The sequence below is a fragment of the Lathamus discolor genome, chromosome 1 (genome assembly GCF_037157495.1).
Source record: "Lathamus discolor isolate bLatDis1 chromosome 1, bLatDis1.hap1, whole genome shotgun sequence".
In the NCBI taxonomy this organism is placed as follows: Eukaryota; Metazoa; Chordata; class Aves; order Psittaciformes; family Psittacidae; genus Lathamus; species Lathamus discolor.
This window is the reverse complement of record NC_088884.1, coordinates 146145665-146265300: the sequence shown is the minus strand read 5'-3', so window position 1 is coordinate 146265300 and position 119636 is coordinate 146145665. Positions and strand designations below refer to the sequence as shown.

Below are 119636 nucleotides of genomic sequence, written 5' to 3'. Positions count from 1 at the left end.
CAGTGGAGGGAGAGGTGCTGATCTCCACTCACTGGTGACCAGTGATAGGACACGAGGAAATGGAATGAAGCTGTGTCAGGGGAAGTTCGGCTTGGCCATTGGAAAAGGTTCTTCACTGAGAGGATGGTCAGTCACTGGAACAGGCTCCTCAGGGCCTCCTCAGGGTCATGGCACCAAGACTGTCAGAGTTCCAGATGTGTCTGGATGATGATCTTAGTCATATTAGTTTAGTTTTAGGTGGTCCTGCAAGGAGCAGAGAGTTGGACTCAGTGATCCTTGTGTGCCTTCCAACTTGAGATACTCTATGATTCTATGAAATAAAGGCACAACAGTAACTTCCCAAAGCAGCAGCAAAGTTGTGATGTTCCCTTGAACCAGACAAGACATTTCTCCATAAAGTACAGCTGCTGTGGCCATCAGGGGATGCCACTTTGGGAAGCCTTTGATGTAGCCACCCTTTCCAAGTGTCACTCAACACACTGCCAGAAAACAGGGTTTCAAGGTTTGGTATTGCTACAAGGTTTTAAACCAAAATATGGCAAATATGGCAAATGCCAAATTGGTATGGAAAGCACCTTCTCTAAAAGATACACACCTATTTCACCCCAAAGAGTTTAGGACCCCAATTCCACCACTTTCACTCATGCTAATCTGTTTCATAGCGACCTCTAAAAATCCCAGGACACTTCAAACAGGAAACCTGCTGTCACTGCTCACAATTAATTTTGCATACAAGGTGTTTTCTGATTTAACTGATTTAAAAGCAATTTATTTGGCAACCATCTCCCCCTCACTGGGAAGAGGAAGGAGGATTTTGGGTTTTCCTCTGCTCTTCCCACCTGGGGTGTTTTGTGCAGCTTCACTTCAGCAGCCCTGCTTCACTCAGTGAAGGGCTGCCAGGCACAGACCACCCTTTCTGGGGGTCTTGGAGGTGCCGAGGAGCCTTCCTCACAAGTCAGAGGAAGATAAGGTGGAAGAATTGCAGGTGCATCATGGCTGGGGTACTGTGCAGGAGGGAGCCAGCGTGGAGAGTGAGGGCTTCACTGGAGGCTGAGGAGAGCCTGGAGTGCCAGCAGGACACAGCAGACGGCCCTGTCTTGCTGAAATTAAAAATGAGTGATTGCTTTGGAACATTCACATGGCAGAAAAGGGGGGGGGGGGGAAGGTTGGGGCTGGGTAGAAAGATAAATATGTATATACATACACACATGTACATTTCCTTAGAAGAACATTAAAAATCTGCTTGTCTTAAAAAGTGATGTCTATGGTATCCACACGATATGCATATGATTTATGCAGTAGCCCTGCATAAAAACGAAATCCTCTTTCTTCTTTGAGAAGACAAAAATGCATTGAAAGAAAGCCAAAAGAATGAGAAATAACACTGAAATGTGTGTTCTGTTTCTTTCCTTCACATTCCAGTTCATAGGCTCAGGTGATTTTTTATGTAGACTTGCAGGTGCATCCATTTAAGTCATGCTACAAATATATGCAGTCAACTGCATATAAATGATTGTGCTATCAGATACCCATAGATAAAATGGCACTTCAAATGGGTAACACAAGCAAAGAAACATTCAGACAGCATGTCAATGGGCATGATATAAAAACCTGAACAGATACGTGAGGTGGAAAGCACATGCCATGTCTTCAAACAGTCACTGCAACCGAGCGTGCAGAGGAACATGCAGGTCCCCTGGGACACTGCTTGTACCCCTAATCAGACATCTACAGTGGTGTACGTGATCCCTTAAGTGGATCTTTAAGTTAAGTGGAGAATATCCCAATTCCCAGGGAAGTATGGCTCAGACATTTTGTCACTTTGATGCATTATGTTATCACTGTCACTTCTGCCAACGCGATGACTCTTTCTCTTTTCCAGAATCTCAGATATTTATCTGGAATTACAAAAAGAAATGGAATCAGACAAACATTTAGGGCCACATAAATATAAAAATAAATACCCTGGTATGAAAGTTGTCAGCTCTGTTTCTTTTAAGATCAGGAAGGTATTTCCCACGCGTTCTCATTTTTGCTTCTCAATCCATTTCTCATGAACTCCTGCTTTATTGAGTAAATATTAACATAAATGCTTTAACTGTTTTTTTTCCTGTAGCTTGCCATAAGTGGACAGGAGTGGGCAGAAAGCTGCTGATCAGCTCACCCCATACAACGTGCGAAGTATAGAAGGGATGAACACTTCAACCGTTTCTCTGAGAAAACTTAATTTCCAGGTTAATTTGCAAATAAAAATGATTTTTGTTGGATCACGACCGACCACCTGCCCAAAGGAAGAAATTTGGAAAAAATTGCGAGTGAGAGGCAAGTCTGCCAGTGGAAGTGTTCCCACTATGAGGATTCTTAATTGCTTGTGACCCTGCTGTGGAAGAAGGTATGGGAAAATTAATTCTCTGAGCAATATTCATCTTGCTGAGTGTTTTCCTTTCTTTCTTCAGTCATGGTTGATGTGACCTTTTTGGACTCCAACTGCTAGAGGAGATGTACTGCAACATGCAGAGTACATTATTATTATCTTGAACATTCTGCAGCTTTCATACCAAATGTTTAGTCTGCTTGGTCAGGATTAAATGTCCTTTGCTTTTGACTTTTGAACATTTCTGGTGCAGATTGCACACCTGGTATGTTGCTGCAGTTTCCCTTTAAAGAAGCACAAAAGCAGTTTTCTCTGCTGAAATGCAGCTCTACAAGGTAGGCTTTTATGAAACCCATTTAAAAAAAAAACCCATATTGCCAGAAACCAAACAAAGTACAGCTTGCCAAATCCTTCTTTGGGAATGCTGGCAAGTCTTCTGCAGTGACACCCTGCTGTGTGCCGTGTGTGGTGGAGGTGGTTGTTCACATGACACCGGAAAAAGAGGACTTAGTCACATGTACTGTCCTTGTTTTCCAAAAGGACCCTAAACACGAGTTCATGGTGGCTCAAGGCCCCTGGATCTGGAAACGACTCACTGTGGAAAGAGGAACAGGCAGAACAAGTTCGGGTGCCCCAGAGATTTTCACATGTAGTTTCACGTACGGTCCTACCCTGCAATAAACCTTCTTGAGAAAAGGTATTAGTAGCATATTAGCACCATGTGTGCAATAAAAACTTAATAGACATAACAATCCACATGCCTTTCTCTTTCTTCACTTGTGAATGCCTAAGACACCAAAGGAGCTGCAAGTTATTAATTGAAGAACAAAATGAATGGAGTCTTACCTAAGGCTGTATGTCCACATGCCTCCACGCCTCCCCTCCCTGCAGCATCCTCACCCACCTGGGCTCTGCACTTCCCCATTACCCCAGTTTCAGCAACCTCGTGCAATGGTCACTCTTCTTGTGTGTCCCTCATCTCTTCTTCCCTCTGGCTGTCAGTGGGAACTCGGGATCTCTATGTCCTCCATCCTGCTCTCCGAACTGGTTCAAACTGAATGAGCTGAAAGTTATCAAAGGGTTCTGGCAAACAGGCACAGATGCAAACAGATAGTGCAATAACAGAACTCTCATTTCCTTAGGACACCAGGCAAAAGAAAACCCTATAGGCAGCATGGCAATTCTACAAGAAAAAGATTTTCATGTTTGCAGGATGACTGCATTTCACTATGTGCAATTTGGTGTGCTACAGAACCTCCTAAAAATCAATAAGGAGTTTTAATTTTTCTCTTTCCACCTTAAACTTGGAAAAACTATTTCTAAATTAGACTTGTAAATGAAAGTAAAATTCATCCTTTATATTCTTAAAGACAGAATATCTATAGTATTGGCTGCAGAAAAAGTATTCCACTTGTGGGTGGTTTATGTCCTTTGAAACCAATTAAACAGAATTACTGCATTTTTTAACATGTATGGCCAAAGCTCAGGTAACCTGCAGTCCCTCAAAAGCATAGGCACTTGAAAATAAATCCTTCGATAACCCATAATTTCAGGCAACCCACAAAAAGAGACAGGGAGGCCGTGCGAGAAGGAAAGTAGACTTTGTGGGTATCATGGCAGGGGGCTATTAAGATACCGAAGGCTAAATTTTGCCTTGTATATACCTGATTACTGACAAATTGTACAATCAGCTAATGAATTTTAATGCTGCTTGATCAACTGCAGTTCCCTGACCATTTCACCCCAATTCCACTTATTGATTTCCTGCTCACTGAACTACTTCAGACCTTGCCATTCAAGCCAGGATTGCTGGGTACAGCACCCTTATGGAACAAATCATCACTACGTTGTAGAAGAGCACCAATTCTCTGCAGTCCCAATTTCCCTGAAAATTATCCCAAATTGCCTTCTGCATATCTGAGATGAAGCTAATGTCCATCACACAACAGGCACTGCTCAGCTATGAGGTTGTGAATGTCAGTTAAGACTCAATCTGACACAGCTTTATTTATGCTAGAAAGTACTATGATATTTTCTGTTTTTCAGGAAATTCAAACAGCATTTTTTCAGTGAGGGAGGACAGGCAGAACAGTCGAAGATTACCCAAAGAGATGAGGAGCACTTTGGCTGTATTGGCAGCATAGCATTTGGCTAGATTTTTCTCATCTTCTTCTTAATTTCTGTGTGGGTTTGGTCCATTGTGCAGCCTGGGCATGCTAAATGCTGCTGCAAGTGTGAAGGTGCAGTGATGACCAAAGGGCAAGAGGCCTTGTCATGAAATATGCACTGAAATACTTGTAGATGTTTCTGGTTCCTTGACTGCTCTTTCTTCATAAAGCAACCTGTAGAGGTGGGTTGCTCACTGCTGGATGTCATCTCACCCATCTAGCCCATGTGGAGAGCATCAGGATAGAAGGAGGCTCCTCCATTGCTGTTCATACTCACTTCCATGCTAGAGTCCCTCCCTTCATTTTCTCTTATCCCAGTTCTATGAAAATCATGTGTGGTAACCACTGTGCACAGGGTGTAAGTAGTATTTTCACTGTGTTCTGTGTTAAATGATGTTACATTATGTTAAAATATCCTTTATAAAATATGTTTATATTTTACGATCATGTACAACCTAACCCAGTCCACTGAAAAGCTTATCCCATTGTACCACAGCAAAGGAGGCAGGTTTAAAACTGCAAGTATTAAATAGGTGGAAATCATGACATAGAGCTTACAATAATCATAACATCATTTTGCCTAACTTGGCAAACTACATCTCAGACTACAGTTTAATTTGAGCAAAGGATAAAATTGCCAAGTAATCTATGTTACATTTGCCAACCAGTTGAACAAGCCTTATTTAAATTGATTTGAGACAGTACAAACATTCCATGTAAAAAGATCAGGCATATCCATGTGTGTATTTTAGCAATTGAAGAAGTGGCACACTCACAGGCAGAGGTGAGGACCTCAGTGCTTGCACTGCTTTTCTACTCTGAAGGCAAGGCAAAGCCCTTGCTCAGGCTTTGAGCAAAAGCTGGATGATGACTTCAGGTGTGTAACTCCAAGTGCACTTCTCCCACCCCTCCACTGCCCATGGCTAATTACCCAACTTGGGGAAAGCTTCCTGCTGTTGTTTTAAAAGTCTTCTGAAAGCTCTCCTGTTTTTTTACCCCCATGTGCTTGAGAAAACTTGGGGTTTTCCTCTTGGCTGTACGAGGCTGTTCCCCTGACAGCAAAGGGAGCCTGCCCTCTTGGTTCACACACTGCAGTATGCACCAGGAGTGACCTCAATGTGCCTACTCCTCCTTTTACTCCAACAAAGCACATCCAGCCCAGTCCTGGTGCTTGCCAGTTGCCACCATCATGGCAGGCTTCAGCAGGGTGGGAGGAGGAGATGACCAGCAGTGGATGCATACTGAGTCAGGGATACCAAGAGAACTTGGCCCATAGATGTCAATGGGACCTAATGGGCTCCTCACAGCACTGGCTGCTGCTCTTGTAAGAGCACTCTTTGCCACCTTTGAAAGGGTTTGATGAGCAGGATAGGTCCCTAGAACTGGAGGAAGGCAAATCTTGTACGTGTCTTCAGAAAAGGCCAAAACCTAAGCTGGGGAACACAAGCCAGTTAGTGTGACTTTGGTTCTTGGGAAAAACACAGAGCAATTCCTTCAGAAACACTCTTCTTCAGGGGACAATATTTACATCAACTTCAACAAGGTTTTTGACATTGTCTCCTTCTTGCATCGAAGTGAGAACATTATGGATCGGATGGGTGGACAACTAGTGTGTAAAAGCTGCTTGGATGGGCAAGCTCAGAGGGTAGGTAGCAGTAAATGGACCATACTCTACCTGGAGGTAGACCAGTAACAAGTGTAGTATGGCAGGCGTATGTCCTGGGACCTGTTCAGTTTAACATCTTCATCAGTGACAACATGAACTTGAAGGAAGAGTCCCCTGCAACAACACAAATGGGGCCCAACTGGCTGGGGAGCAGCTCTGCTGGGATGGACCTGGGGCATGAGCCAGCAGTGTGCCCTGGCAGCAAAGGTGGCCAAGTAACCAGGGTTGTACTAACAGGAGCATGGACAGGAGGTGCAAGGGAGTAACTAAACCCCTTTACTCAGCAGTAATGAGACCACGCCTGCAGTCCTGTGCCTGGTTTTGCCGCCTCTCAAGTAAAAGAACAAGGATGATGAACTGGTGGGTTCAGCAGAGGGCCTCAGGCTGGAACGGAGTCTGGAGCACTTCCCTGTGAGGACAGGCTGAGGAAACTGAGCTTGACCAGCCTGGAGAAGAGATGGCTTTGGAGGCACCCAACAGCGGCACTCCAGCATCTACAGGGAGGTCACAGAGGAAGCAGGGCCAGGGTCTTCATTCACAGAGCTGCATGGTGGGAGAATGAGGGACAACAGATGGCTACAAGAGAGGTTCAGACTGAGTATATGGACAAAGGTTTTCCCCAGGATGACAGTCAGAGGGTGGGATAGCTGCCCTGAGGAGCTCTGCAGTGTCCATCCTTGGGAGTTTCAAGGTATAAAGCCCCAAGAAACCTGGTCTGACCCCAGAGCTGGCCCCGCTCTGAGGAGAGGTTGGACTAGGGGCCTCATGAGGTTTCTTCCAACCTGAATCATCTTGTGATCACAGGAGTCTGTGGTAATGGAGCCTTGTTTATAGGCTCCATAAACAAGGAGCCCGGTTGTAGGTGGTGCCACCGAGAATAAGAAATGCAACTCTGAGATTGTTCGCCTTCCCTATATTTAAATTCTTATTAAAGATGATGGATTATTTCGGGGGATTTTTTGCATCACCCAGATATATTCATATACACGCACGTCAGTATATATAGAAACAGAGCGTCTGTGCATTTTCCTCTGTGTATTTATCCAGTAAATGCATGTTTTATAATCCTCAGTGTTTTGCAAGGCTACAGGGTAATCTGCTTCATTCAGTAGTTACTCTTGCTCAGGAAATGCACAACAGTCACAAATGCTCCACAGCTTGGTTGCTGGGTAAACTGTGGCTCATTTGTATTCAGCACCCTGTGTAAAAGTGATAAGAAGCCAAATACTCCTAGGAAACAGCACAAATGAAATACAGCACGCAGGAGGCAAAGTATTTATAGAAACAAAATATCAGCATTTTCCACACATTTACACAAAGCAATTTCAGTCTTTTCATAGGAAAAAAAAGAACATCTCTGGCACTCATTTACTCATTTCCCTGCAGTCATATATTTTGGCCAAAAAGCACTGACTACATAGAAAACCTTCAGGTCACAGCAAATTAAAGATCAATGACAACCTAAAATAGATGCTGTCATATTTTCATCCTTACATGTCTTTGTAATAAGAGCGTTGTTTTAGTAAGTAAATAACGTGACATTTTGGCTTGAATAGGATTTTAGCATCTTGGCTGAACCCCGCCTGCAGATCCCCAGCCTGCTATGAGAGAAAGAATTATATCTGCATTTAACTCCTGGGACCTCTGGACTGATTGGCTGAAGCCTGTTCAGTGCGGGACAGAGGCTTGCCGATCAGAACAGCAGCTGACCACATCTCCCTTGATGCGTGCGTACCAGCCGTGGGCTCTGTCCGTGATGGTGCAGCCTTGGTGTGCTCAGGAGCAATGCCCACCAGCACAGGGGACAAGCCGCCTGCCCCACAGTGGGTACTGGCACAGTTTGGCCAAAATGCTTCAGCTTTTTTCAAGGGAATCAAAGAGGTGACTGTGGCGGCCTCCTAAAGGACTCTTGCACCACACTCATGTCAAACCAGCTACACTGGCAGAGGAAGAAGGAGGTCAAGCCAAGCCCCCGTTGCCTATCAGTGTCCGGAGTTGCTGCTGGCACTTGCTCACCCGTCCACTCCCCAAGACACCAAACAGCACCCATGCCACTGCCTCTGCCATCCACCTCACAGAGCAGCCTGCCCTCTGTCTTTGAATGAATAGGTAGGAACAGAGAACTATTTTTAAAGTGACATTTTAAGGCTCTGATTTTGTTATGTATACTCAGCCCTCCTTGTGTGTGTGGCTCATATAGTTTTATGAGTAACATTAAGGCTGTGCAATAACACTTATGGACTGGAGCAAATATATGGTTGTTTAGTCATTCCACAGTAAAGTAACAAAATACATCTCAATTTTTTGCAAGAAGCTTAGCAAATAATCACCTATGTAGCTGATTCCAAATATTATTCCCATTTGGCAAGGATGTGAGTGGAGGTTGGGAGATACCATCAGCTGCACCTTCTGCTATGATCCCTTGGCTTAAATCATTATTTCCTACTTGTGGATTTTGGGGGTAGGGATTTGGGAATGCAAGAAAAATACATTAAAAAAATCACAGAGGAAGTGTGAATTTGTCTTTTTTATTGATCTTTTATTGGTGGAATTTTTATCAGCAACATTCAGAAACACAAAAAAGGAGAAAATGTTGGAACCATCCAATACAAAGAAATAAATCAATGACTATAAGAAAGCATCTGAACTGGGAAACAAGACATAAAAACATATTTTTGCTGTCATCACCTACAACTGAGCAAAAATATTTTTGACAGAAATTGTCTTATCTATTAGTAGAGAAGATATTAAATTTAATGGTACTCAGCAATCTTTTGCACATCTCTATTTTAACCTTCATTCTCTCCAACTTCAACCAAGGCTAAATAAATAACTAAACATGTAGTGGTCCGTCCATGCCAGTGATTTGCAAACAGCAAACAGAAGGCTGGAACAGCACTGGAGGCTGTGCAGCAGGAGCCATGAGGTGCTGTTGGCCGCATGTAGTTTGATGAGGTATTTTCTTGACTCTGTTTTCTGGAATAAACTGGGGAAAAAGGATGCAGTTATAAAATGTTTAAAAAACTGAAGCAGCTGAAAACCAGCAAATCCAAGACTCTGGCCAAAAATGTGAGGGCCTTGCAAGTTACTCTGCTTCAGAGAAATCAATGCAATGCTGTTTCTTACAAAAATTCTGAGCCCCCATCCTTCGGGCATTGAAGGGATTAAGAAAACAAAGACAGTTTCTGTGCTTCTGCCACGTCTGTTCCAGGCAGTGTATTTCCAAACCTGCCTCTCCGGGCTTTTTCTCAGGATCACACTTATTTAGAGTAGATCTGACTTTCTGCTGAGTTCTGTTTTTCTCTTCCCTTACATCTGTAGTCAAGGATCAGAGAAGTTCCTTTTCCCAGATGATTTAGTTTCTTCAGTGAATTTAGATACGCCATATATTGTGGCTGATGCTGATACTAAGTGAAAGATGGCTGCTTCACCAACGTCTGTAGCACAGCTAGATTAGTGCAAAACCTATTGGAGACAGATTAATATTCAAGCCCAGGACATCTGTTTCACCCTTCAAGACACTTACTAATTTACTGAGGTCTTTAAAATTAATGCACATGCTCTGTTATGTTTTGGATCGTATGGTTAACCTGATCTGGTTTCTCCAGAGCCGTAACACAGATGTCAATGCTTCCAATTTGCGTACTCAAACAATGTCTCTATTCCTCATATCAGATTTCAATTTCCCTTGCTAGGATCCTTGTCTACATTTCAATACTCATAAATCATACTCATGTAACAAAATAATTTCTTTTATTGTGAAGTCTCTTACAGGGTCAGCAAGATCTTATCTGGAGCAATGCACACTGGAGAAGCTGCAGTTTAGGAGCTGTGCCTTTCAGTTCAAGAAGAAAAGGCAGGCTGGGAAAGTAATCTAATAGCTCTCTGAACAAGGTCTAGATGCAGAACACTGAAACTTCGGTAAAGTATCAGATGAACCTGGAAGGCCACGTGAGGGGGACACAAGACTATTTCCTCTCACAGGCAGGAGGATGGATCAGTAACAACAGCTAACTCAAGGTGGGCTGGAGGGAAATAAAAGAAGAAAACCTGATGTAGAGGTGTGAGATTAAATGACTGAGGCATCCCTTCTTGTGCCTTGCCTGAAGTCAAACACTGGCTGCATAGCTTGGGAATCTGAGCATCACCTGCATCACTAGCAAGGTGGCCTTCTCTCGAACAGCTTGGTCGTTTACTAACCACAGTAGGTCCTAAGTTCAAAAGTTGCCCATGGCCAAAACTGCCCAGACTTAGGGCTCAAGATCAGGCATACTTAAATTGTTGTTTGTCTCTGTCCCTATGAAAACCTTGAGCCACTGTTCTTTCTTAGATCATCTTAACATACCGTAGGACCAAGGCCTTCAAGGAAATGCAGTTACAGCCAGTAACAGTTTTAAAACATCATTACAAGCACCATCTTCCACCTTCCCACAACAGATTTCTGATCATCATTTGTCTAGGAAACGACAAATCTATTCTTAGTCTTTCCCCAAGGGGATTCTGTAAGCCTTGGGGAAAGAGTCATAGCCTGAGGCTTACAGTCTCTTCCTCTGGAGGAGGAGGAAGAGGGGTGTACTTCATCCTTCCAGGTGTGCCAAGAAGAAAAAAAACCAAAAGAATCCACTCATTGTTCATTAAACTGAGCAGAAGGAACAAATAGTTTGACAGCAGATGGCCTTATAGCCCAGGAAGGAAGGGTCAGTGCTCTGAGCATGCCAGTGCTCATCAAGTGAGGGGTGTAGCTGCCCCAGCCAAGGTCCAGTCCACACCTCCAAGTGAAACACTGAGGTCCATGGAGCAGGGCTCAGAGCTTCTATACTTTTTAGGTCAAACGGACTTCTGGCAGCTTCCTTACAAACACTCTGGGGGCTGTGGATGCCATTTAAAGGGGTTAGTTTGCAGAGCATTGTGTTGGAGATACTCATGTCTTCTTCTGTTTCTGACCATTAGGAAATTAGCCTCCAAGGAGGCAGTTTCTTACTATAAGTGTTCTGGCCTAGACATGCCCTCTAGCAGGAATCAAGAGGGAGCTGAGGAATGTGGATTAGCCATACTGTACCACAGAGGTGCTGGAGATTGCTGCTTTCCTCCTCGTAGAGGTTATGCCCCACTCTGGACACAACCCAGAAGTACCCCAGTTAACATATCCTCAGTGTCAAGCCTATTGGTTTTTATACGCAGCACTGGATGAAAGGGGCTTAAGAAATCCATTACAAATGCAAATATGTGCCCTGAGTATCACAGCTACAAAAGGAGGCACGTTGATCTGCGGTGTGGAGGCTTGGTTCACGCAGTCCACCTCTGACCCAGCAGTCACTGGCACGTCTTGGCTCTGGCACAGGGCTCAGGACAATGTAACCTGCAATGGTGACAGCTGAACAGCAGTGAGCTTGGTTCTCCCATGAGTGCAAATCCAATGTCCTGACCTGCACCAGGAGAATTAGCACTACAGCATCTACTAACTGGAATAACAGGGTATTGCTCTGAACTAGAAAGTCACTGAAAACAGAAAACAGTTTGAATTCTGTATCAATGAGCTAAGAGAATATTCTTGCTTAAGACAGAAGACTGAAATCACCAGAGTTACGCTACACCATTCAACTGACTTTGCTTTATATTGGTATGACCTTTTAATTTTTTTACATTTTCCCTTTTACTTTCAAAAGCAGAATTAAAAAAACCCAAATTGTATTACAGATAAATTTGAGTGAAAATGGTTCATGTGTGTCAGAGCAATGCTAAGACCCATTTCCAGAAAGAATGGAAAAATACAGTCAAGATGAAAGAACTTTAAACAAAGACAAAGGTGAGCTCTTCGGGAGTGCAGCCAAAGCTCCAGGTGTGGGAATCATGTTCCCAGAAGTTCCTGCTTGACAGTTGGCTGCAACCAACTGGAGCATGGGGAAAACCCAAAGACTAGCATGCAAGAGCATCTAAAGGTCATAGCAGCAAAGAAGGAATATGAAAAGATGAGATTAGTCTGTTGGGAATTGCATATTTATCACGAATAGGCTTCGAGGAAGATCTGCCAGGAAGATGAGGCAGGCAGGAGAATTAGAGCAAACGGGAAGAACCTGGTATTGAATTTGGAAATAGCACCACCTATCGATGGCCATTTTAGATGGGAAAATGCTGGCGTATTCCGAAGTACGCTTCTGCACGTAAAAGAGAAAAGCCATTATTGCTACTATGATGTCTGTTTTTATAACGGACACTTGAAATATTTATAGAGATGGGATTCTTAGCTGCACTTGTTGTGACATAATTTAGGTTGATTCTCAATAATACCCTAAGTTCTTGGGAAATACACACGTTTGAGCTTGACAAGATATGATCAGGCCAGCATTGTATCTGACCTCATTTCACTTAAAATAAGAGAAAATCCACTGAAAAGCCTTCCCCTTGTCTCTCACACTTACTAGTATTTAAAAATACATGGAAAAAACTTCATATGCAGTAACAAGCAGCAGAGTGGAAAAGACTGCAAGATAAATATCTGTAATAAAGAACTTGGTGCCTTCTCTCCAAAGCCCATCTAATCAATCAAAATGTATTCTGCTCTGTGTATTTGCCTATTATATTTGCTGACCTGTGCAAGTAAAGCTTACATATATTGGCAGTCTTGTGCTTTTCGGGAAAGAATATTTCAAAGTAAGGCGCCATCCATCATAGCATCGGCACTCTTCGGAGCTGCTTAGAAACAAGCTGGGACTTCTTGGGTTGTTCTGGGGGCTTTTAGTTAGCACTTGTCATTGATATACGAATGGTTACTGAATGGTTACCAACAGCGAAGGGATTTCTATAATGGCACGTACGACTGACGTGGAACAATGTGGTTGTAAGCCTACAATTTAAATGCATTGATTTTCTATTCCCTGAACCCATCTTCTTTTATTTGCCCTCCTTTTTTTGTTTGGGTTTGTTGTTGGGTTTGGGGTTTCTTTAATTTTATGACTAGCCTGTTAGCTAGAGACCTGCATGCAGAGCAACCAGACTTGTCTGCAGTTCAGACCTTAGTGGAAAAGCCTATGTGGGGGCACTTGATTAAGGTCCGTCAGGACCTGTGGTCATTGCCCAGGCTGATGCCAAGAACCAGTGAGAGCCTCAGCTTTCCCTGAAGTTCATTTGCTGGTTGAATTAGGCCCTGCTCCTGCAAGCTCTATTAACATCTAATTGTATTTGTTCAAAGGCGTTCCTGAACAGCACTGTTTTACCTCATGCCTTGGTTATCTCTATTGCGTTTAACAATTGCTTAAATAAAGGGCATGGGGAAGAGGGAACAATTCTGCTGGGCCCTGCCTGCGCTTGCCCCACCTTTGTGGTACCGTTCCACAACCAACTGGTGGTCCAGCCCTCACACAAACATGAGTTAGCCTGAAACGCAGAGTGCGCTCGTCTCTGTCTACTGCACGTGCATGTACTGAGAAGGAAAAGCAACTTAATTATTTAGGTTTGATATTTCTGAATGCAGCTGTTATTTCTATTAACTATTGAAATTATCTGGATTCCACAAAAATCTTGGAAAGGTACTGAGAGCATCCATGTAAAGTGTGAAATCATAAGGGAATCTTTGAGTAGGTATGAGTAAAGTGGGGCTTAGGTGGCCAGGATTTATAGCACTTATTTTTTACTACAAGAACAGTTTAAATTATTCGTTTGGTGTGGGTTTTTAAACATGCTTTAGAATTGTCTGTTTTTGTTGTGCTTTGCCTTTAATTTTAGGTATTTTTTGCATGCTTTCTATTTATTTTATTGTTGAGACTTTGCAGTAAAATTGAAAGCAGAGCTCAGCAATCCCCTAAGTTTGGACAGAAATTATAACCTCATCAGAAAACAAACCAGACCTCTGGGCATAGAAGCAGCGTATGCTGCCATTGTTCTGCATTCACTATCCCTTAAAATTCAAAGAAGGTCTGAGATAGAACCAGAAAGAGAATTAATGTTTCCAAGTAACTGACAGTGCTGACATTTTTTGCTCTCAAAACCTTATTTTACACACATTGTTTTCTGGAAAGCTGTAAATAACACCTTAGAAAAAAATGTCGTGTTATAATATGACCGGCCTTCCATTGCACGTGGGTAAGTTGTTTGCTTAACTTTAAGCAAGTGGTATTAAACTTTCCTAAAACCGTACACTTCAAAGGTAGGATTGGCAGAGCGCAAGAGTGTGTGCAACTGTTAATGCTGAGATACTCCAAATACTTAAGAAAAATATCTGCTGACAGGCCTGAAAATTGCCATTTTCTGGCAGTGCATATTCAGTGACCTGAGAGCTACAGAGACAGTGACAGCTCAGTGTTACGTCCCTGCTCCACCACTGTACTTCTGGAAGGAAATCAGAGATCTTTGTATTTTTTAAGCTCCTTTTATCTTAGGCCCTTTGAAATTATTGAAGGAACTAGCCAGTCAAAACCACTACCCTAGAAAGTGGAAGCTGCTGATTTTACCCCTGTATATGCCATGATGTGGTATTTGGTCTCGTGAATACTTTAGGAAACCTTATTGAGGCAAAAATGTATTTCTCCTTGTTTAAGTAGAGAACAGTTAAAAATGGAAGACTTGAAGACTTGCACCTTAAAGAAAGAGATGCAAGGACAGGGACAGCATGTGTCCTGAGCTATCTGTACTGGGCATCAGGCTGTGACCTGCTACTTTGGGCTTTCTGAGACAGAACCAAAGGGCAGAACCAGCTTTCACCAGCACAGCTACATGAAAGGCAATTGGCTCTCGGCAGTGATCTGTCTTTACTTTCTTACCCATGAAATGGGAAGGCTACTTACTTAACCTCCACCTCGCAGAATGATGGAGAAATCCATGCTTTCCATTTCAGGCTTTGTAGACCTCAGGCAAAACTGACAAATACAAACAAGTGTTGTACAACCAAGACCATAAAACAAAGACTGAAACTGAATTTTTAAATTAAAATATTTAGGGTTTTGCATTTTGGTTTTTTTTTTTTTATACACGTAAAGGTTTCTGTGGGATCATCTTTTCCCCTTTTTATGCCAGCTGCTAGTTTCTGCTGATCTTTTTGGAAGGCCTTGGAGCAAGTCCCTCATGACGTATATGCATTTAGTCTGGACCAGTGACATGATCAATCATCTGAGCCTCCATCAGCCCCTGCACTTTCACAACACAGTGCTTACACTGCTATATTTTACTGAGGAAATGAGGTCACCCAAGACTGACAGAGTCCTAAATGCAAACGCCTGTTACTGTAGAGTAAGGCAGAAAACCAGCAACAACCTCAACCCCAGTGTAACTGGAGAGCAAAGCAGCCTGAACAGCCTTGTCACACAGGACACACAGCCGGGATATAGTTGTGCACATGGCCATGAAGCAAGACCCATAGCACAAGACTTCTGCCAAGGAATTCTGTTGTCTGCATCCAGCACAGGGGTCAGGAAGAGAGACAAGAGCTGCAGGACCACCCTGTACATGCAAATAATGTCAACACTGCTGCAGGGGAACAACAAAACTAGAGCAAACAGTGAGGATGGCAAAGTTGAAGCCACCTTATAATTTAAAAAACCTCATGCCTGAGCAATAAAGGAGCAAAACCAAATCATAGAATCATAGAATAGTTAGGGTTGGAAAGGACCTCAAGATCATCTAGTTCCAACCCCCCTGCCATGGGCAGGGACACCTCACACTAAACCATCCCACACAAGGCTTTATCCAACCTGGCCTTGAACGCTGCCAGGGATGGAGCACTCACAACCTCCCTAGGCAACCCACTCCAGTGCCTCACCACCCTTAAAGAACTTCCCCTTATATCCAATTTAAACTTCCCCTGTTTAAGTTTTAACCCATTACCCCTTGTCCTGTCACTACAGTCCCTAATGAAGAGTCCATCCCCAGCATCCCTATAGGCCCCCTTCAGGTACTGGAAGGCTGCTATTAGGTCCCCACGCAGCCTTCTCTTCTCCAGGCTGAACAGCCACAACTTGCTCAGCCTGTCTTCATACGGGAGGTGCTCCAGTCCCCTGATCATCCTCATGGCCCTCCTCTGGACTTGTTCCAGCAGTTCCATGTCCTTTTTATGTTGAGGACACCAGAACTGCACACAATACTCCAGGTGAGGTCTCACAAGAGCAGAGTAGAGGGGCAGGATCACCTCCTTTGACCTGCTGGTCACGCTCCTTTTGATGCAGCCCAGGATACGGTTGGCTTTCTACAAAACCTGTGGAGTCCTGCCTGCGCAAAGGACTGGGGTAAGGCCTGAAGCTGGGGTAGCACCTTCGCAGGCTCTGGAGCTACAGCTCCTCTACTCCACATGGGTTTCAGACCCATTTAAACCTGCTCCAAACAACTCCAATGAGCGCTTCGAAGCTCCCAACTGCAGCTGTGGCAATGCCAGCCATGGTCACACTGGCTTAGGAGGCAGCAGCACCCAAGCCTCCTCCACGATGGGCCCACCTCACCGAAGGTGGGATGCAGAAGGAGGGATGCAGAAGGAGGGATGCAGCTGCAGAAATATGAAGAAGCAGAGTGCAGAAAACCAAAGCTGTAAGGTAAAAAGCAGGAGAACACACAGCCCCTCCAAATAAAAAACCTGGTAAACCAACAAAGAAGGAAGGAGGAACTGTTAGAAGGGTGAAAAGATTTATCGTTAAAAAAATACCCTGCTTTTCCCGACGTGTTTATTTTGGGAACACAGTCATTGTGCATGTACAGCTTATCTCTGCAGCTCAGAGAAAAGTATAGATCAGCTCTCTGCTGTCACCTCGCCTGACAGACAGCTGCTGCTGCAGCAGAGTGACAGCTGAAAAGCCGCGCAATTGATTCCAATAGGTCTTGCTCCATTGCAGCTAAGGAGAGGCTTGTGTTCATTCTGCTTTTATTGAAGTGATTTCTTCTAATTGCCTACTTAACACCTTAAAAAATACCAGGAGATACAGGTCAGTGCTTCATAAGCTGATGCTGGGGTAATGTTTTCAGGTACAAATGAAGATTTGCTTATGCTCAACACAAAGGCTGCAGAGAAAAAAATTAATGATGTTATCAGGCAAAGCAGGTGTTGTGGTCACACCACCAAGGTCACTGGCATTAACAAAACACTCTGAAAACACAACTGTGGCATGTTCCCAGCAAGGTGCTGGAGTGTTGTAGAGATAACGTGCTCAGCCTCGAGGGGAGAAAATGTGATGCGCTAACACTCACAAACAGCTGTTAATGGCAGAGCATTGTGGACAGGAGAAGGATGTTTGACCTACCAGTACTCTGAAGGAAGATGTAAACAACTGGCTTGATTCCCCACTGCCTTGCCCCTGCTATGGCCTCCTATGTTTGTGTCAAGTAAATGCAGCATATATGCTAAATGCTCTCGCAAGGAAAGAGCTGAGTTTTACCACCACTTGCACAGATGCAAAAATCTACACAAATTGCAAGGTAGGGGAAAATTAGGGCCTGGAAATGCAGGAAGAGTGGCTTAGGCAAGAACGAAGCGAACAGGGAGACTCAGAAATGCAGTTATATAGAGACTAAGTGAAAATAGCATCTTTTAACTGCGCTAAGTGGTGCCCCAGGAGCCTTGTGAGTCACAGCTACTTGCTTCTGTGACAGAAACACATTGTTATTGCCTCTTCCCAAGCTTGCTGCAGAGCCATTGCATCTAGCAAAGGAAAACACAACACCCTCCTGGATCAGCAGACTGAATCAGCCCCGGCCAGCTGCGCAGGTCACTTCTGCCTAGCTTACACCTGCAGAAGGGTCATGCAGCCCCGGTCTCGCTCGGCCAAGCAACAGCATTTCATTATTGGGAGCACAGGGTACAGCACCACTGGAGCTGAAACCTTCAGCCCTACTCCACTCCATTAGCAAACCCACTTCAGCCTTGCTGAAGGCAGCAGTAGTATTTCACTCACCACAACTTTTAATAGTGATGAAGGTGTGCGAGCAATAAAGAAGTGCTTGTCCTGCCCATCTCAGTGCAAACAGAGGGCAAAAACTATTTACTTGAAAATGAGTGTGTGGATCCAGAATTCGCTGCTTGAAGTCACCACGAGGCACCGCGAAGAGTGCACATAGCCTGCAAAGACCTCCAGGAGCCACAACAGATTGTTTCTGAAGATACAGTCACTGAGAAATATCTCATTTCAAAAGGCCTTGGAGCCAGTGAGGCTGAAATGCCCAAGCATGCCTTCAGAGAGGGGCCTAGCAAAACCACCTACTGCTGAAGACCAACATGGTGAGTTTTCTGAAACCTGAAGGGCTGTGCTGGCAGAGATTTAACATTCAGCTGGAACTTTTAGAAACAAAACCAAAGAGAAAACCAGAGTGTGACTGTTTGTGCATGGAATATATGCTTGAGTTTTATCAGCATCAGTTACATCATTATTGAAAAGTGGCTTTATATTCAAATCCATTTACTGATGATAGACCCTTCAACAAAAAACACCTGTGGCATGCACACTTGCACCTGCTGCCTTTGTGTGCTCCAGCTGACTTCTTGCATGTGCAGTTCTACATTGCTGGTACAGCAATACACTGGTAATGTCCTTCCCCCTGCTAACCCTTCTTCGGATGCACTAGTACAGCAGAGGCTGCTGAAGAAGCACCCAGAATTACTCAGTGGGGTGAAGGGAGAACAGAGTACTGGAAATGAATACTATTAGAGAGCAGGCTACTACTGCATAAAATGAGAGCTGTATTTTGACAGTATTCTCTGGTGCTTGCATTGTACAGCAGGTCAAGACTTTACTATGTGCACTCAGATCCTGCTGGAGACTCAGGACCACCTCAGCTGCATGGCAAGCACTTCAGGCGATTTCTATTTTTATAAACTTCCTAGACACTTTCCTCATCTTCCATTTAAAGACGTATTTTTAACTGTATCCCATGCTCCTCCACCCACTAAGCCATTTGCAATTCCCCCGCTATTGAAATAGATGCTGTGTAAAATGTGAAGCCAGAATATGCACTGTAGCTTCATTAGAGGGATCAAGAAGTTGACAATAAGACTAGTAGTAATCTTAGATATTGTATAGACTCTTTAATCAAGAGTCTATAGAATCTGTTGCAGATATTTTAAAAGATGTTTCTGCTTAGTTATGTTTGCCAGATTCTTCTTTCCTCAATAGCTACATTCCTCGTTTAACATATTACAGACCAAACTAAGCACTCTTAGTTCTGCACTTCCTCAGACTTGAGAATCCTAGTTATAGGATTAACAGCTCAGCAGCATTTGTGTCTGCAAACTAGTTCTACTTGTCACATCTGCTTGGCAGCTGAATATCACAGCAGAGGGAACACGTCCCCTGCTTGGGCACCAAATTCTCCTCCTGCAGCCGGAGCTCACGAATGAATTCATGGTCCATCAGCTGCACTGCCAGAGCAGCACACCCTGACCCAGGGCCTGCAGAGGTGCCACTGCATGAATTCAGTTCAGAAACATTTTAGGTAAGTGATGAGAATGGCTGCAAACATTTTGTTCAAGAGTTTACACAGCAATATGAGCTTTATACATAGCAAAAGCCTAACACACATAACCTATCTAGAAACCTTCCGAAATGTTGGAGGCCTTGTTTCTTTCCCCTGTCTTTTGGCCACATGCTCCTCTGGTACACTTTGATCACAAGCAGTGTACCCAAGGAGCAGCTTTTGGGAGAGAATGGATCAGTAAAACCCCTACGTGTTCATGTGTAATTCCCAGTGAAGTGGTGTGATCCTGCTTGGGATGCCTAGAAGATTAATAACACACACATCTCTGTTGCTGCCATGTTATTTGTACAAGACCAACCTCCCCCCAAGCCAGTAGTAAGATGATGGCCTAATGTTTGCAGCAATTTGAGAACAGCTAATAGGAAGGGCATCATCCAGCTGAAAACAGTGCATTCTTTCTATTCACACTAGGTCAAAACCCAAGCAGTTACAATTTTGCCACAGCTGACTCAGACCGGATTATGAATCCAGCATCTAAAGGCAAATTAAATTTCACCATCCACACTAAGGAAGCAATTCAGCTTCTGAACTGGATCAGCTTTGATGCCATGGTAAAGAGTTTCATTGAAATTCTTTATTGCTATGATGAAAGACTCCTGTTCAGCAGCAGATATAATTATCACAGCAATCTTAATTAGATCCTGAACTTGACTTTAGGATCCCCAGAGGAGTATTGAAAGCTTGGTCCACTTACACTGAACTTGGTCCAGAACACTGAAGCTTATCCATCAAGATAAATATATTACTAGTTCTTTGATACAACAGATGCTTGATGAGTAACAGAGCAAATGCCTTTTTAACTATGATTTTTAAAAAGAATTATTAAGCTGCAGTAAAGTGTATGCTGTTATCTTTGAGGGAAAAAAGTATACATTAAAAAATTATTACAGAGCACAGAGAGCACATTTTTCCAAGCTGGTTTCAGAATTAAAAACATCTGAACAAAGGTTCTCTCTGTGGAGAGTCACTTTGTAACCAATTCAAGCCTTTAAATAGCTATTGTTTAAGAAAACTGTCAGCTACAGAAATTGTTTTTTCTTCAGATTCCAAACCCTGTCAGGCCAGGTTGATTAAAACGTTGCACTTAAAAAAGAAAAAGGAAACAAAAAAAAGCAACCTAATCACCCCTTATAAAAGTGAAAACAGCAACTCAATTTTTAAAGCATCATGAACAAAAGGCTATAGCCTATCTATCATTCACATATGGATTCATGTAATGATTCTTCAATTAGAATTATTATCTATACAGCAGCTGAAGACTGAGAACTGCTGATACACTGCAGATGGGAACATTTGCTAGTCTCTGGGCTCCAGCCTTTCTGAAAAAATGATGATCGCACAATATAGATTGCTCAGTTTATATGTGTATTAAGCTGCAATGCCAGCATTTACATTTGCAACATTTGATTTTTGCTTTCTTAGGCTCAAGAGAATTTGCTGCATCTGGTAGATTTTATTTGCTTTGTATCTTAGGCAATCGTTACGCACAAAGTGCAATAGGCAGTGTTACTGCTGAAACAGCCCTGCATTTTGTTCATTATCTTAGATACTACGAAAGAAGTAAACCAAGAGTGGGCCTGTGAGATGGGTCCTTCTGTGTCAGTCTGCCTGCACTATATTATTCCAGTGCTATTTTTATAAGGCACATCCATCTGCTCCTTCATTTCTTCCACCTATATAGGGTCCAGACAGCATAAGATACAGTATCACAGAGAAAGGAAAGCATCTCACAGAACAGTTACAGGCACCACAAGGGGGAAAGTCACTTGGGTGATTCAGACTACAGCAGTTTGAGGGGTCCTTGCCTATTCATGCACGCTACCCGCTGTCAAAGGTTACTGTCTTCACTAAGCAAGTAGCTGTAGAACATATGTTCTGCAGAAGCAGAATGGAAGTTGTGCTAGCTCTTCAGCCACTACTTCTTACACTTGCAATACACAGACACGCCCCATTTCGGTATCTATTAATTTTGTCACCTCTGCTACAGGGCAGTAACTTAGAGCAGCAGAGTAGGTAGCAAGAATGGTAACCCCCTAAACTTATCTTTCCAAATCCTCAGCTCTTCTGGAGTGCTTCAAGTGCCTGCCCATTCCTATTTCATAGCTGGAAAGGACATGCTGTGACCTAGAAGATGACAAAGATAGGTGCAATATGAATAGTAGCTGCGAGATAGCTCTACTGAAAGGGCATCTGCTCTTGGTGTTAACACTAGAGATTCTTGCTGTGTGAACCCCAACCATGTTCTGAAGCCCAGGAAGCTTTCCTAGGTGTCTCGCTAGTAATATGGATGCTGGAGACAGCAAGTACTCATGGAGACTGAAGTATATGGAAGCCTTTATTGACACATGCCTATATAGAGATTAGGAAAAGGGCTGCACAGTTAATTAACAAGTTTCTTACTTCACTGCACAACCTTTGAAGGATCTTCATAGAAGGCAAATACTGTTAATATATTTGTTTTACTCTACATAGTTTGGCAAACCTTATCCCCATGTTACTACCATCTTTCATAGTACTACTTCTAGTGAGAGAGACCTGGCAGTCATGAAATTTCCCTGTACCTGTTATACAAAGGAAATGAAAACTCTGCTTATGGGTGCATGTTCCAGTGTTATTTCACTACTTTATTACAGACACTGGTGAATTGACAGTAAGTGATTTATGCTTTTCCTTGAAAAATATTTTTATCATTTACTGAATCTCCTCTTTCAAATATGCCATAAATAACCAAGTCTTCTCCATTTATTTAAAAGCATATTGCCATTTGAATTAAAATTTCATTATATTTATAATGACATTATATACTGCTTCTGGCTCTAAAAAATTAGTATTAATTAAAACTGAAGGCATTTACAGGGACAAAGCAAGCAAACAAAACTGTAAACTGGTACAACAGTTTACCAAAGTAATGTAAATATGAATGTTTAGTTCAACACTATGGTGGGGCACATTTCTCAAAATACTTTCAATTTCCTGACTTCAGGTGACTAAGATTTGTGAATAAATTTAATGACACACAATTTATTTTTACATTAAAATAATGATATTAAACTATTTGTTTAAATAACAAAAAGGTTTAAAAGGTCAAAATAAAAAAAAAAAAAAAAACATTTCTTTTCCTGGATACTTGTTTATAGAGATTTGTTGAAATTTTCAGCTTTGTTTTCAAATGAGAAACATTTCAAAGACCAGAAATCACTGCCTGAGAAAGCAGTTCAATCTATAGTAGAAGTGAGTGGATTATTTGCAGCAGACAACTTATTATGAAACCGCAAAAGGGAGAGGTTTCTTCCTCTCAGAGAAGGTAACTGCTGTTTTCTTTGTTTTCTGGATATCATCCATCAAATGCTTATTTTAGCTGCTACTGTGCACGTCCCTAAACTCTTGTAGCAACAGTTCTAATGTTTGCATTCTGGGACTAGTCATCTAGATCAGTAATTTCTACTCATTTAGGCACAGAACAGCAATATCAAAAACCAGGAAGAAAGGTATCACTAAGGCTTTGTGGTTTTCACTGGCTACTCCAGCATACTGAATACTGAGGCAGTGAGATGCAGTTTGGCTCTCAAGCTTGTGCAAGAGTTTTACTGACTGGAAAAGCTGAGGTATAACATGATCTCAAATTAAATAGAAAAAGGGTGGGGGGAAGAGTAAGAGGGAGAAAGAAAAGAAAAATACATTTACACCTCCTTATAGCCACAAGGACTCAGTGGCCAAGTTATATTACATTTCTCCTAGGATGTGTTTGCACAGCAAATAACAACTGTGACTGTAGTCCGGGGAGCCATACCTTCACAAGCTTAAGCAATCTAACATGTAACTGTAGCAATAACCATGTAGAACCAGCAGTTCAATTTAAACTTAAGATACAATGGACCTCACTATGTGAGAGCACCTTCATGACAATTAACATATCATTAACTTCTGCATATTAACAACACCTCTTGTGTCAATTCATTTGAACACGCTGGACATACAATCCTTTTAAGTGCACCAAGATTTTGATTAAGCAATTTACAGAGAGGGCTCTGAAGGATACATGTCTCAGATCCCACCAAACAAAGTAACGTGAATACTTCCTGACATTTAGAACTCATTAATTGTGGTATCCCAAGTATCACTATATTACAGACAAAGGAAATGTCTTTGAACATAAGGCTCACTTTGAACAGAAAATGACAGAAATTACATACGACGTAGTAACTGCATTTAAGAATAACTAGTTTTACTAGTTTTGCAAGCTACAGCACTGTCACCCCAGGGATATGGAACCTTTGTTTCAGGAACAGACTCTGAATCTATTGTCTGCTTAATTAATTGAAATCAGCAACTGCACACAGACACAGGAGCAACAGTGCCAAATGGCACAAGGCACTTCAGAAGTGGAAGTCTGTAAATTTTAACAATGATGGACTGAAAATGCCAAAATACCCTCAGATATCACTGGCTCTTGAAACAGACGTATTAATCCCACAAGGCATTCCTGCTTTTCAGTGGGTCTCTGACCTGATCACCCTACCAAAGAAAAGATGAACTAGAAAAAAATAAAAAGATAAAAAAACCCCCAAACCTGTACCTCTCCACTCCACAACACCTTGCTTTCATTATCAGAATTCCTGTGGGTTACTGAAATATGCAAATGCTTCCAAGAGCTGAGTGCTGACAGGATATGAGGTATTCTAAGTTTTTCTTTGCCACTGAGGGCTGCTTTGTTCTAGGTAGTTCATGAGGTGAGAACACCTGAAAAACACTACTATTCCAACTCCATCACTTCCTCAAGCAGTTTTAACACTGTATTCATTAAGGACTATCCCAACACTTAAGTCTGAAAAATAAAACTTAAAAAGTGTGCTGATGCAAAACAAAGATACTTTGAGACCAATGAAATGTTTCTTGCTGGATGGTCTACAACCTAGGAAGGAATTCAATAATTGTTACAGAAAATCCTGTTAATCAAAAACATGTAAATAAGCATTCTGTGATTTGCTGAACACTGGTCCAGTCACCCATAGACTGAAGGGTCATCTCAAGGTCTTTATGAATGTAAAGCTTTACTTTGGCAGATACTAAGCACATTTATATGCTGCAAAACACCTGTGTCTCACCACCGTCTGTCTTAGAGAATCACCTCCTTTTTTTAAAGCTGAGTTTCACCCAACTTTTTGTTGTTGTTTTCAGACCAGGAATAAATTTTCTGCACTGCAGATTCACAATGCTAACCCATTACAAACCTGACATACTTCAAACAAGACCATATTTTCCTGTGTTACTAAATCAGTATCTTCTACTCTTCAAGTTGTTCTGTGCCTGTATCAGAATTACTTGTTTCATTTACAGTGTTTTCTTTCTTTCCTTCTTTTCTAGAAGTCTTCAAACACTTGTCGAGTCTTTTTAGGAATACATCTACATCTTGCTTTTTTATTCCAATTGCTGAGGCAGCATTGAGGTAAGCACAGGGATAGTCATTTGCATGTGACATAAAGCCTTTAAAAGTGTAGTTATTCACTGTTTGTACAGACCCACAGGGAACAACCCTGAAACAAACAAAAATGTGATTCAGTAAAAGATGACTTGGATAGCTTATGTGATACACTATGATGGACACATTTTCACATTCCTATACAGTATAGTATCTGTTAACTCTAAATACATCAATGTAAGTAGGGTTACATCAGGCATTCTCCAAATTAGTGCTCAAGCATCACTATGAGTTGACAGTAGTAGTAGATCCTGACTTAGCTCAAGTCTGTATGCATATGTACATATGCACCTTCCCCTCTTCAGTTAAATTAAGGTCTTTGTTACTGGTATTTATGAACTTCCCAGCGTACAGGGGTAAGACACACCTGCAGCAAACTTTCCTATTCCATAACAAGCTCTAACTAGCTGACCCGCTCTTGTCTCTGACCTGCATCTGTTCACTACTCCTTAGGCAACCCGGTGACCCTGAGCTCCTTGTGATCATCATACTGACAGCAGCTTTAGTGCAGACGTCTGCTTGGCAATCCAAAATTTGTGAGTTCAAGTGATTCAAAGTGCTCAGGATCCCAGCTTCATCCCACTCCTTCCTGTCTATCGGATCTTTTTCCCCAGCCTATGATGTTAACCTCATATTCATTCCTTCCCTTGTAGCAGATACTTTTTGCCACCGCTTTTACCTCTTCCTCATACTAAGAGCCTCTACCTATTACACCCTATTTCTCAGCACTTCCAGTACATATTCATTTCCTGATAAATCAAGACACTAATCCACATCCTTACTTGTTAAAGGAACAACTTGCCTTGTGGCTATAGTTAAAGCCTAAAGAAGTTAACACCAACCAATTGATAAGAATTTACTACCTCGACAGAGACATTCCCTGAAGTTCATAAAAGAAACTGCATTCAGACAAATACCACTAGGATTAGCAAATCCTTCCTCTGTCCAAGTGCTCTGCCCACAAGTTACGCAAAAACCTGCAGGCTACCAAAGTAGGGAGTGGGTATTTCTACCACTGACATTCAGCACAACACTTAAAATCTGTTGAAATGCCAGGTCAAACTGTATATACTACAAAAGAATTAGTTGGTTTACATCAAAAAAAGGAAAAACCTGAAACCCTTATTTATATCAGGCAAAGAACTGGAGAGTTTTAACTTTCAAAATTGAATTTCTTGAATCATTTCTGCCAAAGATGGCTGAAACTGCAGAACAAGACACAGTTAGGACAGGCAAAAAAAAAAAAAGAGTATCTAACTACAGTACATATAGATTTACTGTCATTCATTTGTGCAGGAAGGGGAATAATCCAAGGTAATGAAGCATACCTTCTGATGTGGAAATGCTCAGCTCTGCTACAAAAAAATGACATTAAGTCTATGGCAGAAGTTAGCATGGCAGCAGTAATATTCAGATTAAGGAATCCTGCCAAAACAAATTTTAAATCATTCTCTTCAAAAAGGCTTAAACCAAAACCATTACAAATTATTTGGCTTGCATTTCCATGTACCAGTGTCTCTAAGAATAATTTCATCTCAGATTGACTCAGGTTGTAGACTTTTTTTTATTTCTTTTTCTTTTTAAACACAGTTGGTTACAGAAAGCAGGATTTTCTTCCTTATGAGAAAAAGCTATGCAGGGTATTAAAAGCTTATTCCCCAGCATCCAGCACAACTGTATTTGTGCTGCAATAAACAAAACAAAGATCTTCCCTAAGTAGCTTACAACTTAACTATAAGATCAGACAACAGCTGGAAACTAAATGAAATCAAGGGGTACTAGGGAATAATGACACTAAATTAAATGGGCATAGATTATCTATTTAGCCTACCAAAGCTAACAAAGGGGCCCTTGCTGCTGATTCAGGCAGGTAGACATTACTAGCAGGTAACAGTGACGAAGAAGAGTGTATTACTCTGTGACTGGTTATTGTCAAACAGTAATCTGTAATCATGAAAGAACTGGTACAAAACAAGTATTATAGGATTTCAGGAAATACATGCTAATACAACCCCTCAAATTTTTCAAATTCATAGCATCCTCACCTTGCTCCAGAAACTTGTCTTGTGAAAAGCATAGATCCAAGCTGGGTAACAGCAGCATCATTATTTTCATCTAGATTCTTCAGTGACATGGCTAAAATAACAAAAGGTCAGGTTAAAACTACTACAAAGCTTATATTCTCCAAAGAACCACAGAGGACAAGCTGTTTTCCAACAACAAAAATCTAGCCAAATATCTGTGCTCAGATACAAAGAGAAATACAAATGCTACGTTTAATCATTTTTAATTTTCCCACAAGTTGTCACAGATTGCTTCTTTGGTTAGACTGCCTGTATGTAAGGCAGATGCTGCACAGGTAGGCAATATTACTTCGGTGTTCAGCAGAATTTTTGATTAGAACAAATAACTTGAGTAGGAATTCCATAATTTCTTTTACAGCACTATGATTGGTAAAATAATTATACGCTAATTATTTTTAAATCTACTTTTCTATAAAGTGTTACTACATATTAATATATTCTGCCTGCCTTGATTACAATGAGTATGTTGGACAGGAGTAATTTTGTAAGATAAGACAGGGCCCAAGTCACTACTCCACTTTTATAGTAGGTTACCTTATTGGGTTCAATAGTTTCATCTCAGTCTAAGAACAATTCAATGGAGTGCAGTGAACTATGCTTAATATACAGGAACTGTATGTGAAAGTGCATTATGAATGCACATCATATTAGAATTTTTGTAAAAGATAAAACCCAGCAATTACCTAAGGAAATGGGATTATGTGGTGTGTCTAACAGTCTCTCATTGTGGTTATCTGCCAGCTTCTTCAGCTCGCTTGAAAGATAGGAAAACATCTCCTGGAAAAAAAAAAAAAGATGCGATATTTTCATTATTAGATATCAAACAGAGGAAGCAGTTCCTATTTCACAAAACTGTTAAGTCTCCATTATATCCTACAGGTGTACAGCTGATCCTCTTTTCATGTGTATGAAGTAAGTGGGCCAGACAATTCTCTGAAATCATTCTATAAACCAACAGCTCCATTTCCTGAACACTATTTTTCCCCCTCAAGCTGCTTACAAAGCTCTCTATCTGGTCTAATCTATGTGCTTGGGATGTCAGTCATTCTCTCTGCAGCCCTGAAACCTATGCAGGTAGAATCTTCAGGAGATTGCCACTGCACTGCAGGTCTTAGACCCCACACCACTGCAAGCGCTTCCCCCACCCCAGCCCCTTAAGCCATAGAGAATGAACAGATGACCATGTTATGGCAAATTGCTCCTTACTTTTTTCTCTATTAATACATTCCAGACTAAAAACAGTGTGTGTTGTTACCATGTATCACACAATCACAATTGCCACTACTGCATAGATTTCTTTTTCTGTATGAGAATGGCAATACAGTCTCTTAAGGGGAAGGCTATGAGAACACATTTTAAGGTGTTTCATTTCACACAATATGTATTCTCTTGAATACTCAGTTCTGTTGTCTAGCTAGTCCTCTTTCTGGAACCAGCCCCTCCTGTTCAGGCCTACTAAAAGAATGGAGATACCTGAATTTCTGCTATCACTTGATTAGACTGCACCTTTGTTGTTAAAGTGTCATAAAGCTGAGATTCATAAATGTTCTGGCTCAGATAAAAGTCATGCTGCACATAAAAGGCTGCTTCTCTTCATCCATATTTTATTTCCTCCCTGGTCTCCAGTGGTAATCTATGATAATTGCTGATGGTCTTTCTCAGTTTAATATCTTCCCTTTCACATATCAGCTCAAAACACTTACGGACAGAGTGAGAATAAACACTATTCTTCTTATTGCATTCTTTGGCTTCTTTTCTATCCTCCTTAATACTGTATTAAGACTCTCGTAAAAATAGCAAAAAAGATACTGATACTGAGTAGTCTTTTAAAAGATACTGAACACCAGATTTTTCCTCTTTCTGGCCATAAAGATCGTGCTGCTCATCTGCTTCAATATAACTGACCATTTAAGCATTCTCATCAATTTCTGGAGAAGTGATCTGTCATTCTATAAATAGACTTGCCTATTCTATTTGTAGACCATTATCCTGTTCTGACCTGTGGACTCTGACAGATACAAATTAGCGCTTGTGATCAAAGGTATGTTTCTGAGCAGAACTTCCCCAAAGTCTTATGAAACCAAATGAGCTTTGCAGTAGTCAACTTAGAAGAATGTTACAGCTGCTCTTTTTGAGCCACTGCAGTGAACCCAGTCTCACTTCATGTGTGACCAAACGAACACAGCTCCTGCCCTGTTCTTCCTAACACCACAGAATGAATTTGGCCAGAGAGGAAAAAGGACCATCTTACAGTCTAACTGAATTAGGCTGTTGATTCCACTGTCAACGTGAGCATAAAGCTTCTGTAATACTTGGAACAATAACAAATTTTGAGAGGCATCTATGGCTAATTCTCAGAACTTGAATTTATGAAGAATCATTTTTCAGAGGTGTCTGTAAATCAAGTGATTTTGTGGCTTCAATTCATCACAGTTTATTTACAGTTCACTAGCAGAAGTTGAAAAATATTTATGATTCAAATGTTCACACTTTTGCCTCCCTTCTGGTCCCTCACTGAATATAAACACATTACTCTCTTATTTGCTTTCCACAATAAGCATCACCAATTTATTAGCCATTCTATTAGTATTTTTTAAAAATCCAAATCATACATTAATTTGTGCTCCCTCTGCTGGCTATTCTACAACTGAAGCAAAGCGTTATGGAAATATACATAAACTGTGTCTACTATGGAGATATTATTTGTGAAATTAGTACTGAGAAAAAAATCCCAAATAATTTTTTTGTGTGTTGTACCTAGGGAATTCTCAGTTGCATTTCTTACAGTATTTATTACCAAAAGAACTGCAAGTCTGTATAACCGGTTACCCACTGTATAAATGTATTAAGATTAAATATGTAAGTTAGTAGATGAGCCTTTTCATACATAGAAATTTGTTAGAACAAGGGAGAATGGAATAATGGCCAAAAAACCCCCAAAACATCCAAGTATGTATTCTAATTGGTCTGATTGGAACTACCTGAACACAAATTCAAAACTTCTTGTTTTTATGAAAGACATTATTTTGCACCTTTGGATTGGAAGCCCTCTAGATATTTCATAGTTTCAGAAGTTATGCAGTTTGTTGAAAAATAGATTAATGGCCTTCAAATAAAAAAAGCAAAAAAGCAATATATTTTTGTGAGGTCAAATCTATAACCAACCTCTATTACAAAATATTTCTGTTACGTGGAAAATATATAAGCACCCTCAGCAATTACATACAAATGAACTCCTACATAATTGATTTTCTGTGGTAGGCACTCAAGTTTTCTCCAATGAAGCTAACTATCATGCTAAACTTGCATTGAACAAACCAAGCACTAAATGTCAGTTAAGTTTCATGATTTAATTCACTCTTTCCCCTTAGAAACTCACAACAAAGCAACCTCACCAGGCTAGTGAAATAAATGCTAAACTATATGAAAATGTCTTGCACTTTTTCTGGCCCTTCTAGCACTTAATGACCTCAAAAAATACAAAGAACAAGTCAACAATGGTGTGTACATCAGACATGCCAAATGACTCAATTATTGGGAAAAAATGGCTTACTTCCACATAATATATAATAATACATAAAGTTATAAGAATCTACAAATTTATATAATCTACGAAAATATTTTCAAGAACTTTCATGCCAATTACTAAAAATATTTGTATCATAGTGTATTTACATTATAAATCTATTTTTTAATAGAACATACACTAACTGTGGGTGAGTATTCATTATTCATTCATTTGTTCATGTGATAGGCATTGTCCTTCCAAAAGGAAATAAGTAGAGGGAAATCACTACGGAAAAAGTCAGTAACTCCAGAGAAAATGTAGGACACAGGGATATTAAATATGCCATTAGTCCCGTATCAGGTGACAGAGAACTGGTGAAGGCCAGAAAGCTTTCTGTGCATAGTTGAAACTATCCTACCTGGTTCTAAGCACCCCACTTGCTTACACTCTGAGTCTGTAACATTCCTCCTTCCCCTCTGTTCACTCTTACCTGAAAAGAGTTGTCCTCCGAGAACAGCCATACAGCTGCATATGGTGCTGAGGACAACACTGCAGAAGAGCAATTTAACCACCTCTGTGAACTAGATGCAGACTGTCAACTCACATACACTGTACCTGAGACTGGTCTGGTCCCATCTTAAATTAGTTTACTGCAGCAGCTGTTTATAATGCAACCATCATCACCTCTTTTCTGCTTTGCGTACCAGACTGACCAGCTGCATCTGACCTGTGAGCTGATCAGATCACGCCACCTCATGCAAAGAGAGGCTTGCAGTGCTGAGCATGGAGACGTGTTAGTACATGCCCCAGAGAGCCCCTGCAGAAGGCTTACCTTCTTGAAATGCAGCCAAACACATGATAGACACTGTACATGTGTGATACCTACAAATACCACATACCCTCATACTGAGATTCTTTTGCATTGCAAGATCAAGAATTTTGTTCTGATTTATAACATACTGGAAAGTTTTTGAAACACAAGATTAGTTATGGAACCTTTAAATCTTTTTATCTTATGTAAGTAATCTAACAGAAACTGCTCAGTAAGTCTTGGCAACCTGATATGGTAACACTAATGCTGACAATCACCACACATTTCTTTTCCTCCTAAAGGTCTTTAACAACACCAATCAACATATTTTCTCATCAGCACCTGCAAGACCTTGAGACCAGGCTCCTTAGGGGCCTTACCTCTCCAATGCACACCTTAGGTACGCAGGCCTCTTTGAATCTTCCATTCACACTTGGCACTTGTTTAACTACACACCACCATTCAAGATAATGATTACATTCAGTTAAACTATCTTGCCTTCAGCCACTTTAAAATTTGAATATGGTTCCACATATTTCACACACGGAAAATCCTGCAATATTCCCACATCTGACAAACTACAGCATAGCAAACTGACTGGACAAAGAGGAGTAACAAATGTCTGTCTTGTAAAAATATTTAAAATCTTACATTTTTAATTTCCAGCATTAAATAGCTCCTCTCTTATTCTTCAATCATAAACAGAGCAGCTCATAAACTCACACTGAACTGTACAATAATTTATTCCTATCAGAATAATTACGACAATGATAAACCACATTGGAAAATAATTACAAGTATCAAACCTGATTTGTAGTGTCCTTGCCCTTGCTCTCCAGCAATTCTGAGGTAGCAATGAAAGTCTAGTGTTTATGCAATGCAGGGTAACCACTATATCTGCTACATGTGGCCTGGCTCAGTCACACACATAACTGCTCAAAACCAGAGAGTTTTAAGACCCGGGCATGCAGAATATGGGACACAACATAGCCAGTACTGAGGAAATCAAAGTTGTTGCTACAAAACCATAACATTTACATAATATTATGAGTTCTTTAAAAGCAAAGATATTAACATATTTGGCTATGAATCAGCTGTCATTATCTGCATTACCAAAGGACCTAGAATTTCCTACTGAGTTCAGAAAACCATTGTTCTATAAAAAGGAATGCTGAAAATTTAGAATAAGTGAGAAAATACTACTGTTGGTGGTTGCTTTCCATTCTTTCTCTGAAAACAGCAGGCTAAATGCAACTGTTGAAAACATTTCTTATTATGCTTTTATATATGGCCACCTTTATTCAGACACCTGGACAGCATGTGTGTTACTTCCCTGCTCTGGTTCCTCAGATCTATTGCACCATTTACTCCTTCATATCATAACATACAATCTCATGCTCTTGGGCACACCCCACAACTGCCAGCTTGTCAGAAAATCTTATTCTATGTACGTGCTCCTCTCCCTTGTATGATTATCTTCCCTGCCTGTATTAAATCATTCATCTGTGTAAAAGAAAAACTGTGCAGGCTCTCTCTTTTCTTGGTTAGAATGATAGAATGATAGAATGGTTAGGGTTGGAAAGGACCTCAAGATCATCTAGTTCCAAACCCCCTGCCATGGACAGGGGGTTGTGCAAGATTAAACTCTTCTCAGCAACATTCTGCTCTCTCTGGCTTAAGCTCAAATAACCTGAAGTAACACCCATGTCAGTAAGGATATGATAAAAAGAAAAAAGAAAAACCCTGAAGTTTTTTTATAGCTGACTTTTTGTGTGAGTAGGTGCAGCTGCACCGATATAGAAAGGAGTACTCAATGTCAAGCTATAAATAGCTCCTGCTGGGAGCCTAATAGCTCTGCTGTTGCTTTCACACAGCACAGGCAATAAACTACCACTATTACGTTTTTATAACTCAGGAACAAACAGATTTAAGGAAAAAAAAAAAAGGTTTCTATTTCTAAGCAAATCAAATCAAAGAAACAAATTTATGTCACAAATAAGGCTGCGTTTATAGAGTATACTCACACTTGAAATAAAAAGACCTGAAGTTGTAAAAATATAATGCTTTATTCACTTTAGACTTCTACTTCCAAGAAAATTACATAAGTCAATATATGCAGCTATTTATTAGGACATTTTATTTACAAAATAATTATTATTTATGACTTAGAGAATATGTATACTGCCCATTATATCTCTGCTACCAGTGTAAACTTAACAGCAAAATCAGCTTTGCAGAAAACACGATCAATTCACTTGGGATTCTTTTGTAGATGAGAGTGAAGTGGGGGAAAAATACAATTCGATTTTAATGAAGACACAAACCATACATGGCAATACATACAAGAGTATGGAATAAAATCTTAGAAACTGTATTGCAACAGTGGCAAAAGTGGCAATTGCTTTTAGTGTTTCGTAAGCCATTTAGTTGTATAGATCACTTCTTAGTTGTTGTAAGGCCATTAAAGCAGGTTTGGTTTTTCTATAGTCTAAGTTATCCCCATGGGATTTCAGTTCCAGCACAGAATTTCTGGATGCATCTACAAGTAGCTAGAAACAAGTCAGAGCATCCAGTACTATTGCCCTGCCAGGTAATCAGACACATCAGCAAGCTGTCAGTAGGAAACAACTGAAACTTAGTTTCTAAATAAAATAATGGAACAGATAATGGATGATTTTACTATTAACAGTACTTACCTCTCAGCATTTCCCTCTAGAGAATGTATTCTATTTATATAATATCATATATTCTGTGATATTACATAAAGATAACAAAATCAGGTGTATATGTCCAGAATTAAGGACAACTGAAGATGTAGTTTCCAAGCTTAGACCACCACCTGTTTGTGCAACGCAATTATACGCAACATAAAACACAGTCTGTGACAGGCAAAGAAGAAACCTAACTCTGTATCTAGATGAACACTCTAAGTGACAGTATTTTTCTCTTTCTGCGGCATGCACAGTGTTTATAACCTAGCCAGAAGCTGTGACTCTCCAGAGAATGTGGTACACAAGCATTTAATTAAACACTATTGTAGCACAAAGGCACAATAGGGCCAAATGAAGAAGAGCAGAGACCCCTGGTTTACCTCTAAGTGTCCAATCTCATGCTTTAGTCGTGGAAGCAATGTGACCATGATAACACAGCACAGTACTTCTCAGATACAGCTTTTGTGGGCAAAATTCTACTGTATTAATCACTTTAAAACAAGTATGAATACTGTACAAGATAGTGTAGTACCTCAGCTTAGCTTTCTGGTTTGGAAAACAACACGGAAATCATGCGTACTCATGAGCACTATACAAGAAGTCATTTTATCATACTGCCTTTCCAGATTCAGAGCCATGAGCTCAGAAGTTCAGTATCTTTTGAGACAGAAACTGAATTTACTACACAAAGCAGTTCTGCAACAAGAGTTTGTTAACAGCTGACTTCAAGAACATGCTGCTTGCCAAAAACCTTACCTTTCTCTCTTTCAGTAACTGTTTGTAGCCACTGGCACCTAGAGACAGAAGTGTAATGAGGACATCTAAAGAAGGAGTCGCAGATGCTCTTCCTGGAAAAAAAAAACAACCCAACAAAAACCAAACAAAGCAGAACAAAACAATAAACAGATTAAATTAGCAGAAATAAATTTTACGTGAAAGCAAGCTGATCATCAAGTTTTCAACAGTTATTTTGTATGGATGAAATCAACCGATGAACTAGTTACCTGGATACATTTTGCTGATCTCCTGAATGAAGGATTCATTGAAGCCAGCAATGATAGCACCACCTACTGGAACCATAAAATTTTTGTCCAAGCTCTGAACGAAAGCATCTATTCTGCCTACTCGAGCACCCTTCATCAAAAAGGAAAAAAGAGTAAAATAAAATCCACAGCATACATTAGGAAATAGGAAAAGTGACAGCATCATAACTACCCAGCAGCAATGTAACTAAACACAAGTCCCAAAACACTCTCACATACTGTATTTGTGATGAAAAATTAAAAATCTTAATATTACCTTTTCTTAGCATTGCTCACTATTATTATCAGTGTCTTACATAGTGCCTTACAAATTCTTATTCTGCTGTGATTTAAAATATTGATTTTACTTCCTGCAAGTCTAAGTGTAGTTTATTTTCAGCAACCAAAAAGAAAACCCTTGGAATTTAATGGGACTTGCACAGTTAAAACTGCACAACTCAAAATATTTCACAGATTCTCACAGTAAAGGGATACAGGTTAATGCTTCATTAGCAAAGAAGGAGATTTTTCTTGATATGTGTATAAATTTATGTGGTGTCCCTGCCCATGGCAGGGGGGTTGGAACTAGATGATCTTGAGGTCCTTTCCAACCCTAACTATTCTATGATTCTATGATTCTATGATTTGCATTAAACCAAGTGGGCTGTGACAGCACTCCTAATAAGGCTGCTTGCAAAATCAAGATCCAGATAACTTCCTACGGCAGGTTTCCTCACTTCCCACAAAACAAAATGTCTTTATACCTAGCACCTCACATATTCTTAAAGGAAAAAATGTACAGTTCACAGTAGTGTATTACTCAAATCGAAGAGGTACTGCAGAACCTACAATTAAAAAGTATGCAGCATAACAGAACCTGAAAAGCATATTAAAGAACATACATATTAAAGTATATTCAAATACATACATATTAAAGTACTACAAACTAAACCCAAGAAATAAAACAGAATTCATACCTATGGCAAAAAGTTATAAAAGCAAATCCATCTAAACCTATTATTTCTCTGTTTTAACAGCTTAGTGCTTAGGAGATATGAAGAAGCATTCTGAGTTTGTCATCTTTTTGACGGGAAGAAGAATGCCAGCAGCTATCATTTGATTTAATTGACAGGAGACTACCAGAGGAAAAGCATGACAGATGAAATGGTCTCAAAAGCTCTTTCCTGTGATATTCTTGCATGTTCTGTTGACACTGTGCTCAGCATGTACATATCCTTAAATATTCATTAATAACTACTTCCTCATAGACAGTACATTTTCCATGGCAAGAAATACAAATTTGTAAATAAACGTAAACCAAATCAGAGCTCAAATGTATACATTTGCATAACCAAAGAACCAACAAAACCCCCCTAAATAACTGATCAAGAAGCCAAGAAAACAAACAAATCCCAAAAAGCAGAAAACCACATAGTAATGGTTCCATTTGTAGCTTCATAGTCTGAAAAATTATCACTAGGTACATTTCATGCAGTAAACCTCAGGAATTCCACAGTCCCCTTTATGCTGAAACTTCACTAAACCTGTGCAAGCTAAATACAATCCTGTATCCTGTTAAAAAATTACCCCCTATTCTTTTGGTATGGGCACCAAGAGAAAAGAGAAATACTGAAGAAACAGTGCATGTACATTGCAATGAAGAAAAATGCAAAAATTCTGTTTCATGGCTGATGTCAGATATTAAGCAACCTCATCTTCAAAATGAAGAGCAGCAGAAATTAAATGTTTTCAAGCATAACACTAAGCTTAACCCAGCTTCCTCAGCTGTTCTCTGCGAGATTTAAAATGACATCATCTAGAAAGTGTTGCTGTAGAATCTTGTATTTTCAGTTGAAACTGTGCCTCACATTCTGCTGAAGGCTTAATCCCTATTTAAGTATAATCCATTATTTTTTAATCAAGTTTAGGAACTATTTTAAGAAATAATGAAAGACAAACATAAAACCTAAATAAATTTGCATTTATTACATAAAAGCACATAACAGAAATAACAAATGCTATGTTAAAGTTCCATTTCCCTCTTCTCTGCTCTCTTAGAAAGTTGTCCAAATACCACACACATGGGATTAGTCTCAAAGCTGTGAAACATCAGATAAAACCTGGTAGTGTTGTCTACAGTCAAATTTACTTATACTTGTAATAAAAAAACAAACAAACAAAAAAAAAGCTATTGGAAATACACAGCTCCTACCTGCTGGATAAGATGCATACATTTTGAAGACTGAACTCCATACGCATTGTTGACAATATGAGGAATGTCATAATTAGCACAAATCACAGCCAGTTCCTCCAGTCTATGAGCATAAAATTGTACTTTAGAGAAGCATTAATAATTGTAACTCATGTTACAGATCAGACCATTAAAAAACAGAAAGGTCTACAAAGAGGTCAGAATGAGAAAAGAAACTTTTTTGATTAGTACCTCAAGGCAGCACTTGTCACCTTAAGCTATAAATATTAAGAAGAAAACTCTGTTAGCTTTTACAAGTACTACAAATTGTTGACCAGACCTGAAATTTTCCATGCTTCACTGAAAGTTTTGTATGGAAACCAGCAAATAGATCCCAAATCATTGTTTCGGGTATAAGCATTTTTTATGCTACTTTAATGATAACTAATGGAACTTTAGCTATTCACACTTTTTTGTCTTAATTTTCTTCTAATACTCTACTTGAAAAATGACCTAATGGAAATTTCAAGATGTGGCTTGCGAATCAAAATCATCATATAACAGGAAGTTTTACTTGTTTCTGTTTATTTCAAAGAACTAATATTTCAACCCTTTGGCTGAAACTTCGCTTGCACATTTCAGATACACTGATTAATATATATTCTTCAAAGGAATGGAAAGCCCTAAAATGTCTGAATGTGGAGATCAACAGACTAAAACTTTATTCTGTTTACTCTTCACCTGCCTTTAGAAATCCCTGAAATAACAGTAAACTCAGTCTGGATTGATTTTTCAGTCCAACTGGGATTTGTGTGGGTGCATAGGTAATTTTGGGTAAGAGCCTTCAGCATTTTAAACATACATGTACTTTGTACACTTTTTTGAAGCACTCCAATCATGCTCTATTAGAAAAAAAGAACACCAAAACATAAAAAAGGAGTAACGCCTCCTGATACTCCCCAAACTTGTGAATATATTTTAGAAATTAATTAGAAATTCTTTTTGAAAAAAAAACAAGGTAATGTATAATAATTTTAAGTGATGATAAAGGTAATATTAAAAAAAAAAAATAATCAGGACACTCTGAACTTCCCATGCACTTTTACTCTATCTCCTTCTGTACAGCCTCTCACTGTAATTTATCAACATTCATATAAAATGTGACAGAGTATGAAAACATTTTCCAGGAGGTGACATTCCTTTGCATTCTATTTCTATTACACTGCCTAGTGTCATCTTGTAATGCAAAATTCAGCTGCAATCTTCAGATTAAATTTTCTGAACCTCAGTCCTTAGGAAAACATCCCCATCACCTTAGGAAAACATCCCTAAAGAAATCACAAGTATTTAACGATTAGGAAACACCAGTAGTATAATGTATGCATCGATCTTCCACAGTCGAGATATTTTTCAACAGCTGCATGTCAAATAATTTTTTACATTTATCAACATCCCGAATGATGTAATGTTACCAGAATACTTCAGGAAACTCTAACACTACAGAGGCCAAAGTTTTTGCCTTCTCATCTGCTGATTTTAATCAGAGTCATTCCTCACCTTCCACAGAGACTCAAAGGAAAACAGTTCCCCTCTTAGAGACTTCTTTTCTAGTGCAAGAGAATTTCACCAAACTGGAAACATAGAGGGTGTCCTGCTATAGGTGTTTGTCTTTCTCACTTTCTAAGACTTACAGGAGCAATAAGCTAAACTAGCTTCTTCACGTACTGCTAGCAGAAAAGCCTCTTTCTTTTTCCTAAAGATATTATACTGAACAATTAGATCCACATTACAGCACAGGATGAATGTGCTATAGTTTCAAACGAATATGGATTATGTAAGGGATACAAACAATCACACACAGCACTTGTCTGCTTCCAAGGCTTAAAATGAACCATTAAAAGAGCTGCCAGTCATATCAGACAAACAAAGCATTAATGTAAGTTTGGCTACTACTCAAGTTCTTAAAAGTCACCAATAGGACTTAACACAAATATTTTCCGATTTATTCTTTCTTTCTCTCCTGTTTATGAAAGCTTTGCATTTTCTTCTAATATGAATGAAAGCAACAAGATACAGAGTACTGCTAAGTACATAAACTAACTGAAAAAGACACTTAAATACAGTAGTTTTAGAAACAACTCTATAGCAGCAGCTAGTAAAAGACTGTGAGAACTGATGCCTCTCAAATGGGGTTTATGCACTGGTGAATCATTTCCATAAAGTTAAACAATACTTGGAAGACAAGCTATAGGTATATAGGCATAAAACTCTTACCCTGACCTTTAAACAATCCTAAACCACTTAAAATTTTAGACACCACCACAACTAAACAAAGCCTTACAAATGCAAGGTATCTAAAAATAGACATTTAAAATGGTAGCCTCCAGAAGCGCTGTATGGGATTTTCCTTCCTGCAGGAAGATGAATGTTATGGCCTTCAAGAGTTGACAGTATCCTTTAAACAGAAATTGCATTCAAATCCTCCTATATCTGTGGTATATCATAACACAGGGCCACTACCTAATAATTCATCTCTTAGTTGCAGAGGACAAAACAACTGCATGTCAAAAAAGGGAAGCAGATAAGGAAAACATTCATTTACCCAAGCTATAAAATAGACCATTCAATTTTGATAGCTGTGATTTAAGTTAGCCAATAAATCTGCAAGTCAACCTCAAGCAATGTTCATAGTTTTCTGACAGAATTATATGGTTTTAACTTGCCCCCAGCAACTGCGTTAGCCTATGATATATACTGAGCTTTTTTAAAGGTAGGAGAACACAGTGAAACATACCTTTACTTGCCATGTTTCAGTCAGTAATGCTTCTTTCCTACACTTGCAAATGTTCAACTAAATTTTCCAGGTAACAAAACCATTAACAAAAAACACACACTGCAGAGGAACTCTGAGCCTTTTCAATTTTGTTATAAATTCAAACCAGCTGAACTACTGAGACAATGTATTTAAAATCATGCAAAGAGAAAGACTTTTTACTAATACCTCGTATTTCAGTGTACTGCATACAGGCCCATAAAAATATGCCTATCAGTTGTAAAACTTAAAGAATTTGCTTCTTTATACTCACTTTCATCATATGGAGAAAGCAGGTTTTGCGAGCAACAACGGTGCTCCTTTTTGGATAAATAACTCAATATACCAAGTACTTCAGACATCCCTACTCCAACATGTCATTTTCAGATTGAGAAGTTTTTTAAAGTATTTCATAACAAAACTACAAGCTGAAATAATGTCTCAGATACTCTATTTCTCTTTCATAACTGTATGTTCATCTCATCTTCAGCAAGTGCTCGAATGACATCTTCATAGCAGCTACAGAAGTTATGTACATGGACACATACTGGACACATTTGAGTTGCAGTCAATGGCTCAATGTCCCTCCAGAGACAAGTGGTGTCCCTCAGGGATAGATGTGGGGACTGGTGCTGCTCAATGTTTTTGTCAGCAACATAGACAGTGGGACTGAGTGCACTCTCAGCAAGTTTGCCAAAGATACCAAGCTGAGTGGTGCACAGGAGGGAAGGAATGCCATCCAGAGGGACCTTGACAGGCTGGAAAGGTGGACCAATGCCAACCTCATGAAGTTCAACAAAGTGAAGTGCAAGGTCCTGCATGGGGGTTGGGGAAATCTTAAGCACAAATGCAGGCTGGAAGGAGAATAGACTGCGAGCAGCCCTGAGGAGAAGGACTTGGGGGTGTTAGTGGATGGGAAGCCCAACATGACCTAGCAATGTGAGCTTGCAGCTCAGAAAGCCAGACCTATGCTGGGCTGCACCAAAAGAAGTGTGACCACCAGGTCGAGGGACGTGATTCTGCCCCTCTACTCTGCCCTCGTAAAACCTGACCTGGAGCACTGTTTTCAGCTCTGAGGCCCCCAACATAAGGATGTGGAGCTGCTGAAGCAACTCCAGAGGAGGGCTATGAAGATGCTCAGAGGGCTGGTGCACCTCTCCTACGAATACAGGCTGAGAGAGTTGGGCTTGTTCAGACTGGAGAAGAGAAGCCTCTGGGGAGATGTGACAGCAGTCTGCCGGTACCTAACGGGGGCTACAAGAATGCTGGCGAAGGACTTCTTACAAGGGCATGCAATGACAGGACAAGGGGGCATGGCATTAAACTGAAAGAGTGTAGATTTAGTTTAGATATAGAAGTTCTTTACTATGAGGGTAATGAGAAACTAGAACAGGTTGCCCACAGAAGCTGTGGCTGCCCCATCCCTGGCAGTGTTTAAGGCCAAGTTGGACAGGCCTTTGAGCAACTTGGTCTAGTGGAATGTGGCCCCAGCCATGGTAGGAGGGCTGGAACTAATGATCTTGAAGGTCCTTTCCAACCCAAACCATTCTACGATTTTATGATAGTATTAGTAAAGAATGTAATGTATTTTAAGCTTCTTTTAATGTTGACTTAAGAGCTGGAAATTATAAGAAGTAGCATCATGCAATCAGGCAGCAAGTGTTCAAAACATGGCAAGTTATAGGAGGGCAAATCATACATTACACTCACACAGCATATCTGCCCTAGATGCTTCCACATGTTTCCTTGTATCAGTTAATAAGCTCTATAAACATCAGTATAATAGAAGACAGAATAACGCAAGCAAAGATTTAAAATTTAGCTATAGCTTTTTTTCTTTTCAACTGGTTTAACAGCCTCTGAAAATTCACAGCTGGCTAAAGGAGATGAGTAGAAAAGGCAAGAGTAGTATTAAAACATGGCATTAGCTTTGGAACTACATTTCCTGGGCTATGTTTCTATGTAAGTCTACTTTTACTACTCCCATGAAATGACAGGAAAACCACTGCCAAAATGACATTCATTTCACCACAACAGATCACCATTAACCTCAGTTATATGATAGAAAGAAACCTTCTGCATTATTCTCACTCTCTTAATACACTTTTCTCAAAGTGGAACATTGTTTCAACCTGCCACTTTTCTTAATCAAGGGGAGTAAAGTATCTTCACTGATTGCTGGTGGTAATTGACCAATTTTAAGAAAACTGACATTCAAAACACAGAGGTTTTATTGGACTTGGTTGGGTTTTTTTGTTTGTTTGTTTTTGTGTGGATTTTTTTATAACTGGAAAAAATAACTTCTTTCAAAGACTACTTACCTATCAGGTACCCTTGGAGCAAAGCAAGATGTCGTAGAATGCACACAAAGAATATTTTCAGCACCAAGAGCCTTGATTTTAGCCTCCACTGCTTCAATGTCTGTCCGTAGCTCATCGCCTTCTAATACATTTTCTATAACCACAGGCTCAAAACCTGAGCAAAAAAAAAACCAAGATCTGAATGTAGATCATGAAATTCGACTAATTGTGGGGTTTTAGTTCCAGTATAGATCTGACAAATCTTCTTGCTTCTGTTGTTTTAACAGATTCTTTCAGACTTGGATTAAGAATATAGATACAGAACCTGTATTACCTAGATACAGAACCTGTTGCATGCAACAGCAACAGGTTTGAAGATTATTTCAAAAACAGATTAACTTCTTCCCTCCCAATTACAAAGAAAGTGTTTGAGTGTCATTCTTTTAAAATAACAGCATAATGAAATAGCCTGTCTAAAAAAGGATGCCATTAGATGTAGCAATGCAATAATCATCATTATGAATTGGCTTTCATCATATGCCTCTGCCTTATGCAACTGATAAATTTCCACATTACTTCTTAAAAGATAAAAAACTCCATGTGACCTCGTTTCAAAAGTGAACTTTGTCATTTCAAAATCCAAGCTATTTCCCAGGTCTTTTGTATTTTTTCAGTTTCCAGTCTAAGTTTGTATTTAAGATGTACAACAGCTGAACTATGTAAGGTTTGTTTCTCAAGGACACAAGGAGAAATGGTTGTAAAAAAGGAAGTTATCCCCTTCTTCTAAATACTGGAATGTTTACAGGTTTGGAACAGCTGCTCAGGAAGGATGTTGAAAAACCAGACAGGGTCCATCAAAGGGCTACCAAGGTGCAGTATAGTGCACACAACAAGAAAGGTGTAAGAGCTAGACTATTCAAGGCTGAAGAGGCTAAGAAGAGTATCTCATAGCAGCCCCCAACAATCTAAAATGGAATTACTAAGACAAGACAGCCAAACTCTCTTTGGTAGGATACAGTAAGATGCAGTAACAACAAACTTCGGCTTCAGATGTTCAGAATAAACAGTAAGAAAAGCTACTTTGCATTCAGAGAATAGCATAGCACTGGAACTGCTATCCAGAGAGGTTAGGGAACCTCCTTTCTCAAAGATTTTCAAGATCCAGCTAGACAAATGCATGGCTGACCTAACCTACTGCTTAAAGAGTTTTCTTTCTTAAAGAGAGAAGCCTGTCATGGTAGTTACCCAAATTTCTTGCTTACAAATAAATAAATCACCAAGGTTTTGTTTACAGAATAAAACACTGGAAAAAATATATTCTCTTCCCCAAACAGGTGTGGCATGGGCATGGCATACCTGAACATGAAGCAACTATTACTATTACTTTATTAAAAAGCAGACAGATATTCAATTTACTGATGAAAGTCAAGGAGAAGGAGGTGGGGTAAAGAGTGATTTTCAAAGTACTGTAACATGGCAGCAGCTCTGTCAATTTTTCCTTCATGGCTTGACACTGTGCCTTAAAGCTGACATGTAAGGCTCAAAACCCTATAGAAGAACTTAAGACTAGAATGATTTACTGACATTGTTAGCCCTAGTCTGGTTTTCATTTAGTGATGTGGAAGACAGAGATTCCATTTAATACTTAGTTGTTAAGATTTCTGATACCTGCTTCTCTCTTATTTTTGGTTGACAACTCTTTTAATTAATTCTTTGATAGCTGTCTAAATTCTTCAGAAAAATCACAGATCGATTTCAGTTCCTCAGAACCTTCTCCATTATAAATGTAATTTCCTTAGCTTGATGTTCTAAATTGAGCATAATATTCCAACAACACTCCCACTTTTCTTATAGACATGGTCTATTTGTTCTGATCCAATTCCTTTTACACACCTCTGCATCTTACCTGGACAGAATCCAGTCTCTGCTTCCAACTGTTTAGTCATTTTTATCTAATTATTCTTTCTTGCAAAGAATAAAAGTGTCCTAGGAACTAGGACCAGAATCTATGCCACCACCTGCAGGTATGTGCACTGAGATGGAAAATTAGTCTCTCTTACTTGCCCTTTCCTTGATCCCAAGCATCTGTCTGCAGAAGAGGACTGCTTCAGTGGAGGAACACACTTCAACCCTTAGTTTACTCACAGAATAGTAAATAAGGAACTCCATTTGAGAGAAATTAAAGTTTGAGCTAAGAAAGGCACCACGCCCATGTACTGAGTGAGCTGAATGATGCAGAAATATTAAAACCAAACAGAGCAGCTAATACTTCCCATGTCCTGAAATAAAATAATGTGCAAATCAGACAGCTTGTCACGTTCTGATCACAATTCCTGGGACACAAAAATTTTTTACATAAATTTAAGAGATTTGAACTATAAGCCTTTGTTTGACGTAATTATCAGGACAGCAAATTAGGCACCTAAATCTCAGAGTGATCTGGAAATTCCTTAGTATTGTGTTTTCTATTGACTATGTCATACACCTCTGTATACCTACATTTTTCAAGGCATTAGGAAGACAACCCATACATGTGATCACATGTTAGAAATCAGGAGTGTGGAAATAAAGCACTTAGAACTACTATGCATTAAGTATCTCCTGGATCTTAGTGCAAGCATATGAATCGATACCTCTGCTAGATGAAGTTCTATACATGTTATAAGAACACACTGTGTAGTAAGTCAGCTCCTTCTTACCTGCAGTTATCATTGATTTAAAGCAAGATTTTTGGTCTATACGTGGCCAGATAATGTACTTTGCCTTTGGTCTCTTGTGCCGCAATGTTAAAAAACACAGAGTTAGACTCATGCCAGTTGCCATAGGAACCACAAAGCAACTGGTCACTGTCCGGACACCTGCACATAAAAAAGGCAAGTTGGCAATTAATGTGAAGAAATCATGATATGCCTGACCAAATGGGAGATATTTTCAGGTTTACACCTACCAGCCAGTTTTATAATATCCAGAACTAATGAATTGGTAAGTTTGTTTAAAAGGCTGGACCCTGCAGCTTTAGGCTGCACTGCAGAAATATCACCTGACCTTCCAATTCCATGGACCAACCTACAGAAAAAAAAAAAAGATTGAAAACATACATCAAGTCTTTTTCACATCCCAAAGCAGCAATTCTTGCTGATTGGAAATAATTTAATTTGATAAGCAATTGTGGAAAATGCTGTATCCAATGCAGCATCAGTATCTGCCATAATGAGTTCCACTATAATGAACAATATATATTCGTATGAAATCTTTTTAAGTGCGTTTTTTGGGGTTTGTTTTTTTGGTTTTGTTTTTGTTAACAGTAGATTAACACTGCTCCAATATGCAAGTAAAACCTTTAAGAAGACCCATAGCAGCAACAGCTTTAGCATCTGGCAGGCTTCCTTTTAAGTGCACCTCAGCACTTCTTCGATATCTGCTGAACAAGCATTATAAATGCTGACATGTTCAGACACACAACTCCAAAGAAAACAAAAATCAGTTGCCTCTAGTGTAGCATACCATAGGCATAGTGGTATTATACAGATATTCCCCTGACAAATGCTTCATCTCCATAGGGCAAAGAAATAACATATGCTGTGACAAAATGTCCTGAAAGACACTTAGGTTAATGTATCACTTTGCCCATCTTCTTCTCCATCTTCAACTTCCTCTATTTCATTCTACTATTCAATATATCATGCAATACCACCTCTCTCTCTGCAGTCTGTTTATAAATTATGTTTATAAACTGTTTAGAACTGCTGGATATTATTTAGCACCTTCCAGAGTGGAGGATCCTGAAATTGCTTATAAAATCTAAGCTTACAGAACTAACTTTACCTATGGCTAAAACAGAGCAGCTGCTCAAGAAAGACAGTAACAATACACATCTATCTATTGTTTTAATTCTGTTTCTGTCTTGGGAATAAACTAAAATGCAGTATGATGAGTGTATGGAACTTAGAACTTGGAGCATAGTTTTAAAGATTAGACTTTTTTTTTTTTCCCCATTTCAAGCTATAGGTTGACATCAATAGCTTGATAATTAATTGAAACTTGCTCATAATCTTCACTCCATCAAAAATATTTTCCTTTTTCATTCCTGCTGTTTTGTTAATAGCTTTCTCATACTACCACTTTTTTTCCTGCACATGCATAATCTTTCCTAAGAAGCAATCCTCCCTAAGACAAGCACTTAGAATTTATGAAGCTGAAAAGAAAGCCTGAGAACCATCTCCTCCTACCTCCATCACTTTCAAAATTACCTCTAAAACTTATTGCAGAAATAAGTGGAAGGGAGGATGGCTCTATGCCCTTCCTTGGGTAAAAGCTTACTAAAATTTCTGGTCTCTAATGTTTTTGTGTCAATCTTTCAAGAAGAAACATTGCAGGAAATTTCACTTTTGTTTCATTCCTGTTACATAAAACACCACAGCAAGGAACTCAGCACACTCTACACACACACACAAAAGTATATTAATAAATAAACTAAGGCAGAGCCTCTAGAATTACAGCACCTTACCCATCAAGTACCAGAAGGGCTACAAGCTATTAAAAGCATTTCTTGTCTTTATAGATATCCTTACTTCATATAAAATCTATTATAGATTGGACTGGGTTTTCATGTGCATTATCAGCTAATCATATTATAAAGACATTAATGAATAAACCAAATAGCTGTTCACTAGGAATGTCTGATACTTTACAACCACAGTGGACAGTAGTTTTGGATAATATACAGATGAAAAGCTGCACAGCACTAATAAACAGCAAGTAACACATAGATTGTTTTAAAACAGGAAGATCTCTGCTTTCCTATGTGCAGTCAACTCAATGTCTTAAACTTCCACCAGTGCAGCATACAGGACAGAACCCTGACAAAACTTCCCAGTGAGTTATTAATGAAAATTTAATACAGAAAGTTGTACCAATTCAGTATTGCATTAAACTGTCTTTCTAAAATGCTACCAAGGTCTTGGATAACAAGACACAATAAAATATGCCATTTGAAAGCATTAATAATAAATCTGAATAATTCAAATTGACAATAACTTGCACCTGTAATGCCTTCGGGCAACGAGTCCTGACGCCACTCTTCCTTCCCTCTCACCCACACCACAATTGCCCAGGAAGTTATTGCTGTCCATTATAGCGAGTTCATGAAGAAACAGTTCAATGGTGCTTTCATCCCATCCATCTTCAGGGCATTTTCCCTTAATAACAACAACATACAGGTAACTTGGAAACATGGAAATTAAGCATGAACAAAGCTTTATGCAACTTGTTTGATTAACATTACCCTTCTTTCCCACGCTGAACAGCAGTTTGTGTTTTTGTTATGCTGTTTTATATTATCTAAAGTTACAAACCTGTATTCAAAGAAAAGTTAGTACTGATTTTTCCATATATTAAGTGCAATTACACTAGCATATCCTGATATTTAAAACAGTCTGGTTATATTTCACTTTCAAGTGTTCTTTAAGGTACACACAAAACCACTGCAGCACATACATGTTAATCACTCCCTAGAAGACTACATTATTTGATGTATTCTCAAGACAAGAACTTATTACTACAGGAATTCAACAGAGAAAACTGGATGAAAGGGAGACAACTGGGCATTATAGAACCAAAAGTATTAATTATGAGCAGACAGGAAATACAGTTTCAATTCCAACACCTTTTCCTATCTGCATATTTTCCTTTCTAGTTACAGAATCATAGAACTGTTTGGGTTGGAAGGGACCTTGATGACCATCCGGTTCCAATGCCCCTGCCACAGGTATGGACGCCTTCCGCCAGACCAGGTTGCTCAAAGCCCTGTCCAACTTGGCCTTGAACACTTCCAGGGCAGAGATAGCTTCTCTGAGAAACCTGTTCAGTGACTCGCCACCCTCACGGTAAAGAACTTCTTCCTAATGTCTAATCTAAATCTCTATTTCAATTTAACACCATTCCTCCTTGAATTGTCACTACATGCCCTTGTAAGAAGTCCCTCTCCAGATTTCTTGTAGGCCTCCTTTAGGCACTGGAAGCTGCTCTAAGGTCTTCCTGGAGCCTTCTCTTCTTCAGGCTGAACAAAGCCTTATCATCTAATAGGCAAGGAAAGTACTTAATATAACACATCAAAACCTGCAACCAGACACACGCTCTTTACTGTGTTAAGAACTGCATTCTTGTCTTTGCAAACTGCAGAAAAGACCCTCAGAGAAAGTTACCCATATACCCATGACACATTACTATAGCGGTTTAATAGTTCACAGGCTTTTTTTACAGGCTCTAATAACACTAATATGAATTCAGTAAAACATCCTAGTTTCTAAAGTGTGTTTTAAAGTTAAGTGTGATGCAGTGGATGATGTGACTGATTGTTCAAGAACATTTGAGAGTTCACTGATTATTTCTAAACACTGGAGACCAAATCTACACTGCTTTGGCACAAGCATCATTTTGCATCTCCAGCATCAGTATGCTTGTATCTTACTGTTTTAAAAGCCGTTTGTAGCTCTTTGCCTTTCTCACACGCACACCCAGAGGCAGCATTTTTTGTCCCAGTCGCGGACTTTCACCCAGGGGCTCCGCCAGATCTCTGCCACCAAGTACAGGGCGCCCAGCTCTCTCCCGAGCCTCCGAGCCTGGGCCGTGCCCCAGCCACCGGCACGGCGGGTCAGAGGTCCGGAACACCCGCGTGCGGGCCGCAGAGACAGAACGGCCCCGCGCGTGCCCGCGGGCCCGGCACACCTCCGAACTCTCCGGGCTGTGCAGGCCGCTCTGGCCATGCCCAGACCGGGCGCAGAAGAGGCGGGATCAGCTCCCCCGCGGAGCCCCGTGCCAGGCGGGTGCTGCGGTCCCTGACCCAGCGCCCTGCCGCCCGACGGGGGCGGCCCGGCCCCGTTACCTGCTCCAGCAGGGCCCGCAGGCACAGCTCGTGCGCGCGGCGGCCCTGCGCCCCCTGGCGCACATAGGCCGCCGTCACCAGCCGCTCGCTGACGCTGAAGTTCTCCGCGTTCATGGCTGAGGGAGGGGCGGGCGGCAGCGCGGCTCCCGGCGGCACCGGCCTCCGCCGCCGCCGCCGCCTCCGCCGCTTAGCGCCGGCGCGACGCGGCGCTGCCGGCAGGGCTGCCGGTAGCACAGCTCCCGCCGGATGAGGGCCGTTGGAGTGCAGCGCATGCGCGGCCGAGACGGGCAAGAAGCACCTTCCCCGGCGGGGGCCGGACCGCGCCCGCCCGAGCACGCTGGGGCCGCTCCTGCCGGGGCCGTCCCCGCCCAGCGCGGTCACAGCGGCCTCGGCCGCCAGGTGGCGCTCCGGGCCGCCCCTGCTGCCTGGGCAGGGTCTGCGCGGGCCCGCGGTGGCCTCTGCCGGGAGCCGCGGCTCGGCGCCTCCAGCGCTCGGGGCTGGTCCTCCGCAGGCCCCTGTGAGGGGACAGGAGCTGGGGCAGCCACCAGCAACAGGAGTTCTTGGTTGTGAAGAGCCTGCTCGTGGGTTGGTTTTCTCTCCACCCCCCTGCGAAGTTTAATATTAGGCTGTTGAGGACAGCCACATTCGTCCCCTGAAGGTTCGTGTCGGAGCAAGAACCTTGTCTGCTCCTCACAACGTTTCTGACGGCAAAGGTGGTTTTGTGGAATTGTCCTCCTCAAACAGTGGCAATCTGCAGCCGAGCCTGACTGCCAGGGTTGGAAATTGCATTACAGAGAGAAAAGCATGGTACTGTGAGAGAGCTAACTTGCTTACTCTTTCAGGCCCATCAGGGACAGGCATTGCACCTTTTTAAGGAATCCCCAGTGAAACCTCATCAGGTGGAAGCTTACCTGGGGCGCTGGGGTGGTTGCATCCCCTGCCCTTTGCACTCTGGCAGCAGCGGGGGCTAGCAGGTTGCCGTTTGCCTTCCTAAAATAACCAGCAGCAAGCGTGTAAAAAGGTGCGTTAAGTACACAGTATGCTTGTTCCAGTGTTTGGTTTCAACCAGCCTGCACCTGGTCAACTGAATTTGTTTATGAAGGCTTATCTGATTCTTCTGTTTTACAGCTTCAAGCTCAGGTGGCTAATTAGCATGAGAAAAGTACATAGTGATGGTCCTGCTTTTGTAAATGTAATTAGCCTGATTAGGATCTTTCAGGCGTTCTGACAGAGTAATCTTACACACCTGTTAGAACTGTTGGTTCAGATTATAATTAACACGGTTTCTTAGTCCTTCTGAATGGAGAGGAGGTTTGCAAGTTCAATTATCCTCGTTCTTAGTCCCCGTAGTCACGCTGCATCTGGATTGTTAGGACGTGCCGTGTTGCTGTGCCTTTAGAAATACCGAGCAGCTATTCAACTTGTTCTTTACTTTAACTATCACAAGAGGGCGCTCACCTAAAGGTGAAGGTGCGGGGTTGCGCATGGATGTGTTCCTTTCTCCTCCCCCTCCGTTTTCCCACTCCAGTTTCGACGTAGTGCTCAGATGTACATTATAATCCGATGACAAAGTATGCCGTGTGGATTAGCAAAATAGAGACAGATGTGTTATCACGAGGAAAACGATTTAACTTATTTGCATGATTTAATTGTAAGTAATTTTAATCCAGGTGGCTAATTGAGAGTATTAGCTACTCAGAATTACAGTTGATAGTCTGTTAATAACTGTGATGGTGATGTGTATTGTGTTTAATTATGAGTTGTCGTAGTGTTTGAACTCTGCACTGCTGAAGACTGAGGCAGCATTAAGAATTTGTTAGATCAAGACCTGTGAGCCTGTTACAGAATTTTCATTACAGTAGAAAGAAGATGAAAACTTAGTTGACTGTTTAGACACGCACTATTATGTGTAGATGAATCCCTAAACCAGAAGAAATAACTAATGAGTTATCTCTTGCTTAGCTTTTTCAAAAGAAAGAGCTTTCAGACTTTTCAGAAACCCATGAGTGGTTTATAAACCCATGGACAGAACGTTACTGAAACAGCCACGACTCACTGATAAGTAATGTAGCTAAAGGGAGATGCAGCCCTCCTTCATGCTCTGCTGGGAAGAACATCAGGCTTCTCCTGTCTTAGTCTGGTCTTTTTGTTTGCTTCACGCAGGAATTAATATCCATCTAATCTTCTGTACAGAAAAATTACATCCAGTTGCTATAACTTTCATCACTAGGCATTAAATGACTATTCATCTGGAGTCACAGCTGACTGAATATGTTTGCTTTTAATAGAAACAAATGGAAACAGAAATGCGAGCATGAACAGATTTTATCAAATGCTACAGATATTTATAGTTACATAAATAAATGACACTCAACTTAGTTCCAAAGTCCACTGGCTGACAGGTAACCCAAGACAAAACAAACACAAGTCAAGCATTTCAGTAAGGTTTTATTTTGTCAGTAACCAAGCAAAGCAATTTTCCTCCTGTGATCCAGGTTATGTACAGAATGAATCCTTATATTATGAATAATTATGAGAATAATGAATAATAAATATGTGCAATTACTATTTTAGCTGGGAACTGATTTGTTCATAGTATAATCCAGAATCCCAATTCTACGCAAGTGCTTCATGCGTGTCTCTCCCATATTTCACCAGAATCTCTGGCTACCGCACTAAGGAAACACCCTCTCCTGTAGAGAGGGGTGGAAAGAAGGCATCCCTGCCGAAGTCTGGTGCAGTGTGTTGGGGTTGTAGTTGTGTTCTCTTTCTTCCCGTTAAAAACAAAAGGATGGTTGTGGGAACATGGGACATAATGGCAGTATGTTCGAGTTGGTTTTACTTATGTTGGTTCTTTGTGGGAATTACCGTGATGGTGTAGAACAGTGCCCTTTAAAGTACAGGAAGGTATTGCAGCTGGCTGGTGGAAGTGGTGGCTAGGGGATAAGAATGTTTCGGCTGCAGAAGTAACCCAAGCTTCGCGGGGAGGGGGGGAGGGGGGTGGGGGACAGTGCTGTTAAATGACTAGCAGTGACAACATTGCAAGCACGGAGGCCTGTAGCTGTGATTATTCCCGGAGGGCCACTGTGCAGATCACTTAGGCTCCCTGGTGCAGCCAGCCAGGGCCGGCAACGGGGCCTCCACTGCACAAGCTCCCTGTCCCCCGAGAAGCGTGAATTCTTTCCAAGCTGACGTGCCCGCAGCTAGCCTGGATGAGGCTCTCGAACCCTCTCTGGCCCCTCCGCAGCGCCCTGTAAAGCGTTGCCCGCATACACAAGCTCGTGCAGACAGCCGTGGGGCGCTGCGACGCCCAGCAGGAGCGCTCGGGGCCGCGGCCCCTTTAAGGCAGGTAGCGGCGCCAGGGGCGGGCAGCCGGTGTCCGCGCATGCGCAGGGCTCCGGTAGGAGCTGTGGCGGCTGGGTGTGCCATGGGCTGCATCGGAGGGGCCTGAGCCCGCCCTGTGGCGCCTCCCACCGCGCTCGGCCCATGGCGGAGCTGGGTGCCGGAGAGGCCGATGAGCGGTTGTTGCTCCTCGCGGAGCCGGCGCCTCAGGCAGGGCCGCCCTGGCGGGGGCTGCAGGTGGTGAGAGCTGCCCCCGGCGCGGCTGTGAGGCTGTGTGGGGAGCCCGGGCTCGAGGAGGAGGGTGAGGAGGACTCGGGGCCCGAGGGCGATGGAGAGGACGAGCCTCTTCTCAGGGCGTCGGGGGCTGGCCGCGGCCGCCGAGCGGGTGCCGCCTGGGATAAGGAGTCCCGCGCCGCCGCAGGTACGGCCCAGGGCTGCCGCCGCCCCGCCGGGCCGGCCTGAACGCGGGGAGAGCTGCGCCAGTGGGAAAGAGCCTGTGCGCTGTCCTGCTGGCCAGGCTGGGAAGCCACCTGTAGGACTGAAGTACGCCTGAAGTGCCGCGCCCGGGGGCTGCGTGAGGTGTCCCTGCCTCACAGGAAGCGGGTTGGGAGCTTTTGTCTGCAGCCCAGAGGCTCAGCGAGGTGCGGGGAACCTTGCTCAGCTCACGGGCTCGCAAACTAACAGCTTTCGAAGGGAAAGAGTCCTGTGAATGGCTCGAAATTATAGTGTTTTGTGCGCAGGGCTGCACGAAATCATCTACATCTTCATGAGTGTCTCTGCCGTTACTCTCCTTGTTCTCTGTCTTCTCTTTTGTTGGGTTTTGCTTCTCTCACGGTTTTTGAATTTTACGGCTTTGCATGTTTTACAGACTTGTGTTCTGTGGTGGCTCCAGCTGTTGCTTTCTGAACACTTGGCAAACTCTGCCAGGTTTTCTCTTTGTCTCAACTACCCTAGCAATTACTTGCTTGTGACCCCCATCTTCTTATCCTGTGAAAAAAAATTTACTTTGCTTTAGTTCTTGCTCCAGCCATTTCTTTCACGTGTATTAAGAGTTTTGCATGTGGACTCTTCTGTCATAGTTTTGGTGTGCATAAACAAAGATCTGCTTTCTATGTTTTGAAATCCAGACTTAGAGAAAAATATGATTTGAAAAATTAGAAATGCAAAAATTCAATTATCAATTTTAAAAGAAGCGTGTGGCAACTATCTGATTCTAAAAATAAACTATATAGTATTCATTATAAGCTATTATATGTATAACTGTATAACTAGATACATATATGGTAAACTATGCAATATTTATTGCTTACTTTTTTTCTTTAGACTTACAAGCTTTCTGATCCTGTGCAACTTTGTAAATAGATGTTCATCTGGGAAAGGTTCAGTGATGGAAATCTATGGACTTCTGTCACATAACAGCGTTTGCTGTTGCAATTATACCATAGGGTTCCTTGTCAGAGACTGGTAATAATCGTTCCTTTTGCAAAATTAAGATTAAAAAAAAATCTGAACAAAACACCCATCTATTTGAGGACCAAAAGCTATGTTAGTAACTTTTATCTGTAGCCACAGGAAGCTTTTGCTAATGTACTGTGATTAACCATAAGAAAAAACCCAATGATTCCAAGTATAGACCAGACTTGTAGTGCAAACATGATGTTATAATGTTGGGAGTTCTCTTGTCTTGTTCTCACAAGATGCAAGATGTGTTAATGAGACAGTGCTTCTGACAAAACAGTAGTTAATGCTTCAGAGTGGAGACTAAAGGCCTGGATCTGCCCCACTGGGGCAGTGAGAGGCAGACTTAACACTTGGGATCTGCCCCAGGAGTGTTTAAGAAAATCTCAGAACTGTGATTGCAGCATCTCATCTCGCTCTTGTTTCCTTGTCCTTACCCTTTTCTGTGTGTCTAGCACTTGAAGGATTGTTTCATGTGTAAGGTGGAACAAGCACGCAACAGATACTATTAATGCATTTTATTGCAACACGGAGAGGGTTTTCCTAATGGAATTGTGGTCAGAGTATGAGACTCTGTATGGAACTGGTTGAAGTGATTACCTTTAGTCATGTTAATGTTAAATAGTATAAAGCTAGTTTAGTAGTGGAAGAGTGCATACATGTTACTCTTGCAGAGTGTATTTGTTCAGCTTGTGTCATGTTAACCTGACAGAAGAACAGGTTGAGGTATATACATGGATGGTAGTATTTGTATCTTCTTTGGCACAATCTCATTGTTCCTGTATACGTGTATACATTCCTATACATCCATGTATAGCAGCTTCACAACCTTAGGCCTTGTCCAAATGAATTCGAAAAAGCTTACTGAGCTTGGTAGTTAAACTTTGTGTGTGTGAGCTCTGGTTTCCTGGGTGGGAGTTTAAGCAGAAAAGTAGCTCACAAGAGTGGTTGCAAGAAAAAGTTTGGTTAGTTCTAACTGTAAGTTTAGAGTCTCTATGGGGAGTGAGTTGTGACCGTAACATGCTTTCATAGTGGAAAAACTTGATTAAAGTAATTTTTTAAGAAGAAACCAACCTAAGGAAACCCTGCCACATTCAGCAAATACTAGCTTCAGTGAAAATGGCTTGTTTTCCTCTGGCTGGTGTTGATAAACAGAAAGGAAACTTAAAACTGCTAGTTTCCTTCTTCTCAGCCTGTGTGTTTTTGTACTGCCATGTCACTGTAGCAACAGAAGGCTTTCTAGCAGCACAGTAGCAATACTGAAATAAGTTTCCCAAATTATTTTTCTCTCCCTTGACCATACAGCATAATGTGGTTTGTTTGAGTTGAATTTGATTTTTAATGGAATATGTTTTTCTTGCAGTTATCTCTTAAATTAGAAAAGACACAGCTGAAGAATTTCCTCAAGGCAGTGAGACTTCTTATGGGTTTAGGTTATGGAATGAATGCCTAGAAATTAAAACTTGACCTCTCAGTTGTCTTCTGCATGGACAGCTTCAGTCCCTGTGATAGGAAGTTCACTTACAGATCCTCTTCATCTGGAAGATTAATGTGCAGAGCAACTTAATATGGGTGTTGCATTTTGTTTGGTAACAATATAATGCATAACTCTGATTTTGCTTTCACTGACAAAAATATGCAATAGTTGCAGCTCAGCTGTGTGGTGCGATGTTTCTTCTGTAGAGGTAGTTGAGGTTTTATTATGGAATAAGAACCACTGATTTGAGAGGTAAAAGTCCATAAAAATAAGGGTTATTGTGGGTTGGGTTTTGTTTGTTTGTTGGTTTGGTTTGGTTTTATTTTTTGCTTCATTTCCCTAACTCGCTTAAGTACTGTCAGGGAAGTCTTGGAACCCTTTCCCTCTTACTCTGTGAAATGCAATTTACTGATTTTTCCTGATAGTCCCAGTAAAAGTCTTAAAATTAAACTGTAGTTTATTGCAGAAGTGTTGGCAAAGTAGTCTAACAGATTTTGATCCAGTGGGCTGTGGTCTTTACAAATGACCAGTTTAGCAGGCAAGGCTGTGAGCTTTTCAGTGTGCGTACTTAGGCTGTTAATTTGGAGTACAAATTACATTTAAGATTGCTTGTTTTTTTATTTTTCAGGGCATACAGGACATACTGCTGATATGAATATATTTTTAGATGATCCAGAATTTGCAGATATTATTCTGAGAGCAGAACAAGCTATAGAGTGTGGAGTTTTTCCAGAAAGAATCTCTCAAGGATCCAGCGGGAGTTACTTTGCCAAGGATCCAAAAGGGGTGAGCATGTTATTGCAAAGTCAGAGACTCTATCAGCAGTGACTTTAAAATGGAAATTTTAAAGTTCTATTTAAATGGAAATTCATTTAAATAAGTTGTTTAATAATTTACGGTATGCCAAAATCTATCTTGTGAAAAATCCATGCAGGTAATACTTAAATTTCTAATTACGTCTTGCAGCATAAGCTAAGCCAGAAATGCAAGAGTTATTTCTGTGTTGCAATTTACCATATTTTGAATTATCTGCACGAAAGGAATATGGAGAAAATAAAAGGGCCTCTAACATCTGAAAACAATTCTGAAATTCTCTTCTGCAGAGTCTAACGTTTTGTACCTTTTATGTTTAATTGATTTTTCACCCAGCAGAGCTTCTGATCTGGGTACTGTTTAGGTTTCTTTAGCTAAGCCTCCTATATTTTTATCTCTCTTATTGTTTTGATAGTCTTTTATTTAGGTCACATCTTCTTCCTCCTGTATAATTGGTTGACAAGCAAGAAGAGTGATACAAACAAATCTACCTTTGTACTTGTCTGCTGAATCATAACTAGAAAATTTGTTTTCCCCTTCTTTAGTGGTAAATGCTACCTTGAATTGTGATCATCAAAGAAGTAACCCTAAGGTTACCCTGAGACAGAGAAGAAGCAGTTACCTGAATATCTTCCTTGGAAAGTAACATTTGGTTAGCATTGTTTAGTTAAAGACATACTTGCACGTTGTTTTCTTTATATTGGAAGTTCTTTGTTTAGCAACCTATTCCAGAAGACTCCAAACTTCCACACCTTTGTTAATTTGTCATACCTGATATTTAAGGTCAGTCAGCAGTCTTCTGGTCTTAGGTAGTTGTAGGCGTTTGTTAATCCTGAAGACCCCAGTTATATTTGACATAGAAGTCCTAACACTTCAAGTGCCTAGGTTTTTGGAACATATTCAAGACTGTTGTTCCTCCCAACATCACCAAAATGGTGATTTTCCATTTGTTTAGCAAGTGTTATGGGTTTTGTTTAACTTTTATGTGTATTGCCGGTCATTACAGAATGTATTACTGTTTTGTCAGTTAATTTTCATGGGTGTTTATTTTGTTTTAATGCTGCTTTTCTGTTGATAGTTTTTATACTTTATTGAATGAGTGATTTTTAGAATAGCTGCCTGACTCAATACAAATAAATATATTAATTTATTAATTTATTTCTAAAATGGAAAGTGGCAGAACTATCCCTTCAGAATTTTCTAAGAGCTGCACATCACAGTTCATGCTGTGGTGTTCCAGGAATATTTGTTAGTAATGACCCACTTCATTCTAGTGAAGAAGAGCCAAAGTAGGTTGGGAAAGAAGGTGTATCTCTTTAAGACTGGTAATAGAAAATAATCTTTCTCTGATCGCTTTTTGAGATTCTTGCTGTCACATCTAATGCTGTTAATGTGAAAACCTGTTCGGTGTCTGCACACTTCTTAAACTTAAGTCACTTCCCTACTCCAGTAGTTTAGTTCTTTGTAGGTTTTCAGGGTTTATGCTTATATATAGATATTCAAACTTTACAGTGTTTTTGAAGATGTACTTTAAATTAGGATGGTATTTAATATGCAGTAGAAAAAAAAATCTGAGTAACAGAATACTGATTTAAATGAATAATTTTTCAAAAATCTCAGGCAGGTTATGTCTAAAGAGTACAGTGTTACACTCAAATGCTTTAAAACTATGTAAGTGGTTTTTTTTTGGGGGGGGGGGGAGTTTTTCTTAATGCTGTGCAATCAGGGTCTCTTATTCTTAGAAAGTTAGTTACTACAAAAAACCCCATACTTGTTCTTGATTTTAATATGTGCAAATCTGTTTTGTCTGAAGCCTTTCCAGACTGATATTGCAGGGTTTTTTGGTGACTAGCAAATGCCTGAGAGACTCATTGTACCCTGGGACAAATGAGAAATTACTTGCAAACCATTTCTGGAACTACAGTATTTTGGATGGAACACCTTATTTCCTTGTTTCTTATGTGGTGATTTTTTTGTTGGTTTTACTTTTGTTTTGCATGAGGTGGTGTTTTTGTTCCTAGTTAAGTTTCTGATAATGACTTGCACTCCCCCTTTATGCAGATCATTCATTTGAATTTAAGTGTTTAGGAGAAAGGAAGATTTAAACACCTTTTCTTGTGGGTTCCAGAAAAAATTCATTGCAAAATATACGAAGGTGTTTGCCAACATGGGACTGAGAATAATGATACTGAGTTCTTAGCTGACTCTGAATTTTGCTTTTGTTCTGTGCACTAAATTTAGAGCTTATCTAAATTTGTTTTCCGCATTAAAGGTCTGATAAAACTTAATTTTGTCAATAATGCAGCTCCCATTTGTAGAATGGATTTCACATCCTGTTGGACAGAGTATTGCATCATTCTACTACAGACCAGTTTTGTGACTTGCTGTCTCCTGAATTTCTTGCGTAAGCTCTTCCCTGGCATAAGGAGGAGGAGATTATTAAAGACATGCTAAGCCTTCTTGCTGGTCAGCTTCTGAAGTGTTTACCCACACTAATGCCAAGTTGTAGGTAAAACAGCTTGCTACTGCCGGGTCATCTCATTTGCTGATTTGGGTCTATCAGAAAGATTAAAATTGCCTAATAAAAATTAACGTTTTGTGCTTATTGCCATAGTTGTATACTGATAAATAACAGTTCTGTACTTAAGCAGTACAGTTGCTGAAGTGTTGAATGTTTCTGCATTTTCTCTTCTTTGTGTAACCAGAAAAGCAAAAGACATTGTGTCTGTTACAAACTGTTCTGCAACATGATTTTGACAGTTTAGCTATTGGCTGATTGGCAATGCTAATGGAGTCCTGCAAAATTAAGACTGGCCTTGTCTAGAAATTGAGCTTTCTCCTTGTACTCTGGTCCTGAACAGCAGTGGCGCTGCAAAATTTAGCAAGGGTCTAACTTAAGTGAAGACTTAAAAGCCGTATCTAGATTTGATACTATAGTACAGTACAGCCTGGGCAAGCAGTGTAAGGAGCTAAGCTCTTTTTTAAAATGAACAGTTTGTAGGAAGTATTATCCAAAGAAAAGAAACAGTTAATGGCTTGGTATTAATAATACAGTGATATTAAAATACAGTACTAATACACCACAACATTTCTGGGAAATGAAAAGCTGCTGGATTTGTTCTGAGCAGATACCTGTGATTCCAGCAGGAAAAAAGTAGGTAACTTTTTAACAGCTCTAAACCTAATGGGAGAATTTTGGCCTAACCAGTGTACAAAGTGAATTCAGCTTCCAAAGTGGTGTGATGTAAAAAAAAAAAAAAAAAAAAGTAGGGCAAGAGAACATCCTGGCTTTCCTGTTGCATAAGATATCCATTGTAGTTTTTCGTGTAGGTCTGAATTGAATTGTGTATGTGCAGTTGCATAGAGCTTGCTCATGATTTTGAATGTAACTTTAGAATCACAGCTAACAGCACACTGAAAACAAGAGAATTTTTGTCAATTTGTTCTTCTCCTGCTGATAGGAAATTTATTTTCTAGGATGAATGAAACAGTAATGGTTTGTAACTTATTTTTCCTGGTAGTTGGTGGGACAAGACAGGTGATGATACTAATGCCTGGGGTCTTGTGTAATCTCTTTGCAGACTGCATGAAATAAGTTCTCTGTATTTGGTTTCTCTTGGACAATCTTGGAATAGTTGGATTGTCTTGGATACAGTGGGTGAAAGTTCTCCAGAAGCTTGAAGGTCACCTACTTGCGTCCTCTCCCTAATCTTGCTGAATTGGCAGTTACTGAAGCAGAATGCTAGTTTCTGACTGCCAGCAAAATCGTTCATGAATTGAGTGTAAATTAGGCATGAGTGTTGGTGCACAACAGGCAATTTTTAGCTTACTGAGATATTCCCTTTTTTGATAAGGATTCAGGAAAGTACTAATATGTGAAAGTGCTTCTTATGTAGTTGTTCTTAGATATTTATTAGGATTTTATTTACTTGCTATGATTCTGTGAGAAGGAATGAAAAATACAGCGCTTCACTTGAGCTGGAGAAGAGTCATTGCATGGACTTTATGCAGTTGGCTGAAGTTTATCACAGACAGTGGAAGGTTATATATTTTATTGTGGTAACAATCTGTGTTTTGAGGTTAACAAACATGGAATCGCATGTAAGAAAGGCATCTTGAGAAATCCTCTATTTAGTGCATGTGATGAGGAGCAGGATTGTTCTAACATGATTCCTGATGCATGTCTGTCTAACCAGTTGTTAGTGGCATCCTGTTTTGGAGACTCTTGAACCTGGCAGTCTGTTCTGGTCTTGAGCTGCTCTTAAGGCTCAAAAGGATTTTTTTCTTTGTAATTCATCTGCTGTGATTCAAGCCTGTCCTTTCTCGGCTCATTAACAGTAACTGCTGTTCCTTTTTTCTCTATAGCAACCAATTGCATAGTTCCTTTTGCCCCATTTTCTCTTAGGCTAAACAATCCCTGTTAGTACAGTCTTTCGTTATTCACTTTTTCTTGTGTTTATTCTCATTGTTTTTTCAACTTTCTCCTGTTCATTAACAGATTTCTTGAAGCATAGCGCCCAAAATTGAACACAGTGTTCTGAGTACTTTAAGCTTTGCTACATGTCTCCAATGTAAATGGTGGCTGACAGTGTGAACCATTGTCAGCTCTCCGTTGAGGATTCTGCAGCAGTGGTAAACAGCGCCACTTCTTGGAATTACAAAATGCAGCTTTTCATTTTGATGCATTTTGATCCATTCAAACTTAAAGCAGTAAAGTAGATAGAAAAAGGGTAACGTTGGATTATTAACATTCTGTATGTTTACTATGTTTTACTATGTTTTGTATGTCCACTTTTCTGGAACCATTACATCTTTTGTCTGAAGTATAATGGTGGGCTGAAAATGATTTTTAAAACTCATTAATATTGAAATGCTAGTAAATGTTAGCTGGGTTTGATTTTTCTCTTATGAATAGCTTATTTTGAATTTCTTCTAGACAAGCATTCTACAGTAAATTTATTTGGAATATCAGTTTGTTAGTTTTAGTATTTCATCATCCGAAAACATCAACTGTAAAATGCAATGTATAGTATCTAACCAATATTTTCAAATAACTAATTTTCAAAATAATTTTAATCTTTTGCAACTCAAAGAATGCATGTTTTCATTTTATATTACTTATTGTAGAAAATTATTGGAGTGTTCAAACCAAAATCTGAAGAGCCTTATGGACATCTAAATCCAAAATGGACCAAATATTTTCACAAAGTTTGTTGTCCTTGCTGCTTCGGCAGAGGCTGCCTCGTTCCAAATCAGGGATACCTCTCTGAAGCTGGTGCCTATCTTGTGGATGACAAGCTGGGACTAGGAGTTGTACCTAAAACCAAGGTAAAAGTTAAAATACATAAATTATTACATGAAAAATTATAGTGGCAGATTTGTCAGTCTCTGGACTGTACTTGTGGTGACATCCTTGTATATCGTTATTCCCGATTCATGTATAAACTGTTACAAATCCAAAGGCACAGTCGTTTCTTACAGACATAGTGACTGTGATTTTTCGTTTAAAGGATAAGCTTTAGATCTGAATTGAATTTCTTCTTTGAAACCACTTCAGTTTCTACCATTTCCTGACACTTTCATTTCCTTGTCTTTTGGTGAGAGGCAAAATTGCAAAAATTGGCATATAAAGATTCCCGTTTTCCTTTTGAGATACGTGAAAAGGTGATATTTGCTACTTTATGTAAACTTTCTGTTGGAAATGCCTGATGCTTCTTTTTGCTTTTTTGACAGCTAAGCATAAATTTAATTGTAAATTTATAATTGAAATAATAAGGAATTCTGAGCTGTGTTTTTAACTTTTGTATTTTAAGGTTGTCTGGCTTGTCAGCGAGACCTTTAATTACAGTGCAATAGATCGCGCAAAGTCAAGAGGAAAAAAATACGCTTTAGAGAAAGTGCCAAAAGTTGCTAAAAAATTTAATCGAATTGGACTACCTCCTAAGGTAAGATGGGAAAAAGTAATTTGTGCATTTGCTGATTCTTATACAAACCTCTCAATTAAATAAAAAATAAAAAAATATTTGTAAACTTCAACAGTAGAAGAAAAATTTTGTTGCTTGTTGAAAACTATCTCTGGATGACTGAAGTTTGATAGATATGACTGTTTATATGCAGAATCTGTCCACTCATCGTTCCTTCATTTGAACTACTTTAATAATCTTGTCACTTTTTGTTTCAATTTGTAGTCTAGTTTTCTGCTGGAGGAGTACCATGTTAGTGTTGTACATCTCTCACTGTTTTGGCCTTTTCCTTTTATTTTTCTTAACTGTTTAGTTCATTTCAGTATCATTCTTTTTATATTGTCATATTTTCTCCCCTGTAATTTATCTAGTTATGTAATTTTTCCTAAACACTTGTGGGTTTTTTTCCTGTTTGTTTTATTATTTTAGGTATCTTATTGTACATCCTGCCTTGCTTTCATCTTGTGTGCAGTACTCCAGTGTCTAACACCCCACATCTTTCTTGGCTAACGAGCCTTATTTTATCCCCCAAACACCACCACAATGGTGTTCTCCTAAACTTAAAAAGCACAGGTTATATACAGGTTGGGTAATTCACTGTATCAGCTCTCATCAGTTTTGGTTCATGTGGCATACCTTATGCAAGCTTGTATCAGCATGGCTGTTCCACATGCTCTGCGTTTATCCATGTCTCTGCACATGTGCATCTGTTTGCATTTTACTTCCCAAATATAAATCTTCATTTGGATTTTAATCTTGAGGATCTTACCTGTTCCCCACACATACAGAGTTGATGCCATCTGTAGTTTTCTTCCTTGGATTCTACCTTTGAGAAACGTACTTCAGCCATTTTCACGCAAAAAGTGTTTGTCTTGAAAAAATGGCTAATGCTGCTTTTCTCATCAAGGAAACAGGAACTTTTCATAGGATCATAGAATGGTAGAATAGTTAAGGTTGGAAAGGACCTTAAGATCATCTAGTTCTAACCCCCCTGCCATGGGCCGGGACACCTCACACTAAACCATGTCACCTAAGGCTCTGTCCAACCTGGCCTTGAACACTGCCAAGGATGGAGCATTCGCAACCTCCCTGGGCAGCCCATTCCAGTGCCTCACCACCCTTTCAGTAAAGAACTTCTTCCTTATATATCAGATCTAAGCTTCCTCTGTTTAAGTTTTAACCCGTTACTTGTTGTCCTGTCACTGCAGTCCCTAATGAATAGTCCCTCCCCAGTATCCTTAGCAGCCTTCCAGTATCAGAAGGGGTCTTATATGAGGTCTCCACGCAGCCTTCTCTTCTCCATGCTGAACAGCCCCACCTTTATCAGCCTGTCTTCATATGTGAGGTGCTCCAGTATATATGTTTTGTTTTGTTCTTTTTTTTTTTTTGGTGAGTTTCTTATGGGCTATTGAACCAATGAAAAAAAAAAAAAAGAAAATAGTTGAGAAGGCTGCATGGAGACCTCATAGCAGCATTCCAGTATGTGAAGGGGACCTACAAGGGTGCTGGAGAGGGACTCTTCATCAGGGACTGTAGTGGTAAGACAAGGGGAAATGGGTTTAAACTTCAACAGGGGAAGTTCAGGTTAGATACAAGGAAGAAGTTCTTTACTGTGAAGGTAGTGAGGCACTGGAATGGGTTGCCTAAAGACGTGGCAAATGCTCCATCCCTGGCAGTGTTCAAGGCCAGGTTGGACAAGAACCTTGGACAACATAGTCTGGTGTGGGGTATCCCTGTCCATGGCAGGGGGGTTGGAACTACATGGTCCTACGGTCATTTCCAACCCAAACTATTCTGTGATTCTATGTTACTACTTTTTCTCTGTTTCAAATATTACTCATAATGCTTAGTGTTCACTTATGCTGAGCTGCTTGGCTGTATTTTATTTCTGGTAAACTCAGTGAATGCTTAAACAAATATTAAAAAAAACTGAAACAGTCACAACTGAAGATTCTCTCTCCCCCAAAACTAAACAGAAAAAGCCCTCATGATTTGACCCCTTTTTTTCAGAATTTGGGAATGAAAGAGAAACCACTTAGTAATCTTTTTTATGTCATATTTCCTATGTACTTTGAAAGTACATAAGAAGTTTTTCTGTTAAGATTAGTTATGTGACCTAGCCAAGTGCATTTGCCAAATACTGTTTTACTTAATGTTTCAGGTTGGCTCCTTCCAGCTGTTTGTTGAAGGATATAAGGAAGCTGACTACTGGCTCAGGAAGTTTGAAACTGATCCTTTACCTGAGAATACAAGGAAAGAATTTCAGTCACAGTTTGAAAGATTGGTTATTTTGGATTATGTCATCAGAAATACAGGTATTTGTTAATGTCTTGATATTTATCTACTTTCGTGAGGCAGAAATGGTAAGCAGTGCTGGCAGCAAGCTGCTGCTGCATGCTTTTAATGTATTTCAGGTGCTTTTCTCAAGATTGAAGGCCAGAATGTTGCATTGAAAACTTAAATACTTCAGATTCAAGCATTAAATATTGCAAAATCCAAACAACCCTTTTTGGCTGTTACTTGATATTTTTAAGCAATGGAAGAATTCAAGAACAAATACTTCCATTATGCTTTAATTCTGTAAGTAGGCTATTAACTAACTGTCTGTTTCTCCTGCTTAGGGTAAGGGATGGTGAGGTTTCGGGAACCATAGGACAAGCCGTTACTACCATTCCTTTTATGCTAAGCTGGAGTTCAGAACAGCACAGTTTTGCGTCAGTACAAAATAGTTCATACTCATTGTGACTAGGCATTGAAGTACAACTGTGGTGTGTGAATCTTGGTTCTTTTGCACTCTTGTTTCTTCCACTCAGAAGCTAGGATTTGTCTGTTGCCTATGTAGGTATTCCAAAGGCAGATTTATATTTAAAATATACTCCTTTGCTGCTTTGTCTGAGGTGGGCATCTTTACTCTTCTTCAGACATATATCAGCTCTGGTTAATTTTTCTTAAATTCACTTACTATAAAAGAACCTGGCTGAAAATATGTCACTTAACTTGTGGCCTTTTAGAAACAAACTTAAGTTTCATAAGCACTTAATGCTTTCTAGCCACAGCTGTGGTCTGTCAGCTTTATCAAATAAATCCCAATGTTTCCAGACAAGTACTGTGTCCTGTGATGTCCTTAAAATTGTAAGGAAAATACTCAAAATGCAGAACATCACTATGGGAATGGTTTTACCTTTATCTACTATATTTAATGATGATAGAACATGAAAAACTTATGATGGATGTTTAACTAAAGTTAGGGGAGCACCTCAAGATGACCTACAAATCCGTGCAGTCATTTTCTATCTGAAAGACCTTGTCAAAGCCTCCAGTGTCTCAATTTTGTGTAAATGGTGCAGACATTTTCAGCTTCTGAAAAGCTCTTCATTCCCCTCCTTCCCCTGCTCCCAGTCTTTGAGGAGTCTGTTTTCTTCATGTAGTTGAACATCACACTTTATATAATTTTGCAGGGTCTCTCTTATTCCCTGTCAGCAGTAAAATAAGCTTTAAAATTAAGTCATCGTGGTACTGCTGCTGATAGTTTTTTCCCAGGAGAAGTGCAAACTACATCCAATCTTTTGCGCATAAAATGGATGAAAATAATTTCTCTTAGCTTACCTGGTATTTTGCTGTATATTCAGCCAGCTGGGGAGATTAAAGCAGTAATAAATACCTAAGAACACTTGGTAGATTTTTGGTCTTTCCAGTTGCCTTATACATTTCAGTAAAGCTAAAACATATTGTGATGGAGAAACTCTTGGAACAGTTTTGCCTGACTCTTTTAGTAAATTCTCTGTAAATTTACAATATTAGTCATTATTTATCACTTTAGATGATGATTTCTTTGTAGATGACATATTGTGACATGCATTTTCCTGTTTAAAGACAGAGGTAACGATAACTGGTTAGTCAGGTATGAAAAACAACATGATGGACTTGATCTGTCAGATAAGGTAAGAAAATTGTTCTCTGAAAGTTATATTGCTTAAATTGTTTAGTTTTGTAGCTTGGTCTTGCACGGGATTAAGTGCATGGCTTTAATTCTGGCGTATGGTCTCAAGAAATTTAATTGCAAATTATTCTAGGTGAAGTGAAGGGGAAAGGAATTTGAATTAGATTAGTCTGGATAAAAGAGTGCTAGAAGGTATTTTTCTTGTTCTGTATTTTTATTTCCCCAGCTTGGGCTATAGTAATAATGAAACTGCCCACTGTTGCTCAAGCACATTTTTTCAGCTGTTTATATGCTCATCTTGTATTTGGGGGAAGGGTTCCCCTTTAATGATGGTAGAGTAAGAATTACACATGCTGGAGTTGATTTGGGTACTCCTTTTTATTGTTTTAAGTGTGAAGATAGTATATTATTTAATGTTTTTAATGTATTTCACTATTTTTGTAAGCACATAGGTGTCACTTGTTGAAATATTCCTTCTATAGGATAGCCAATGGACTGTAACTGAGGAATCTACTATTAAAATTGCTGCAATTGACAATGGTTTAGCATTTCCTTTTAAGCATCCTGATGAGTGGAGGGCGTGTAAGTATTGCGTTCTTCAGTAATCCATCTACCTATTGGGAGAGTAACTTCCAAATTAAGTATTTCTTTTTTGCTTAGGTTGTTGTAGTGCAAGGATGGAGTCTGGAAAGTCAGAGCTCAGCTGTATAAAACTAGCAGAGGACATAAAGGGCAGAAGGGTTAAGTAAGTTAGAAGTGAGAGTGGGACTGAAGAAAAGTGCAGCAAAGACTTAAAAGCAAAAGGCATAAGAACAAGTTACTGCTTACTTTTTATCAGTTTTCACCTGTAAGATTTGATCTTTTGGCTCTTGGGTCTCAGAGCTCATAAGCAGCGCCTCTGGGTATGACAATTAGGCAAAGCAGAAGAAAGGGAGCACTTAAGCAAAACAGGCATACAGAAGTCTATAGGAGTAGATGGGGTGCATTGAAAACACAATGGGAGCTGTGTGATGTGAGGCTGTTCTCTCAGCACTCAGGAAAGATTGTAGTTAATGTGGGAGGTTGCTGATGCGTAGAAAAATGTATCGCATCTTCAAGAAGGGCAAGCTGTAGAGTACAAGGGATCATAGGGTAGCCAGCCTAACCACAGTCCCCATGAAGACTGTAGAATGAATCCTCCTGGAAGTACATGAAGAACAAGGAGGTGATTGGGAAACCAGGAAGGACAAACTGTGCTTAACTGACTAGACAGCTTTTAATGCGGACTAGCTCAGTGGGTGAGGCAGTGAATACTGATTTTTTTTTTTTTTTTCCTTGACTTGTGTGAGGCCACCTGTGTCTCTCATAGTATTGTAGAGAAATATGAGAGACGAACTAGACAAACAGGCTGAGCTGAATGGAAAACTGTCTGGAGTGTCAGGTGCAAAGGGCTGTGAGCACTGTTAGGAAGTTTCAGTGGATGGCCTGCTGCTGGTGATGTTCCTGAGTTCCTGCAACTGATACTGTTTGGTGTCTTGTTTAGCGTTTGGTAATAATCTTACAATATCTCTTGAAAAAGCTGTTTAACAGCAATTACGGGAGAAGTTAAGTGTTTTTTCTCAGCATGCATAGAAGCCATTTTAATGAAAAAAAAAATGTTAAAAAATAGTAGCTACTTTTTTGTTAATTCTTCAATAGGAGCAAAACATCTGACAGATTTATATTTGCTGCAGCCATTATTTTACTCCGAAGGAAGCTGCATTACTAAAGTAGGAGAAGGCCGCTACTGGTGCTTACAGTATTTATATACATATTTTACCTACTGCTTCAACTAAATATTTGTTACTTTAAATATTATTTTCACCTTTTATCTAAAAGTCTCAGTATCTGTAAAGCTGCTTTTGTAACTGTAGCCACAAGAGGTATATGGGGTAACAATGCTGAAAAAAATGGTGTATTACTGAGAAATTAGTAGGCAGCAGAGAATTGTGCCAGTGGTAAGCACTTGAGAATGTATTTTTGCCTGTTGTTAATTCTTGTGTACTGTTTTTCTGCATTAGATCCCTTTCACTGGGCTTGGCTTTCTCAAGCAAAAGTTCCTTTCTCCCAGGAGACCAGAGACTTAGTTCTTCCTCGCATTTCTGATATGAACTTTGTACAGGATCTTTGTGAAGATCTTTATGAACTATTTAAGGTGAATTGGATGCTTTTTGAATTAAGCATTACTGCAGTAGCTAATACATTTAATGGAACAGTAGATGAGTTTAACTTCTGTGTGTCATGATACTGTTTTAGCTTTAATATTGGTAGGGTAGAAAGGGAGTATATGATAAAGAGGATACTGTCACTAATGTGGCTAATTGATAGTAGCTCATTTGAAAACATAATTAGCTTTTAAATACCTAAGTTTCACATGATCAGTTAAAGCTACTTAACTTTCATAGCGCAGGTCTGCGTAAAAACTCAGTTTAACATACCTGTGTGGTGTGTGTAACTGAAGATAAACTGTAGCAACCTGAGGAAATCACGTATTTAACTTGAAGACCTGCATACCTTTCATAGACTAAATTTTATATATATATATATATATATATATTTATAGTGTGTGTGAAATCGGTGCTGAAATCTTGACGCAGTTTAAAGTAAGTCGAGCTTACCTTAAAGATACTGAAACTGTGCTACAATATTGAGATGTAAAGAAGTGTCCTTCTATGAAACATTCTGTAAACAATTCTGTCGGATGTTCAGGTGAAATTATCCAAATTATCAGGATGGAAAGAAATGGAAACTTTAAACTTCTAATGAAAATGCAGCTGTAATGTTAAAACTAGATCCTGAAACACACTTGCAGTGTTTGGTCTTTGACTCATTTGTATTCAAAATGACTGGGTTGTCTGCTAAACCCAGTGGAAGTTGATTATTTAATAAATCTGAAGGAGGAGGTATTCTGTTGTCAGTAAAGGTGAGAGAGCAGTGTAACATGATGTGATGGTATTAGACATACTACTTTAGAACATTGATAGGTATCTACTGATAAAATATATCTACTGATGTACTTTATGATGTGGAACATCCTTCATTTTCACATATGTAAACTCGCTGCAGTAAACAGACCTTTTTGTGTCATACTACGACTATTTAAAGCTTCCAAAATTTATTATGATATCGGTAAGCGTGACTATGCATGCATTAAGTTGCTGAATTTGCATACTGAATATATAGCTAGAAATAAATGGGTCATTTCTTATAATAACTATTTTCTTTATTAAAGACTGATAAAGGATTTGACAAGGCTACTTTTGAAAACCAGATGTCTGTTATGAGGGGGCAGGTAAGACTGCTTTTTTACATTTTCATTTATGTATTTAATTTGCCAGTGCTTGTCAGCTGTTTCTTTTAGAGCTACAAAAACTGACTCCTGTTGAACTGGAAGACACTTAAAGGTATCTTCATCTGAGAAGACTAAATTTCTTCTTAGAGTTTGTTCACGTAATACTTCATAGAAGGTATTTAAAATATGAAACACTGGAGAAGAGTCATAAACTCGAATGGAAGGTTTGGTGGGTAATTTCATTATGTTACTGACTTTATTTTGGAGAGTTAACTTGATTATTGAAATGCTTCTCACAAGAAAGCAATATTAGGTAATAAAATTTCTTCATCCTAGCAAATATCGGAGCCATACTTGGAACCAGTCCAGTCATTTTCAGATTTAAAAGTTGATGATGATTGAGCATTGGTTTGTTGTTTTGAGTTTGTTTATTTGTTTGGAGGTTTTTTCCCCACAGTGAGGCAAGAGAGGAGAAAGGGTTTCACCATCTTCTTTGCTGTTTTAAAATTTAAGACTGGTGTGAGATAATGGAAAACAAGCTTTAGCTAAGAACAAGTTATTTAGCTCATTATAGGCATAAAATAGTGATTTATGAACATGCAAGGGAATTGGGCTAGATAAATTAAGTCCCATTTGCACTGATTTTATTGAAACCGATTTTCTTTGTTCATAAATTCAAGATGGATAGCTTAAACCCCAATATTCACACTTCTTAGAGCAGCTTAATCATACCTTTTGTCTGTAGAGTTTTCTGTGTCAGTAGTACCTTGCACAAGATTGCAGCTCTGCTTAGTCAAAGCATAATCCCAGTTAACATTAGGTGTGTTGGCTAAAAGCCAACAGTCTTTACTTGAATTAAATTATAGGATTTATTTCTGAAAATACTTCTGAGAAGTTTGTGCAGTCACTGGAAGGTAACTTCTGAAGGATTCATCCATCTTAATCTGTGTTAAGTAGCTTTTTTGTGATGAGACAATTGGCTACAGGGAATCTGTTAGTTAATGAGAAGCTTAAGGAAACAACTCATCTATGTAACTGAGAGAGATCTAGCTAAGGTTGTCTGAATAAATTTCCTATTATAAAGGCTGCAACTGGACATTTTCTTCACACCTTTTCCCTGAAGTGAATTTCAGCAGAAAATTTATTTTAAATTTTTCTCTAGCTGTATGAGAATGGGTTTCACTGTGGGAGATGTCAGGTTTTCAGGCATGAGTTTAGGGAAGAAATAAGGACGATGAGTTATTCTTGGATGTGACTGGAAATACATCAGCAAATTGTGCGTTTTAGCACTGATTTTAGACTTGCTTTTGGTGTAAAGCCAAAGCATGTTACAGGGGCATTATAGAAGAGTTAAGATGAATTTGCAGGGTAGCCAGAATATCTGTACATGCATCCTTAAAAATAAAAACTTTTGAGAATTTGAAAATTAAGAATCTAGTGGACAGAGGATGAAGAGAAAGGCATCTTGCATGTTAGGGGTGTGAGATCTTTAAGATGCCAAAAGTAGTGAGTATATTTTTGTGAAGTGGGGGGGGGGAAGGATTTCAAACCCAAGATAAGCAGTTCCCTCAAGAATATGGAGACTAAGAAGGCAGGTAATGCAGATCTACAAAGGGCATTGCCTTAAAACTTAGAAAATGTAAATGTCCAGTGGAATTGCTGGAAGAGCTGAATTGCAGTAAACCATGCAAAAGACCATCAGGGTTCTTCAGCCATGGAAGTGCAAAATAAGCAGGAGATCAGTAAGTTCACAAGGAAGAAAGGGGCACTGTGCAGGGAAAAAATATGATATTAAGGGTAATTGAAGTGTGTCACCAGAACTAAATTCATGGAATGATAGGATGGTTTGGGTTGGAAGGGACCTTAAAGATCAGGCAGTTCCAATCCCTGTCTGCATGGGCAGAGATTGCTCAAAGCCCATCCAAACATGGCTTGGACACTTCCAGGGATGGGGCATCCACAGCTTCTCTGGGCAGCCTGTTCCAGTGTCTCACCACCCTTGCAATATAGAACTTCTTCCTCATATCCAGTCTAAATCTTCCCTCTTTCAGCTTAATCCCTTTACCCTTGTCCTGTTGCTACATGCCCCTGTCAAAAGTCCATGTCCAGATTTCTTGTAGGCCCCCTTTAGGCACTGGAGGCTGCTCTAAGGTCTTCCCAGAGGCTTCTCTTCTCCAGGCTGAACAAGCCCAGATCTCAGCCTGTCTTCATATGACATATGTCTTCAGCCCTCTGACCATCTTCATGGCCCTCTGTTGGACTCACTCCAAGAGGGTCCACATCTCTCTTGTGCTGGGGGCTCCAGAGCTGGACACAGTAATTAAGGTGGGGGTCTCATGAGAGCAGAGCAGAGGGGGAGAATTGCCTCCCTCTACCTGCTGGTCACACACTTGTTTACATGCAGCCAGGTTTGAATTGTTGGAAATGTAGTACTTTTGTGTAGGGAATTGCTGCAAATTGAACACTTGCCTCAGTTTTCAGCAGGTTAACATTGAATGTGGAGTAAATTACTGGGGCAGTTCATGAGCACTGAGGTTTTGGAAGGAGATAACATACTTCTGGGAGCTAAGGTCTTGGCACTGGTTCTGGTGTGGGTTAATGATATTGCTTCATATCTTCTGATATGAAAATAACTTGCAGCTACAACTCTTGGTAGATCCTATGTTAAATACATGTTGATTGCTTTCTTGTAGCCTTTTTTTTTTTTTTTTTTTTAAGCATGCAGTGCTCCTAAAAGATGTGCTGAATTGAAAATGCTCTCAGATTTTTGTATCTTAACTTTTTCCAACATTTCAGAGGACATTGCATGAAATAGTCAAGAAAAGACCGGAAGGGTGGTCAGTGGTGGGATGTTACAATGTTACCAAACAAATAAAGTATTTCTACTTGCAATAGAGTATCTTTAAAAAATGATTTATTCGACGTCACATCTGTAGGGACAGAATTTATTTCAGTGACATCTAAAATTTATAAACCCATTAACCACAGTTTTATTTGTATGCCTTTGCTCTTTTAGATATTAAATCTTACTCAGGCATTAAAGGATGAAAAGAGTCCCATTCAGCTTGTTCAGATGCCACGTGTGATCGTGGAACGAAGTAGCACTGGAGGTCAGGGCCGAATTGTTCAGCTGAGTAATGCGTTCACACAGACCTTTCATAGCAGGAAGCCTTTCTTTTCCTCCTGGTAGCAACAAAAACACGTGGGAAGAGTAAGTTTCTTGAGTTCAGAAAGCTACTTCAGTGTAAAAGTTCTGCAATAATATACTTCTGCTGTATGCCAAGAGCTCTTGACTGCCACCACCTCAGAACTTAAATTCTAAAGACTTGCGAAATGTATTTTGAATGTAATAAAAGTTTACAATTTTTGTCTCAAAATTGTGAATTCTTATGTCGGGGATGAGAAGAACTTGTCCATACTGTATTTTTATAGACTAATGTATTCTGAATAAGGGAAGATACACAGTTTGCATATGCTGAGAACCTACTTTTTGAATACTACAGGAGTTCTTTTTGTTTCATATAAATGTGAGAACCTGTATACTATTGACTTCTTTTATATGGTCTTTACAAATTGCAGAATGTTATCTTTGATTGTGCAAATGCTTTTCCCTGGAGTTTCTTGCTAGTATTTTAAGCTGTTAGGTTTTTGTAGGCTAGTTACTTGAGAAGTCATGCACTTTAAATAAAAAAAAGGGGGGGGGAGGGAGAAGGGGGAAAAAATGCTTCAAGTAGGTTTTTTGCACATTGGGACCAAAAATAGCTAAACAGTTGCTTTACAGCAATGTTCAACCTGAGTGAAGCACGCACAGCTCCTACTGATGGAATAAACTGAGTGTATGTTTCGGGGGTTGAAATTTCACCTGTAGCTTTTAGAAGTAGTGTATTTAAGCACATTAGGGAAAACTGTGATATTTCTTTATAGATCCCTCACAGCAAAGGAATTGCAGCATGTTGTTGCAGGTTTGCTTTGCCATATGCCTATAACTGTGTCCATCAGTAGTCACCAAAGTGGTTCTGCACTATGAATGATGGGAGCACTGATGTGTTCAGCACGAAGCCAGTCTGCCTTCTAGATTTATATGTAAACACACAGTTGTTTTTGTTTTTTACTGGAGAAAAAAAGAAGACAAAAACTGTGAGACATAGAGCATAGAGACTTCTTATCATGCCCTTAGCAATGTCATGCGCATCTGCCATTTGCTTTTATGCTTAAGTTACGTGGTTTAAGACTTGATTGTCATGTTTCAGGATCTGTGGCTTATGTAACATGGAAAGTGTTTTTATTTTAGTAATTTTCTGGGCAAGTAAGACCAGGAAAAGGAAAAAAAAAAAATGCTGCTTTTATGGAACCTTCAGTATTTCAGTCATTGCTGTATTTTGTAATTCTAAGCAATACTGTGGACAAAAATAATAAAATGCTTGTATTTTATTTAATTTTGAGTGGATGTAAATGTTAATGTAGCATGTCAGCACTTCGCATGCCAAACTGAAATGTTTAAGCCTTAAATGTAAAGCTCACTCTGTGGTGGAGTTCAAAATTGGGTTGAAATGATCGCCTTTATAAACATTCCACGATTGTTTTTATCCAAACAATGTACTTAAAAAAATTAAGGTGGTGTTTATGTACCAGATGTACCCACAGAAGAAAATAAATGTCACGGTCTAAACCGCACGGGGTTCGGGCTCGGCTGTCGGTGGTGTTCTATCGATAGACCCTGTTCTGGGGTTCCACGCTAAGGGGCGTGTTCTCCCTTGGCGCGGGGGCCGCCGCGCCGCTGGGGGGAGCCGCAGCATTGCCTGCCGTGTCCTCCCTTGGCCTGTCGGTGGCGAGGGCTGCTGGGAAGCGGGCGGTGCCATGGCGGCCGGTGGCGGAGGCGGCCGGGAGGGTGGGCAGGGGCTGGGTGCCGGCGGGTTGGCCCTGCTCGGGCTGGTGCCCGGCGCGCCCCGCTGCCCGCACGGTGAGCGGCGGGGGGGCCTCTGACAAGCCGGCCTTGGTGGGGGGGCGCGGTTCGCGGCGGAGGGCTGGCACCTCCCACAGCGTCTCCGTTCGTGCCCAGCCGCTTTCCCGGCCCCCCGCCAGGAGTTGTGTTAACGCGTTCGGGAGCTTGACACTTGCAGGGGGAGTATTAAAGCACGTCTGATGGTGTCTGTCCTTCAGGTCCTGCTCTGCTCTTTGTAAAGACCAGCCAAGGAAGGGAGGAAGGAAGAAGGTTTTATGCTTGTTCGGCCTGTAGGGATAGAAAAGATTGTAACTTTTTCCAGTGGGAAGATGAGAAGGTAAGAGGGCGCTGTTTAGGACTATGGTAAATATTGGGGGTAATCTTTCTATTTAAAAGAAAATAATCTGTGAGCAAATCTGGCATTTGTTACTGTAATCGCCAAAACACTTGTGTATTCAAGTTACGATGTTTGTCAATGCCGTGCAATGTTGAACAAAATAGGATAGTTCTGATCTCAAGATGTCCTCGTCTTCCACAATTAAGACAGGAAATCTGGTGGATACAGGCAGGCAATGGGATATGTAAAATAGATGGTGGGGATTAGCATGATGCTCAGCAGTCTCAGTAGAACATCTGCAGCAATTTATCTACAAAACTTTGGGCAGATAGTTGTAGGGTAACAAAACAGGGATCGATAAGTATTCACGGAGAGCTTGCTGTGGTTTTTGTGCTGCATTTTATGTTACTTTTTCTGTTTCCTAAATGTTTCTTGTGTTGCTGTCATTGTCCTCAGCAGCTTGTCAGGCTGGAGTTTTAATTGTGTTCATTAGCAGCTCATTGCTGTGCTGATTGCTACTGAAAAGTTGTATAAAGAGAACATGAGGTAGTTAATCACTTGCTTGTGTAGATTTAAATGGTATTTTGAATGTCACTGGTATAATGGTGTCTTTTGTTCTACTGAATTTTCCTGTCCTCCCCCATTAAAGAAATCAGTTCCTTAAGTTTCGCATAGGTGTCTTGGAACACTGTTAACTGTGAAACTAGAAGTATGTTTTGTGGGAACAAAGTAGAAGACTCAGGGAAGAGCTGTTATGCTTTTAAAATAATCATACATGAAAGACTTGGGCAACATTTCTGCTGTCATCAGTTGTTCAGGATCAGATCATAGTTCTTCACAGAGAGTGCAGCTGCTGGCACGCATTAATGAAGAGTGGACCTCTGTCTTCATCATAACCAAGTATAGAGTTTTCCCCGAGTATCACATGTGGTAGAAGAATTAAATATTTCTATTTTTTTTACGGTGTAAATTCACAATGAGAGACTCGTAGTGTTTTGCACCATTCTTCTGTGCTGCAGTCATGCTTGTTCTTCTGCAACAACCCAAACAATGTGATAATTTTGCTATGCAGAGTAACTAAAGCATGAGACTTTTGATGCACCCTTTTTGTTTAATAACTGAGATTTAATACAGAGCAATATCTGTTTGTTTTGTAATGTTTTATAAACATAAATTTTACAGGTGTCAGAAACTAGGCTCGCAGCACGTGAAGAATACAATAGAAATCACCAGCCTTCTTTTACACACAGACAGAATGTGGAAAGGTATTGTTAATGGCTATTTTCTTCAGTAAAAATCAAGTAATACAGGTTTAGGCACTTCGAATGCAGAGATAGTATTTCAGGAATCTTTAAAATATGAAAACATGCCAGAGGGATTTGGAAAAATAAGAACTAGTTGACCTGCAAGAGGGAAGCAGCATGAAATCTGTAATTAGAGCATGGTATTTTCAACCCAGGAACTGTATCTATCTGTTTATTTTTTTTTTCTTTATATGTACTGCTTCTTACATTAGTGCTCATAATGTGCTAACAACAGGTCAGTAGAAGCTTCAGTTCAAAAAATTATTCCTGACTTTAGGGTGCAGAAGTAGAAGGCTTAACACTGCGAAAAGAAGCAAAGGTGATACAGTGACCAATGACATCCTGGTTCTGTGTATAAACATGCAGGACTGCTTGCTGGTAGTTGATACGGAGTCTTCACTTTCTAATTCAGTTATTTTGTGGGCACTCTCAATATATTTGGCTCGTATATTATAAGCTTTTTAAAGTGTGCTTTGAATATCTTTTCATAAATACGATTTCATTCACATGTAGGTAGTGGAGATTTTGCAAGAGCGGCTTATGCTACATTGGCTCTTTAAATGTCTGAGCTCAAAAAAAATGAACCCTCCTTCATAGCCGCATTCATATGTTTGTTGCCTATTGTCTTAAAGGTACAAGGATTTTGTTCTGTTGCCGTTATCACAGAGGAGGTTTTGCCGGGAATGCCAGCAATTGCTATTGCCAGCTGAATGGAAAAAACACTCAGCTCACCAGTTCATATGTGATATCTCCAGTGCCCAGTTAAAAAGCCCCAGTCAACTTCTGTATCCACTTGAGAATAAAAAAACAAATGCACAGTACTTATTTGCAGATAGAAGTTGTCAGTTCCTGCTGGATCTTATTACTGATTTAGGATTCAGACGAGTGCTCTCTGTTGGAACACCCAGGTACGTCAGTGAGAATTGTTACACTTTCAAATAATATATTTCCCTCAAGGCTGTGCAGGTTATTAACATTTAAATCATCAAGGATTGTGCCATCGTAAGAGGTTCTCTGTGCTTAAATTGGTTGGAATTATCTAATTGTCTAATGGGATCTTGCTTTGAGCTCATAAGATACAGAAGATTATAACTGCTCTGCAAATAACACACACACTTTAAATGTTCTGTGTTGTTTCACAGAGAAGTGACAGTGGATTTCTTTGCTTATGTTTGGGGTTTTTGTTTGTTCATGGTGATCCCATAAGCTTCACTGACTTTTCATCTTTCAAGACTAATTTTTCTAACTTTCAATATTAGCCACACAGAATCATCCAAATTCAGATTACTCCATTTTCTCTTATCTGTTTGGTTTTAGGTTTAGTAAAATACCAGGCATTCTTGCGAGATAATTTTTGAAGCCACTGATTATGTGTTAAATTTCTTTGCTCCAATTGTACTTCAGGCTTCATGAAATGATCCAGTCAAAAGCATCACGAGAAGAAGATTTCAGGGTTAGAAGCCTTCTGCTAGATATTGATTTCAGGTAGGTTTTGACAAATGTCTGTCTGTCTGAAGAGTATGTGCAAGGTTTGTGTTCCTACTGCTTTAAAAGATAAATTGGTGCTTAGTTTCCCTTTCCTGTCTCTGCATGTCTGTTCTTACACACATACACAAATAACATCCAGTTTATGAGAAAAGTAATAATTCCCAGTACTGGTATGTGTTGTCAGTAATCAGAGCCCAGTTGTTTTCTTAAGGTCTTGTTTTCAATGTAAATGCCTGTAAGTGCAGACAAGAAGTTGGTTATATTTTCCTACTGCCATTAAAACTTATTTTACAGGTATTCACAGTTTTACACAGAGGATGAATTCTGCCACTACAACATGTTTAATCATTATTTTTTTGGTGGAGAGGTAAGGCCAAGTATTTCTTGAGTGCTATGTAAACAAGTACATGTTGTTGATGCAGAATTTTGTAATAAAGTCATGGCTAGACTAAAGGAAAACAGCTATTGTGAGATAAAAATGGTCAACAGTACTGGAAATCAAAGAATAACAGTGCCTCTTCAGTAATTCTTTCTGACTTGATGCAAAGATAAAGTTGCCTGTTGAATTTATGCTAACTGATGTTACTTACACACTATAACTGCTGCTTTTATTAAAATGACTGTTTGGTGTGAGTTGTTTTATTCATTAGCACTTTTTCTGTTGCTACAACAGCCCTTATAAGCCCAATGGATGCCATAAGTCTTGTCCACTGGTAATTGAGGTGGGAGGAAAAAGGAGGTTTTTCTGCTTTATTCAAGGCAGGCAAGGTCAAAAGGTTAACCTTGTTGTCATAAAATGAAATTGAATTAGTATAATGGTTAAAGAAAATGCTGTGCTTCTTGGTGCTTTTTGAATGTTACATTATGTGCTTAATTTTGACTTTATTAGAAAACCTGAAGTTGTAGTAGGACATTTATTGTAACTTTGTACAGTCACAGTGTAATTCAATTCCAAACATTAATTTCAAACATTTATCCCTATAGTATAATCACTCACTCTTTGTTCTTCCTCTGCCATTATTAGTAAGCCACCAGTGATTTGCATAAACTGATTTATTGCAATACTTTTCATACTATGTAGATAATTTTAAGATCTTTTCCATCCAGAAGCTAATTTTGAATAGGATCTTGGAAAGAAAAATAATAACCTAGGTTTAAATGGGAATTTGGTCTGAAAGCCTTACTGTTGATGGTTTTTAATCCATTACTGTAGTCAAGTTTTGTGCTTTTCAATTAAAGCAAAAGACTCTGTTCCTCTGCATTATAAACATTGCGCTGTTCTTTTCAAGGTGTGAAAAGGTGACACCTGTAATGACACTTTATTGCAGTGTGTTCAGATACTGAACTGCAGCACTCTTGAATTCGTACTGATGTCAGCAATCTGGGTTTGGAATGCAGTAGAAGCTAAGTAATAGATGAGAGAACATCTGTTTCACACTGTGAGATGGCAGGCAAGACTTAGCTTTTTACATTTACTTTAATAATAGAGTCCAGGCTGGATTGCTAAAATTTGAACAGTTTTCATAAGCAGTATGGATTGAATCGGTTTTCAGTGCACTGAATTGTTCCCATTACTTTGATAATGCTTTACAAATAAAGGGTATGAACAAAATATATTTTAAGCCTAAAAGTTGCTGTTTTGCTGTAACATCTTTTTTCCAAGTTGAATTTAATACCCTTAGGAGGAAGACTACCTTAGGAAGCTTGAATTGCATCTGCCCATGATACATCATCTCTAGCTGAACAGGGCACTTGTTTTCAGTGCTTCAAGTATAGCTTTCTGTTCAGGTTTTTTTTTTTTTTTTTCATACTACCCAAGAGGAAATAACTTCTGTCTTTAAAGTTGACATTTCTAAAATAATCATTTTTTTGCTAAAGACATTACTGTTGCAGTTCTTGAATCTGTATTTCTGGAAATTAACCTCTGTTTCTTACAGGCTGCATGTGAAACTTGTAGGAAATTCTTGTATCAAGACAATGGCGAAAGAGTCATTATGGTGACTGATCCCCCATTTGGAGGGTTAGTGGAAGCACTGGCTTCTAGTTTTAAAAAACTAATGGCAATGTGGAAGGAGACAGAAAAAGGAGGTGGGTATTGCAGCCAGATAGGTGGGTTGAGCTGTAACATCACTGTAAGAAAAAGTACCTATTTAAAAGTCTGATTCTTGCTGCTCAGATGAATGTGAACACACTCGTGTTATAGTTTCTAAAGATGAACTACTATAGATCTAACTTACTCTCCTGATACTTACAGTTTAATAATACCTAATTTTTTAAGTCTGTCTTAAAAACCAAGAGGTTTTTTATAAATCTACTTAGCAATTAAAATGGACTTTAAAGGCAGAGAAGAAGCTGCTATCAAACCAATACTATTTCTTGCCAGCCTAGGGATGTTGGAATTAGTGAAGTGGAGCTTACAGCTCCACATATATAAAACATGCCAAAACTATCTATGGCCTGAAGGAACTAGTTCTTGTGCCCAGCATGACATACATGTATTCAGAATGTTTTTTTTTCATGTGTATTCAGAATATACATGAAGCATTTTTCATGCTTCTGGTACCTCGTTTTTCTTTAATGTACATCTAAGTCTTTTCATTACTAGGTCATAACAACCAAGAGATGCCCATGTTCTGGATATTTCCATACTTCTTTGAGTCTCGTATTCTGGAGTTCTTCCCAAGCTTTAGTATGATGGATTACCAGGTATGACTGAACCCAGTGAATCTGCCAGATTTCAGACATGTGCATTGTGAACAGGAGATGAAAGCAGATAACAGTGGTAGCACTCGTCTGTAGATAGGCAACCTTCTTGGACTTTAGTTTTGACAGTGTTGGAGGCACTGCAAACCCTGTGGTTCTCATCATGTGAAGTCCAGCTTCTGTATTTCTGTTAGGCATACTTTTGATAGTTTTTGTTCCCCTCCTACAGTTTATTAGGTACCTTTAATTTACCTGTCATGTGTCCATTAACTCGTTTCTTCTGCAGTGTTTTCAGTGTGACAGAATTTGCACTGATTTTGACAGGTGCATATTTCAGAAGTGAGTGGTAGCTTGAAGAAGAGTGTTTAATTTTTTGCAGCTGTTGAAATGTCAGTAGCTTGGTGGTTAATGCCCATCCCTGGTAAAAAAAGATTAAAAAGTAAGTAAATAAGGTCTGTTGTATCCAAAACTGCCAGGACCAAAGTAGAATCACAACAATGGAAATTTTCAGAATTACGTATTCTTATCAGGTTGTCGGTGTTAAAGCAATAATCTGGCATCAGCTTCTCCAGTGTTGTATCCGTTAGCTATGTAAGAGTGTGCACATCAGTGACTTCTGATAGCTCAGCCATGGGTATTCATGATGTTAGTTTTGTTTTCTTGTATAACAGCTCTGTGTAAAATCTGACATGGATGTTCCGAACAACATATATGTATCTTGTAGAATGGAAATTTGTGGAAAAAAATTGGAAACTCCTGCTAGGCTGGACTCCACATTCCTGCCTAATGTTATGAGAAGTTTTGTGCTGGAAAAAGCAGTGCTGATTGAATTTGCAACTTTGTTATTATTCTGAGATCCGATAAGGTGCAGGTCAGCTGGTATTGCCAGCGTGACCAAACGGTATACTTCCATGTTCTTAAATGGGTTGCTCTTTTGTAGAACAGCTGCAGTGCTTTCTTAGATGCTCCATGCAAAAGAGCAAAAAGGTAGAATAGGATTATTGTAGTACTGGGAACTTAGTTTCTTGAATCTAGCCTGATGCTGTGTTTGCAGAAATTTAAAAGTAAATGAGACAAAATACTTGTAATCTAATTTGGGGTTAGAGTATTTTGTATAAAAATGAAAATTTCATAAGGCACATACAAAGATAATAAATACGTAAATAGTTCTGCCTGTGCTTAGCATTCACTCTAAGACTCTTTCTCTGGTTTTCTACTTCTAGGTAGACTATGATAATCATGAACTTTATAAACATGGCAAGACAGGTCGTAGACAGTCTCCTGTCCGTATCTTCACAAACCTCACCCCAAGTATGATTGTACTTCCTGTGGAAGAGGGTTATAGGTAAGATGTATTAACACTTAAGTGACATGGTACTGTTCAGTATTTTCTTGCCTGACTTTTGGATGTGAGGCTGAAGAGCACATTTCTGTCTCTCATTTTTAAGGTTGTATGTTCTGTAAACAGCATGTAGGAGAGCTGGGAACCTAAAAAGAAGTTTACATTTTCAAGTGTGGGATGATGAGATTCCTGAGCTTGTCTATAGGAAATTTTGTGTACACCAACAAGAGGTATTAGAGCCATGCCTGATTATCAGCTTGGTTGAGACAGTAGTTAATAAAATGAGCATTTAGAGAAGCATCAAGGACAAAGGAATAGATCTGGTTTGATTTACTGCTAATAGTATGGCTAATGTGGGTTCAAACACCTGAATTTTATTTGGATGTACTGTGTTTAAATGGCCGAAATGGTGATTTTATGCATCAAAAACATCATCTTTAATTTAGCAAAATGATTCTGCAGTCTTTATTGTTGAGCTTGTATAAAATTAATTTATATTGCTTTGTGAGCAAATAGTGAACCAGTACATTTAAATTTTGGTTTTTTTTTCAGGTTTTGCGCTATATGTCAGCGCTATGTTAGTTCTGGTAACCAGCACTGTGAGATATGCAATTCATGTACGTCAAAGGTACGTATTTTGTCTTCTTTTTGCATAGCAGTTTTAGCAGCAGTCAAATAATAACTTCTGTTATATTTGCTCTGGTAAAAACTTATCCTGATTCTGACTTCCTTAGGAAACCCCAAACAGTTCAGTTTCCTAGACTTTCTGGCTTCAGAGGAAATCATTCATAGTCCACTGGGAATTAATTTCTCTTTCCCCAGTTCCTTTGTGTTGGAAAGAGGACAGGAATAGTTTGGGACTTACACCATACCTTATTCATCAGTGGTCTGTTGACACATACATTTCTTATGTTTCGGAAGTTGTAGAACTTGTTAATTTCAAAATGCTGCAGTTGTCACAAATTCTCAGGACTGTTGTTTCCAAGTTACAGTCCTTCCTGCAGAGGACCTGTTTCTGTAAATAATGGGGACCACACATCAGTAGTTCAGTTTTAAGCTACAGTCAGTGGTTTTTTTTTTTTTTTTAAAGAAAGAAATAAACGATGCATTTATTCATCTTTTGTAGGATGGTAGACGCTGGAAACATTGTGTTTTTTGCAAAAAATGTGTAAAACCCTGTAAGTATAGAAAAATACTTTTCTAAATAAAAGTACACTTCTTGTTTAAGCTGTAGACCAAAGAAACTGAGATTTCAAACCAGAAAATACTCTGTAAAAGAAATAAAATGTAATTTCTCAGAAGACACACAGTAAAAGAAAAATCTCAATTTCACACATGTTGCCACTCGGTAACAAAATATTTGTACCATGTGGGAATGTAATAACATTTTTTGTCAAGCTGTACTAAATCCCATTCATCCTTGTTATACGAAAACTTAAATATTTTGATTTTTTTTGTTTCCTGATGTTGTCAACTTTTCCATTAGAATTTCATAAACAAATAGGCAACTATTAGAAAGTTTGAGAGGGCATGATCAAATTACGTACAGTTGTATTTATAGCTGTGTTTAAGTAGCTGAAGCAATCACTTTTGTTACTGATAGAGAAATTGCAACATATAAGTCCATTTTAACATCTGGATTTATTTTTTTTTTTATGTAAGATTGCACACAGGATAATAGTTCTAATGGCAAAATAATTCAGTTATATTGAAATAGTCATACAGTGTATCTGTCTACCTGGCTGCCTTACAAAATGTGATAAGGGACCAGAAACTGACTGCATCCATCTCTGTAAAACTAAAACAGAATTAAAAACCTGGCAATATAGCCTATATCTAAAGCTTAGTTTCAGAATGATCATTCTGAAAATGATGTTACTTTACTTTGCAGCTTGGTTTCACTGCAACAATTGCAACTGCTGTGCTCTCCAAAACCACTCTTGTGAGAAGACTGTTGCTGGTTGTTTTGTTTGTGGCAAGGCAGGTCACAAACGCAGTACCTGTCCCAGTCTTTCCCGCACCAGAAGAGCTTGCCAGTAAGTGTGGTACTGCATTAATGTAATAAAAGACAGCGTTCAAATGAGATGATATCCTGTTTCATGCAAATTATCTAGAAAGAGATGACTTTTGCCTTTGGGTGCTGATGTCAGCTTTCACCATGTGCTGTATCTCTGCGGTGTATATACTGAAAGGAGGATGTGATAAAAGGCGAGTCACTTACTGTGTCTCCCAGTTCCTTAACTGTGGCTTTTCTTCCAAAGCTGAAGTATACAGATCCCAAATTTGGTGTATGGTGCATGGGATAGCTCTGTCAAGAAATTCAAAATTGGAGTAACGAAACACTTTTATCCCCTTCATTAGATTACTCATGAAAGGGCAGAGAAAAGAGTCAATACTATGCTCTTTTTATTGCTTCCTGTCTCTTTTGCTTTGTTGTGGCATCTTTTGGGGGTATTTTTTTCTGATATTTCAGGTGCTCTCTGTTGTACAGTCTAAATCCCCACCATATAAAATCTGTATTAATGAGGGTCACATTAAATGCTTTTATTCTGCCATGATTGTGCCTCTGTAGCATACACAAGCACATACTTGTATGTATCGAAAGACCCAAAAAATAGTGTGTGATGGTCTTCAGATGGACCTAACTCAAAAGGGGAAAGGGAGACTGAGAGGCTGAAAACAATCCACTTGCTACTTAGACTTAGGTCCTGTATTATTTGCAGGCGTCTTCATAAAGTTGTTACGCTCTCTGTACTTTTTTCTAAGCCTTTCTGTTATGTATCTGTGCATTATATACTGAGTGTGGAAGTCTGTATGTGCTTTTTTGTATTGGTTGCATTTCTTACTGTTTTTACATTGGCTTAAAGGTAAAATGCTGAATAAATACGTAAGTGAAAAATAATAAATGGCAGTAAAATGGACAGTTTTAGGAGGATTAGATGTCATAACATTGTAAGATGTAATGTTCCTTGTATTTTTTGTGAGTTTATGAACTTCTGGGGTCATATACGTCCATGGACAGATTATTTAAAATGCTAGCAAATGTAGAGGTACGTTCTCCACTTTAATCTGTATGTTCCTTTTTTGCGTTACAGAGCTGACAAAAAAGCAAAGGCAGAGAACTCTGAAGAGGGTAAATACGCTGTGAAGCATGCCATATTCTCCAGGAAAAAAGTAAAAAATACAAAAATAAAAAATAATAAAAAAAAAGAAGGCCTGACTTTGGTTGCTGGTACATAGTTATTTTTTATTATGGCCAGCCTTTGATTCCTTTTTCTAATAATGTTAATATTAGCATCCCAAATGAAATAAAACCTGATTCAATTAAAAGTGACAGTTCTGTCATTGTACGTCATTACTGGCATAAAAAAAAAAAAGTGCTAAGTAACCTGAACACCTGCCATGTGTTTGTGTAATAGATTTGTATGTTGAGGGCTAGCTGCCTGGGTCACTGGGCATGTGAAGTTAAGGGAGGAGTTCTGCTTAGCGGTGAGGTGTTGGGGGGCGTCACTGCGGCAGAGGAAGGGTGTGTTGTAGAACCGACTGGGCTGGGTGTCAGTGCAGCCTGTTTTGGGCGCCAGCTCAGAAAGACGAGGTTTGTGTTGCAGTAGGCGGGGCTGAACCTGCTGTGCTGTCGGCTGCAGTCAGAGCCGCGTTGCTGCGCGCTGCAGGGAGGGCGGGCTGGGCTCCCCCCCCGGCGCCACGCCTAGCGCGGCCCGGGCGCCGCCCTCCTCCGCGATGCGAGGAGCGGAGGAGCCGCGGGGGGCACCCGGGAGGGCGGGCCGGGCCGGGAAGCGCCGCCCCGCGCTGCTGAGGGTAGCCAGGCCCAATCCGCGCCGTGGCGGGCAGCACCGCCTCCGGAAGCCGGGAGACCGGCGGGTTTGAGGGGGCTAGGGCCGCCCGGTGGAGGGGAAGCGGTTCGGTAGCCGGCCGGAGCGCCCCGCAGCGATGCCCGCCTTCCGGCAGGTCGGGGAGAAACAGCTGCCGCAGGAGGTGGTCTTCATGGCCTGGTCCCCAAAAAGGGACCTCATCGCCCTGGCCAATAGAGCGGGCGAGGTGAGTGCATGGCGACCGGGCTGAGGGGAGGCGGTGAGGAGGGAAGAGCTGCCTCTGCTGTGCCTTTGTGCTTTGCTGTGGCATAGTGCTGCGGGATAAACCAGGTGCCTGGGAATAGCAGATTTTTAATCTAGCTTCTCGATACTTACTGCACCTTCCTTTTTTACTTCCTTATTTCCAAACAAATCCACTGATGCTCTCATTGTCTGCAGCACTGGGGTTTTAAAGCGCACGAAATTTCCTGTTTAGATTAAATCTATTTTCAATTATTCTTTTTTCCCCCTGGAACTGCTGTTCATGCATGAAGACAAGAGTGTGCTTTCAGCTGTGCTCAGCTAGGGGGGTGTGGATAGCGCCTGTTGGTTACAGGCTTATACAAGGTACAGCTTGTTTCTCTCTATTGCTGTAAACAGTATACTGCCCTCCAAAACCACATAGGAGTGAATCTACTAGAGGAGCACACAGTATTTAAGCCACTGTCGTGGTTTAAACAAAAGTCAGCCATAAATCACGCAGTCGCTCTCTCACTCCCCCCCTTCTTGCCCTCCCCCTCCTCCCGGAGGGACAGAGAGGAGAATCGCAAGAATGCAACTCCCACAGGTTGAGATAAGAACAGTTTAGTAACTAAGGTATAACACAAATCACTACTGCTACCACCAATAATAATAATGATAAAGGAAATAACAAGAGGAAAGAATACAGCACCTCAGCACCAGCCGACCAATAACTTGCCCTACTCCCCCCAGCTGAGCACCACCTGATACCTTGTCCAACCCTGCAGTCCCAGCCCTTCCGGATAACTCAGTTGCATCCTGGGCATGATGTGCTGTGGTATGGAACGCCTCTTTGGCTAGCTTGGGTCGGGTGTCCTGTCTCTGCTTCCTCCCTGCCTCCCCTCCTCCCTGGCAGAGCATGAGGCTCAGAAAGTCCTTGGCCAGACCAAACATTTGAGCAGCAACTGAAAACATCGGCGTTATCAGCACTATCCAGGCCAAAAAATCAAAACACAGTGCTGCACTAGCTACTAAGAAGGAGGAAAATGACTGCTATTGCTGAGCCCAGGACAGCCACAGATACTAGAAGTGGTAAAAGAAGTGCATCTTGAACTGATTTACAGACTGATAATAATGGGAGAATGTGGACTAGTCTTGTCTTGAATGTGTTTGCTTTGTAGGTTTTACTCCATCGGCTTGCAAACTTTCAACGAGTGTGGAGTTTGCCTCCAAATGAAAATACAGGAAAAGAAGTGACTGCTCTTGCTTGGAGACCAGATGGCAAAAGTAATGTCAAGTATATGAGGTGATATGATGCAATAAAAATCCCTTTGGAAATCAGTGAAAGTTGTGGTGATGATGCCTCCTATCTGTGAAGAAAATTTTTAAGTAAACTTGTGTTCGAAGAGAATGATGGCTTAATTTTTGTAGGTTTATTCAAAGTAACAGGTTTACACTGTTGAAATCAATTGCAAAACAGATTTGCAAGGTGGATTTATGTCCAAAATACTGCTTTCAAGGAGCAGGAAAACTTCAAATTCCTAACTAAGCAGAATATTTTTATATGTAGTACAAAATTTATTGGGAGAGCAAGAGGCTGGTCAGGATTGACTGGAGAGCTTAGTTTATTTAACATAGGCTGAACCGCAGAGGCTAAAATTGCTCTGAAAATAAACCAGAAGATGAAAAAAAAGGCCTCTTTTCCGTATCAACAGAAATAATGTTAAAATTATTAGGGGAAAATCTTGGGGTTTTTTTTGACACATTATTGGTGGGAGAATGGGAACAATCTTCTATGACATGTGGGTGAAAACTACTCATATTGTTTTATGGTGGAGTATGTGGAGTTTAAAAAACTTTTTAAGCTGATCTGTGATTACAAGGAAGCAAGCACAGAAACCTATGCCTGCCATATTCTTTATGGATGAATAAAGTTAAGAGGAAGGTGATGCACAAGTTGCTTAGCAAGTCTTAAAATTTTATTCTGTTGTAATAAAACCCAAACCTTCTTGGTGGACAGTCTTTATATGTAATTATGGCCTTGAATTTGCAAAAAACTGAAGCCTCAGGTGTGTCAGAACTGCTGTTAGAAGTGTTAGAAGCATGTTCAGTTCAACGTGTAGATAGATAATTGTGAAATCAGACCTTTGACTTAAATTTATCGCCTAAAATATGATAGGAGTTCAAACTTCCATTCTAATAAGTAGATTTCAAATGAGAATTTGGAAGGACTGTACATAGACAAAGAAAATTCTGCCCATAAGTTGGCTTTGAAGACACTTCATTTTCTAGTTCAGTATAAAGTACTAAATTTTGCACATTGGTTATTTATATATTTTACTTGTCTTTCTCTAGTTCTGGCTTTTGGCCTTACTGATACCAAGCGGATTATTCTGTGTGATGTAGAAAAACCTGAAAGCTTGCACTCTTTCTCTGTGGACTCATGCATTACGTACATGCATTGGATGGAAGTAACTGAGGAAAGCAGGTGAGTCTGAAAAACCCTGGAAGTAGATTATGGGCTATGTAGTGCTACCTTGCTAATAGCTTATGCTCGGAACGTTACAAGCTGTCATATAAAATAATATTATATTACATAGCTCTGGCTTTTTTTTTTTTTACCATTTGGCTGAAATTTTCCTTTTTGTTAGACTAGTAACTTTTCATACACTTACTTTTAGTGTTGGTATCTTAGTCTTATGGTTCATTAAGTTATACACAAAAATTGCAGTATGATCTTGAGTGTCCACCTCAATCTAGTGTTAGCTTGTAAATCCATTTTGCTTCAGTACTAATTAATTTATTAAGCTAATAATAATAATGTTAATCTGTTTTGTTAGAATAAATATTATACTGAAATCTTTCTTCACTTGTGTTTTCAAGATCTTTAGTTTGGTGCTGTATCTTTCACAGTGCGTCTTTGGTACTACATTCAACCCCACTGGCATTTCTGTTGTGGGTTTACTTGCTCCAGGAAGTCAGACTGCAATTAATGACCATTAGCTCTGTGGCATTCATGGTCCCTGTCTGCGGTCTTACAAAAACCTCTGATATGCACCTTGTTGCAGTACTAGACAATACTTAAGTAAAACATTGATTTTAAAAAAGGGAGGTAATGTTAGATCCCACCATCCTCCAGAAAATGGCAGTCTTAAAATGTCAGGGAAATAACTGCATCTTAAATCGTTCTTCTCCTGATGGGAATAGACTTATATCCTTATGCAGAATCTCATCCTTCGGGCATGTCTGAGGTATGGTATTTAGTATTGCAATGTAGTCTTCTTCTCACTGTAATATGCCTATAGCTTTTCTGAAGTATAGGTGGATTATACTGCAGGGTTGTACAGTGGATTATACTGCAGGGTTGTACAGAGTTTAAACAGAAAGCCTTGGTCAGTAACTGTATTACAGGAGATGAGGGATTTGATGGCAAGCTACTGAATCAGCAGATGCAAACTTTATATTCTTCTTTTGGGGGAAATAAAAAAGATTTTCATACTTCTTTTATTAGTTTAATCATTTGATAAATTACTAAAGGTTCCATAAGGAATCATCCTCTTATATTTGTAACTAATATATATGACGTAGTGACTATATACTGTAATGCTGAGGTTAGAAATTCTCTTTCCCCCCATTTTTGCAGCTTGGGTGGTAAAGACAGTCTTACTTCTTTTTCAGTGTTCTCACTTCCTTTTACAATGCTGAGGATGAATCAAATCTCCTTTTGCCTAAATTACCAGCACTACCAAAAAAGTAAGCATTATACTAACAAGTCTGGGAAGATACAATTTGTTTTTCGTTGTCTTCTGGTTATTCATCTAATGAGTATGGGTGCTTTGAATTAGAGGTTTGCTCACTGTTATTGAGAATATTTATTTCATTTTCAGTTACAGTACTACTGCAAAAATTTTCAGGTAAGAAATTGGTATTTTATCTCTCTATTTCTTGTTTTATTTTGTTTTCTGGTATTGAGACAAGCTGCATAAACAATACTCATACATTTTGTATTTTCAGTGAAGAAAAGTCAGATGAGATTATGAAGCTTCTGGGTGATGTAAGGTAAATTCTGTATGCGGGTTGTGGGGTTGTTTTGTTGTTGGGGTTTTTTATTTAAAGCTATAAAATAATGGATACTAGTGGGGTTACTTTTATGTTATTCATAATCTGTATTTAAGGGTCCTGGAGAAAGGATATGTAATGTCTCTTTTTTTCATGTACAAAGGTATAGTTCAAAAATATATTAAAGCCTCTATCAGTTTATACTTTCCCTCTTCAATTTAGAGGGATTATAAGGCACTTTATTAGCAGCTGCTGTTGGTGCCATATATTCTTTTCCTTGGGAGAAGTTTCTTGGGCTGCATTTGAAGGCTATGTTGTGTTACTTAAGCTGGTCTCGGAGACATTGGTAAAATCTTGTTACAGATGGGAAATTCCTATGAGTTTGCACGAGTGTAACAAAGTTAAAACTAGCTCTGAAATCAGCTGTATTAGGGTTACTTTAAGGTAAATGTCTCTTACTGGGAAACAGGAGAAGCTGGAGACGGTGTAGTTTAGCAGGCTGAGACTGGTTTTGTGACATGCTTGCAGTGCATTTTTGAAGAGTACCTTTTTTTTCCATTTGCTTTTTTCGCTGTTCTTTACAGTCTCACCACTGAGAAGCATCCTTCTTATTAAAAAAAAAAAGGTATCTGTCTATCACCAGTTACTCCTTACGACTGTATTGATAGGTGGGCTGCTGCTAGAAACTGCTACTTTTTTTCTTTTGGAAGATGTAACATTAGTGGATAAGGACTTGTGTGCCTATATTGTTTTTTGGTTTTGGGGGCTTTTTTCCCCTATTTTATCAGTTAATTTAGTAGTTGCTACTCATTCTGTAAATGTTAGAGGAGGTCTTATCAATGGCACTGAAACTTGTTTTGTTTTTAAACTTCTTGACATTAGCAAAGTGTTTCTTTTTGTTTAGAGGATCTTTAGTAAAGGGATGGAATATAAGTGTAAAGAACTATGTTTGTATGCATTATAATTTGTTTCACTGTGCTCATCAACACATTCTTCTGTTTTTATAGGCTTAATGCTCTTGTCCTTGGTGGCAGCTGTGGATTTATTGAGATTTATGCTTATGGAATGTTCAAGATTGCTACAGTAACTGGGGTATATTACATTCCTTTCTGTATCTGTGTTTCATAATACACCAAACTACAGCTGAACGGAATGAAAAAAATACATGTGTATGCTTACATATAAGTGAGAGCAGGTTGCTGAGTTTTAAAGAAAAGAATACATGTTTCTCTTAATTGTTGGAAAGATCCCTGGTGGTTTTGACATCTTGTTTCAAATGAAACGAAGTTCAGCGTTAATCCGCAGTAATGAGTGTTTTTGCTCCTGAGCAGTAGCTGAAAACTCTCCTTTGTTTTTACATGTTGTTGACCACAGTTGTCTTTGTATGTGTGAGAGCAGTAAATACATCTTAGAGGAAATGCAATATTTCATTAACTTTTAAACTGGAATCCTTCAGGTGGCAGGTTCTTGTCGTGGACTATGTTTGTCTAGTGATTTGAAATCACTGTCAGTTATTACAGAGATACGAGACTCTTCAGACAGTGAAGCTGAAATAACATATTTTCAGGCAAGTAAAGTAACTTTAAAATGTTCTTTATAAGTGAAACTGCTTTTCTAATTATTTTCTGGTATCTTTATTGCTTTCTCATTATTTGTGGAGGAAAACAAAACCTAACTACTATTTCCAGCCTTTCTGAAATTCACAGTTTAGCTTTTGGATTTATCATGTAAAGCTGCAGCTTCACCAGTGAGCCTGATGCTGATGATCTGAGGCATTCTTTTACAATATTAGTTTAAATTAGACATTCATTTATTCAGTTAACAGTTACTCAGATTTTCTTCATTCTGCATGCAAAGGCATATCAGTAGTTCTGTTGATTATCTAGTCTACCCAGAACAGTCATCCTTGAAGCTATAACTCTTACCTTATCAGGTAAGATAAGGTTACCTTATGAACCTTATCAGGAGTTTTTTATAGATTGCCGCTTTGAATTAAATTTATTTCTCTCTTAAAATAAACTTTAGGAAATGAGAAATACCAGTTTTTCTGCTGGTTTTTCCAACTGTCTTTTAATTTCTTTAATCTAAAATTTCTTGAGAGACAAATCATCATCTGTAAACTGTTATTTCATTTGTTATAGCTGGACACTAGTCTGTTATCAAGTTACTTACCTGAGGTAACTCGAATGGCCCGGAAATTTACTCACATTTCAACTCTGTTACAGGTACAGTTGTGTTACAATATCCTCTTAATATCACAGTTCCTACCAGCCTCAATATTCTTAGTGCAAGTAAAATAAATGTTTTCTAGTAGGAAGCTTAAGTTGATTTTAAGTAAATGTAGAGTTCTAACTTGGAATTTGATAATAAATGTTATGTAATGTCTACAGTATAGCTTGACTTGGTATAATAACATCCAGTTCTTGCATGTGTATTAAGGGAGGAAAAGGGGAATAACGCTGATGTCTGTATCTGTATTACAGTATATAAAGTTGTCATTGACATGCATGTGTGAAGCATGGGAAGAAATACTGATGCAGATGGACTCACGACTAACAAAGTTCGTGCAGGTACTGTGGCTGTCAAATAGTAGAATCAAATAATTTCTTTATTTTCTTAAGAGCAGGTTATTGGTGGTGGCAAACTGCTTAGAATTTTTACTGGCTAATACAATTGAAAATAACTTAAAATACTAGAAAATCTCCAGAGATCAGTAGTCTGATTTCAGCATTCAAGGATGTGGGCTGGGTTTTCCAATATACTTTAATTCAAGTGTTTGTGAGATTATTTGGTAGCCTGGATTTAATCTCTTCACCAATCTATTTCAATCATTTTGACTGACAGGAAAAGAATACAACCACTTCTGTTCAGGATGAGTTTATGCAGCTGTTGTTATGGGGCAAAGCAAGGTAGTTACTCTTGTTTTATCTGAGTATGCATTTGCATTTGATATTGAAATACAAAATATATGCATATTTGGTTCTCTCTCCCACCCCATACAGTCTGGAGCTTCAGGCGTTACTAATGAACCAACTGACAGTAAAGGTATGTTAAATATTAACATATTCAAATAGTTATTTCAATATATTTTAATCACTGTTCTGTTAAGCTAACAGAATGTTACTGTGTGTTTGTGTCTCTTTCTAACAGGGCTTAAAAAAACTTGGTCAGTCCATAGAGTCTTCCTATTCCAGTATACAAAAGCTGGTCATAAGTCATTTGCAGAGGTAAGTCACAGAATATCCAATGAATTATAGACAAAATGGCATATTATCTGCCTTGCTGAAAAACAGTGTGCATATTGGTATCTGTGAAGTGATACTTTTACATGCCAGACCACCACTCTCTGCAAAGCCCTCCTCTTTGCACAGTAAATGATGAAAACATAGCATGTAGTGAAGCAGTGAATTTCCAAAGGGTGCTAAAAGATGATTATTCTTTCTTTTGCATTCCTAGTGGCTCTGAGGCGCTGTTATACCACTTGAGTGAATTGAAAGGAATGGCTTTATGGAAACAAAAATATGAGTCTCTGGGATTGGATGCATCTGGAATTGAAGGTACAGTAATATGTGTGCTACTTACCGACCCTGATTTCACTTTTGAAAGCTTAATAATAATGGTTAGCTCTTTTTGCAGAGGCTATCACTGCTGTTGGTTCTTTCATCCTGAAAGCAAATGAGCTGCTTCAGTAAGTATAATGTCTGGAGAGTTTATAAAATATGCTTATTGAATCTTGTATCTAAGGAAAAACATGTGGCTGGGAATAGAGGAGGTTGGGAGAGCAAGACTTCTCTGTTGGTGGTGAGCTTATATCTTGTCTCACTGCAACTCAACTGTTCACACCCCAAGAGCAGTCCTACTTGGAAGGTTGCACTGGGCACTTAAAAAAATCCCTGGTAGTGCTTGCAGACCTTTCTGTAGTAAAGATGGGGCTTAAGCCTGGAGCAGCTTATGACATTTGGAATTTCTTTTCTCATTTCTTACTCAGGGTTATCGACAGTAGTATGAAAAACTTCAAAGCATTTTTTCGATGGCTGTATGTTGGTAAGCTTGATGACACAGTAAGCATCCAGTATCTGTTTTGTATTGTAAGCATTGAAATGTTGGCAAGTAATTAAGCCAGCCTTAGTTATGATAATCTGTTTATTTCTATCGTAGAAAATTTCTGAATGTCTAAAATGTTACAGTCAAATATATAATATTGCATAATATGTAGATCACAAATTTGATAATTCTCAATTAAACTTACTGTGTGAACAGTGGGTATTAAATATATACTTACGCTGTAATGATGCTCCAGACTGTTATCTGCTTTGTGAGCAATTTGCTGGTCTTGACTTGGAGAAATTAAACTAGTATATAGATTACACCATATTTGAAGTATAGGCTAACTCTCCTTACTCTGTCACTTGCTGTTTTCTCCTGGGGAGACCTAGTTAGCCGTAAGGTTATGCATACATGTAAACAGTCTCTGAATGTCAGGATACACTTAATAGTCACCTCCAGTTGTAGCTGGGTAGCTGTAGGTAAGATGTCAGCAGGAATTGTTATATGTTTGCCAGCCTGTTTTTGTCAAGTGGTTATGAATAGGTTTATGTTTAATAGATCTTTTTAGAACTACTTTACAAAAAACTTAAGCAATCTTACCAGATACTGTAAAAACACCAGGAATGCCATGTTAGCACTTAATAGCAAGAATACAATAATTACAATTTTTAAAATTGCAGAAAGTAGAACTCTCAGAGTTCTCTGTCATAATGTTAGAGCTTTCATTATTTAAATGTTCACTGTGTTTGTGTTGAAACTGAACAGAGAACTGTTTATCTAAGCCTCACTGATTTAAAATTTTAAAACATTCTGGGTGTGACACTCTTCATGTATTTTATATCTGTTTTACTACTGTATGTACGTGAATAAATTCTTATGAACCCCTTTTCTAATATTTTCAGTCTTGTACAGGCTACAGTGCAGTTGGAAAAGATTAAATATTTGCCAAGACTTGTATTGTAAGCTAGTAGAGCAAGTGAGGCTTAATTTCAGTCTCAATTTTACAAATTCTTCCTTCCAGACTCTTTTGCTTCTGACATATTAATCTTTCCTATTTTATTAACAGTGGTTTATTACATAGCCATGGAAAATTAAGAATATTAGGAAAACATATTAATATTAATGCAGTAAGAATATAATTTTTCCCTCAGCCATGTTGAGGATGTCAGAAGATCATGTGCTTCCAGAGCTGAACAAGGTAGTAGTAATTTTTTCTAATAAATGGTGGCATATTCTGTATTCTGCTTGCCTTGAGTGCAAGGCTAAAGGTTTATTTTTGTTCCTAAACTTAAAGGATAGTGTCTGTCATTTCTTTGAGAAAGTTGATGCCTACAGATTCACACTGATACGCTGTCTCACATGAATTACTTTTTCTGTTTTCATTGTAAATACTACTCTTTTTTTAGTACGCTGTATGAATTTGAGACCTCTGTGTATAGCAGCTCTTTATATGCTCTGAATGACTAGCATAATCAGAATACAATTTTAACATCTTTACCAGTGCCCTAGTAGGGGAGGTGGAATACACGTTCATCAGGTTTGCAGACACCGTCACAGTAGATGAACCAATTAATACACTCGAAGGCAGAGGTGCCTTCCAGATTGAAATAGATAGGCTGGAGGAATGCACAGGTGGGGACAAGCAAGGACAAATGCAAGGTTTTGTCCTGGGTAAGAGTGACCACCTGCAATTGCACAGCAGAGCCCCAGCTGGCTGAGGAGAAGCTCTGCTGGGATGGACCTTGGGCATGAGCCAGCAGTGTGCCCTGGCAGCAAAGGTGGCCAAGTAACCAGGGTTGTACTAACAGGAGCATGGACAGGACCCTCCTTACTTAGCACTCATCAGATTGCATCTGGAATACTTTCTCCAGTTTGAGGCCCTCCTATATAAGACAGAGATGAATAAACTAGAGTGAGTTCAGCAGAGGGCTCCCAAGCAGGTTGGAGGGTGAAGCATGTGTTCTTTGAGGACAGGCTGGGGGACCTTATGTGTTCTGTGCTCATTGAAATATATTTCTTACCCTTTGTTTTTTCTCACTGTTTTTTGGGGTTTTTTTTCCTTTTAGATGACTCAAAAAGATATCACGTTTGTTGCTGATTTTCTTACTGAACACTTTAATGAGGTAAGTTACTGGTTTGCCAGGTACAGCATCTGACTTTTTTTTCCAGCTGAAAAATCTTGTAATAAAATTACACAATCGTCTTTTTGTACATTACTTCTCATTAACTTCGGGTTTAAATAATGGGTTTGTTTGCATTATTTTTTCAGGCACCAGAACTTTACAATCGTAAAGGAAAATATTTCAATGTGGAGAGAGTTGGCCAGGTAAAGAACTAGGGAATAAATGGCAAAAGAATAAATGAGAAAATCCTCAGATAAAGAAGATTTAAAGCTGTGCCCACTTTTCTTCTTTGTCCGTTTTGCTCTGTGTTGCATTTTCCAGTAATGGTAATGGAGAGTATTTTAATTAATTTCTCCTATTATTAGGAAAAGTAGTGTTTAAAACCATATCCTATAGTTTTACCTTACACATGCTGTATTTTTAGGGAAAGTGAAGCTTCTTCACAGCCAGCAATAGTAACATAAAACTGAAATGTGTTTTATTTGTGTTTATGCCATTAATCTCTGTATTTCAAAACAGTTGTGCTCAAACTTGATTCAAAAATCAGTTTCCTATGGAGCTATCACTGTGTGATCTCAGACAACAGTTGATTTTTCTCACTGTTTCTAGAAGGGGTGGAGTATTTAGTTTAAAGACTAAAGTCTTACTTAAGTAAAGACTTAAATTAAGATGAAATGTTTACCAGACATGTGAGGGGTGATGCTGGCGTTGAATTCTGATGTCCTTTATTCTTAAAATGCAATCATATAAATGTCTTATTCTTTTCTAGTACTTGAAAGATGAAGATGATGACCTTGTATCACCACCCAATACAGAGGGAAACCAGTGGTTTAACTTTCTTAAAAACACTACTCATCTTAAAGGTAATCTGTGCTTTAGTAAAATGTTTAACAGATACATGTAGAATGTAAACAATGTAGAAGAATAATCTGTTTTTTTGTGCTTATGAGTTATTTCTATTTCTATAGTGTTAGTCATCAGTCTTCATCTGAGCAGAATAAAATAAATGGTCCTTGTTATTTTACAGTTTTTATGTAGTGGCTTACCCAGTCAATTAGCCATTTTCTGGGTATGAGGAGCTTCCTACCTTCTTATGTACCAGTCTCAGAAATGTTGCTTGGAAGGTATCGCAGGAGAAGCCTGGTTTAGGAGATCTTAATTCCAGTTCAAGGAAGTAATAATTATGCTGAAGTCATACCTGGGGGAAGTGTCCTTACATGTTCTCTTTCACTGGAGTCTGAGGCTATTTTGTTAATTAGTGGTGAAAAAGAAGTAAGAGACTAACAAGCTGATGGCAAAATATTTCTTGTTTGACTTTAGAAACCATAGACTGTAAAACTTACACTGCATAACCTGTCTTGTAATAGAATTTGCTAGAGCTGCCTTTTTCTGCCTATTCTAAGTGGTTTTCTTGGTATTAATTTGGCAAGTATTGAGATGTTTATAGGATTATAGGACAAGTAATCGCTTCTGTTGTTGACACCTACCTTTCTTTGATGTTTTATATTATTTTGTTGGTTGATGTAATTTGTGTCATTTTTCCAGCTAAACATTGGAAAAGAAACAAGTTATGTACCTAAAATAAATAGCGAGATTATCTCCAAAGCTAAATGTCTTCTTACAAAGTTGTTCATTTTGTCAGAATGAATCAGTCCTATACAAGCCAAATCAGGGCTACTGTGAAAAGTATGGAAAAGTTTTGCTTAAACAAGATACTTAATGACAACTCTGTTTTTAGCTCTTGAGTAAATGCAGTTCCTCCTTTTTTCAAATTTGTTTCCTAATCCAGTTGGTTACTTGAGTTAGCATTTATAATCAGGGAATAATTTAGACAGTCACCTAATCCAACCAAAGAAGGGCTAATTTTGAAGATACAGTGGGTTGCTCAAGGCTTTATGCAATCAGGTCCTCTGTATCTGCAGGGGTAGACTCTGTAACCTCTCTAGGCACACTGCCCTTTCATGAGCACTAACCAGTCATTGTGAAAACTCTTTTCCTTATATCTGATTGGAATATCCCTTGCTGGAGTTTATGGCTGATGCATGTTCTCCTCTTTCTGTGTAAGTTTGAAGATGATGTCTTCTGTAATGCCTCCTTTAGGCAGCTGAAGAGACCAGTGGATTCCTCCTTGATAGCCCTTGCTTTTCCAGGCTGAATGAACCCAGCTCCCTCAACTTCTTTATAAAGCATGTGCTCTAGCCCTATGAACATCTTCTTTGACCCTCCACTGGGGTCATTCCAATTTGTCACTTTGATAATAGTGTATTGTGGTTTTTATAGAGATGCAAGCAAGTCCAGAGGAGGGCCACGAGGTTGATCAGGGGTCTGGAGCACCTCCTGTATGAAGACAGGCTGAGGAAGTTGGGGCTGTTCAGCCTGGAGAAGAGAAGGCTGTGTGGAGACCTCATAGCAGCCTTCCAGTACCTGAAGGGGGCCTATAGGGATGCTGGGGAGGGACTCTTTGGCAGGGACTGTAGTGACAGGACAAGGGGTAACGGGTTAAAACTTAAACAGGGGAAGTTTAGATTGGATATAAGGAGGAAATTCTTTCCTGTTAGGGTGGTGAGGCACTGGAATCAGTTGCCCAGGGAGGTTGTGAGTGCTCCATCCCTGGCAGTGTTCAAGGCCAGGTTGGATGGAGCCTTGTGTTGGATGGTTTAGTGAGAGTTGTCCCTGCCCATGGCAGGGGGGTTGGAACTAGATGATCTTGAGGTCCTTTCCAACCCTAACCATTCTATGATTCTATGATTTTTCACATGAACTTTATCTGTTTACAGAAAGTCCACTTCTGTTTCCCTACTATCCTGAGAAATCACTGCATTTTGTCAAAAGGCAAATGGAAGGGGTCATTGATCAGTGTTTACTAAAGCCAGCGGTAAGTTCAATTTATATGAATTAGAACTTTATTCTAGGGTTAGCAGTCAACTGAAGGTGGTAGTCATGCTTAGTAAGGCCTGAAGTTTTAATCTTTGCCTTTGAGTGCCTGCAACTTAAGTGGTAGTATGCAGCTCAGCTTCATTGTTGCCAGGATGTCTCAAGCCTTTGGCCAGGGAGAGCATAATAGGGGATTTTTTGTTTCATGTATTGTGTTACCACATTGTTGGGGTCTATTTTGAATGTTACTCAACTTCGTGTATGTGCTGTGTACTAGGTAAATGTATTAGTTGGCAATACATTAATCTGTACATTATGAAGAATCATAAAGTCATAGAATGGTTGGGTTGGAAGGGACCTTAAAGATCATCTAGTTTCAGTCCCCCTGTCATGGGTGGGCACCTTCCACTAGATCAGGTTGCTCAAAGCCCCCTCCAACATGTCCAAAACCTCCTTATGTTGAGGACACCAGAACTGCATACCGTACTTAAGTGAGGCCTCACAAGTGCAGAGTAGAGGGGCAGGATCGCCTCCTTTGACCTGTTGGTCACACTTTTTTTAATGCAGGCCAGGATACAATTGATTTTCTGGGCTGCGAGTGGGTGTTAGTGTTGTTGAGGTCAGTGTTGAGCTTGTCATCAACCAACACCCCCAGGTCCTTCTCAGGGCTGCTCTTAATCCATTACCTGCCCAGACTTGTGTTTGGGATTGCCCCAACCCTCATGCAGAAACCTTGTACTCGGCCTTGTTGAACTTTATAAGGATTGTGTTGGCCCATCTCTCAAGTGTATCAAGGTCCCTCTGGATGGCATCCCTTCCCTCTAGTGTATTAACCGAACCACACAGCTTGGTGTGGCTGGCAAACTTGCTGAGGGCGCACTCAATCCTACTGTCCATGTCACCAGCAAAGATGTTAATCAATGCCTAATGTATCAAGTGACAGTAGTGTTTGCAATAGGGATGTTTATTCCAGCATAAATATTGGTGGAGTTTTTCAGATGTACTCAGGTGGCTTTGGTTGGTTGGTTTTTTTTTTGGTTGGGTTTGTTTTTTTAACTTGTCTTTAAAATTGTGTACAGTTATGAATAACTGACTGCATTTTTTGGCCTATTTTCATTGTTTTTGTTAGGATGTAATTGGAAAGTCAGTGCATCAAGCATTCTGCATGTCTCTTTACAGAACTTCTCAAAGGTATTTATTTACATTATTTCTAAAGCTCAGTTTCACAAAATTACAGTAGCTTTTAATAAACTAGTTTGTTTTTTTCTTTTCAGTGAAGATTCCACACCTCAGTTATTTAAATTACCCTTTCTGTAAGTATGATGCTATTACTTGTTCTGTGTTGTTTACCAGTTTTTAAAACTTAATCTGCATTTTTATTTCCTTCCCTCACATTACAGGTGGAATGACAAAACATCCAATATCCATTATGTTCTCTTCACCATGTTAGAAGATTCTATTTCTAAAATATACATTTTGAGAAGACATACTGATACTTCTAGGTAAGAGGGCAAAAGTGGTTTGTGAGGTTTGGTACCTATGTACACAAGCAATCACAACTCAAATTTATTTGTAAAAAGAAGGAATAAGCAGCCTGAATACAATTTTTGTTGGATACTGGAGAAAATGAGGAAGAAATTAGGAAGTGTAGTAGGAATCCGCAGCAGGAGTTTGTATTGTGTTAGACACAGAAAATCTAATCATAAAACTCAAGATGGTTTTAGGCTTAGGAAAAAAATCAGGCTCCCTTAGTTTTGCTCCTCACAGAGTTACTTACTTATGCAAACTTGTGGAAAATTACAGGGAATTGTGCCTTCATGGTTGCTTTGCCTTACTGTCAATGTTGTTTTGTTTTTTTAATTAACCACTTGCAACCTTTGACTAACACCTTTCAGTACTCTAGGGAAAATGGGAGGCAGTGCAGCAAACAAAATACATCTTTGGGGTGTAGTTCTGTGAACCTTCATGAGCTTCTGTGTCCAAGATGCAGTTTGTCACTGCTTAGTGGTACTGATACATCTGTTTAAGATGCATTCTGCCAGTAGGATCACTGAAATGGTCTGGGTTTAGAAAATAACAGAAATTCCTCCTCCATAAAATACTTATTTTTATAATTCATGTCATTTAATTTGAGGAGATAATGAACTGTGATAGGGGTGGGAATTTTAAAAGCAAATTTACTGCTGAAGAAAACCTATGGTGAAGTTATCTTCTGTGTTTCCAGTTGAGAGCCGCTGATGACAGAATTACAGATTTGTGGTGTAGTTCCTATCCTGTTTCTTCCCTCATTGGTAACCTAAAACAGTCTAAACTCGTTTTCTGTGGAGCTGAATATCAAGTAACTCAACAGACCTGAGACTAGGACAATTGAAATGAGTTCAGCAGAGAAGAACTGTATCCCACAAGCCAGACTCAGTTTCCTGTTTGACTCCATTAATCATATTTTGGTGAGGGCAGAGGAAATCAAAAGGTTCTCATCCACCAGTTGCGTCATTTTGGGTTGTAGACTTGTATTGTGCTAACCTTAGCTAGGCTTGCACTATCTCTTACGACAGTTGCCTTTAGAGATTTTGGATTCTCTATGAATGGAAAAGAAATTATTAACTGAGCTAATGAACACTGTTGTTTTAGGTCTGTCAGTAATGGAATTCTTGCAGTAGAGTTTGGAAACTTCTTGAGCAACAGTATAAATGAGAGCTCAGACTCCAGGTCAGTATACTGATTTTTCTTGCAGAACCATGTTTTCTAATGTTTGGTTATTTCACATTAAGCTAACTTCTGAGACATTATAGTTTGGCTTTTATCCTGCAATTACTACTTCAGTTGTTGAACCACCTTGTAGTGCTTGGGTGAGTTGGGCTGTAGGAGATGGCACAGGTGCATGAAGCTGCAGGATTGTGAGAGTCATTTGTGAAATTTCATTTCATTACAAGATCAAGTATATTTCAGTTTTCTATCTGAAAACTAGAGCTTTTAGCACACATACAAGAAAGCAAGCTAGCTGGAAACAGATTTTGCTTCTATCTGTGATGTTCTTTTAAGTAAGATGGAGAGACACTTGATATGCCCAAATGAAGGCATCCTAAAAGGCATGGCAGACTTAAGCTCATCGTTTTCATGTGGAAAGGTCAGATGTGATTGCCCTCAATACCTTTGGATGTGTTTCTAAATTTTCTTTGGTGTTTGTGTTGACTGTTCCTTACACTTCACTTGAACAGAGACAAAATAAGATTACTAGTAATTCTTCTATTTTGGGGGGGGGGGTTGTGTGTTGGGTTTTTTTTGTTTGTTTATTTGTTTTTTTTTTCCCTTCAGAACAATTTTTTCTGCATCACACAGGAGTCTGACATGGTTATAACTGTCTTTCAGTGTCTTAGCTGCATGACTGACCTTTTTACCATTTACAGTAAAGCTCCCTCTTAGCTACTGAATAATTTTTAACATGAATGCTGTGCAACTTAAAAATATTTTAGTTCTGACTTTATTCCTTTCTAAATTATTTTCCTATAGACGTTACAGTTGTTTAGATGCACACTTCTATGATGATGAAACTGTAACTGTAGTTCTGAAGGAGAGCATGGAACAAGAAGGGAAGGAGAGAGTGTTGGCTCAGTTGCCTTTATCTTCAGTATACACAGATGAGGACCAAGACAGGGAATTAATTTGGGATTCTACTAAAAGGTACTGAAAAACTTTGAGCAAGTCTGAAAATGTAGAACTGAAAAGCAGATTAAGCATATATTCTAATCGTGTACAATTGCTCATGCCTTGTGTGTGTGTAAATATTTTAAAGACAAAAGATTTGTGCCAGGGGAGTGGGGGGCAGATATGGAAACTTCCTAAAAATTTGGTTTGTGGTTTTTGGGGGTTGGGATTGGTTTTGCTTTTTTTGAGACTGAATACTGCATGTGCATATGGCTTTTGTGAAATGGGAGAACCAACTGAAGACATCCTGTAGATTCAGAGATAATCTTTTCTTTAGAGGATGCTAACTTTGCTGGTTAGAATACTTGAATTTAGGATGTTTTCAGCCTATTTGCTCATATACCTCTGCCTTGTAATAAGGATACTCAAATATTTCTTCATCCTTTCCCTGGTGGTCACACATACAGCTATTGTCATCTTAGCCCTGAAAGATCAAAACTGATGCCTGTGCTGGCTTAGGGAGAGAAGAGCATATGCGGGAAGTGAACTGACACACACCCAGAAAAAGACCAGTGTTGTTCAAGTGGTGAATCCGATCTTCTAGTTGTTGAGCCTCACTTGCTGCTTCTTTTTTCTCTCTATGCCTCTGTGGTGGATTGCTTAAAAGACATTTTTTACCTCAAAACAAAGAGCCATACTGAACTGTAAATATTTCTTTTTATGCCACAAAGAAGTTGTGTATTGAAGAATTAACAGAAAGTACTAAAAGTAAGTTCAGACTAATCCTGGCCACTGTAGTAGGCAGGGGGCCCTTCACACAGGCTCTGTGAAAGGGAAGAAACTGGAGTTAAAACACCTTTGAAAGGTCATGGAGGCTAAACTTTTGTGTAAGTGAAGGCATTGCCTGCAAGACTTTGTTCAGAAACCCCTTCTCTTGCAGAGGAAACATTTGAAGGATGCCATCCTCATCCTCCTGCGGTAGCTGTTACTTGTGGGAAGATCAGGCTTTACAACTCCCTTCTCACCTGCTGTAATCTTTTACCTCAGATATGAAATATGTTGTGTCTTTGCAGATGGATCCCCGTCTTTAGAATATCCATAGCAGCATTACAATGGTTGCATATGATACAATAAAATTTAGACATAAAAAAAAAAAGGACTGACTGAGGTTTGTCTTAGTACTGGAATAGTTTCTTATGTACTAGCTTTGTGCTTTTCTTCTTCCTGTGTGCAGGCTGGATGAGCAAAGTGGTGAGGTACCCACATGTACTGTCATCTTGGAGAATCAGTGGAGAGTGCTTGAGAATATGAAAGCTCAGTATGTTTCTGTAAATGGCATTAGGAAAGTTTCCTGTGTGGTAAGTACAGTATTTGAGAAACAGCTAGTAAACTCTTAAAGAAAAGATGCTATGACTGGAGAGAGTGATAAGCTGTGTCTGCTAATTTAGTAAGAATTAGCAAAGAAAAAGAAAACATTTATTTATAATAAATAACCAGTAATATTTTATAATTAATAAAATAGTAAATGAATACTAAAATATTTATAAATAGATTATTCTCTTATGATCTGTTATAAGTGTATTGGGATACAGTCATACCTCTCTTGTAACACAGCATGAAAGACTAACAGAAGTTGATGTTATCTATTTGCTTTATTTCACCCTGCAGAGCAATTAAAAAGTTGCTTATTTCCTCAATACTTTCATTTCGAAGAAAGGCCATTTTCATGGCTGACATTAAGATGATATTGGTGATTTTTTTTAAAAAACAATATTTATTAATGGAAACTTCTTAATGTCTCCATAGCTAAGTTCAAATCTCCGTCATGTGAGGGTGTTTGAGATGGATGTGGAAGATGATGGAGAAGCTGAGGAAGAAGAGGAAGAAGAAACAACTCAGACTGCAGCTGGGGAACCTGACGAGCTAAATCAGTCTGCAGATAACCAGGACAATGTGTGTGGTGCATCTGCTGAAGAACTACCTGATGAAACTGAAGAACATGAATCAAGCCTGGATCCTTGACATAGGCTTTTATGTTGGTCAAGGGACAAGACTGTAACCTAACTTCAGGCTGTTGAGATGATGTACCCTGTACCTACTCAAGCAGCTGTAGTAGGATGTTGTGTGTCAGAGTTCTGTTTTGATTCTTGGCTAAGACTGTGTTCTAGAATGCGCTTATCTGACCCTTTTTTTGTCTGGTGCATGGTTTGGTATGAACTAAATTTCCTTGAGAGGTTTTTTCCATTTACAGTTTTTTATAGATGAGGAGAAAAAGAAATACTAAATGATGTGTTTTGTAATTAACCTGTTCAGTCCTGAATACTGTCAAGATAAAATGAACTTGTATGTGAAAACAACAAAACTCAGAACTGAATTCTTTTCTTTCAGGCTTCATGTTCTAGTAATGGGTACAGAAGCTTCCTGTAGAGCTGAAATTTAAGAGTATGGCCACCAACAAGCTTGCAGATCAGCATAAGACTAGTTAGACAAGAAAATTTAAAGTTACAACAGAGTATATTTTTTTTATTCTGATGTAGCATTTTTTGTCATGCATAGGCTTCAGCATGATCATGTTGCTTGCTAATTTATATATTTCTCTAGGAATGATGCAGTGTTAAGTGGTAGCAGCCAGAAACAGTGTTTAGTAATCGAAAATGTTTTCTTCCATACTAGCTGTCACTGTTAGCTCACTCAAAACTCATTTCTTTGAATTAATATTGCTGCTAAATGCATGATCTTCCTTCAAAACAGTGAGTGTACTTTCTATCTGTGAAGAGGACCAGGTCTTATGCATATGCTGCATTCTGTACTACATGAATAAAGAAATCTTCTGAAATTGCTGTTTGGCATTGCAGAGATCATATACTAGGCTTGCCATCTTTGTCTTGTTTTGAAATATGCCATTTTTAAGCTACTGGTTTTTAAAGTGGACTTTTGAAGGTTTTGGACTGTTTGAGGAAGATCCTTGTAAACAAAGCTGTTCAGTTCTGAGAGAGGCTTCTTATTTTTCACTTTTCAGCTGCTTGCTGTTCAGTGTTCTCATCTAACAGATGCTGATGGTTGAAGGCACAATGAAAAGCTGTAGGAGAAAAGGAGCAGAAATGCCCATTCAAAAGTGCTGTGGGCTTTCTGCGTAGAGCAGTTACTCTTGATGAGAAATTGCAGCTACAACAAAACCCACACAGCTTAAGCCTGGCCTTGTGTCCTTCCAGGAAACTACTGCTTCTGACCTAACTTTAAAAATTGTCACGCTACAGTGCTTGGAAACAATTGTTCCAGTGTGCTTTCTGCTGAGCAGTTTTAGCCCATGGGCATATAGAAATCAGATCTGTCCTGCCCACTATTGTTTCTAAATTTGTGTTGATAGCAGGTGTGTCCGTGCCACAGGGGCATGCCCTTCAGAAATCTTGTTAAGGTGATCTACTCTGCTGTTGTGAGACCTCACCTGGAGTATTGTGTGCAGTTCTGGTGTCCTCAACATAAAAAGGACATGGAACTGCTGGAACAAGCCCAAAGGGCCATGAGGATGATCAGGGGACTGGAGCACCTCCCGTATGAAGACAGGCTGAGGAAGTTGGGGCTGTTGAGCCTGGAGAAGAGAAGGCTGCATGGGGACCCAATAGCAGCCTTCCAGTACCTGAAGGGGGCCTATAGGGATGCTGGGGAGGGACTCTTTGTCAGGGACTGTAGTGACAGGACAAGGGTAACGGGTTAAAACTTAAACAGGGGAAGTTTAGATTGGATATAAGGAGGAAATTCTTTCCTGTTAGGGTGGTGAGACACTGGAATGGGTTGCCCAGGGAGGTTGTGAGTGCTCCATCCCTGGCAGTGTTCAAGGCCAGGTTGGATGAAGCCTTGTGTGGGATGGTTTAGTGAGAGGTGTCCCTGCCCATGGCAGGGGGGTTGGAACTAGATGATCTTGAGGTCCTTTCCAACCCTAACTATTCTATGATTCTCTATGATTCTATGATTATGCATCTTTCTAGTCCAGTCTTGGATGTACTTGATCAATGGAAGTTTTATTTCTGGCTGGGATAAGTGCATGTGCACTTTGTATGTTTCACAGTGACGTGATACGAATGCACTAGTTTAGGTCAGTGCTTCTGATCGCATTGCTGATCCTTCTGTCAAAATTATTTTCTTTCAGATTTCTCTAATAATAATGTGTCTGTAGTGTGCTTGTGGATCTGTTTTCAAAAGGGTGATGGGAAATACTTGATCCAGAAGTTTTTCAGGAGTTTGGTGGTGTCTGGATGCAGTGATTTCACTTGCCACTTGATCTCTTCATCGTCTTTTTTTTCAATGCTAACTAGAGGCTTAGTAAACCTTTTTCTGCTGGGAGTACTCATTCTTCCTTGACAGTTTGGTAGTCAAAAGAATTTCTATGTTCTCATCAAGTATATACACAATATAGTGTTTGTCATACCGATCTTTAGGTCTTCTAAGAGTCATTTACTGATGCCTCTTTTTTAATGTCTACCTGTTTTGTATGTGGCATTTCTAGTTTTTTAAAAGATCTTGGTCAGCTTTGCTTTTATTTTCTGCTGTTCACCTTGTGTAATCCCTTTTCCAGACCTCTCATCAATGCCTTTTCTGACTGATCTCTAGGATTTCAAAACTTGCCACTGAGACAAGGGCCATGGTACTTTTGTCTCCCACTTACATGGATGTATTTCATTGCATGCTTGCACCTGCCTTCATAAATGACCACTTCAGCTGAGCAAAAAGGCAGATGGAGAGAAATAGTGAACAAAAGCTTGTTTTAGTTAACTGTTTTGCTTTGCAGGAGGGAGAAGGGGTGTATATTTTTGTAACAATACCTGCAGTTGGTCCTGATGCAGCTTGGCTTTGAAAAACCTACTTGAAAAAGCTTTAAGCCCATATGTAAGCCTTGACATAATTAGTAAGTTGTTTAGTAAGTTTCTGTGGCCTGTATTTAATCTCTGTAGAGTTGTCTTTGTGTCTTCTTGTATACTTGTAAACCCAGGACAATACTACAGTATTATCTAAGAAGATCTCCCACTTTACTAAGCTGGCTGTTGCTTTTGGAGTTGTGACTAATTTCTTGCTTCACAAACTGGTTTAGGGGGGAAGAGCTGGTTTAGCTTGTGCCATGGAGCAATGATAGCAGTAAGAAGAACATTTGTGAAAGGGGAAGACTTCACCAGAGATCACTTCGTAATAACCAATAAGGAGAATGCATATGAATGAGGAGAGGGGATGAAAGGAATTGTCAGAGGTGGGTTTCAAGGAGGCAGATGCAAAATGACATAGGGATCTCTATGGAGATTCCACTGTGGAGGAAGTTTACGAAAAAAAAAACCAAACACATAGCACCATCTCTGGAAGTAGAAGAGAAGAAATCCCACTTGTAAGCAAACAAAATGCATTCAACTATACCTTTAGGGTAAGTAATAGAGCTGCTAACAAATCAGTCTGGAGACCATTGGTGCCAGCAAAGTTCAGGGCTGCAGTAACTTGTAATGGGATATAAAGGTAGTGTGGGAGTTCTGACATTCTTCCCCCAGGGGGTATTATATGGCTACTGCTCCTAGCTGGCAGTTTTACAGCTCTAATTGGACAATCACAGTCTGCTCCTGTGAATCAGAAGACCTTGAGTGTTTTTTTTTGCAGTTCTTGTACTTGACCTAGAGGATGAAGTAAAGAATCTTGTCAGCTTTAGTTCTTGCAGTTCTCACCAGGAGAGCTATCTCTTACAATGAGCCTATTCTTAATGAGAAAAAAAAAACACAACAACTTAGGACCTAGTATAGGAAATAAGACCCTCTTTGCAAACCCATACTCTTACTGTCGTACAAAAGGAATTAAGTCTCATGGCAGTAGAGCTGTTGCAGGGTGGGTCTGATGTTGTTCTCTAAGTATGTCATTGGACATGCTTTGCTTTGAACAAACCAATTATTTGTTTGCTTAACTGAAAGATGTTTGATTCTAATCTGGAGATGAGGGTGCGTGCTAGCCACCTGAGAAAGTGAGGCTTAAGACCTTCTTCCAAAGTGGCCTAAGTTTCAAAAATGGTGTAAGTTTCAAAATAGAACTTGGAAAAAAAAAAAAACCCTCTTTTCTTACCATAGCGATTTTAGTGATTTAGAGGTGCAGTCATTTTTAGCAGTATGTTTTTTTTCTTAAATTATTATTAAATTGAAATCTTCAGATACTGATTTTGCATCTTGTAATTCTCAAGAGAATTCATATATAAATTCTGTTATGAAGATGAAGACTTACCCTGAGATGCCTGAAAATCATTCTCTTAAACAGCCATTGCAGTTAAGACCCACAAGGGCAAAGGTAAGGAATTTGTTCATCTGGTCACATATTTATTTTAGACTTAAGGTAACCTGTGGTTTCCTGAGGATAGCACAAAGACCAGAGCTTTAATATGTTGCAGTTATCTGCAGAACAAGGAACTTTATCTTTCCGTATGTTGAATTATCCATATCCCCTTCGTGGTGGATAGGGTGGATATTCTCTTTTAGAAATGTGGTATTTGTGATGTCCCCTTTCTTGCAGCTAATCTGTACTAGGCTCAATGCTTCAGGTACTTCTTGGCTAATGTTCAGAATATTGAAATGCAGGAGGAGGATGGAAGGCATCAGTGGGCACTGTGGTTTCCAGATAGTGTATATTATTTTTTAATTGATCAGTTGTTGATCAGTTTTTGATCAGTTTTGGTCAGTTGCAAGAAATACAACATAGTACTAGCCCAAAGTTTTAGTCATTTTTCTAAAAAACATTATTAAGGCAGGAAGATAAACTAGTGAGTAAAGCAGATGAGAATTATGGATTTATTTCTTTTTTTTTTTGTGATATCTAGAAATAAATTTCTTCTAAATTAGTTTATTTTCTATAACATTTTTCAGTGTATACTAATCCCTTGAGAGAGATGACATGTTTGGACCTCATGATCTTAAAGATCTTTTCCAACCTAGTTGATAGTATGATTCTATGGAAGACAACCTGCCTATAACCTTGGCCAAATTTTGGTTAGTTCACTTCTTTCCTTAAAATACTGTGCAGTTCTGCTGTGCACTGAAACAGTTTCTCTGCTTTGCTCTGCAGAGGGTTAGGATTTATATAGTTCTCTTCAATGGTTGGTGATCACTGAAATTTTGGAGAACTGTAATAGATATGTTAAAGCCTGCATGAATGGGAATGTCTGGAGGTTGGACATACCAGAAGGAACAAAAGCAGCAGTAGGGCTATAAGAATGGCATGCATTTGAAGTCACTTAGATTAGCAGGTCATCAAAATCCTAATGTGTCTACGTGCAGGTGGTCAGGAGGCAAAGGACCTGAGCAAATGGGCAAATCCTGATGACTCTTGGAGGCAGGACAAGATGGACAGACTGGTTATTGACAGTTCCTAAAAGGTACAAAAAGGCCGGGCCAAAACCAGCATGCATTTGCCAACCTCAAAGGAGCCCAACATGGTAAGAGCTCAAAGGCTGGTGTCCCTTTTTCTCTGTGTTGTCACAAGGAGTCTTATATAGATCTCCTGGATTCAGGAGTCTGGCGCCTGAATTTTGCACAGACTATTTGGACATGCATATCTAGGTGCCTGTGAGTATGTGGATATGAGGGTGTGAGTGAATGAAATCAGTTTTGTTTTAAAATGAAATCAGCTTCCCTTCTTACACAGCCTGGGTTTATGGTTTTGCTGCTGCGGTGCTGCTTACATAGGAAATACCAGCAAAGAGGATGGATGAGTGGATGTAGCCAGGTGTCCTTTAAAGAGTGAAAGAATGGAGCCAGTCTAAAAGGGGGTAAGTGGAGAGCAAGAATTGGATGCAAAGATTTTTAGTAATGTATCTGAAATAATTTTGGAGACATAAAATACAAGTCCAGAGTTTGGGGCTATGATTGTTTTTCTGTGGTACCTGTTAATCTTGATGTTTGAATGCAGCTTAAAAGCAAATTGCTGTGGGTCAAATTCAATCTTTGATTATCCCTGTAAACGATCACTGGAGGCTGCTGGACACAATTGAAAGCGGAATTTTTTGTTACATTCCTGCTGTATTTGTGGGAACAGTTAGATCACACCTACTTGTTGGTCTGGTTTCTCACCAGAACTTATGATAGAGATTGGACATACTGTGCTCATGCATGTTCAGTGATATGTCTTAACAATTCGTGTATAAAAAGAGTTCCTTGTACTCGGTATCAATGTCCAGACTACAGTAACAAAAATATATGAAGCTCTCATCTCTGTTGGTTTATATAAAAAGACACTGATGTTACTAAAATGCTGCCTACAAGTAACATGTGAACAAGGATTTCATTTTCCCAGCTACTCATTTCACTTCTACCAGTGTTCTGAGTTGAGACTCTTTGCTTAGTAGGTAAGTCTCAGGGTTGATCTGTGCCTTCTAATAAAAGCAGACACTGATCTGAAGTCAGAAGTGACTCTGTGACTGGGCTTTCACCTCTCAATTACTTCCCACCCAGATGACACACACATTATTTCAACTACAGGGATATCTACAATAGTAGATATACTGTGCTCCCAAATAAGACAACACGGTTTGTACATGGGAGATTCACATTGGAGGACTTCTGCTGGTGATCCATAAGTATGTGGCTAATTACAATGTCTTATTTCTCTCCCTTTTCCTAGCCATGAAACTTTAAAAATAGAATGTAAAAATAAATATAAATATAGAAAAATAAAAATAGAAACTTCCAAAAATAGAATGACTTTTTTTTTTTTTTTTTATGTGAAGAATTGCTGTAGTTGGCAGGAGTATCGAGATGATCATGTGCCAAATAACAGATTTGATATCCTCTTATAAAGGATGCAGTCCGTATTTTGGAGAAGTTTTGAAGTTACTGAAGGTTGAGAGAAAGTGGGACCTGACTGGATTGTTCAGGAAGAATGACACTGAGTTGGCTTCAGTTGGTTTTCAGGCAAGCCTGAAATAGATAGAGATGATCAAAGGGTAAGCGATTTTAAGCAAATTGCAGTTGGAGGAGAGTGAAGAGATATTCTGTCCCTGCTTCCCTGTCTCCCTAGTGTATTTTGTCTTTCTAGATTACTGGTACTTCCTTGACCTGAAGCTTGATTGCTCAGTACTGAGTGAAGGCACAACCTAATCTGTCATGGTTCTGGTATATTGACATTTTACTGGCACCGTCTCGGCTCTAGCCAAAGCCCTGTGCCACCCTGTCCATACCCCAGCAAAACCGATCTAGGGTCAGATTCTAAAGTCCTGGCTGAAGATCTCCCAACAAGGGGAGAGTGCTCCCTCCTCTCTTCTCCTCCCTCCTAGCTTAATACTACAGCAACAAAAGTAAAGCTTAGAAGATGTCAGTAAAAGTCCCCATCCGATCCACTTCATAACATTAGCATCAGCACAAATCCAGAAGTCTTTACAGTCAGGAAAATTCTAAGAGGAGCAGTAAATAAATACAAGATAACCTGTTAAAGTGCATGAACAAAAGCATCAATTACGTGTTTTGTAGAACAAAATCCAAGAACTGGTTGCAAAAGTTATCTCTTACCCAAATGAAGCTGTGACAAAAGTCCCTGTAGGCATGTTGGAACTGAGCTGTCTCAAGGCAGAACTTCAAAACAGGTGCATCCGTGCTGATTGTAATTTGGGGAGAGTGGGGAGTGGTTCTGAACAACTGTAGGTGAAATTTCTACTTTCCACGTTCGCACAATGTTTATGACTTTTTCTGTATTACAACTAGAGACTTTTAAGATTCTGTAACAGACCCAAACTTCCCTTTTAGGTTTTCTGTTTGCATTAGAGATTATATCTAACTTTTATTCCATAATATCCCTCGGACATGATAACATGCATGTACTCATGACAACAGCAAGTGGGCTCAGTTATTGGCGTGTTTGATTTGTAATCTGAGTTGAACTTGACTTCCTGGAGTGGGATTGTCCAGTCTTTAGTGAGACACTTCCTGTAAAGCGCTAGCAGGTTAACTCAGTTTGCTGTGGTTGCATCCCCTTTGTACTACACAAAGCATATGCATGGAGTATTTTATGTGGAGAGAATAGTTCTCGGTGCAGTCATCTGGCTGGAAGTGGCACTGCTTGCTCGCTAGGTCATACTTTGTTCCAAGTTGTGCAAGGTGAAGTTTATTTTAAATGAACATCTTGTTACCTTTCAGTTAGTGTTTCGCTTGTTTACCTGTTGTTCGCCACATATGGTGTGGTCTTAAGCTCTGGTTCATGGGTGGAACTTTGCTGTAGCTGCTGTCCTCTGTCCTGCAGTTCCAAAGTTATGCTGGCAGCAGCCTGAAATCACAAGGGAGCCCTTGTATCCTCAGACTATTCCAGAGTGTAATATTTTGATCATGTAAGAAGCTGTAAGGCACTCTTAATGAATGAAGTAGCCCACTTGCACGCATCTGTAAATGCTTCTAACAGGAACCTGTTAGTTCTCTTTCAGGCTGCAATCCTTCTACAGCTTGGGGCTGGATGCTTACTTCTCTTTCTGTGCTTTTTGTGCCTTGGGGAGATAGCCCAAGTTTGCATTCAGGTGTTGATATTTTAAAACGAGCCATTGAGCTGACATCAGAGAAAGGTTTAAATGTGGAAACTGAACTTGCCTCCCTTCCCACAGGGTTTCAAGGAGAACACTTACATTCAGACTGAATCAGCTTGACTTTTGCACCATTAGCACTGCATGGGTGCTCTGCAATGTCCAGATTTGAGTATTACCAGTTACAACAATGTTTTTTTCTTATTTTTGGATGTCATATGATTTTGGACATCTTAAGATGCTTGAAGTACAGTACAAGAGCAACTTTATGGAGCTGTTCTGTGAATGTTGTGGGTTTTTTTTTCATTTGTGATCTAGGTCTGGATTTATAGCATGTGTGTTTTGTCAGGTAATTTTGTGACTTCATTTCAAACCTAATATAGAGTTTAAAGCTTTAACAATCTTTAAAAGAGATTTGGGGGGGGGGGTGCAATTTATAGCAAACTGCTGTGACTGTGAGAAATTAAATACGACTGGACTGAGGTGGGACTTGAACAAGACACTTCAAACTGCTACACAGAATGCCACTTTCTCTCAAGCATAAGCTGATCTAGGTGTCTTTGCTTGCAAGGACTTTGCTGCTGCCTGTGCTTGAAGAGCAATAGTAAACAGGCAGGAAAGACAACCTCTTTGCTTGAATTAGATTTACTAGAGGATACCAGACTTGGCAGTAAAATAAAGCTTCATCATGGTATTATGTCACTAAGGTGTCAGCACTGGGAAGTGAGATTGTTTCCTGAAGGTCCCTCTCCCAAGAGCGACTTCTGTTTTAAATTCAGTCCCTTTGCCAAATTTAGTTTGAGTTACTAGTGTTGTGTGTCAGCAATAGCTGAAAATACCATCACTCTGTGACATGCTGAATTTGGGAAATATTAGTATCTGTTTTGCAAGATGAGAAATAACTGAGGCAGGATATGCATCATGCCTTACATTATTTGTCTTGTCTGTTATCCTTCAAAACGCTGCTCTAATATAACAGACTTCTACAGCGAAAGTCTGTTTCTCAAGACAGCTCTTAATAAGAGGTGGGGATTTGCCTTCTCCAAGGGCCTGGGATTTGCCCACAGAGAAAGAGCAGTGATGGAAATCCTGTACTGGTTTCTGCAATCAGGACACTGGGTTGCTGTTTTCTGGTCTAGTTTTTGTACGCTGCTTCCACTTTCTATCATTATATTATTTAATCCTGATGCAGACTTTGTAGTTATTTACAGTAATATTCCTAAATACCACACATAGTTACTGTTAACGCTTTAGATCAAGGCCTGTGATGTTTTTGTGATTTGATTTAGAGAAGGAAAACCTTTCATTCGTTTAAAATCTCGGTGGTGCTCCTACATATCTAGAAGCTCTCTGAAAATGTGCCGCTGACACAAGGTGCTGTAGCTCCATGATAGTCGGAGGTCTGTTCTGAGATGTGAGGCAATGTGTTATTAGTCGTAGGTATTTTCAGGTAGCCTGAAAAATTTCAGGCACTGACTTCGGAATAACATTCAGAGTGTTGCAGACAGCTCTGTGAGCTGCACAGGTGACCCGTTTTACACTAGTTCTGTAGAAAATGGAGAAAATGTCATATGGCAAAAATAACTAAACAGTAATTTTGTAATCTAGTAAGTTCTTCAGTTAAAGTTAACTTTTGGTTACAGGAAAAACAGTTCTGATTTTTTTTTTTTCCCTGCATACTCCATACTCATGTTGTCCAATTTTAATCCATGGAATTGTAAGGGTGTGCTTATATAGCTGTATCCTTGATAAAACTCTTAATTCTTAATTTTAAACACTTGTAGTTCTATAATGATTTTGAAGTAGGGAGACTGCATTTGTGTTTTCACAAATTTCCTAAATGATCAGAGTGTACATTAAGTGTAATTATTTTCAGTATCTTGGTTTTTAAATGGAAGGGGAAGTATTTCATGGTGCCAGTTGGGCTCAGCGGGGGTGGGGGCAGTAGTCTTTTTCATTCTAGTAGGCTTTCCAAATGTTATTTTAAAGCATTTTTTCCAGAGTTGAGAAATTCTCTAAAAATAGTTTTGTTTTGTCAAAGCAGGAAATAATTTGGAAGCGTTGAGGAGAATAGATAAGTGAGAGCATCCATGAGAAATGAAAGTGAGTACAAAGTCTCTCTTCCTACGCAGATATTATCCACCGTATGGTGAAAGAGTTTTTGTTCCAAGAGTTGCAATCCTCCCAGTGTCTCTTTTCTCATTGCAGTAACTGATTATAGGACAGCTTTTAGACATTTACTAAAGCAAATATGTAAGGGAGGTGCTATTTCTGTTACACATTGCTGGAAGTTGCTTCATTGTTTGGATGGAATTTACCTAACGTTTGCTCAGTAATGTAAACATTTGGACAAATATTCGTAGTTTCAAATAACTCAAAATAATTTAGCTAATAGAAGAAAAATGTCTTAGCAGAAATTGATTCTTTCCCAAAGCTTGCAGCAAAGAATGTTACAGATCCCTGAAACACAGGACTTGAGATGTATGATCTTCGCTGCACTCTGTGTTACTTGTGCTGCAGAGGACTCTGGAGAGTGAAATTACTAAATGAAGTCTTATTTCTTTGTGTTTCCACACTTTGTGCAGATAATAAGCTGGTTAGTTTCAGATAGAGCAGTAAATGCGTGGTTTTGGAGTTGTCATAATTTCATGAAATATAAAAGGCCATCACAAAGTCAAGATAGACAAAATGTTTTTCTAATCAGGAAAATTCCATTTGACTTGATGTTAAGTAGGGAAGAGAAAAGAAAAAGCCCATATGTGTATATCAGATGTGTGCCACATGTTTCCACTTTTATTAAAAACCTAGATCAAGCTTTGTCATTTGGGAAAAAAAGAAGAGCAAAACAAGAAAGCTATTTCAGTACTTTCCTCTAGCTAACAAAATATCTGTCTTGTCTATATGTTACGAAACGTATGCCAGACAAAGCATTGGACGCAAGGCACAGTACATAACATTTCATGTTTTCTACATATCCCCATAATCTTTAACAGTGGAGTGACTTGGGTTTTTTTGGAACAGGAGCTTTCTGGGTCCTCTTGATGGAGGGAAAATATTTGGTAGATACTGTCCGAGAGGTTGTTTCTACCAGCATGGGTGGACTTTAAGAAGTTCCGCAGTTGGGAGTGGATAAAGAATCCAAGTCAGTCAGTCATCAGTAATTTGGGCAGAGCATGGAGAGTGGAAGGTGTGTGAGGAAATGGGAGAGACATAGGTGGAGAACACCATTGGGCAAAGCTGGTGACATGAGACCTTGTGCCTTGAAAATGGGAGCCAGTGAAGACTAGAGCAGCCCCATCTTGACAGAAGCAGAAGGCCATTTTGTATCAGAGCAATTTGGTTCCAGTATGGATTATACCTAGAGAGTTGTTTCTTTTTCTGTTTTATTTTCACATATAAATATGACAATCAAAAAGGAAAGAAAAAGGAAAAGAAAAGAAAAGGAAAGGAAAGGAAAAGGAAGGGAAAGGAATGAAAGAAGAAGAAAAGGGAAAGGAAAGAAGAAGAAAAGGGAAAGGAAAGAAAGAAAATTTTCTTTAGCAGACTTCCATCAAGCAGGAGGTCCAAACACATTGCTGTTCTTATCAGTGTTGATACAATATTGTCAGCAGTTCTACAGGATTTATTTATCTAGTGGAATGTGTCAGCCCTTACTAAAGTACACCATTTGCTGTACAGGAGTGGTAGGTATATTAAAGGAGTATAAAGTTGCCCTGCACCTAAAAATAGAAGTTTCTGGCAGAAAACAAATGGAAAGGTGCGTCATGCATTTTCATTTGAAGGAAATTAACTGTAAATCAGATCTGGACATAAGAAAGGATTTGTCTTAAAACTCACACAGTGTTTCTATTTGAAGGAGTGTATCTGTAAATCACATCTGGGCATAATGAAAGGTTTATTTTCAGAGTATTGTAGGCAGATGCTGATAATAGTAATGCAATGTCAAATATGTAACACCTCTTTCAAAAATCTAACTGAAGCTTCTTACCTATCTGAAAAAACGTGAATTAAAATAGAGTGCATCTTTTTGGTGTCCTGCAGTACCTGCCCAGTACTGTTTCTGAATGCCCACAAGGGTATTTGTTGTTAACTTAGCTCTGGGTAACTCAAAAAGGTTCACACAAGCAGGTGGAGCTGTGCTGCACCACTTGGTTAAAAGAGAAAATCTAGACGGTTGTCTTTGTTGTAGTATATACAGTGACTTAATGTAGTCCTGCTTTGTGCCAATCCGTAAGTGCCGAACAGCATAGTGGTGGAAGTGTTTGCATTTATAAAAATAAGCCATTGGCTGGTGAAAGCCGCACAGCTCCAGTTAATCCCAGTTTAATTTCAGAAACCCTCTGTAGATTTACTGGGGGGACTAGGATCTGGGGGAGCACGTGGCTGGAGTGAATATAAGCCTTAAGAAGTCAGATCTGCCCATTACTTTTATTATACATGTACTTTGGCTACACAGAGTTGCTTTTTCTTTTTCCCCTGTGCTTGTTTAGGCTACACTGGTTCACTCTGCCTTCAGTGTGTATATTTACTATGCTAAGTTCAAAGTGATCTCTTTGTAGTAATTGCTTAACAGTCAGTTTCTAATAATATTCCACCTATTCAAACTGTTTGTAATAATAAGAACAGAGAGCAAATGCAGAAAGCAAGAATACAGATTGGGTGGGTTTGCTTTTAAATGAGTGGAAAATATGTGCAGGATTCATTGTTCTGTAAAAGCTGCTATTGAATACCTGTTTGCCCTCATCTTAAGCATTTATTTCTGGGAGCCTTGAAGCAATGTTTTTCTTTATATTAGATGCATGCTTCAAATGCCAGTGCCTTCTGCTTAATGACCTGCCAGAGGCCTTTAGCTTTTTCTGTTGCCCTAAAACTGACGTTTGGGAATCTTCTGGTACAAAGGTGTGTAGGTCAGCTGGTGTCAGAAATCTTGTCCTATGCTTCATCCATTTGGAGTTTATCCTAGATGTGCTTTGGGAAGTGTACTTTGCTTACTACTGACTTCATTTGGCCGTTTAAATCTGTACTGTCTTCATTTGTGCAGTGTGAAATGTTGTGGCTATGTTATTGGCACTTCAGAAATACAGGCTTAATCTTCCTTCCAAGTTTGTCCTAAAATGACTCTTTAATGCAGAAAACATATCTTGGTCAGTTGTAGTTTTGATACATCTGTAATGGGCAGTAATTTATATACTTTATCAGACCAACAGATATAGCTGGAAAAAAGCAGAGTTGCTTTAAGGAAGAAAAGTGCTTCTTCAGTCTCTGAAAGTTTGTTACACCAACTGGTTGGCTGAAAAAAGCCCAAAATATGACTTCTCTCTAAAAACCTGTTTGGCTTGCTTTTGAAAAAGTTTCATGACCTTTCTCCAAGGTCATTATAACCTTCTATTCTGATCAGATAGTTGCTCCAACTGAAAGTGGGGTTTGTCTGCATTAACCAGGTCAAGAGGGGAGAATAATTTTACCTGTGAATGCATTCAGATGAAATGGCAGCGTTGTTGTGCACATGTCTTAGTATCACGTTCCCTAAATTTTTGTCTGATTCAGTTGTTTGGCCAGTGTCTCAAGTTGTTTTCCAGAAGATGCATGAAAGAACTTGGAAAAAAAGCAATGTACTATGTGCTAACACAGATAAACTAGAGTTGGTGGGCTGTGAGAGTCCAGAGATGAGAACAGAGACTCCTCCTTTCTTTCGTCAGTTCCAGAGGGCTTTGCATTCTAAGCCATGGCACAAGGTCTGCTCTTTTTTTTCTGTTTCCATAGTCTGTCTGAGCAGTGCTGCCTTGGAGATAAGCACTAGTCAGGTGCAAAGACAGAGAGACAAGCCAGTTTTCCTGTTGCAAAACTCCAGCTATGCTGCAGCTTGCTTTCTTTTCATGTAATTCATCTTACTTTGCTGCTGCAGCTGGAAGAATAAAAGAAGAAAGATTGGAATAATAATGCTGGGCTCATTCTGCTATCTCTTCCTGCCAGGATTAATGGATAGCACATACTGAAAGATAGTTTGGACCAAAACGAATGAGAAATTAGTAGTTGGTTAGATAGCTGACCAATCACTCAGTACAAGAATATGACTGAATTTTGGATTTAATATGTAAACTCATCCAGTACAGATTTCTGACTGTGGTGAAATGTGGGGTGGATTAATGATTCCCTCTGTTAGAAATTCCTAAATTAAAAACATGAGCATCCTTTCCATAACCAGGAAATGAAGGCTAATAGCCAGAAGTGTTTCAAGGGGAAGGATTTGATTGCCCATCATTCTAATAGCTTTAACTCTTTAATTTTTAAATCTCTCTTAATTGCTTTCTAAACTTTTTTAGGTTACTGTATTTAATCATTTAGTCATCTTCTATATAAACATATTTCAAACTAAGGTGATTAAAGAAGCTTTTTCTTCCTTCACTGATAGAAACAATAGGGGACCTCAGCCTTGTTGTATAGCTTGTTTTGAA

General features: G+C 39.4%; 4 protein-coding genes across 7 annotated transcripts; 3 read left to right on the top strand and 1 right to left on the bottom strand.

The window, feature by feature from the left end:
• Nucleotides 1-8720: 8720 nt before the first annotated feature.
• Nucleotides 8721-49625, bottom strand: SEPSECS (Sep (O-phosphoserine) tRNA:Sec (selenocysteine) tRNA synthase). Of its 2 annotated transcripts, none has more exons than XM_065699635.1 (11): nt 49453-49625; nt 47613-47767; nt 45517-45635; nt 45269-45427; nt 42591-42744; nt 37479-37581; nt 35249-35378; nt 35001-35092; nt 27898-27991; nt 27176-27266; nt 8721-9194 (listed from the first exon to the last, which is right to left on the bottom strand). In XM_065699635.1, exons 1-11 carry the CDS (start codon nt 49564-49566, stop codon nt 9020-9022), a joined length of 1386 nt encoding a protein of 461 aa, XP_065555707.1. In that variant the 5' UTR covers nt 49567-49625; the 3' UTR covers nt 8721-9019. The 2 variants fall into 2 exon arrangements, with proteins under 2 accessions (XP_065555707.1, XP_065555697.1); XM_065699625.1 differs by lacking the exon at nt 8721-9194 and adding an exon at nt 21969-25185.
• A 3228-nt stretch (nt 49626-52853) lies between these two features.
• Nucleotides 52854-74429, top strand: PI4K2B (phosphatidylinositol 4-kinase type 2 beta). Of its 2 annotated transcripts, none has more exons than XM_065699611.1 (10): nt 52854-53095; nt 56358-56515; nt 61670-61870; nt 62356-62487; nt 64667-64820; nt 66379-66446; nt 66928-67027; nt 68485-68618; nt 69696-69755; nt 72772-74429. In XM_065699611.1, the coding sequence occupies exons 1-10, from the start codon at nt 52939-52941 to the stop codon at nt 72943-72945; spliced, it is 1338 nt and encodes a 445-aa protein (XP_065555683.1). In that variant the 5' UTR covers nt 52854-52938; the 3' UTR covers nt 72946-74429. The 2 variants fall into 2 exon arrangements, with proteins under 2 accessions (XP_065555683.1, XP_065555674.1); XM_065699602.1 differs by having other exon boundaries at nt 52854-53215.
• Nucleotides 74430-74612: 183 nt separating this feature from the next.
• ZCCHC4 (zinc finger CCHC-type containing 4) lies at nt 74613-85287 on the top strand. The gene is given in 14 exon segments (XM_065664557.1): nt 74613-74715; nt 74916-75034; nt 76217-76299; nt 76971-77246; nt 77743-77823; nt 78121-78193; nt 79764-79914; nt 80432-80532; nt 81753-81874; nt 82424-82499; nt 82998-83049; nt 83763-83907; nt 84967-85072; nt 85075-85287. Coding segments are annotated over 14 exon segments (1701 nt in total).
• A 402-nt stretch (nt 85288-85689) lies between these two features.
• Nucleotides 85690-105504, top strand: ANAPC4 (anaphase promoting complex subunit 4). 2 transcript variants are annotated; one of them, XM_065699578.1, is made up of 28 exons: nt 85690-85927; nt 87102-87207; nt 88276-88408; nt 89599-89673; nt 89808-89834; nt 89935-89979; nt 90987-91071; nt 91436-91546; nt 92121-92204; nt 92463-92549; nt 92824-92888; nt 92982-93024; nt 93130-93206; nt 93436-93536; nt 93616-93667; nt 93968-94023; nt 95178-95227; nt 96093-96149; nt 96296-96352; nt 96919-97012; nt 98927-99024; nt 100153-100214; nt 100298-100336; nt 100424-100525; nt 101655-101732; nt 102534-102704; nt 103903-104026; nt 104475-105504. In XM_065699578.1, the coding sequence occupies exons 1-28, from the start codon at nt 85820-85822 to the stop codon at nt 104688-104690; spliced, it is 2403 nt and encodes an 800-aa protein (XP_065555650.1). In that variant the 5' UTR covers nt 85690-85819; the 3' UTR covers nt 104691-105504. The 2 variants fall into 2 exon arrangements, with proteins under 2 accessions (XP_065555650.1, XP_065555660.1); XM_065699588.1 differs by having other exon boundaries at nt 85692-85927; nt 95178-95224.
• The last annotated feature ends 14132 nt before the right edge of the window (nt 105505-119636 follow it).

Bases quoted from the DNA above. Each gene is read 5' to 3' on its own strand.
- ANAPC4 (XM_065699578.1), top strand. From the start codon at position 85,820: ATGCCCGCCTTCCGGCAGGTCGGGGAGAAACAGCTGCCGCAGGAGGTG. The intron at 93,025-93,129 runs GTATGTTAAATA...TCTTTCTAACAG, and splicing joins TGAACCAACTGACAGTAAAG to GGCTTAAAAAAACTTGGTCA. The intron at 104,027-104,474 runs GTAAGTACAGTA...ATGTCTCCATAG, and splicing joins TTAGGAAAGTTTCCTGTGTG to CTAAGTTCAAATCTCCGTCA.
- PI4K2B (XM_065699602.1), top strand. From the start codon at position 52,939: ATGGCGGAGCTGGGTGCCGGAGAGGCCGATGAGCGGTTGTTGCTCCTC. The intron at 53,216-56,357 runs GTACGGCCCAGG...TTTATTTTTCAG, and splicing joins GGAGTCCCGCGCCGCCGCAG to GGCATACAGGACATACTGCT. The intron at 66,447-66,927 runs GTAAGAAAATTG...TTCCTTCTATAG, and splicing joins GACTTGATCTGTCAGATAAG to GATAGCCAATGGACTGTAAC.
- SEPSECS (XM_065699625.1), bottom strand. From the start codon at position 49,566: ATGAACGCGGAGAACTTCAGCGTCAGCGAGCGGCTGGTGACGGCGGCC. The intron at 37,582-42,590 runs GTAAGTAGTCTT...TTATGCTCATAG, and splicing joins GCTCCAAGGGTACCTGATAG to ACTGGAGGAACTGGCTGTGA. The intron at 35,093-35,248 runs GTAACTAGTTCA...TTTTTTTTCCAG, and splicing joins GATCAGCAAAATGTATCCAG to GAAGAGCATCTGCGACTCCT.